We start from the raw sequence: 117744 nt of genomic DNA on the forward strand, positions 1-117744 counted from the left end.
CACTATCTCTCACCTGCTAACACTATCTCTCACCAACTAACTACTAACACTATCTCTCACCAGCTAACACTATCTCTCACCAGCTAACACTATCTCTCACCTGCTAACACTATCTCTCACCAACTAACTACTAACACTATCTCTCACCAGCTAACACTATCTCTCACCAGCTAACACTATCTCTCACCTGCTAACACTATCTCTCACCAACTAACTACTAACACTATCTCTCACCAGCTAACACTATCTCTCACCAGCTAACACTATCTCTCACCAGCTAACACTATCTCTCACCAACTAACTACTAACACTATCTCTCACCAGCTAACACTATCTCTCACCAGCTAACACTATCTCTCACCTGCTAACACTATCTCTCACCAACTAACTACTAACACTATCTCTCACCAGCTAACACTATCTCTCACCTGCTAACACTATCTCTCACCAGCTAACTACTAACACTATCTCTCACCAGCTAACACTATCTCTCACCAACTAACTACTAACACTATCTCTCACCAGCTAACACTATCTCTCACCAGCTAACACTATCTCTCACCTGCTAACACTATCTCTCACCAACTAACTACTAACACTATCTCTCACCAGCTAACACTATCTCTCACCAGCTAACACTATCTCTCACCAGCTAACACTATCTCTCACCCGCTAACACTATCTCTCACCAGCTAACTACTAACACTATCTCTCACCATCTAACACTCTCCCTCACCAACTAACCACTAACATTATCTCTCACCAACTAACTACTAACACTATCTCTCACCAACTAACTACTAACACTATCTCTCACCATCTAACACTATCTCTCACCAACTAACTACTAACACTATCTCTCACCAACTAACTACTAACACTATCTCTCACCATCTAACACTCTCCCTCACCAACTAACCACTAACATTATCTCTCACCAACTAACTACTAACACTATCTCTCACCATCTAACACTATCTCTCACCAACTAACAGCTAACACTATCTCTCACCAACTAACTACTAACACTATCTCTCACCAACTAACTACTAACACTATCTCTCACCAACTAACACTCTCCCTCACCAACTAACTACTAACACTATCTCTCACCAACTAACATTATCTCTCACCAACTAACTACTAACACTATCTCTCACCAACTAACTACTAACACTATCTCTCACCATCTAACACTATCTCTCACCAACTAACACTATCTCTCACCAACTAACTACTAACACTATCTCTCACCAACTAACTACTAACACTATCTCTCACCATCTAACACTATCTCTCACCAACTAACATTATCTCTCACCAACTAACTACTAACACTATCTCTCACCATCTAACTACTAACACCAACTAACACTATCTCTCACCAACTAACACTATCTCTCACCAGCTAACACTATCTCTCACCAGCTAACAGCTAACACTATCTCTCACCAACTAACTACTAACACTATCTCTCACCAACTAACTACTAACACTATCTCTCACCAACTAACTACTAACACTATCTCTCACCAACTAACTACTAACACTATCTCTCACCAACTAACTACTAACACTATCTCTCACCAACTAACTACTAACACTATCTCTCACCAACTAACACTCCCTCACCAACTAACTACTAACACTATCTCTCACCAACTAACACTATCTCTCACCAACTAACACTCCCTCACCAACTAACTACTAACACTATCTCTCACCAACTAACACTATCTCTCACCAACTAACACTCCCTCACCAACTAACTACTAACACTATCTCTCACCAACTAACACTATCTCTCACCAACTAACTACTAACACTATCTCTCACCAACTAACACTATCTCTCACCAACTAACTACTAACACTATCTCTCACCAACTAACTACTAACACTATCTCTCACCAACTAACTACTAACACTATCTCTCACCAACTAACTACTAACACTATCTCTCACCAACTAACTACTAACACTATCTCTCACCAACTAACACTATCTCTCACCAGCTAACAATATCTCTCACCAGCTAACTACTAACACTATCTCTCACCTGCTAACACTATCTCTCACCAACTAACTACTAACACTATCTCTCACCAGCTAACACTATCTCTCACCAACTAACTACTAACACTATCTCTCACCAGCTAACACTATCTCTCACCAGCTAACACTATCTCTCACCAGCTAACACTATCTCTCACCAGCTAACTGCTAACACTATCTCTCACCAACTAACTACTAACACTATCTCTCACCAGCTAACACTATCTCTCACCAGCTAACACTATCTCTCACCAACTAACTACTAACACTATCTCTCACCTGCTAACACTATCTCTCACCAACTAACTACTAACACTATCTCTCACCAGCTAACACTATCTCTCACCAGCTAACTACTAACACTATCTCTCACCAGCTAACACTATCTCTCACCAGCTAACTACTAACACTATCTCTCACCAACTAACTACTAACACTATCTCTCACCAGCTAACACTATCTCTCACCCGCTAACACTATCTCTCACCAGCTAACTACTAACACTATCTCTCACCAGCTAACACTAACTCTCACCAGCTAACAGCTAACACTAACTCTCACCAGCTAACTGCTAACACTATCTCTCACCAGCTAACAGCTAACACTAACTCTCACCAGCTAACTGCTAACACTAACTCTCACCAGCTAACTGCTAACACTAACTCTCACCAGCTAACAGCTAACACTATCTCTCACCAGCTAACTGCTAACACTATCTCTCACCAGCTAACGCTATCTCTCACCAGCTAACAGCTAACACTATCTCTCACCAGCTAACTGCTAACACTAACTCTGACCAGCTAACTGCTAACACTATCTCTCACCAGCTAACTGCTAACACTATCTCTCACCAGCTAACAGCTAACACTAACTCTCACCAGCTAACACTAACTCTCACCAGCTAACTGCTAACACTATCTCTCACCAGCTAACTGCTAACACTATCTCTCACCAGCTAACAGCTAACACTAACTCTCACCAGCTAACTGCTAACACTAACTCTCACCAGCTAACTGCTAACACTATCTCTCACCAGCTAACAGCTAACACTAACTCTCACCAGCTAACACTATCTCTCACCAGCTAACAGCTAACACTATCTCTCACCAGCTAACTGCTAACACTATCTCTCACCAGCTAACTGCTAACACTAACTCTGACCAGCTAACTGCTAACACTATCTCTCACCAGCTAACTGCTAACACTATCTCTCACCAGCTAACTGCTAACACTATCTCTCACCAGCTAACGCTAACTCTCACCAGCTAACTGCTAACACTATCTCTCACCAGCTAACTGCTAACACTATCTCTCACCAGCTAACTGCTAACACTATCTCTCACCAGCTAACGCTATCTCTCACCAGCTAACTGCTAACACTAACTCTGACCAGCTAACTGCTAACACTATCTCTCACCAGCTAACTGCTAACACTATCTCTCACCAGCTAACTGCTAACACTATCTCTCACCAGCTAACGCTAACTCTCTTGCAGATTTCACTGTAAAAAAGACTTGCACACCAAATTATTTGACCATCATATTTTAATCCATAAATAGAAAATAAAAACAAGAACACAATTATAATTACAATATCTTTATAAATATTGTGAGACACATTCTCTGGGGTCTGAGAGACCCTAACCCTCTGATATACAACACAATCAGGAAACATATTTATAAATAATAAATAAAACAGACCTTTATTAATAACTAATAATAAACAAACAGCATCACATTAAACACTAAACAACTTAATAATAAAAGTACTCTGTGTGTAGTCTGTGTAGTCAGTGTGTACTGTGTGTAGTCAGTGTGTACTGTGTGTAGTCAGTGTGTACTGTGTGTAGTCAGTGTGTACTGTGTGTAGTCAGTGTGTACTGTGTGTAGTCAGTGTGTAATGTGTGTACAGTGTGTACTCAGTACTCTCCCCAGTTCTTCAGGTAGAGATGTGACGATCGTCTCAATGAAGTTTTCCAGTTTTTCTAAAACTCCGTCTTTAAGCTGCAGCTGCTGCCTGCGCGCTTTATTCTGAAAATCACACACACTTCCTGTCAGAAACACACTTCCTGTTTACTGAGGAACAGCTGGTGATGTTTTAGGTTTTATTTTCTCACCAGTTTCTCTCGAAGCTTCAGAATCAAGTCAACGGTTTCCACCTCCGATTTATCTTTAGTCCAGGTCACCAGGTCCTGAGGACAGGTGTGTACAGGTGTTTATGCTCCGACAGGTGTGTACAGGTGTTCAAAGATGTTTACAGATGTGTGTACTGATGTTTAGAGATGTGTGTACTGATGTTTACAGATGTGTACAGGTGTGTTTACTCACGGCGTCACAGAGCACCTCCAGGTGGAGACTCTCCAGTTTCTGAGTCATCTCTCGGTGTCGCTGGCGGTACCAGCCGTCAAAGTTCGGAGACCTGAAGAACTTCCTGTCAGAGAAGTTTAATTGATATCTTCCACACACACCGAGGAGGTAAAGGTTACCTGTGTTTCAGAGCCATGAAGGAGCCTCACCTGTACAGCCCCAGCCAATCACCTTTCAGCACCGAGGTCAGCTGTGGCCCTGTGTCATCGAGAGACAACAGGAAGTCCTCCTGACTGAAGGGCCGGATCTGAGGGGGAGTCTGCACAACAACAACACGTCAAAACATCAACACGTCAACACGTCAAAACATCGACACAACACAGTAGTAACGCAAGGTCACTTCCTCTCTACCTTCCACGGTGACACAGATCTCTGCAGAGGCATCAGGCTGGCCATGTAGCGCTCCTGTCAGACAGAACACAGGGATTCATCTTTCTGCTCTGTGATTGTACAGCATGCTGCTCTGTGATTGGCTCACCAGAGGGATGATGAAGCTCTGGGTCAGCTCTAACAAGTGTCTCCTCAGGATGGCACTCTGGACCTCCGACGGCCTCTTCCTCTGGATCCCCTGAACGCAGCTCAGTATTAGTAGGCTCAGGGTTCATGGGGTACATGTATCATGTTGATGTTCTACAGGGCTGCAATTGAGTCTATTATTCGTTATGGCATCACAACATGGTTTGGTAACTTGTCAGTTAAATCTAAAAATCTACAACTCCAGAACTTGATAAAAAGGGCTGGAAAAATAATTGGCATGCTTCCACCATCCTCTCTTCAGGAGACATTTGAGGAGATGGTGAGAAAGCAAGGCCGCATGCGACCCCAAACACATCCTGTATAGAGAGTTTGAGTTGCTGCCCTCGGACAGAAGGTATAGATTACCAAACTGTAGATTGAACAGGTATAAGTTTTCCTTTGTTCCGCTGTCAATCAAACTGCTGAACAGTCAGAAACAATTGTGATTATGCTGTGTTAGGAGTTGTTGGGAGGGCAATGTTTACAGTGTAGTTTGTGCAATCGAGAAGGTTAAATAGGGAAAGTGCATTATGCGTAAATAGGTATGGACACAGTAGGGATATGTGCAATCTGACGGACACTATGCATAGGTGCAATAGGGAACGTGCTGCACCTGTATGTTTCTTGTTTGTTTCTTTGCCATGTGATCTCTGTTCTGTATCTATGACTGATTGACCTGAATGTTTTATCTGTATTATCTCGATGCCCGAGACACTAAAGCTCTATCTATCTTATTGGTGATATTTCATAATATATTGAATGATAAATATGAATAAAGTTTACCTTTAGCAGTCTTTTAATCAGGATCTTGTCTTTGTGTAGAAAGGTCTTGAACGCTGTGTAGATCCCTGCAGACATGTATTTATATAGTTATTATTTTCTGAAACAGTTTTTTATATATATGAATGACCATGGACGGACCTGGTTTAGTGTCCAGAGTTTTCAGTTTGGACAGTTTCTTCACCTTCACCTGTTTAGGTAAATCACCTGAGAGACATCAAAGCAGCATGATTAAAGCAAGCCCCCAGGAAGTGCACCGGACTCAGATGAGAATATTCGTGGTGGCCAAACGGCGGTACTACACTTCCGTTAGGTTGCTGGGCCCGGAAACACTTTTTCCCATTGACTTACATGGGGAAAGAGTGGTCTTTAAATCGTTGGATCATTTTTTTTAAACTAAATAAACCACGCAGTATGACTAATTGTATAGCCCTTATTAAAAACATTCGTTCCTCAAGTTGTAAAAATGTGCTAATAACGTTATTCTGAGTTATTTCCCTCTGCATTATGAACGCGCATCTAACCCACGGGACTGCGCCGCCCGGCACGTTCATGTTACGTGTTCAGTAGTAAGCGTCTTTGGGTCTAGAAAAGCGCTATATAAATCCCATTTATTATTATTATTAGTATTAGATTAGTTTCTCTTTACCCATGGATGCACAATAAGAACGGACCATATCACCTTACTGCCATCCCACGGAGCTGTAATAATGGAGATATTGTACATGTGCATCCAGACCCGGTGAGGACACTATCTATACTGACTCAGCAATCACTGTAAGTTATATTCTTGTTTAAATAGACTTCTCTGTTTCATTTATTCTACTCTGTATAATTGTTCTGTAGTTATTGTAGCTAAAACGGCGATTTCTGAGAGATTTTAAATCTCAGATCTGCTCAACCTGTAAGACAGGTCTCAGTAGGTCACGCGCCTTAACCCTGCATTACAGTTCTCTAGACCCTCATGCTATAATCATGTGTCTTCTCGTAACTATCACTGGCCCCATGTATCTCCTAATCGATATAACCGGCCTGCTCTGGTCTATCCCACATGCTCCACTGAGATCCAGCATCTCGTTTCAGGGGGCCTGTGGAACTGCCAGTCAGCTGTTCCTAAGGCTGACTTCATCTCTGGCTTCCCCGCAGTCTCTGGATTTCCTTGCTCTCACGGAGACCTGGATCACTCCATCCAACACATCCACCCCAGCAGCTCTCTCCACAGCATATTCCTTCTCTCATACACCCAGACCCTCTGGCAGAGGAGGGGGCACTGGTCTCCTGCTCTCTCCCAACTGGAGCTTTTCCCTCTTCAAGCTACCTAACTTCACTGCTTCCACCTTTGAACTCCATGCCGTCACAGTAACCCATCCTATACAATGAACCATTGTTGTTCTCTACCGTCCACCAGGCGCCTTGGGGGACTTCTTGGAGGAGTTAGATCATCTCCTCTCACACATCCCTGAAACTGGCCCTCCCGCTGTACTTCTCTGAGACTTCACCTTCCAGACAGGGAAGACATCTGAACATCTCTGTTAACCACCTTTGCTCTCTCACTGTCTCCATCCCCACCAACTCATAACACTGTCTCCATCCCCACCAACTCATAACGCTGTCTCCATCCCCACCAACTCATAACGCTGTCTCCGTCCCCACCAACTCATAACACTGTCTCCATCCCCACCAACTCATAACACTGTCTCCATCCCCACCAACTCATAACGCTGTCTCCATCCCCACCAACTCATAACACTGTCTCCATCCCCACCAACTCATAACGCTGTCTCCATCCCCACCAAATCATAACACTGTCTCCATCCCCACCAACTCATAACACTGTCTCCATCCCCACCAACTCATAACACTGTCTCCATCCCCACCAACTCATAACGCTGTCTCCATCCCCACCAACTCATAACACTGTCTCCATCCCCACCAACTCATAACACTGTCTCCATCCCCACCAACTCATAACGCTGTCTCCATCCCCACCAACTCATAACACTGTCTCCATCCCCACCAACTCATAACACTGTCTCCATCCCCACCAACTCATAACACTGTCTCCATCCCCACCAACTCATAACACTGTCTCCGTCCCCACCAACTCATAACACTGTCTCCATCCCCACCAACTCATAACACTGTCTCCGTCCCCACCAACTCATAACGCTGTCTCCATCCCCACCAACTCATAACGCTGTCTCCATCCCCACCAACTCATAACACTGTCTCCATCCCCACCAACTCATTACGCTGTCTCCATCCCCACCAACTCATAACACTGTCTCCATCCCCACCAACTCATAACACTGTCTCCATCCCCACCAACTCATAACACTGTCTCCATCCCTACCAACTCATAACGCTGTCTCCATCCCCACCAACTCATAACACTGTCTCTATCCCCACCAACTCATAACGCTGTCTCCATCCCTACCAACTCATAACGCTGTCTCCATCCCCACCAACTCATAACACTGTCTCCATCCCCACCAACTCATAACGCTGTCTCCATCCCCACCAACTCATAACGCTGTCTCCATCCCCACCAACTCATAACACTGTCTCCATCCCTACCAACTCATAACGCTGTCTCCATCCCTACCAACTCATAACGCTGTCTCCATCCCCACCAACTCATAACACTGTCTCCATCCCTACCAACTCATAACGCTGTCTCCATCCCTACCAACTCATAACGCTGTCTCCATCCCCACCAACTCATAACGCTGTCTCCATCCCCACCAACTCATAACGCTGTCTCCATCCCCACCAACTCATAACGCTGTCTCCATCCCCACCAACTCATAATGCTGTCTCCATCCCTACCAACTCATAACGCTGTCTCCATCCCCACCAACTCATAACGCTGTCTCCATCCCCACCAACTCATAACGCTGTCTCCATCCCCACCAACTCATAACACTGTCTCCATCCCCACCAACTCATAACGCTGTCTCCATCCCCACCAACTCATAACACTGTCTCCATCCCCAGCAACTCATAACGCTGTCTCCATCCCCACCAACTCATAACGCTGTCTCCATCCCCACCAACTCATAACGCTGTCTCCATCCCCACCAACTCATAACACTGTCTCCATCCCCACCAACTCATAACACTGTCTCCATCCCCACCAACTCACAACACTGTCTCCATCCCCACCAACTCATAACACTGTCTCCATCCCCACCAACTCATAACACTGTCTCCATCCCCACCAACTCATAACACTGTCTCCATCCCCACCAACTCATAATGCTGTCTCCATCCCCACCAACTCATAACACTGTCTCTGTCCCCACCAACTCATAACACTGTCTCCATCCCCACCAACTCATAACACTGTCTCTGTCCCCACCAACTCATAACGCTGTCTCCATCCCCACCAACTCATAACACTGTCTCTGTCCCCACCAACTCATAACACTGTCTCCATCCCCACCAACTCATAACGCTGTCTCCATCCCCACCAACTCATAACACTGTCTCCATCCCCACCAACTCATAACGCTGTCTCCATCCCCACCAACTCATAACGCTGTCTCCATCCCCACCAACTCATAACACTGTCTCCATCCCCACCAACTCATAACACTGTCTCTATCCTCACCAACTCATAACGCTGTCTCCATCCCCACCAACTCATAACGCTGTCTCCATCCCCACCAACTCATAACACTTCAAAAAGCCCCTTCCCCCCAAAGCCCCTTCCCCCTCCTCCCTCTTGGACCCCCCCAAAGCCCCTTCCCCCTCCTCCCTCTTGGACCCCCAAAAGCCCCTTCCCCCTCCTCCCTCTTGGACCCCCCCAAAGCCCCTTCCCCCTCCTCCCTCTTGGACCCCCAAAAGCCCCTTCCCCCTCCTCCCTCTTGGACCCCCCCAAAGCCCCTTCCCCCTCCTCCTCCTCCCTCTTGGACCCCCCCAAAGCCCCTTCCCCCTCCTCCTTCTTGGACCCCCCCAAAGCCCCTTCCCCCTCCTCCCTCTTGGACCCCCCCCAGAGCCCCTTCCCCCTTACTTCTGTCAAGCGACTTTGTTAACCACTTTGAAAAAAAGGTTGATGATATTCGCTCTTCTTTTTCTGACTCACCTTTACTCATCTCTGGGTCACCAGACCCTCCCTTCACCCACACACTGACCTCCTTCTCCCCTCTCTCTCCAAGTGAGGGTCTTACCCTCATTACCTCTGCCTGTCCTACCACCTGTCCTTTGGACCCTATCCCCTCAAACCTCCTTCAGACTATCGCTCCTGATATTCTACCGTTTCTCATTTCATCAACACTTCTCTAACTTCTGGTCCCTTTCCAAACAGTCTCAAGGAGGCAAGAGTAAACCCTCTCCTAAAGGAACCCACTCTCAACCCGTCTGATGTTAGAAACTACAGGCCCGTCTCTCTCCTCCCGTTCCTGTCTAAAACACTTGAACTGTCTTTAAACAACTCTCCTGTTATCTCCATCAGAACAACCTTCTGGATCCGCACCAGTCTGGTTTCAAGGCAGGTCACTCAACAGAAACTGCTCTCCTTGCTGTCTCTGACAAACTGCACACGGCTAAAGCAGCCTCCCTCTCCTCTGTCATCATCCTTCTGGACCTGTCTGCTGCATTCGACACGGTGAACCATCAGATCCTCCTTCGCACTCTCCAAGAACTTGGAGTCTCAGGCTCTGCACTTTCCCTCCTCACTTCATACCTCAAAGACCGCACCTACAGGGTAACTTGGAGAGGGTCCGAGTCCGACCCTTGTCAATTAACTACAGGGGTCCCTCAGGGCTCTGTTCTTGGTCCCCTCCTCTTCTCCTTGTACACAAACTCGCTCGGGTCAGTCATTAACCCGCATGGTTTTTCATACCACTGCTACGCTGACGACACCCAACTCATTCTGTCCTCTCCCCGCTCAGAGACCCAGGTCGTCGCACGCATCTCTGCTTGTCTAACTGACATCTCTCAGTGGATGTCTGCTCACCACCTCAAGCTCAACCTTGACAAGACTGAACTGCTTTTCCTTCCGGGAAAAGATTGTCCCACTCTTGACCTAACGATCAACATCGGCCCCTCTGTTGTTTCCCCGACTCAGACTGCAAGGAATCTGGGTGTGACCCTAGATAACAAACTGTCCTTCACTGCAAACATCTCTGCTACAACCCACTGCTGCAGATACACGCTTTACAACATCAGGAGGACACGTCCCCAGCTGACCCAGAAAGAGACGCAGGTTCTGGTCCAGGCTCTCGTCATCTCACGCCTAGACTACTGCAACTCCCTCCTGGCTGGTCTACCTGCATGTGCCCTCCGACCTCTGCAGCTCATCCAGAATGCAGCGGCTCGTCTGGTCTTCAACCTTCCTAAATGTTCCCACACCACTCCGCTCCTCCGCTCCCTTCACTGGCTTCCAGTAACTGCTAGAATCCACTTCAAGACTCTGGTACTTGTGTACCATGCTGTGAATGGATCTGGCCCTTCCTACATCCAGGACATGGTTAAACCGTACACCCCAGCACGTGCACTCCGCTCTGCATCAGCCAAACAGCTCGCTGCACCCGCACTGCGAGGGGGACCCAAGTTCCCATCAGCAGAAACACGTGGGTTTGCTATCCTGGCTCCAAAATGGTGGAATGAGCTCCCCATTGAAATCAGGACAGCAGAAAGCTTACACATCTTCTTCAGACTGAAAACTCATCTCTTTGGACTCCACTTCCAGAGATAGAATTACTAACAAAGCACTTATATACTAATAAAGGGCTGGCTTATCTAAAGCCAGTTGAGTAGCACTTGAAATGTTTGACTCTATGAAACCTGATGAACTTATATGATTCTGTTTTCTTCAAGGTTGTATCTTCCTGGTTGAATGCACTTATTGTAAGTCTCTTTGGATAAAAGCCTCAGCTAAATTCAGTGTAATGTAATGTTTGCTGTAATTCATGATTTGTAAAATATTATACTACATGGGCTGTGTGATTAAATCTTGTATTAAATAAAGTTAATATTACCGACGTAGATTAACGTCCCTGTAGCTTCTTATTGCACTAAGAAGCTTATTGCACTGTGTATATACATATATGTATATATAAAGCCTTTATTTAATCAGATGAATCCCATTGAGATCATTGATCTCTTTTTCAAGGGAGACCTGCTCAAGTAGTTCCACATGAAACATAGAAACATAGACAGAACAACAAGGACATCAGTACAGCATCATTTACATAATTATCCACAGAAACAGGTACCAACAGCTTCCATTGAGTAGCATCCAACCAAGCTTTAAAAATATTTAGTGGCATCAGATTGCTCAGTTTCCATTTAATTTGCAGACTATTCCAAGACAGAGGAGCTGCTCATCTAAAAGCTGTCTTCCCTAAGACAGTCCTAGCAGTTGGCACATTTAATAAAACCACAGCATGCGATCTCAGGCAGTAGCCACTTACAATTCGCCGTGAGATCAGGGAGCAGATATAAGATAGAAGTTTCCCTAACATGGCTTTGTGTATGAAAGTGTACCAGTGACTGAGCCTCCGTACAGTTAGTGAAGGCAGACCAGCATACAGGGTACAGTGATGGGTTAATGCTTTACAGTTTGTCACAAATCTTAGAGCACTGTGATGCAGCATCTAACTTGACCAGCCAATGGGCAGGTGCGTTCATATAGATCAGATCACCATAGTCCAGCACAGGTCAAAAGGTCACAGAGCCTTTTCCTGTTCTCAAGCGAGAAACAGGACTTGTTCCTGTAGAAGAAACCTAGCCTAACCCTCAGCTTTTTAAGCAGGTTATTTACATGAAGTTTAAAAGTGAATATATATACACACATATATATATATATATTTTTTTGTATATATTACCATGTGATTTCATGTACAACCCACACAAGTAGCCTATCATGCTAAATGAAGCTCTGTTGCTTGGATATCACTAGATCCTGTTACAGCGTAATATAAAAGTACTTAACGATTGATGTGTAACTTAGCATAATTACTAGCTAGCCGTTAGCCGCTAGCTGCTAAGTTACGTGTACGCAAATTGACGTGCTTGATGTGAACGAGCCTTTTGGGGGGCGTGGTTAAAGTTGCGCATGCTCTATGAGCGCACATAAGGGTACTTCTCAGGCATGCTTGGTAATCTGTGACGTTTCGCTCTCTCAAAAGTTGGGCCATTTTATCTTCATGCAGCTCTAGGAATGAATGAGGCCCCGCCTCCCACGCTGTATCCAGTTCTTATTATACATCCATGGATTAAAGGAGGAAGAGGAAGAGGAGGAAGAAGAGGAAGAGGTTTACCCGCCATCTTTGTTTCTCCCAGTCTGAGGACATGAGGCCAGTTCTGAAACGTCTTGATGAAGAACGGGTTTGTGACTCCTAGCACTACACAGGGACTGAGAGACAGACAGGTGAGAGACAGACAGGTTACAGGCAAGGGACAGTGAGACAGACAGACACAGTCAGTCAGTCAGACAGACAGGTTACAGGTCAGGGACAGACAGGTTACAGGCGAGGGACAGTCAGACAGACAGACACAGTCAGTCAGTCAGACAGACAGGTTACAGGTGAGGGACAGAAATGTTGCAGGCGAAGGACAGAAATGTTGCAGGCGAGGGACAGTCAGACAGACAGACAGACAGACAGACAGGTGAGGGACAGACAGACAGACAGGTGAGAGACAGACAGGTTACAGGCGAGGGACAGTCAGACAGACAGAAACACAGACACAGTCAGTCAGACAGACAGACAGACAGGTGCAGTGTTTCCCCTATATACAAATAGTGGTGGCGCAGCGCCGCTGCTGAAATATGCGCGCCACTGCTAGGGGGCGCCAGCGAGGCACCCAAAAAAAAAAGAAGTTTTTTTTAACTTTTTTTTTTTTAATAAAAAATAATAATAAGTGGTGACCCTTTTTCATTTTTGATTGTTTGTTATGTGGATCTGTAGTATTTGTGTTACTGTATGTTCAATAAAGATGTATTTTTGCTAAATGTTGAGACATTGCCACTGTATGTACTAGGCAGGGCCGATTTTTGGCATAAGCGACACAGGCGGTCGGTCGCCTAGGGCGCCAGACCTGGGGAGGCGCTGCGCTGCCAATTCTGGGACGGAAAAACATTTTTGACCGTTGGCGCTCATCCAAATATTCGGCCTTAATGTAACAATATTCATCATTAGGTAAATGTAACACCTTTTTCACCCCGGTTACACTTTTCATTTGCTCTGTACGGTGGGCGCTGTAAGTGATGAAAGTGGGGGATGTTGGCTTATCAGGCGCCCGCAGCTCACAGCCAAAGTGTGAGCGTGGGAGTGTGGGAGCTAGAGAGCGAGCGAGGGAGAGAGAGAGAAAGAGGGCGCACCGGTACCGGCGCTGTTGTTGTTAGCATCTGGTGCTAGCTGTGTTAACGGATATAAGAAGTAGATGTTTCTACAACCAGGGTGGAGGAGAGCTCTCCTGTCAGACTGAGAGGCTCAGTGAGGTTAAAGACTCTCTGAGTATTTAGATAGTTCATTTTAGTCAAAGTTATCTCAGTGGGTCTCAAACGTTTTGACCACAATTTATGTAAACACATATTTCCAAGGCACTCCTTTATAATTATTAGGATAAATAAAAACAGGTTTGAAATCATTCCAATGTATACTATAGGACAGTAAACTAAACATATCGTTTAAAGTTGGAGAAATACAAAAATATGCATAAATAAATCTTAACGAGGTAAAATAACGTATGAATGAACAACAAAAATAAAATAAGCTACATTTATTTGTTATTGGCTATGGAAGGTTATTGGTTATGTTCATATACTTATTTGATTATTAAAATGTAAACCAATCTTTTTCATATGGGCGTTTTAGAGTTGTGCTCCCTAGATCGGGTCTCTAGTAATTCTGTGCTCAAAGTGCACCAGATTGAAGCATTTTACTTTAAAATGTTCAAAACAATCTTCCCGGGGGGGCATACCCCCGGACCCCCATAGAGGAAGTGACGTCCACCCCCTAATTCAAACATGTTCATACAATAATGAATACATTTGAAGCCATTTTGACGTATATTACCTATGTCAATAAGTTTCTGTTTCTGTAGTGTAATTGCCTTTTGTAGAGATTTTTCATTTATTCTTTACATATAAAATCTCACCTCGGGCAGCAAATTGGCTAGAACCGGCCCTGGTACTAGGCCTTAAGAGCCTTTCTTGTGCAGACACATAGAAACAAATTGGCGGGGCGCACACACTAAAAAATTCCACACGGTCCGCGCTCACATTATGCTGGGCCCACGTGCCTTAGCACCGCTGCTATGACTCCATCCTAGGGGAAACACTGAGGTGAGAGACAGACAGGTTACAGGCGAGGGACAGTCAGACAGACAGAAAGTCAGACAGACAGAAATACAGACACAGTCAGTCAGATAGACAGGTGAGAGACAGTCAAACAGACAGACAGACAGGTGAGGGACAGGTGTCTCACGGGGCTTGGGTCCTGGTGGTGTATTCTCTGAACTCTGAGTCGTGGATGGTGAAGTACGGCCGGAAATCACAGCAGAACCTCAGAGGACTGATCATACTGAGGAGAGACGTGTATATATACACTGTAATATATACTGTATACAATATATACACTCTTATATATGCTATTTTATCTACAGTAAAACATATAGGGTAGATATATATATATTTATGCACTGTATATATGTATACATAGTGCATATTAACAGTAGACCTATGTACAGTAAATATATGCCCCTATATGTACTGTATATATTACTGTATGTACAGTAAATATAGGTATATGTAAATACTGTAAATACCTGATGAGAGCCAGCACGGTTTCCGAGGAGACGGTGGGAGACGGTGCCATGACAACCAGCGGTTCCCCTAGCAACAGCAGCTCCCACAACACCTGCAGGTGAACCAGCACCGGCTGGAAACACCTGGATAGAATATCATATCATATAATCAGGGTATATGCAAGAATCCTGAAGTCAAATGTAATTGAATACCTTTTCTAAGACCCTTTCCATACATTTTAAGACCTCATCGCCACTTCGAGTTCTAACCGGTTACAATGGCGACCCTAACCCGAAGTGTGTCGCCATTGTAACCGGTTAGAACATTTACTATATACATCATGGGTCGGTAATAGGCGGCCCGCGGGCCCTTGGTGGCTCGCCAGCAATAATATTTGGCCCTGAAACGTATTTTTAGAATAAAAATAAAAGATTCTTTTGAGATTCTTTTTTTTTTTTACAATATCGGACCGACAGTGGCACATGTCGGCTATAATGTCCGAATAGAGAATCTACCTACACCTGAAGAATGCTTATTGTACTTGTATCCATGTTGAGAGTGAATGACACACAGGTACCATCTGGCAGCGGGGTGCACTGACGCTGATAGTGGATCAATAGGTGGACAGCGCGTGGTGCTGAAATAGCCAAAATGCGGTTTGTGGCTTGAAAAAAATAACACCAGCTCACAACATCATTCCAACGTAATGTTTACTTATATGTGAACAGTAACAAAGTTCAGTCAAAACATTGACAACAAAATCGGAGACGCCGTTCATGGAGGGCGAGGGGTGGTGGTGCATATGCTGCCACCCCAGCTGGCAGCTTTGTTTTGAAAGAAAAGTTGATTGAAAACGCACTAAAGCTTTGGCTCATCGGACATTTATGAGAGAAAATGTGATGTCATTTGAACAGGACGGCGCGAAACGAGAAGCATTCAGTCTACAATGACAGAGAAGAGACTGTCAGTGTGGCTGTACTCAGCGTTGATTCCAAACGGACTAAAGCTTTGGATCTTAATCAGCTTGTGAGCAGGGCCAACAGAACGGCACCGCGGCTCCAGTCTGATGTGCAGGGGCAGATCGTTCCACAGTGTGGAGGCCTGTCTGATGTGCAGGGGCAGATCGTTCCACAGTGTGGAGGCCTGTCTGATGTGCAGGGGCAGATCGTTCCACAGTGTGGAGGCCTGTCTGATGTGCAGGGGCAGATCGTTCCACAGCGTGGAGGCCTGTCTGATGTGCAGGGGCAGATCGTTCCACAGCGTGGAGGCCTGTCTGATGTGCAGGGGCAGATCGTTCCACAGCGTGGAGGCCTGTCTGATGTGCAGGGGCAGATCGTTCCACAGTGTGGAGGCCTGTCTGATGTGCAGGGGCAGATCGTTCCACAGTGTGGGGACCTGTCTGATGTGCAGGGGCAGATCGTTCCAAAGTGTGGAGGCCTGTCTGATGTGCAGGGGCAGATCGTTCCAAAGTGTGGAGGCCTGTCTGATGTGCAGGGGCAGATCGTTCCACAGCGTGGAGGCCTGTCTGATGTGCAGGGGCAGATCGTTCCAAAGTGTGGAGGCCTGTCTGATGTGCAGGGGCAGATCGTTCCACAGTGTGGAGGCCTGTCTGATGTGCAGGGGCAGATCGTTCCACAGTGTGGAGGCCTGTCTGATGTGCAGGGGCAGATCGTTCCAAAGTGTGGAGGCCTGTCTGATGTGCAGGGGCAGAGCGTTCCACAGTGTGGGGACCTGTCTGATGTGCAGGGGCAGATCGTTCCACAGTGTGGAGGCCTGTCTGATGTGCAGGGGCAGATCGTTCCACAGTGTGGGGACCTGTCTGATGTGCAGGGGCAGATCGTTCCACAGTGTGGGGACCTGTCTGATGTGCAGGGGCAGATCGTTCCACAGTGTGGGGACCTGTCTGATGTGCAGGGGCAGATCGTTCCACAGTGTGGGGGCCGCTATAGAGAAGCAACGGCCCCCTCTGAGCTTTGACTTTTTACGGCCCGGCCGTATAAAGCCCAGAGCTGCTCTAAGGGAAAGGGACGTTTGGGGCTCTCTGCTGGAACTGCTACCGCCACGACCCGACCACGGATAAGAGGGACAAGATGGATGGATAATATAACATCATATAATAATTTAAAAAATCTTCAAGGGGTCAAATACTTATATATAAATGATATAATGAGTACCTGAAGAGGTCCAGCTCGTGGATGCTGGGCAGCAACGTGGGGGTCCGTAGCACCGTGGGGGTCCGTAGCAGGTTCTGAGACACAGAGAATAATAATACAAGTTTATTGACCTGTCGTTTGGTTAACAGTGTTATAAATAAAAGTGTGACCTCCTGACCTCTGCAGCGCTCTGTCTCACTGGACTTCCTCCGGGCTTATCACTCCTGGAGGGGACCCGCACCTGCCAGAGACACACCTTCATATACTATATATATACACTAATACTATATATATATATATATACTAATACTATATATATATATATATACTAATACTATATATATATATACTAATACTATATGTATATATATATACTAATACTATATATATATATATACTAATACTATATATATATATATACATACTAAATATATATATATATATATATATATATACACTAATACTATATATATATATATACTAATACTATATATATATATATATACTAATACTATATATATATATATATATACTAATACTATATATATATATATATATATATATACTGTATATGTCCCACCTGCCAGAGACACATCTTGACGAGGGGGGCTGACGGAGGGGGGCTGACTGAGGGGGGCTGACTGAGGGGGGCTGACGGAGGGGGGTTGACTGAGGGGGGCTGACGGAGGGGGGCTGACGGAGGGGGGTTGATGGAGGGGGGCTGACTGAGGGGGGCTGACGGAGGGGGGCTGACGGAGGGGGGTTGACTGAGGGGGGCTGATGGAGGGGGGCTGACTGAGGGGGGCTGACTGAGGGGGGCTGATGGAGGGGGGTTGACGGAGGGGGGTTGACGGAGGGGGGTTGACTGAGGGGGGCTGACGGAGGGGGGTTGATGGAGGGGGCTGATGGAGGGGGGCTGACGGAGGGGGGTTGACTGAGGGGGGTTGATGGAGGGGGGCTGATGGAGGGGGGCTGACGGAGGGGGGTTGACGGAGGGGGGTTGACTGAGGGGGGTTGATGGAGGGGGGCTGATGGAGGGGGGCTGACGGAGGGGGGTTGACGGAGGGGGGCTGACGGAGGGGGGTTGACGGAGGGGGGTTGATGGAGGGGGGCTGACGGATGGGGGTTGACTGAAGGGGGTTGACTGAAGGGGGTTGACGGAGGGGGGCTGACGGAGGGGGGCTGACGGAGGGGGGTTGACTGAGGGGGGCTGACGGAGGGGGGCTGACTGAGGGGGGCTGACTGAGGGGGGCTGACTGAGGGGGGCTGACGGAGGGGGGTTGACTGAGGGGGGCTGACGGAGGGGGGCTGACGGAGGGGGGTTGATGGAGGGGGGCTGACTGAGGGGGGCTGACGGAGGGGGGCTGACGGAGGGGGGTTGACTGAGGGGGGCTGATGGAGGGGGGCTGACTGAGGGGGGCTGACTGAGGGGGGCTGATGGAGGGGGGTTGACTGAGGGGGGCTGACTGAGGGGGGCTGATGGAGGGGGGCTGACTGAGGGGGGCTGACTGAGGGGGGCTGACTGAGGGGGGTTGACGGAGGGGGGTTGACTGAGGGGGGTTGACTGAGGGGGGCTGATGGAGGGGGGCTGACTGAGGGGGGTTGACTGAGGGGGGTTGACTGAGGGGGGCTGATGGAGGGGGGCTGACTGAGGGGGGCTGACTGAGGGGGGCTGACTGAGGGGGGTTGACGGAGGGGGGTTGACTGAGGGGGGCTGACGGAGGGGGGTTGATGGAGGGGGCTGATGGAGGGGGGCTGACGGAGGGGGGTTGACTGAGGGGGGTTGATGGAGGGGGGCTGATGGAGGGGGGTTGACGGAGGGGGGTTGACTGAGGGGGGTTGATGGAGGGGGGCTGATGGAGGGGGGCTGACGGAGGGGGGTTGACGGAGGGGGGCTGACGGAGGGGGGTTGACGGAGGGGGGTTGATGGAGGGGGGCTGACGGATGGGGGTTGACTGAAGGGGGTTGACTGAAGGGGGTTGACGGAGGGGGGCTGACGGAGGGGGGTTGATGGAGGGGGCTGATGGAGGGGGGCTGACGGAGGGGGGTTGACTGAGGGGGGCTGACTGAGGGGGGTTGATGGAGGGGCGCTGATGGAGGGGGGCTGACGGAGGGGGGTTGACGGAGGTGGGCTGACGGAGGGGGGTTGACGGAGGGGGGTTGACTGAGGGGGGCTGACGGAGGGGGGTTGACTGAAGGGGGTTGACGGAGGGGGGCTGACGGAGGGGGGCTGACGGAGGGGGGTTGTTTGAGGGGGGTTGTCTGAGGGGGGTTGACGGAGGGGGGTTGACGGAGGGGGGTTGACGGAGGGGGGTTGTCTGAGGGGGGTTGACTGAGGGGGGTTGACTGAGGGGGGTTGTCTGAGGGGGGTTGACTGAGGGGGGTTGACTGAGGGGGGTTGACGGAGGGGGGTTGTCTGAGGGGGGTTGACTGAGGGGGGTTGTCTGAGGGGGGTTGTCTGAGGGGGTTGACTTAGGGGGGTTGTCTGAGGGGGGTTGTCTGAGGGGGGTTGACTGAGGGGGGTTGTCTGAGGGGGGTTGTCTGAGGGGAAACTTTGTTCCCAGTTTGTTCTAATTTGTCAAAATGACTGCTGTGGAAAATACTCGGTTAGCGCGACCCGGAGACACACCTTTATACTCTATATAGACCCTCCACGTCTTGACGAGTAGTGATGATGATGATGATGATGATGATGATGATGATGATGATGATGATGATGATGATGATGATGATGATGATGATGATGATGCGACGTCATCAGCTCGCGCATCACAGAAGGCAAACACCGTCGTGTGAACGTATGGAATTCAAACACCAAGATGAAGAAATCGAATCCATCACATGTACCCACAAAGACCGGGCAAAGCAGTACCCCGACGTCTTGCACGAAAGTGGGGGGAAACTATTCTGCACCCCGTGCAACTGTGTGTTGCAGCATAAGAGAAAATCGACGGTGACGACCCACTTTGATTCATTCAAAGATTCGAAAATGCTTTCTGCTGCTGCGGACAAGAAAGCCAAACAACTCACATTCACCGAGGCATCAACCTCCAAAACCCTTTTGAGGGCTACAAGAAACGAAGTGAGTAGCTACAAGATTGAAGCTGCAGATAACGAACGAGTAAATGAAAACAGAATGAGGCGGAGAAGTGTGTGTGTGTGTGTGTGTGTGTGTGTGTGTGTGTGTGTGTGTGTGTGTGTGTGTGTGTGTGTGTGTGTGTGTGTGTGTGTGTGTGTGTGTGTGTGTGTGTGTGTTTCATTCAGTAGTAGCCTAGTAACAGGGTGTGGGAGAAGAATCACCTTTTTTCCGCTTCCCGCATATTTCACAACTTTTCGCATATTTAGTATATTACGCAACTTCCCGCAATTTCACCGCATAAAATCACATAAAAACCCTGCATGTTCATCGCATAATTAAGGATTAGTGCCCGCGTTTTTCTGGAGGGTCAATCTATATACTGTAAATACTGTGTATATATATATATTAATACTGTGTATATATATATTAGGGCTGTCAAACGATTAACATCTTTAATCAGATTAATCACCATTCGAACTATGTCCAAAATATGCCATTTCTTTATGTATGTTGTGGGAATGGAAAGATAAATGAAAGCAAGCGGATATATCCATTTCACATACAGTATGTTTATTATAACATACCTATCAATCATCAAACCGTGGGGTCTTATTTCATTACATGTTGATTTCTATCAACGGGGGAGTACTTCAGGAAAGTTGACGGGGGGGGGGGGGGGCTAGTGGAGTAAATATTTTAACGCAATTAATTAAAAAAATGAATTACCGCCGTTAACGCGATAATTTTGACAGCATTAATATATATATATATATATATATATATATATATATACTGTGTTTGTATATAAGTCCCACCTGCAGGACCAGGCCCATCAGCGGCAGGGTGAGGCTCAGCCCGGGAACGGGGGCAGGCCATTGGTCGATCTCGTTGCACACTGTGAGGAGGAGAGAGAGACGTCATGAGACCTTTCAGAGTGATGACATAATACCTGCTGTTCTGATTGGTCCAGAGTCATGACATCATCACCTGTCTCCAGGCACGGCTCCAGTTTCTCAAAAAACTCCGGAGCCACGATCTGTAGAAGGGTCTGGAACAGGGGGGGGAAGGGCAGTCGAGATAACAGCACGAGAGACTGCAATAAAGAGGACATCATATATATCAATATATATAATATATGTAAATAATTAGAGATGTCCCGATCCGATCACGTGATCGGGGATCGGAGCTGATCACGTGATTTTCAAAAGATCGGAATCGTGAGGAAAAAAATCGGGGATCGGGATTCTTTTTTTTTTTTAAATACTTTTTTTGTAATGTTGTATTCAATGTTACAAAACAAAAATGACCATGTTCAAGTCTTAAAGTCATCCTGAGGCCTTAGTTTTGGTTTCAAATGACACGACATCATGTATGTGTTGCTTCTTTGGGGCTTGTCTTCATAGACCTGCTTATTTCTCTCAAATCTGGCAACAGAGTGGGCGCAGTGTCTAATTGTAGCAGTAAGCTAACGAGCACTGAAAGCTTTATTTTGTTTTGATCCAATGCTGCACAACTGAACTGATCCAATGCTGCTGTGAAAGAAAGAAGCTATATCCATGCTGGATAGAATATCCAATTTAAATAAAAAAATAACCTTAAGGGACAACTTGAATGCTTTTTTTTTTTTTTCTCTTAATGCATTGCATAAAGATCGGATCGGGAAAAATCGGTATCGGCAAATTGCCAAAATCAAATGATCGGAATCGGATCGGGACATCCCTATAAATAATATATAAATAAAATATATATAATGATATATATAAATAATATATAAATAAAATATATATAATGATATATATAAATAATATATAAATAAAATATATATAATGATATATATAAATAATATATAAATAAAATATATATAATGATATATATAAATAATATATAAATAAAATATATATAATGATATATATAAATAATATATAAATAAAATATATATAATGATATATATAAATAATATATAAATAAAATATATATAATGATATATATAAATAATATATAAATAAAATATATATAATGATATATATAAATAATATATAAATAAAATATATATAATAATAAATATAATAATAATAACATATAAATAATAAATGTATATCAATATATACATAATATTGATGCAATGACCTTCTGGAAGTACCCTCTCTTCACCGAGGCGTCCTTCACCTGCCTGAAGTAAACAAAGCCGAAGAAATGGGAGACCTCTGTCTGACACACACACACACACACACACACACACACACACACACACACACACACACACACACACACACACACACACACACACACACACACACACACACACACACACACACACACACACACACACACACACACACACACACACACACACACACACACACACACACACACACACACACACACACACACACACACACACACACAGTTGAGTACAGAGTATCTGGAGGTGGTAATATATATATTATAATATAATATAACTTATTCATCTCGGGACGCCCTGAACGCGAGCCGAGGGCGTCCACAAATATTAATAATTTGAGAGAAGATCGAGAGTTTTTATCGCTTGAAATAACGAAAAGGGAAAAGGAGATCCCGCTGCTGGAGGGGCAAAGGAGTCTGGTGGGATTCTTTTCGGAGTATTGAAGATCGTTTCCCCGACATCGAAGGTGCCTGCTACGGGACAACACGGAACGTGCGCAGTGCTAGTGGAGCACGCGCATGAGCTGCGAGCACCGGAGCCTCGCAGTGGCGAAACTGAGGCTCCGCGGTAAACTGTGGAAACTTGAAGAACCGTGAGAGAGCCGAGCCAAATGATCCGGCTCACTAACGTAAAGAGACACTAGGCTTGTTTAAGACGCGTTGCGGCTCGCCTCGAAAGTAGACGAGAATAGCCGATCGCAGCCGGGGGAGGTCTCAAAAAGCTCGCCTGAAGTCGGACAGCTCCGAGTCGGATTCTTCTTCTTCTTCTTCTTCTTCTTCTTCTTCTTCTTCTTCTTCTTCTTCTACTTCTTCGCCTTCTTCTTCTTCTTCTCTCGTTTTTTTGGCGGATTGCAAACAACTTTAAGGTGCATACCGCCACCTCCGGAGTCGGCTTGACTCGGTTTGCATTTATAAAGAATGCACAAATGTGTTTAATCGTTAATGTCAGATATGTACTAAATAAACACATTTGCTCCTGCTCAAGATTTGATTCAACTCTATTGTTATTGCACAGATTACAGGAACTGAGACAACGAAACGCAGTTTAGCTTCCAACCAGGAGTGCAACAAGCAGTAAAGTGAAAAGTAATGTACACAATCTACAGAATAAATATAGAATGAAGTGAATGATGAATAAACAGTGAGGGGTATGAATACACACAGCAGCCTGAGAGCAGTATGAACAGTGTGTATGAATACTCTAGATACACACAGCAGCCTGAGAGCAGTATGAACAGTGTGTATGAATACACTAGATACATACAGCAGCCTGAGAGCAGTATGAACAGTGTGTATGAATACACTAGATACACACAGCAGCCTGAGAGCAGTATGAACAGTGTGTATGAATACACTAGATACACACAGCAGCCTGAGAGCAGTATGAACAGTGTGTATGAATACACTAGATACACACAGCAGCCTGAGAGCAGTATGAACAGTGTGTATGAATACACTAGATACACACAGCAGCCTGAGAGCAGTATGAACAGTGTGTTTGAATACACTAGATACACACAGCAGCCTGAGAGCAGTATGAACAGTGTGTATGAATACACTAGATACACACAGCAGCCTGTGAGCAGTATGAACAGTGTGTATGAATACACTAGATACACACAGCAGCCTGAGAGCAGTATGAACAGTGTGTATGAATACACTAGATACACACAGCAGCCTGAGAGCAGTATGAACAGTGTGTATGAATACACTAGATACACACAGCAGCCTGTGAGCAGTATGAACAGTGTGTATGAATACACTAGATACACACAGCAGCCTGAGAGCAGTATGAACAGTGTGTATGAATACACTAGATACACACAGCAGCCTGTGAGCAGTATGAACAGTGTGTATGAATACACTAGATACACACAGCAGCCTGAGAGCAGTATGAACAGTGTGTATGAATACACTAGATACACACAGCAGCCTGTGAGCAGTATGAACAGTGTGTATGAATACACTAGATACACACAGCAGCCTGAGAGCAGTATGAACAGTGTGTATGAATACACTAGATACACACAGCACCCTGTGAGCAGTATGAACAGTGTGTATGAATACACTAGATACACACAGCAGCCTGAGAGCAGTATGAACAGTGTGTATGAATACACTAGATACACACAGCAGCCTGAGAGCAGTATGAACAGTGTGTATGAATACACTAGATACACACAGCAGCCTGAGAGCAGTATGAACAGTGTGTATGAATACACTAGATACACACAGCAGCCTGTGAGCAGTATGAACAGTGTGTATGAATACACTAGATACACACAGCAGCCTGAGAGCAGTATGAACAGTGTGTATGAATACACTAGATACACACAGCAGCCTGAGAGCAGTATGAACAGTGTGTATGAATACACTAGATACACACAGCAGCCTGAGAGCAGTATGAACAGTGTGTATGAATACACTAGATACACACAGCAGCCTGAGAGCAGTATGAACAGTGTGTATGAATACACTAGATACACACAGCAGCCTGAGAGCAGTATGAACAGTGTGTATGAATACACTAGATACACACAGCAGCCTGAGAGCAGTATGAACAGTGTGTATGAATACACTAGATACACACAGCAGCCTGAGAGCAGTATGAACAGTGTGTATGAATACACTAGATACACACAGCAGCCTGAGAGCAGTATGAACAGTGTGTATGAATACACTAGATACACACAGCAGCCTGAGAGCAGTATGAACAGTGTGTATGAATACACTAGATACACACAGCAGCCTGAGAGCAGTATGAACAGTGTGTATGAATACACTAGATACACACAGCAGCCTGAGAGCAGTATGAACAGTGTGTTTTAATACACTAGATACACACAGCGGCCTGAGAGCAGTATGAACAGTGTGTATGAATACACTAGATACACACAGCAGCCAGAGAGCAGTATGAACAGTGTGTTTTAATACACTAGATACACACAGCGGCCTGAGAGCAGTATGAACAGTGTGTATGAATACACTAGATATACACAGCAGCCTGAGAGCAGTATGAACAGTGTGTATGAATACACTAGATATACACAGCAGCCTGAGAGCAGTATGAACAGTGTGTATGAATACACTAGATATACACAGCAGCCAGAGAGCAGTATGAACAGTGTGTATGAATACACTAGATACACACAGCAGCCTGAGAGCAGTATGAACAGTGTGTATGAATACACTAGATACACACAGCAGCCTGAGAGCAGTATGAACAGTGTGTATGAATACACTAGATATACAAAGCAGCCTGAGAGCAGTATGAACAGTGTTTATGAATACACTAGATACACACAGCAGCCTGAGAGCAGTATGAACAGTATGTATGAATACACTAGATACACACAGCAGCCTGTGAGCAGTATGAACAGTGTGTATGAATACACTAGATACACACAGCAGCCTGAGAGCAGTATGAACAGTGTGTATGAATACACTAGATACACACAGCAGCCTGAGAGCAGTATGAACAGTGTGTATGAATACACTAGATACACACAGCAGCCTGAGAGCAGTATGAACAGTGTGTTTGAATACACTAGATACACACAGCAGCCTGAGAGCAGTATGAACAGTGTGTATGAATACACTAGATACACACAGCAGCCTGTGAGCAGTATGAACAGTGTGTATGAATACACTAGATACACACAGCAGCCTGAGAGCAGTATGAACAGTGTGTATGAATACACTAGATACACACAGCAGCCTGAGAGCAGTATGAACAGTGTGTATGAATACAATAGATATACACAGCAGCCTGAGAGCAGTATGAACAGTGTGTATGAATACACTAGATACACACAGCAGCCTGAGAGCAGTATGAACAGTGTGTATGAATACACTAGATACACACAGCAGCCTGAGAGCAGTATGAACAGTGTGTATGAATACACTAGATATACACAGCAGCCTGAGAGCAGTATGAACAGTGTGTATGAATACACTAGATACACACAGCGGCCTGAGAGCAGTATGAACAGTGTGTATGAATACAATAGATATACACAGCAGCCTGAGAGCAGTATGAACAGTGTGTATGAATACACTAGATACACACAGCAGCCTGAGAGCAGTATGAACAGTGTGTATGAATACACTAGATACACACAGCAGCCTGTGAGCAGTATGAACAGTGTGTATGAATACACTAGATACACACAGCAGCCTGAGAGCAGTATGAACAGTGTGCATGAATACACTAGATACACACAGCAGCCTGAGAGCAGTATGAACAGTGTGTTTTAATACACTAGATACACACAGCGGCCTGAGAGCAGTATGAACAGTGTGTATGAATACACTAGATACACACAGCGGCCTGAGAGCAGTATGAACAGTGTGTATGAATACACTAGATACACACAGCAGCCTGAGAGCAGTATGAACAGTGTGTATGAATACACTAGATACACAGCAGCCTGAGAGCAGTATGAACAGTGTGTATGAATACACTAGATACACAGCAGCCTGAGAGCAGTATGAACAGTGTGTATGAATACACTAGATACACACAGCAGCCTGAGAGCAGTATGAACAGTGTGTATGAATACACTAGATACACAGCAGCCTGAGAGCAGTATGAACAGTGTGTATGAATACACTAGATACACAGCAGCCTGAGAGCAGTATGAACAGTGTGTATGAATACACTAGATACACACAGCAGCCTGAGAGCAGTATGAACAGTGTGTATGAATACACTAGATACACACAGCAGCCTGAGAGCAGTATGAACAGTGTGTATGGATATGCTAAGATATATAAAGTATGAAAACGGTAAGCAGTGCAAGTATAGTATAACATATATAGATATTAATTTCATGATGATAAACATTGTGGAACAATGATGAAAAATGTGAATGGAAGTGGCGACGTAAAACTGACACCAAACAACGACAAACTTTTGCCGAGCCAATTGGAGAGCTTCATCAGCAGCACGGGGTAAAACCCACCAATGAGCGCTCAGCTGGAGATACCAGCGAGTCGTTTCCCATCAAGCATTTAGCTTCCGCAGCCCGCGGAGAGGAACTGCGCCGCCGCGCCTCGCTCTCAAGGCTGCGGGCGTCTTTGTCCCACGAGATTTCAACGTCTCATGTAGGCGAGCCTCCAGAGCAAGTCGGACAAAATGACTAACCATCATGCAACGCACGAGCAAGACGTTGATCGAAATTGCGCAGGTCTGGGTCGGTCTCGCTCGTCTCAAACAAGCCTATTATCTATAAGGGACGGCTCAAGTCAAAATTCAAGCACCCCCCGCTCTCGGGGTGGACGCCCTCTCAGCCCTGGTCTGACTGAAACACTGTAGAGACAGAATATATAGAGTAAGGTACCTTTAGGGTGGGGGGGGCGTCCCGGTTGTAGACCTCCTCCTCGCGGCCCCCCCCCCTACGGCCCACAGACTGACGCAGCCTGAAGCTGAACTGAGTATCCCCAAGGCATCCTGGGAAATGGAGTCCACACTGTCACCTCTGACTACAAACATCACATCATAATAAATAAATACATATTAAAATAATATATAAAGAGCTAACCTGAGTACGAGTCGGGGAAGGACAGGTAGCAGATGCTGCTCCTCTGAAAACACACAGAAACACATCAAATATATATATAGGGGAGAAGGGGGTAAGTTCAACCACCCCCTGTAACCAGGCAACGCCTTATAGTTGTAATCAAGTGACCAGAAATTATGCAAGCTCCACCCATTTCTCATTGCCTGTGAAAGAGAGATGCTCATTGTGGTCTGGTAAGTAAACATTTTTACAGAAAAACGTTTTTTGCTTGTCAAAGTAAATGTTCTAGATGTCAGCTATATCGGCTGTCACGTCAAAAATGTGTTGGCAGCGTATTAAACCATGTGAATCATTAAGCTAAAGGTGACTCTGAATTGTAATGCTAGGCTATTGGTTCTAAAATGGTGGCTATGGGGTAAAGTGAACCATGGGCCTGGGGTAAGTTGAGCCAGTTGTTCAATGGAGAAATGAATGAAAGTAGGCCAAGTTGATAATAAGAGCTCATTGTAGGCTACATTTAAAGTTGAATGTACCCTGTGTTTGATTGGTAAGATTTATTAAATTGTATCACCATTTGTATGATTACTTTTCCTTTTAACATGTTAAAAAAAAATCAAATTTATATTAAAAATATTTGAAAAACTAAGCTTGTATTTGGTTTGTTATTTATTGTTTATAGTTACCTTTAAGATGTGTTGTAGGTATGCCCAGGTTTGAACAGTGGTTCAATTTACCCCCTGACACAAGACTTTTTTTTTTTTAAGAAGTAACACTTTCACTGCCCTTGATCAAATATTAATTATTATCATTGCCATTGATAGGGGACATCCTGAATTATAGGTGTGTGTTTTCATGTTTACTATGTGTCATTTCTCCCTGCTTAGAGGACAGCATAACTAAAAAATGGCTCAACTTACCCCACTCTCCCCTATATATATATACACAGAGATACTAATACTATTAATGTACAGATATATAAATACTATGATTATAAAGAGATATAAATCTGACCTCCTTCTCAGTGAGCTTCACATCCTGAGGATACACCAGCTGAAACACACACACACACACACACACACACACACACACACACACACACACACACACACACACACACACACACACACACACACACACACACACACACACACACACACACACACACACACACACACACACACACACACACACGGTTATGAACCTGAACATGTTAAAAAAAAAAATACATGAATGTACACATGTTGTTTGGTGTTGCTGTGTGTGTGTGTGTGTGTGTGTGTGTGTGTGTGTGTGTGTGTGTGTGTGTGTGTGTGTGTGTGTGTAAACAGAGATAAAAGGCTGATGCTAACGATGCTAAGCTAACAGCTACCTCCAGCGCCTGGCCCAGCTCCAGGTCGAAGGTCACCACACACACACACTCCAGCCAGCGGGAGAAGCGGCTCCACGGAGCTTCTTCTTCTTCTTCTGGAGACCCGGAGCCGGCACACAGCTCCATCAGCGGCCGTGAGGAGCTCCGGTACACGGCTCTGCTCTCCGGTTCATCCTCCCGTCCTCCATCATCACCGGAGAGAGGGAAAGAAGACCCGGGGCCCCCTGGCGGCCGGGAGGCGACACTGCACCTGGAAACATATCCTCCTGCTGGGACGACACCCAGCCCATTGAAAATGTCCACTGTAGTGGACATTTTGTTAACATTCAACTCCTTTTACTCTTTTGAGCTACTCTATCAGTCTCTTATGTACTGTACAGAGGACATCTATCAGTCTCTGATGTACAGAGGACATCTATACGTCTCTGATGTAGCCTACTGTTCAGAGGACATCTATCAGTCTCTGATGTACTGTTCAGAGGACATCTACCAGTCTCTGATGTCACGACCGTCTTCATGGACTTTATGACTCAATATTGTTGCAGGACACGGAACTGAAGCAGACATTTTCTGTACCAGACAGTTACGGGAGATGATGAACTCTCAGGTGATGAGCTCTCAGAGCTCTCAGGCGATGAGCTCTCAGAGCTCTCAGGTGATGACCTCTCAGGTGATGAGCTCTCAGAGCTCTCAGGTGATGAGCTCTCAGAGCTCTCAGGTGATGAGCTCTCAGGTGATGAGCTCTCAGGCGATGAGCTCTCAGAGCTCTCAGGTGATGAGCTCTCAGGTGATGAGCTCTCAGGCGATGAGCTCTCAGGTGATGAGCTCTCAGAGCTCTCAGGCGATGAGCTCTCAGGCGATGAGCTTTCAGAGCTCTCAGGCGATGAGCTTTCAGGCGATGAGCTCTCAGGCGATGAGCTCTCAGAGCTCTCAGGCGATGAGCTCTCAGGCGATGAGCTCTCAGAGCTCTCAGGCCATGAGCTCTCAGAGCTCTCAGGCGATGAGCTCTCAGGCGATGAGCTCTCAGGCGATGAGCTCTCAGAGCTCTCAGAGCTCTCAGGCGATGAGCTCTCAGGCGATGAGCTTTCAGGCGATGAGCTCTCAGGCGATGAGCTTTCAGGCGATGAGCTCTCAGAGCTCTCAGGCGATGAGCTCTCAGGCGATGAGCTCTCAGAGCTCTCAGGCGATGAGCTCTCAGAGCTCTCAGGCGATGAGCTCTCAGAGCTCTCAGGTGATGAGCTCTCAGAGCTCTCAGGCGATGAGCTCTCAGGTGATGAGCTCTCAGAGCTCTCAGGCGATGAGCTCTCAGGTGATGAGCTCTCAGAGCTCTCAGGCGATGAGCTCTCAGAGCTCTCAGGCGATGAGCTCTCAGGCGATGAGCTCTCAGGCGATGAGCTCTCAGAGCTCTCAGAGCTCTCAGGCGATGAGCTCTCAGACGATGAGCTCTCAGGCGATGAGCTTTCAGGCGATGAGCTCTCAGAGCTCTCAGGCGATGAGCTCTCAGACGATGAGCTCTCAGGCGATGAGCTTTCAGGCGATGAGCTCTCAGAGCTCTCAGGCGATGAGCTCTCAGGTAATGAGCTCTCAGAGCTCTCAGGTGATGAGCTCTCAGGCGATGAGCTCTCAGGTGATGAGCTCTCAGAGCTCTCAGGCGATAAGCTCTCAGGCGATGAGCTCTCAGGCGATGAGCTCTCAGGTAATGAGCTCTCAGAGCTCTCAGGTAATGAGCTCTCAGAGCTCTCAGGTAATGAGCTCTCAGAGCTCTCAGGCGATGAGCTCTCAGGCGATGAGCTCTCAGGTGATGAGCTCTCAGAGCTCTCAGGTAATGAGCTCTCAGAGCTCTCAGGCGATGAGCTCTCAGGCGATGAGCTCTCAGGTGATGAGCTCTCAGAGCTCTCAGGCGATGAGCTCTCAGGCGATGAGCTCTCAGGTGATGAGCTCTCAGAGCTCTCAGGCGATGAGCTCTCAGGTGATGAGCTCTCAGAGCTCTCAGGCGATGAGCTCTCAGGTGATGAGCTCTCAGAGCTCTCAGGCGATGAGCTTTCAGGCGATGAGTTATCAGAGCTCTCAGGCGATGAGCTCTCAGGTAATGAGCTCTCAGAGCTCTCAGGCGATGAGCTCTCAGGTGATGAGCTCTCAGGTGATGAGCTCTCAGAGCTCTCAGGCGATGAGCTCTCAGGTGATGAGCTCTCAGGTGATGAGCTCTCAGGTGATGAGCTCTCAGGTGATGAGCTCTCAGGCGATGAGCTCTCAGAGCTCTCAGGGGATGAGCTCTCAGGTGATGAGCTCTCAGGCGATGAGCTCTCAGATGTTGAGAGAGACAGATAGGGACGAGCTGGGAACACATGGCCCTCTGTGGGCCAAGAGTAGCACGTATGCCTTATTGTTGTTTTTATTTTAAGTGGAGCCATGAGAAATGAGAGTTGCCTCAGACAGCTTCGTTCCTCTGAGCAGGTCAAATGGAGACCACATCCATACAATTAGTCAAGATGACCCACAGCCCGTGACGACTGGAATCAATGAGGTACTTTCATTACATCGACTACAAAGTCTTTGAAGATCTGGAAAGATTCAGCTAAAACCAAACTAGTTTTTTATTGACCAAATAAACAGCAATGTTCAGATCAATCACTTATTCATGTTTTAAATAAAGGTGAATGTATTATTGTATTAATATCACTTTATAACCACAATACGTTACATAGTCCATCTGTTAGTTTGGGCTGTCTTTTCAAACTAAGATGGTCCCGACGTCCTCTACAGTGGACATACTGTAACATTTAAAAATAAAATAAAACAAGTCTAAATGGCAAGATGTTTTTTTAACCCTAAATAGGTAGGAAATCACAAAAAAAAGGAAATTTGAAGACACTTTTTTTCCTCGGATCCCAGGAGGATAATACATGTTTATAATATATAATACATTATAAACATGCTTACTATTGTTGAACTTTCCTGACGGCTCCCAGACCGCAGTCGGGGACACGGGGGTGACTCTCTGTTGTCTCCCAGGGGGAAGCAACAAACTTCCGGTTCTATAACCCACTATGTAAAATAAGGCAGTGAGGCGAGCTGTTCTTGGGAGGCAGATGCTGCCTTAAGGGACCAACACAGAATCAGGGAGATGCTGCCTTCAAGGTCCAACTTAGAAATACCATATCTTGCTGCTATCTGTGTGTTTCTACAGTGTGGTACATCAGATATAGCTCTTTATCTTTTACAGTGTGGTACATCAGTAACTCTTTATCTTTTACAGTGTGGTACATCAGATATAGCTCTGTATCTTTTACAGTGTGGCACATCAGTAACTCTTTATCTTTTACAGTGTGGCACATCAGATATAACTCTGTATCTTTTACAGTGTGGTACATCAGATATAGCTCTGTATCTTTTACAGTGTGGTACATCAGATATAGCTCTGTATCTTTTACAGTGTGGCACATCAGATATAGCTCTGTATCTTTTACAGTGTGGTAAATCAGTAACTCTTTATCTTTTACAGTGTGGCACATCAGATATAACTCTGTATCTTTTACAGTGTGGTAAATCAGTAACTCTTTATCTTTTACAGTGTGGTACATCAGATATAACTCTGTATCTTTTACAGTGTGGTACATCAGATATAGCTCTGTATCTTTTACAGTGTGGTACATCAGTAATTCTGTATCTTTTACAGTGTGGTACATCAGATATAGCTCTTTATCTTTTACAGTGTGGTACATCAGTAACTCTTTATCTTTTACAGTGTGGTACATCAGATATAACTCTGTATCTTTTACAGTGTGGTACATCAGATATAGCTCTGTATCTTTTACAGTGTGGTACATCAGTAATTCTGTATCTTTTACAGTGTGGTACATCAGATATAGCTCTTTATCTTTTACAGTGTGGTACATCAGATATAACTCTGTATATTTTACAGTGTGGTACATCAGATATAGCTCTGTATCTTTTACAGTGTGGTACATCAGATATAGCTCTTTATCTTTTACAGTGTGGTACATCAGTAACTCTTTATCTTTTACAGTGTGGTACATCAGATATAACTCTGTATCTTTTACAGTGTGGCACATCAGATATAACTGTATCTTTTACAGTGTGGTAAATCAGTAACTCTTTATCTTTTACAGTGTGGTACATCAGTAACTCTTTATCTTTTACAGTGTGGTACATCAGATATAGCTCTGTATCTTTTACAGTGTGGTACATCAGTAATTCTGTATCTTTTACAGTGTGGTACATCAGATATAACTCTGTATCTTTTACAGTGTGGTACATCAGATATAGCTCTTTATCTTTTACAGTGTGGTACATCAGTAACTCTTTATCTTTTACAGTGTGGTACATCAGATATAACTCTGTATCTTTTACAGTGTGGCACATCAGATATAGCTCTGTATCTTTTACAGTGTGGCACATCAGATATAGCTCTGTATCTTTTACAGTGTGGTAAATCAGTAACTCTTCATCTTTTACAGTGTGGTAAATCAGTAACTCTTTATCTTTTACAGTGTGGCACATCAGATATAACTCTTTATCTTTTACAGTGTGGCACATCAGATATAACTCTTTATCTTTTACAGTGTGGTACATCAGATATAGCTCTGTATCTTTTACAGTGTGGCATATGTCAGTGTCAGAGGCCGTCAGAGACAGTCGGACCTTCGCGGCGCCCTACTCAGGTGTCCCGCACCGTTGTTGCTTTACGGCACATTTTCACACCTCCCGCGGCAGGCCAAACAAAATCGGCCAAAGAAATCACTCTGATTGGCTGTTGCCTTTTTTGAATGACGAATACACACTACCACTACACTGCTCATCAGAAGCCAACCTCCTATCCATCCCCACCCGCACCAATCACCGGACCTGGGGGGACAGAGCCTTCTCCGTCGCTGCCCCCTCCCTCTGGAACTCACTCCCACAACCCATCAGAGACTGCACCGACCTCACCACCTTCAGAAAACTCACAAAAACTCACCTCTTCAATCTGGCTTTTCATGTGTGATTGTTTTTGTATTATTTGACTTTAACTTTAACTCTATATTTATTTGTTGTTCCTTTCTTCTCTTTTCTTTTTTCTTCACTATTATTTGTAAAGCGTCTTTGAGCACCTGTAAAAGCGCAAACAAATTAAATCTATTATTATTATTATTTATTATTACTAGCGCTGCCTGCTGGTAAGGACAGTTATTGCCACTCGTCGACTGAAGTCTTTGCGGTGTGTTCGTAGGCGGGCGGTGTAGCCGACGCAGGCTACGTAGCGGACGTAGAAGTCGGGACGCCTTCGGTACGCGTTCTTTGGTTTCAGGTTGGTGTGTAGCGGCCTTTACCGACATCAAAGTCTTTGAAATAATCAGACGTCACAGGAGAGGGCAGGGGTCCTGGTTCAGGAGAGGGCAGGGGTCCTGGTTCAGGAGAGGGTTCAGGAGAAGGCAGGGATCCTGGTTCAGGAGAGGGTTCAGGAGAGGGCAGGGGTCCTGGTTCAGGAGAAGGGTTCAGGAGAGGGCAGGGGTCCTGGTTCAAGAGAGGGCAGGGGTCCTGGTTCAGGAGAAGGGTTCAGGAGAGGGCAGGGGTCCTGGTTCAGGAGAGGTCAGGGGTCCTGGTTCAGGAGAAGGGTTCAGGAGAGGGCAGGGGTCCTGGTTCAGGAGAAGGGTTCAGGAGAGGGCAGGGGTCCTGGTTCAGGAGAGGTCAGGGGTCCTGGTTCAGGAGAAGGGTTCAGGATAGGGCAGGGGTCCTGGTTCAGGAGAGGTCAGGGGTCCTGGTTCAGGAGAAGGGTTCAGGAGAGGTCAGGGGTCCTAGTTCAGGAGAGGGCAGGGGTCCTGGTTCAGGAGAAGGCAGGGATCCTGGTTCAGGAGAGGGTTCAGGAGAGGGCAGGGGTCCTGGTTCAGGAGAAGGGTTCAGGAGAGGGCAGGGGTCCTGGTTCAAGAGAGGGCAGGGGTCCTGGTTCAGGAGAAGGGTTCAGGAGAGGGCAGGGGTCCTGGTTCAGGAGAGGTCAGGGGTCCTGGTTCAGGAGAAGGGTTCAGGAGAGGGCAGGGGTCCTGGTTCAGGAGAGGTCAGGGGTCCTGGTTCAGGAGAAGGGTTCAGGAGAGGGCAGGGGTCCTGGTTCAGGAGAAGGGTTCAGGAGAGGGCAGGGGTCCTGGTTCAGGAGAGGTCAGGGGTCCTGGTTCAGGAGAAGGGTTCAGGATAGGGCAGGGGTCCTGGTTCAGGAGAGGTCAGGGGTCCTGGTTCAGGAGAAGGGTTCAGGAGAGGTCAGGGGTCCTAGTTCAGGAGAAGGTTTCAGGAGAGGGCAGGGCTCCAGGTCTAGGGCACATTGGGGGTCCAGGGCCCCTGGATGTGCTGGCTCTGCAGGAGCCTCTGCAGCTCTTTGAACTGCTCCACAGTCCGGTCCTTCACGTCTGGGTTGGAGATCTGGAGCCGGATGCTGTCTGTAGACCAGCTGAGTTCCCCAGAGAACATCTCCGTGAGGATCCGGGCCACCACTGGGACCACCTGAGGACCAGGACCAGAAGCATGTTAAACAGGTTTACATCTCTGTGAGGATCCGAGCCACCACGGGGACCACCTGAAGACCAGGACCAGAAGCATGTTAAAGAGGTCTCAGTCACTATGTGGGACTGAAGATCCCCCCAAAGGAAGAGGAACAGACCTGGACGATGATCAGTTTCTTCTCTTTGGGTTTCTTGTCGGGCCAGTCCTCACCGAAGCAGAAGTAAACCTCAAAGGGGGGCGGGTTCGGAGTCTCGCCCCTCTGGAACAGGATCAAGCCTGGGTACAGAAACAGGTTTAAGACCAGCTGAAGGGGGTAGAGGTCTGGACCGCTTCAGGGGTTCTTCAACCTACCTTGCAAGAAGTCATTGAGGCTGAAGACCCGGACCTTCTTCTCGCGCTCCAGAGGGTTGGGGGGTCCTGGTTCGGAGGTCCCGGGCACGGACCAGAACACCTTGCACTGGCAGAGCCGGACTGCGTAGAGGTCCTGCTCCCAGAGCTCCAGGATCAGGCCTCGGTCCATGACGTCCAGGAGGGCGTCGGTGTAGAACTTCTGCTTCTGGTTCTGGATCTCGGAGGTCCCAGGGAACTGGACCTGCTGCAAGGTGACGGGCCCGAACAGCTCCACCTGGTCGGGACTGGGCTCCAGGTGACCCGCGTACAGCCGACAGCCCTGAGGGTTGGAGACCAGCAAGGAGGCCGCCGTCCGGCCCCGGTACTGGACCTTCAGATCCAGGTCTGTCACTGCAAGAACACACAAACAAGACCAGGTTCTGGGCTATCAGATCCAGGTCTGTCACTGCAGGATCACACAAACAAGACCAGGTTCTGGACCTCAGACCCCCCTCCCAGGACTCACATGGGACGCTGCTCAGCAGGTCGTATTTGCAGGTTTGGTGGTTCTGGCCCATGCTGCTGGCCTCCATCATGGGTGCAGGGGGGGGGTTCAGGTCCTGCAGGCCGTTACAGAGACCCCCCCGGTCCTGGAGGTCCGAACTCATGGGGACCACCGGTCCAAACAAGGGGGGGTCGCTGATCCGGGGGTCTGAGGAGACATTGGGATCAGGATCAGAGTGCTTTACCATTTAGATATAAAAACAATGAGTCAGATCAGGGAACCAGATCCAGGAGAACCTCCGGGTTCTGGTTCCTGTTGAACCTCAGGGTTCGTCAGGGTTCTGGTTCCTGATGAACTGGATCACTTACTGAGGCTGAGCTCCATCATGTTGGGCATCTGAAGAGAAACAGAGAGTCAGTGAGTGTGTGTGTGTGTGTGTGTGTGTGTGTGTGTGTGTGTGTGTGTGTGTGTGTGTGTGTGTGTGTGTGTGTGTGTGTGTGTGTGTGTGTGTGTGTGTGTGTGTGTGTGTGTAGGCCTGTCGCGATAATCAATAAATTGACTTATCGTACGAAAAATAACAATGCACTCGATAACTTTTCTGAGCTCGATAAATTGCCGTTTACGTGCGTGTTTGTTTACATAAGGATAAGACCAGCATTTTAGCCAGGGGGGCTGTGAGGGGCGGGGCTCACACAAAGCCAGGGGGGCTGTGAGGGGCGGGGCTCACACAAAGCCAGGGGGGCTGTGAGGGGCGGGGCACACACACAGCCAGGCGCGCTGTGAGGGGCGGGGCACACACACAGCCAGACGCGCTGTGAGGGGCGGGGCTGACACACAGCCAGACGCGCTGTGAGGGACGTGGCTCACACACAGCCAGGCGCGCTGTGAGGGGCGTGGCTCACAATCGCAATCATTTCCAGGAACATGTATCGTCCAACAAAATTAATTATCGTGACAGCCTATGTGTGTGTGTGTGTGTGTGTTTCTCACCTCCTCCTCATCCTCATCAACAAAATCTGAAACACAGAAAGGTTACAAATAAAAAAATCTTCGGGTCAGTACACTCTGTGTGTCACAGTGTGTGTATCACAGTTTGTGTGTGTCACAGTGTGTGTTACCTGCTCCTGCGCTGTGCTCACACACTTCGTAGATCTTGTACGGTTGGACAGGCGTCTCTTTGGTCCCGTCGTACTTCAGCTGGAACTCTCGGCTCTTGTTCAGAGCGCAGCGCAGGTTCGCCTTCCACTTCGCTGGATCCGGCTCATCAAGACCCTCCTGGTACTTCCCTGTCTCCAGAGCCCAGGCCTGTGAGACACAGAGTAGGGTTCACATACCCACTATCAATACAGAGCAGGGTACACATACCCACTATCAATACAGACTGCCTGTGAGACACAGAGCAGGGTTCACATACCCACTATCAATACAGACTGCCTGTGAGACACAGAGCAGGGTACACATACCCACTATCAATACAGACTGCCTGTGAGACACAGAGCAGGGTTCACATACCCACTATCAATACAGACTGCCTGTGAGACACAGAGCAGGGTACACATACCCACTATCAATACAGACTGCCTCTGAGACACAGAGCAGGGTTCAGGTGTGTGTTGTGTTCAGGTGTGTGTTGTGTTCAGGTGCAGTAGGACAGGTCACTGTTGTGTTCAGGTGCGTGTTGTGTTCAGGTGCAGTAGGACAGGTCACTGTTGTGTTCAGGTGTAGTAGGACAGGTCCGTGTTGTGTTCAGGTGCAGTAGGACAGGTCCGTGTTGCATTCAGGTGCATGTTGTGTTCAGGTGCAGTAGGAAAGGTCTGTGTTGTGTTCAGATGCAGTAGGACAGGTCTGTGTTGTGTTCAGGTGCGTGTTGTGTTCAGGAGCAGTAGGACAGGTGTGTGTTGTGTTCAGTGCGTGTTGTGTTCAGGTGCAGTTGTAGACCTTGAAGATGGTGTCCTCCTGCTCTTGGGGGCTGTGTCGTGTTGCATGTTTCCAGGGGACCCTGAAGAGGCGCAGTTCAGGGTCCAGCCACTGCAGTCCGGAGAACCGGCCGCTGCTCACCTGGGCCAGGAGCCAGGGGCGGAGCCTAACTCTGCGTGGGGGGGCGCTCATTCTGGGGAACATTATTATTATTACATTGATTTACTGAAATGTTACTATGAAGCTCTGGTGACTGAGTGACCCTGATGTCTTTGAATGCATTTTCCCTGTCTGGTTTCAGTATTTATCACAATAAATAATAATGTAATACGAATAATAATAAGTGTCTGGATTCAACAAAAGGAAGTCCAGCTGGTGTCACTTCCTTCAACGCTTTGGAAAGTCATGAGACCAGATTATAACTTTATAAACAATTAATAAAACAAGAGAGAGAGTGTGTGGGTGTGTGTCTGTCTCTGTGAGTGAGTGTCTGTCTGTCTGTGTGCTCACCTCTGTATCCTCTGTGGCGCTGCGAACGCAGTGAAAACACACAAACGGAAATAAACGTATACTTTAGTTAAAGTAGCCAAAGCGGAAGTGAATCCGCGCGGCTGTGGCTCAGAGAAACTTCACAAACTCCGGAACACAATCAATGCGACATAATGAGAAAACTACTTCCCGTTAGGTGCACAAAATAAAAGCTCAAATTAGAAAATAAGAGTCCAAACAACCTGTGCGTGTGTGTGGTTTCTGATATTTCAAAAATACAAAATAGAAAAACACGACATTAGTTAAATTGTATGTGTGGTGTTTGTTTTATTGTGAAGAGTTACAGTTAGCAGGTGAGAGATAGTGTTAGCAGTTAGCTGGTGAGAGATAGTGTTAGTAGTTAGCTGGTGAGAGATAGTGTTAGCAGTTAGCTGGTGAGAGATAGTGTTAGCTGTTAGCAGGTGAGAGATAGTGTTAGCCGTTAGCTGGTCAGAGATAGTGTTAGCTGGTGAGAGATAGTGTTAGTAGTTAGCTGGTGAGAGATAGTGTTAGCTGGTGAGAGATAGTGTTAGCTGGTGAGAGATAGTGTTAGCTGTTAGCTGGTGAGAGATAGTGTTAGCAGTTAGCTGGTGAGAGATAGTGTTAGTAGTTAGCTGGTGAGAGATAGTGTTAGCAGTTAGCTGGTGAGAGATAGTGTTAGCTGGTGAGAGATAGTGTTAGCTGGTGAGAGATAGTGTTAGCTGGTGAGAGATAGTGTTAGCAGTTAGCTGGTGAGAGATAGTGTTAGTAGTTAGCTGGTGAGAGATAGTGTTAGCTGTTAGCTGGTGAGAGATAGTGTTAGCAGTTAGCTGGTGAGAGATAGGAGCAGGTGAGAGATAGTGTTAGCAGTTAGCTGGTGAGAGATAGTGTTAGTAGTTAGCAGGTGAGAGATAGTGTTAGCAGTTAGTTGGTGAGAGATAGTGTTAGCTTTTAGCAGGTGAGAGATAGTGTTAGCCGTTAGCTGGTCAGAGATAGTGTTAGCAGTTAGTTGGTGAGAGTTAGTGTTAGCAGTTAGCTGGTGAGAGATAGTGTTAGCTGTTAGCAGGTGAGAGATAGTGTTAGCAGTTAGCTGGTCAGAGATAGTGTTAGCAGTTAGTTGGTGAGAGTTAGTGTTAGCAGTTAGCTGGTGAGAGATAGTGTTAGCAGTTAGCTGGTGAGAGATAGTGTTAGCTGGTCAGAGATAGTGTTAGCAGTTAGCTGGTGAGAGATAGTGTTAGCAGTTAGCTGGTGAGAGATAGTGTTAGCAGTTAGCTGGTGAGAGATAGTGTTAGCAGTTAGCTGGTGAGAGATAGTGTTAGCAGTTAGCTGGTGAGAGATAGTGTTAGCAGTTAGCTGGTGAGAGATAGTGTTAGCAGTTAGCTGGTGAGAGATAGTGTTAGCAGTTAGCTGGTGAGAGATAGTGTTAGCAGTTAGCTGGTGAGAGATAGTGTTAGCAGTTAGCTGGTGAGAGATAGTGTTAGCAGTTAGCTGGTGAGAGATAGTGTTAGCAGTTAGCTGGTGAGAGATAGTGTTAGCAGTTAGCTGGTGAGAGATAGTGTTAGCTGTTAGCAGGTACAAAATGATTTCAGATTAACCAAAGTGAGTTTGAGAATCAATCAATATTTTAATTTCAACAAAGGAAGAACAATCTCAGAAAAAATCCATAAATAAGAAATCTGGAATATATTTATATTTACACAATTCAGATTTAAACCAGACTCTTAATATCAATTAGACCCTTATACTGTTTCTTCTCCTGATGTTTCTTCTTCAGTGGCCTACGAAGAAGCAGGATTTGCGGTTAGAGAAGTAACTTCAGGGTTAACTCTGTGTTAGAGAGGTAACTTCAGGGGCGACAAATCACCGACTGTGTGAACGTGAATATGAATAGAATATCACCTCCCATCTTCAGAGCAATCTGACTATTATAACATTAGCGTTAAGAAAGCTTACTTAAATATCTGCCACAACATAAGTAACCGGATCAGAGTAACATTAAGTACAGTCCGCGGCACTGAGTGCAGACGTCGATGTGTCCCAGTATCATTCATATCACATCATAATGTCTCATATTTCCTTATCTGAGTCAGCTTCTCGAGCTGTATCTGGCCTTCTTAATATTTGTCTAATTATAGTTCACTTTTCATTCAGGAAGTATGACGCGCTGCACTGTCAGTGTGCTTCTCCATGTTTGTGATTTGCTAACCCCGCCCCTTTCATGTGAATGCACACTCAGCCGGACAGAGAAAACCTGGCTTGAGTTACCGAGTTGATAACCAGCGTCGTAGGACCGCTTAGCGAGAGCGCGTTTGTTAGGGTTAGTTAAGATAACTCAGAGAGATCAGGGTATGTTGAACTGGATTCACAGTACAGGGGACAGGTGTTTCTTAGCGTTAGGGTTAGGACACTGTGAATTATAAAGAGTTCGATCTGCAAAATAAAGGTAGTGGTGGGGAAACAAGTAGAGGAGAGCCAACACAAAACACAGATAGCAGCAAGATGTGGTATTTCTGAGCATCTCCCTGGTTCTGTGTTGGTCCCTTAAGGCAGCATCTCACTTGTTCTGTGTTGGTCCCTGAAGGTAGCATCTCCCTGGTTCTGAGTTGGTCCCTGAAGGCAGCATCTCACTTGTTCGGTGTTGGTCCCTGAAGGCAGCATCTCCTTGGTTCTGAGTTGGTCCCTGAAGGCAGCATCTCCCTGTTTCTGAGTTGGACCTTGAAGGCAGCATCTCCCTGGTTCTGAGTTGGTCCCTGAAGGTAGCATCTCCCTGGTTCTGAGTTGGTCCCTTAAGGCAGCATCTCACTTGTTCTGTGTTGGTCCCTGAAAGTAGCATCTCCCTGGTTCTGAGTTGGTCCCTGAAGGCAGCATCTCACTTGTTCTGTGTTGGTCCCTGAAGGCAGCATCTCCTTGGTTCTGAGTTGGTCCCTGAAGGCAGCATCTCCCTGTTCCTGAGTTGGACCTTGAAGGCAGCATCTCCCTGGTTCTGAGTTGGTCCCTGAAGGCAGCATCTCCCTGGTTCTGAGTTGGTCCTTGAAGGCAGCATCTCCCTGGTTCTGAGTTGGTCCCTGAAGGCAGCATCTCCCTGGTTCTGAGTTGGTCCTTGAAGGCAGCATCTCCCTGGTTCTGAGTTGGACCCTGAAGGCAGCATCTCACTTGTTCTGTGTTGGTCCATGAAGGCAGCATCTCCCTGGTTCTGAGTTGGACCCTGAAGGCAGCATTTCCCTGGTTCTGAGTTGGACCCTGAAGGCAGCATCTCCCTGGTTTTGAGTTGGACCCTGAAGGCAGCATCTCACTGTGACTTATTATGTCAGTGATACGATACTTACACGTTTAGCTCAGCAGATGATCTTATTAAACTCTTTATGATTGAAGTGAAAAGGAACTACAGGTGATGCTAACCGTTAGCCTCCCCCGACACACAGAGACACTGAAACAGGAAGTGACACTGTGGTTTCAGTTGTTTTTGTTTATTGTTTACAACAAGGCTACATCACCGATGATGTCATGGTGTCAGTCTCTCCGTCTCATTACCCAGAGTTCACTCTGTCTCGCTTTGTGGAAAAACAACTAAAAGTCAACCAAAGTTAAAAAGGTCAAAGGTGACGCCAAACCTCCAGCATTACGCCTCGCAGCCGCCGCTTGGCCAAGAGCATCATGGGAAATCTTTTGGCTCTTTGTATGGCACGGACAGAAAACATCACGACCAAAGTCCCAAAAATAAATCTTCTCTTAAAAACTGCTCGTCCACTGATGAAGACCCTGAACGCATCAGTGCACACCTGACCCCGCCCACCTGATCCGGCTGCAGGTGAGCTCAGGTGAGATCGGGGGGGGGGGGGGGGGGGGCGACGACGACGACTGTGTCCAATCAGTCCTCTCTGTCAGTCCTTCAGAGCGTTTTCCTGTTTCACATTCAAAGTCCTCCATCTTTATCTCCCTCACCTCCGTCACCTCCGGATCCTCGTCTGCAGTCGCAGCTTTTTGCCGTCACCTCTGAATGTTGGTCAACAAAAGATTAACCTGGAGAGCAAAACAAACAAGTCGTCTTAGTTACCTTCAGAGGACGTTTGCTACAGTTACCTGTGTATGTGGTTACCTGTGTGTGTGGTTACCTGTGTGTGTGGTTACCTGTGTGTGTAGTTACCTGTGTATGTAGTTACCTGTGTATGTAGTTACCTGTGTATGTAGTTACCTGTGTGTGTAGTTACCTGTGTGTGTGGTTACCTGTGTGTGTGGTTACCTGTGTGTGTAGTTACCTGTGTATGTAGTTACCTGTGTATGTAGTTACCTGTGTATGTAGTTACCTGTGTGTGTAGTTACCTGTGTGTGTGGTTACCTGTGTATGTAGTTACCTGTGTATGTAGTTACCTGTGTGTGTAGTTACCTGTGTGTGTAGTTACCTGTGTGTGTGGTTACCTGTGTGTGTAGTTACCTGTGTGTGTGGTTACGTCTGTGTGTGTGGTTACGTCTGTGTGTGTGGTTACCTGTGTGTGGTTACCTGTGTTTAGTTACCTGTGTGTGGTTACCTCTGTGTGTAGTTACCTCTGTGTGTGGTTACCTGTGTTTAGTTACCTGTGTGTGGTTACCTCTGTGTGTGGTTACCTCTGTGTGTGGTTACCTCTGTGTGTGGTTACGTCTGTGTGTGGTTACGTCTGTATGTGGTTACCTGTGTTTAGTTACCTGTGTTTAGTTACCTGTGTGTGGTTACCTCTGTGTGTGGTTACCTCTGTGTGTGGTTACCTCTGTGTGTGGTTACCTCTGTGTGTGGTTACCTCTGTGTGTGGTTACCTCTGTGTGTGGTTACCTCTGTGTGTGGTTACCTCTGTGTGTGGTTACCTCTGTGTGTGGTTACCTCTGTGTGTGGTTACCTGTGTGTGGTTACCTCTGTGTGTGGTTACCTCTGTGTGTGGTTACCTGTGTTTAGTTACCTGTGAGTGGTTACCTGTGTGTGTGGTTACCTGTGAGTGTAGTTACCTGTGTGTGTAGTTACCTGTGTGTGGTTACCTCTGTGTGTGGTTACCTCTGTGTGTGGTTACCTCTGTGTGTGGTTACCTCTGTGTGTGGTTACCTGTGTTTAGTTACCTGTGAGTGGTTACCTGTGTGTGTGGTTACCTGTGAGTATAGTTACCTCTGTGTGTGGTTACCTGTGTGTGTAGTTACTTGTGTGTGGTTACCTGTATGTAGTTACCTGTGTATGTAGTTACCTGTGTGTAGTTACCTATGTGTAGTTACCTGTGTGTGTGGTTACCTGTGTGTGTAGTTACCTGTGTGTGTAGTTACCTGTGTATGTAGTTACCTGTGTGTGTGGTTACCTGTGTGTGGTTACCTGTGTGTGTAGTTACCTGTGTGTAGTTACCTGTGTGTAGTTACCTGTGTGTAGTTACCTGTGTGTAGTTACCTGTGTGTGTAGTTACCTGTGTGTGTGGTTACCTGTGTGTGTGTGGTTACCTGTGTGTGTGGTTACCTGTGTGTGTGGTTACCTCTGTGTGTGGTTACTTGTGTGTGGTTACCTGTGTGTGTGGTTACCTGTGTGTGTGGTTACCTGTGTGTAGTTACCTCTGTGTGTGGTTACTTGTGTGTGGTTACCTGTGAGTGTAGTTACCTCTGTGTGTGGTTACTTGTGTGTGGTTACCTGTATGTAGTTACCTGTGTATGTAGTTACCTGTGTGTAGTTACCTGTGTGTAGTTACCTGTGTGTAGTTACCTATGTGTAGTTACCTGTGTGTGTAGTTACCTGTGTATGTAGTTACCTGTGTGTAGTTACCTGTGTGTAGTTACCTGTGTGTAGTTACCTGTGTGTAGTTACCTGTGTGTGGTTACCTGTGTGTGGTTACCTGTGTGTGTGGTTACCTGTGTGTGTGGTTACCTGTGAGTGTAGTTACCTGTGAGTGTAGTTACCTGTGAGTGTAGTTACCTATGTGTAGTTACCTATGTGTGGTTACCTATGTGTGGTTACCTGTGTGTGTAGTTACCTGTGTGTGTAGTTACCTGTGTGTAGTTACCTGTGTGTAGTTACCTGTGTGTAGTTACCTGTGTGTAGTTACCTGTGTGTAGTTACCTGTGTGTAGTTACCTGTGTGTAGTTACCTGTGTGTGTAGTTACCTGTGTGTGTAGTTACCTGTGTGTGTAGTTACCTGTGTATGTAGTTACCTGTGTGTAGTTACCTGTGTGTGTAGTTACCTGTGTGTAGTTACCTGTATGTAGTTACCTGTGTGTAGTTACCTGTGTGTAGTTACCTGTGTGTAGTTACCTGTGTGTGTAGTTACCTGTGTGTAGTTACCTGTGTGTAGTTACCTGTGTGTAGTTACCTGTATGTAGTTACCTGTGTGTAGTTACCTGTGTGTAGTTACCTGTGTGTAGTTACCTGTGTGTAGTTACCTGTGTGTGTAGTTACCTGTGTGTAGTTACCTGTATGTAGTTACCTGTGTGTAGTTACCTGTGTGTAGTTACCTGTGTGTAGTTACCTGTGTGTGTAGTTACCTGTATGTAGTTACCTGTGTGTAGTTACCTGTGTGTAGTTACCTGTGTGTAGTTACCTGTGTGTAGTTACCTGTGTGTAGTTACCTGTGTGTAGTTACCTGTGTGTGTGGTTACCTGTGTGTAGTTACCTGTGTGTGTAGTTACCTGTGAGTGTAGTTACCGGTTTGTGTATGTAGTTACCTGTGTATGTAGTTACCTGTGTGTAGTTACCTGTGAGTGTAGTTACCTGACCTGTGTATGTAGTTACCTGTGTATGTAGTTACCTGTGTGTAGTTACCTGTGTGTAGTTACCTGTGTGTGTGGTTACCTGTGTGTGTGGTTACCTCTGTGGTTACCTGTGAGTGTAGTTACCGGTTTGTGTAGTTAACTGTGTGTGGTTATCTGTGTGTGTAGTTACCTGTGTGTGTAGTTACCGGTGAGTGTAGTTACCGGTGAATGTAGTTACCTGTGTGTGTAGTTACCTGTGTGTGTAGTTACCTCTGTGTGTGTAGTTACCTGTGTGTGTGTTACCTGTGAGTGGTTATCTTTGTGTGTAGTTACCGGTGTGTGGTTATCTGTGTGTGTAGTTACCTGTGTGTAGTTACCTGTGTGTAGTTATCTTTGTATGTAGTCACAAACACAGGTAAAACAGGTGACAGTTACCTGTGTGAAGTTACTCGTGTGTGAAGTTACCCGTGTGTGAAGTTACCCGTGTGTGAAGTTACCCGTGTGTGAAGTTACCCGTGTGTGTAGTTACCCGTGTGAGTAGTTACCCGTGTGAGTAGTTACCCGTGTGTGTAGTTACCCGTGTGTGTAGTTACCTGTGTGTGTAGTTACCTGTGTGTGTAGTTACCTGTGTGTAGTTACCTGTGTGTAGTTACCTGTGTGTGTAGTTACCCGTGTGTGTAGTTACCTGTGTGTAGTTACCTGTGTGTGTAGTTACCCGTGTGTGTAGTTACCTGTGTGTGTAGTTACCCGTGTGTGTAGTTACCTGTGTGTAGTTACCTGTGTGTGTAGTTACCCGTGTGTGTAGTTACCTGTGTGTGTAGTTACCTGTGTGTGTAGTTACCCGTGTGTGTAGTTACCCGTGTGTGTAGTTACCCGTGTGTGTAGTTACCCGTGTGTGTAGTTACCCGTGTGTGTAGTTACCCGTGTGTGTAGTTACCCGTGTGTGTAGTTACCTGTGTGTGTAGTTACCTGTGTGTGTAGTTACCTGTGTGTGTAGTTACCTGTGTGTGTAGTTACCCGTGTGAAGTTACCTGTGTAGTGAGAAGGTCGCAGCTATCGGTACAGTCTGGTGAACTCTCTGATGGCCCAGCACACCTGTTTACACTCCTCCGCACTGAGGACCACAACAAACATAAACATTAGACCAAACCACTTCCTGTTTAGAGTTCAGGTAAACTCAGGTGTGTTGCTGTTGATTAGTGTTCAGGTGAACTCAGGTGTGTTGCTGTTGATTAGTGTTCAGGTAAACTCAGGTGTGTTGCTGTTGATTAGTGTTCAGGTAAACTCAGGTGTGTTGCTGTTGATTAGTGTTCAGGTAAACTCTGGTGTGTTGCTGTTGATTAGGGTGCAGGTAAACTCAGGTGTGTTGCTGTTGATTAGTGTTCAGGTAAACTCAGGTGTGTTGCTGTTGATTAGTGTTCAGGTGAACTCAGGTGTGTTGCTGTTGATTAGTGTTCAGGTAAACTCAGGTGTGTCGCTGTTGATTAGTGTTCAGGTAAACTCAGGTGTGTTGCTGTTGATTAGTGTTCAGGTAAACTCAGGTGTGTTGCTGTTGATTAGTGTTCAGGTGAACTCAGGTGTGTTGCTGTTGATTAGTGTTCAGGTAAACTCAGGTGTGTTGCTGTTGATTAGTGTTCAGGTGAACTCTGGTGTGTTGCTGTTGATTAGTGTTCAGGTAAACTCAGGTGTGTTGCTGTTGATTAGTGTTCAGGTGAACTCAGGTGTGTTGCTGTTGATTAGTGTTCAGGTAAACTCAGGTGTGTTGCTGTTGATTAGTGTTCAGGTGAACTCAGGTGTGTTGCTGTTGATTAGAGTTCAGGTAAACTCAGGTGTGTTGCTGTTGATTAGTGTGCAGGTGAACTCTGGTGTGTTGCTGTTGATTAGTGTTCAGGTAAACTCAGGTGTGTTGCTGTTGATTAGTGTTCAGGTAAACTCAGGTGTGTTGCTGTTGATTAGTGTGCAGGTGAACTCTGGTGTGTTTCTATTGATTTGTCCTGTGTGCACCTCAGGCTGACAATACACATGTCCTACTGTTCATAAAGGGTTAGGGTTAAAACACCTTTACATTGATTAGTGGTGCAGACTCAGGTGAGCTCACCTGGTGACCTGTTTGTGGAAGTCAGTCAGCTGTTTGTGAGTGACCGTCACCGCACCCCCCGACGTCTCCTTAGGCAACGCCTTCAGAGCGTTTTCTAACCAGCGGCAGAACGTCTGGAACAGAGTTTAGAAACACAGGGTTATTATTCAGACCTGTAGGGATCAGACCCCCTCTGATTATATTTACTGATAATAACCCCCCCCACTCACCGGACGGTCGAACAGCATCACCTCCCACAGCACCTCGGCCACGTCGGGCAGGGTGTAGGGGGGGAGGCAGAAACAGCAGGAAGTCATCAGCTGGGTGATCAGCTGCTGGCCGTGCTGCCCCATGGCCTGGCCAATCAGCTGCTTCCTCAGCTCAAAGTCCTCTTCGTGCTGCACACACACACACACACACACACACACACACACACACACACACACACACACACACACACACACACACACACACACACACACACACACACACACACACACACACACACACACACACACACACACACACACACACACACACACACACACACACACACACACACACACACACACACACTATTCACTGACTACTAGAGATGTCCCGATCCGATCACGTGATCGGGGATCGGAGTCGATCACGTATTTTTTTTAATTATTATTTTATTTAATGTTACAAAACAAAAATGACCATGTTCAAGTCTTAAAGTCATCCTGAGGCCTTAGTTTTGGTTTCAAATGACACGACATCATGTATGTGTTGCTTCTTTGGGGCTTGTTTTCATAGACCTGCTTATTTCTCTCAAATCTGGCAACAGAGTGGGCGCAGTGTCTAATTGTAGCAATAAGCTAACGAGCACTGATAAGCTTTATTTTGTTTTGATCCAATGCTGCTGTGAAAGAAAGAAGCTATATCCATGTTGGATAGAATGGGTAGTTGGGTGCTGTCATTTAAATAAAAAAACAACCTTAAGGGACAACTTGAATGATTTTTCCCTTTCTTTTCTCTTAATGCACTGCATAAAGATCGGAGAAAATCGGTATCGGCAGATTGTCAAAATCAAATGATCAGAAGCAAAAAAAGGTGATCGGGGCATCTCTAGTCTCTACACCTGGTTCCTGAAGGCTATTCATGTCGTTGGAGACCCCCGTGTGGATCAGGTCTCATGAACTGCATACACATATTACTCCCTAGGCCCGTCCCTACACCTGGTTCCTGAAGGCTACTCACATCGTTGGAGACCCCCGTGTGGATCAGGTCTCTCATGAACTTCATGACGCTGCAGTTTGCGTCGCGGTGGTCCAGAGACGCTGCTGCCACGGCGCACTGGATGATGTGAACAATGATGCTGCTGCTGAGCAACGTGACCGGACTCCTCTGCACAAACCTGACACACACAGACCAGACAGGTAAATATCAGACAGACGGGTGGATGTCAGTGAGACAGGTAGATGTGACAGGCTTACCTGGTGGCTAGTCTGAACAGGTCGTCCACGGTGTCCGGATGGTTCCTTAGACCATTCTGCATCTCCAGCAGCTGGAAGGTCGGCATGCACAGAGCCTGAAGGGGGGGAAGGGGGGGGGGGGGGGGGGGGGGTCATCAGGAGAGTCTGTAGGTGTGCGTGGGTGTACCTGGTCTACAGGCGTGTGTACCTGGTCTACAGGTGTGTGTGTGTGTGTGTGTACCTGGTCTACAGGCGTGTGTGTACCTTGTCTACAGTAGAGATGTTAAGATTCACCGATTCGCATCGGTGCACCGGCATAAACGTTCAAGATGCGAGTGCACCGGTTGAAAGAGTGCACATCGGCTACAGTTTGGGTTGAACTCGCGATGCATCGATTGCGTAGCGTCTTTGCATCGGTAAAAAAACGATTCATTCATATAAAATCCCCTTATCTTGTCAACGCTCAGCAGAGACGATCTTTGATATTTGCTTCGCCACTACGGAGAACGAGAGTCTCAGTTATCAACACACACGGAAGTTCAGGAGAAAGAGAAACACAGCGCACCGAAAAATACCTACAAATCAAACGTTTGGCAACACTTCGGATTGTTCAAGAAAGACGGTGTAAAAGTCCTTTATGCTATATAGTTGAGCGCAGGTCATGGAGAGTAATAAGGTATCCGTAGACCTTTGTATGAGGTGTCTTTATTACAGGTCTACAGCCATGATACATAGATCCGTCCTAGATGCGGACTTGCATACACACAGTATCACTCCGCAGCCGCACCCCATCAGTAACGTCCTGATGGTATATGTGCGCGGCACTATTACTACAGACGGTCAACTTGAAAAATCACTCGCAAATTGTTAACGATGCCGAGCCGCTTTAAATTACACAAGTAGTACGAGGAACTTAGCGACGCACATAAAGAGGCGACATGGGGTCTGCGGCTGAAAAGAGAAACCTGAAAGTGAGACATATGAGTTAAATCACTCAGTGAGGTGTTCTGTCAGAGAGAGGTGTTTAGCTTACAGCAGCCTGTGACGGCCAATAATAATTTAAATGTCTTCCTCACTGTAAGCAGTTATGAAATACCTGTTTGTGAAAGGTTATTTGTTTTCTTTATTGTTCAGATAGAAACCACTGCTTTCTGCTCACTGGTGAGTTAGCCTCTGAGTGTTCAGCACATCAGGCAGCAGCTGGATGGGCATGGCTCTATGGTAGCTGTTATTTGCACATTGTTAATCATGAGCAATGCATCCTTACATTGTTTAACTGTGAGGTGTTATAACATTATACTCTGGAGAGCTTTTAAAAGTAAAAAAATAAACGGCATGATGGGATGTGCAGTACCAAATATGTAAAGCACTTTTTTGTTAATGTATGATTTGCTGCATATCAGGAATAAAACAAAAATCCTCTGTCGTACCATATTGAAGTATCATTATTTTTGCATCGTGTTGAATCGCATCGTACCGCCCCGAACCACATAATGTTGAATCAAATCGTATCGAACTGTATCGCAACAGGGGTGAATCGTATCGTATCATATCGCCTGGTGTTTAAAAGGTATCGTTAATGTATCGTATCGTGGCAACGTATCGAGATGCGCATCGCATCGGCCTCAGTGATGGAGATGCACATCCCTAGTCTACAGGCATGTTTACCTGGTCTACAGGCGTGTGTGTGTACCTGGTCTACAGGTGTGTGTGTGTACCTGGTCTACAGGCGTGTGTACAGATGAACAGGTATGAAATAGCCTATACAGATGTAGCACTTCATTTCAGACTCCAGCTTACAGCTTCCTGCCTACGGCCTGCCAAAGACCAGTATAGAGGAATGTTAAGCCCTCCCACTATTTTCCAAGAGGGCGTTGCCAGATTTTCAATTTCAGGTTTTAACCAGGAGATGGCGCTTCATTCACAAATACAGAAAGACAAGTTTCATGGACTTTCAGTTGTGTTTTGAAGAGCATTTGAACACATCAATATTTTAGATCAACTAAAGTATATCTAATCTTGTAATTCAATAATATAAAGTCTTTATATATTAAATAATCATAATTATAATGTAAATGTTTACGTTACACTTCTTTATTTGTTATGCTCATATTTAACCTTTACAATCGTTTGCTTTAATATGCAGTATATTTTTGTGTTTGCTTCCTCCTGCTCCCTTTCGGACACATACTGTATGATTTATTATTATTATTAATATGAAGATATTATTAAGATAAGATAAGATGTTACTTTATTGATTGAACATTTTAGTTTAGAATGTGCTGTCCCACGGTAATTCAGAAGGCTCAGAGGTCACATTCAGACCATTATTTAAAACAATAGGTGCTTTCACACCGTCTACAGTTTGATTTGTATAGAGGGAGCTCTGTGGCTGAATGGCCAGCGATTAGGTGCGGTGCATTTATCATAGGTGATCAGAGCTAACTGCCTGCCGTCAGATTTCATTTAAAAAACAGATCAGATTTTAAGACTATTTCTGCGCTCATAAAGAATGATAAGAATAATGCGTATTGAACTGGTTTCATTAATTAGTGAGTTTATTTAACACTAGAACCGCCAATCGGGTCAATTTGTGTGATGTGTGTTGTGTGTGTGCAATGTCACTTTTTTTCAATAAAATATTAAAGTCTCCCAGTCCGACTTTTCCTGAAAGTGTGTTATGTAGCACCCTATGTTGTTAAAAATGGCATTCTAATAGCGGGATTTGACGGGTTTAGGTAGGCCTATACAAAAACCTCTGGCGGTTCTAGTGTTAAGGTAATTAGGTACAGTAGAAGCCCTTTTTTATCAGTAACGAATTTAGCAGTTGAACATAAAAGTCAACTAACTGAGGGTCACTTGCAATGACAGTGTTGTGTCTAACTGTAAGCTTGTCACTCAGAGTAACCTACCGTTAATTTAGCTGCTGGAGAAGAAAGATCAGGGGGGGAGGGGGGGAGAGAGCTGTGGTTGATGGGCCATTAGTTGTGTAAATACACAGCTGAGAGCTGCCGTTTCATTCAGACTGTTTAAGAAACGGTAACAATGGACTATTTTTCTTAGCGGATGCATGTCAATTTAAATCAATACATACAACTATTTTCTAAATCCATAAAAGCATTTAAATTAATATTGGGAGTCATGTCGTTACTTTGTTGAGAATGTGGCCGTGTGATAAGCGGGATAATTTGCAGCGACTTGTTCCTTATGGGGAAAATAACACCCTTCATCCAGATGAGGATCCCTCCGCCACGCTTTGGGATCCTGATCGACGACGAAGCTCCATTAAAATATACATATTTTTGGTGAATTACTGAGTTTAGGCCCGTTAATAACGTTGTAATGAAGTTGAATACAGTATATTCATATGTGTCAGTGATTTCATGTCAATTCGGCGAACATAAACATAAATGATCGTGGTGAAGATGATTCAATTAGGATTAAAAATCCAGAGCCGGGCTGCATTTCCTCCCGTTCGTTTTTTTCGACAAAACATTATTTTGTTAAATAACAACATGTTGATGTTTTGTAAATGATTACATGTCTCTTATTTAGCACAGAGTATGATATCCGTGACATATGGATCTTAACAAAGTTCCGCTGTACATCCAGCGTACTGTATCTGACTTTATTTCACATGAGCTCCAGTGTGGAACCCCACTGCACCCCCTGGTGCCAATCGCGGCCCTCGCGTTTCAAACTGTCTGAAATGAATCGCTACATCTGTACCTGGTCTACAGGTGTGTGTACCTGGTCTACAGGTGTGTGTGTGTGTACCTGGTCTACAGGTGTGTGTGGGTGTACCTGGTCTACAGGCGTGTGTGTGTGTGTACCTGGTCTACGGGCGCGTGTGTGTACCTGGTCTACAGGTGTGTGTACCTGGTCTACAGGCGTGTGTACCTGGTCTACAGGTGTGTGTGTGTGTGTGTGTGTGTGTGTACCTGGTCTACAAGTGTGTGTGTGTGTGTGTGTGTACCTGGTCTACAGGCGTGTGTGTGTGTACCTGGTCTACAGGCGTGTGTACCTGGTCTACAGGTGTGTGTGTGTGTGTGTGTGTGTACCTGGTCTACAAGTGTGTGTGTGTGTGTGTACCTGGTCTACAGGCGTGTGTGTGTACCTGGTCTACAGGCGTGTGTGTGTACCTGGTCTACAGGCGTGTGTGTGTACCTGGTCTACGGGCGCGTGTGTGTACCTGGTCTACAGGTGTGTGTACCTGGTCTACAGGTGTGTGTACCTGGTCTACAGGCGTGTGTACCTGGTCTACAGGTGTGTGTGTGTGTGTGTGTGTGTGTGTGTACCTGGTCTACAAGTGTGTGTGTGTGTGTGTGTGTGTGTGTGTGTGTGTGTGTGTGTGTGTGTGTGTGTGTGTGTGTGTGTGTGTGTGTGTGTGTGTGTGTGTGTGTGTGTGTGTGTTTACCTGGTCTACAGGCGTGTGTACCTGGTCTACAGGCGTGTGTGTACCTGGTCTACAGGCGTGTGTGTACCTGGTCTACAGGCGTGTGTGTACCTGGTCTACAGGCGTGTGTACCTGGTCTACAGGCGTGTGTACCTGGTCTACAGGCGTGTGTACCTGGTCTACAGGCGTGTGTACCTGGTCTACAGGCGCGTGTGTACCTGGTCTACAGGCGCGTGTGTACCTGGTCTACAGGCGCGTGTACCTGGTCTACAGGCGTGTGTACCTGGTCTACAGGCGTGTGTACCTGGTCTACAGGCGTGTGTACCTGGTCTACAGGTGTGTGTGTGTGTGTGTGTGTGTGTGTGTACCTGGTCTACAAGTGTATGTGTGTGTGTGTGTGTGTGTGTGTGTGTGTGTACCTGGTCTACAAGTGTATGTGTGTGTGTGTGTGTGTGTGTGTGTGTACCTGGTCTACAAGTGTATGTGTGTGTGTGTGTGTGTGTGTGTGTGTGTTTACCTGGTCTACAGGCGTGTGTGTGTACCTGGTCTACAGGCGTGTGTACCTGGTCTACAGGCGTGTGTGTACCTGGTGTACAGGCGTGTGTGTACCTGGTGTACAGGCGTGTGTACCTGGTCTACAGGCGTGTGTGTACCTGGTCTACAGGCGCGTGTGTACCTGGTCTACAGGCGCGTGTGTACCTGGTCTACAGGCGCGTGTGTACCTGGTCTACAGGCGCGTGTGTACCTGGTCTACAGGCGTGTGTACCTGGTCTACAGGCGTGTGTACCTGGTCTACAGGCGTGTGTACCTGGTCTACAGGCGTGTGTCTGTGTGTGTTTACCTGTAGCATGTCGAGCAGGCCCTGCCTACAGCCCTCCTCCATTCCGTACTCGTCCACCAGAATGCTCCCCAGGTACAGGAAGCAGGAGTGTGGATACACCTGGTACACACTCACCATCTGGTGACAATAGACAGCACACAGGTGTGTTAGTTCTAAACCGTGGACAGGTGTGTTAGTTCTAAACCGTGGACAGGTGTGTTAGTTCTAAACCGTGGACAGGTGTGTTAGTTCTAAACCGTGGACAGGTGTGTTAGTTCTAAACCGTGGACAGGTGTGTTAGTTCTAAACCGTGGACAGGTGTGTTAGTTCTAAACCGTGGACAGGTGTGTTAGTTCTAAACCGTGGACAGGTGTGTTAGTTCTAAACCGTGGACAGGTGTGTCTCACCTGCGTGACGAGTGGCTGCAGCAGGTTGGCGGATCCCTTACCGACACACCTCACAGCGAACCTGAGACAGCGACAGCAGCGCTCCACGATCCTGTTATCAGCCTGATGAGTGTTCAGAGTGTCTGACAGCACGGGCCAGATCTACAGGCGAGATATCACACAGAGAGGAGATATCATACATTACAGGTGAGATAAGTTCATAGAGGTCTGACACCATCTGCTCAACGTGATCAATGTTAGTTATTTAATAACATAGGTTTTATGAGTAGATATTAAAGGACTCCGGTGGCTTCAGGAAAGCGCAGGTGTTTACCTCCTGAATGACTTTCTGACAGGGATGAGTCTGTCCATTCTCTACGATGGGGTTTGTGTGTCTGAAAGGAAAAACAACAGGTTAAAGGTCTGTGGCTTCTTTAATGTATATTATTATTATTTATAATGCCGTCACTTAAGTTATAAATGTGACCACAGGTGAGCTCACCTGAAGATAACTGCCAGTCTGTCGAGCCACACGGTGGGGTCAGCTGATTTACCGTTAGTAGATTCTTCAGACAAAAGCTGAAACAAATTCCAGATTAGTTTAGACATTGTATTTCATTCGGAATTTACCTGCGGGGTGGGGGGGACTCACCTTTTTAAGAGCCAACACCTGAACAGCACAGAGGTCAGAGAGACACTCTGCGATCTTCTCCAAGGGAAGACGAGCCAAGACCAGAGCCGTACCTGTACAGGTAAACAAACAGAGTAAAACACCTGAGGCCTGTACTACGAAGCTGGTTCTCTTTTTAGCGGGCTAGATCTCCATGGTAACTGATGCTGAGCGGCTAACCTGCCCCGGAGCAGGTTAGGTTGCAGGCTAAGAGCTCAACTCAGTGAAAGCACTGCCTGCTGACCAATCAGAGCTCAGTGTGCGGAGTTTAAAGCGATCAAGTCATATTACAGGAGAAAGGAAATACAGAAAAGCTGCCGTTGCAGAAAGACGGCCGGCAAAAATCAGCGACTGTGTGAACGTGAACATGAATAGAATATCACCTCCCATCTTCAGAGCAATCTGACTATTATAACATTAGCGTTAAGAAAGCTTACTTAAATATCTGCCACAACATAAGTAACCGGATCAGAGTAACATTAAGTACAGTCCGCGGCATATCACATCATAATGTATCACAGGGGTAGACATTAAGGGTAACTCCGGGCTGGTGGAATTGTATTATCACCTGCCCCACCATTGAAACCACTGGCCCCCCCATTGTAACCACTGGCCCCCCCATTGTAACCACTGGCCCCCCCATTGTAACCACTGGCCCGGAGCATTCGTCCAAAATAAATGGACTAATAATGAAGAAAATGAACACATTTGTTGCCATAGTAATTTATGCACTAACTACATTATTACAACATTTGAATCATCAGTTCTTCCTCATTTTTCTCAATTGTTCAGATTTGGTTTATTAAAATAATGATATTGTGGTTATTGTTCAAAAATGTCTGCTTATGAGTATTATTATTTGTATAATGCGCTTTCTGCCTTCCTGTCATTAGGAGATAGAAATATGTATTAGATGAGATTAGAACCTTCATTCTCCTGCTGGGACATTTCCCTAAAGCCAATACCTTTATATGTTCTACTCTTCACTTCCTGTCAGCAGAGGGCATTGATGTACAGAGCCGACAGAAGACCTTGTTTATATTGGCATCATATTGAGAGGTGCAGTGACGCGTCCTAAACCAGGAAGTAAGCTGCTGGTTCCCTCGACAAAGAGCAATGGGATTTCTCCACAGGGTTTTGGAAAATAGCTGGAAATAAGATCTGTGGAAAACAAACCTGTTTGATAAATGCACGTTTTATTCAGCCGGTTAATCTCCACATGTCTACCCTACTTTTATAATGTTGGACTAATAAATCTAATCGATAGATTATAAAAGGTTTTAGGACGCGTCACTGCACCACTAGAAGCCAACTCCATCGATCAAGCTGAAACTTTCTCTCCCTCTTCTTCTCATGCTCCCTGTCACTCTCCTTTAACTCCTCCGGTGACTTTCTTTTATTTGAAGATAGTTTTTTGCCCGGCGCTTGGCCGGTTACCGCTGGTATTAAAAACATTTAGGCGAATGGTTAGGTGGCGCGATAGTCTGTAGTGAAGGAGCGCGCTCCCGTTCACGGGAGCCTGCTCGCGCTGCGCTCCGCAGCAAACAGCTGTTTGCTTTCACCCAACAAAGACAACCGACTCACGAAACGCTCTGTTGTAGCGTTAATAAACGAAACAATTTAACTAAATTAGTAGTCAAAATACCAATACCACAGGACCATTCTTTTTTTGAAAGCAATATATTTTTAGTGGCCCGAGCGGGCAAGTGGAAAGTACGTTATGCTGCCCGGGATGTGTAAATAGTGCTTCCGGGCCAGCGGGCCATTTATAATGTCGAGCCCTGTATCATATTTCCTTATCTGAGTCAGCTGAGCCGTATCTGGCCGTGCAACACTCACAGTGTCACATACTGTATGCAGAAGGATTATTTGAAGCAACACATTAAGTTGAGGAAACACTCGAGTCAAATGTAATGAAAGTCAGATGGTGTCTTAGACGGGGCAGTGATATCATAAACCTGTTCATGTACGCATTCAAACACTTGTTCTGTTACCAGCTGTATTCACCTTGCAGGTGCAGCTATGTGGCTTTGATCCTGGATCAAGTGTTTAAGTCATGGATGTTTAAAGTTTAACTTCTTCATATGTCTAATATTCAGTGATGCAAACACAGGTATGGTGAAAAAAGAGATTACTATTCGAAGCAGAAAAAAAACAGCGTAATATACCATCTGACAAAGGCCTGCGCTATCATGCTTCAATTAACTGGCTGTTCTTTATCATTTACCCAGATCAATAGAGACAGAGATGTTACGTTATAAATCAAGGGGTTTTATTATTATTTACAGCAGGGGGGGGGGGAACCTTTTTCCTCTCAATTTGTACAACATCCTCCGAGGGCCGTACAAATGATTGAACTCAACCTCTGCTTAAAAAAACTAAAATCACAGCCCATTCATTTGGCCTTTCTTTCATGCTGTGCAAAGAACAAGCAACCTCTGAATCCAGATATCTCACCATGACTCACGTGTGCACGCACGTGCACGGTGTGGCATGACCACCACAACACAAAGATATGGACACAAGATGTGTGCAAATGTATTTAGTATCCTATCCATGTGAACATGATTTAAGTGGGGGGGACCTCACCTCCTCTAGGGGGGACCTCACCTCCTCTCGGGGGGACCTCAAGGGAAGATTTTTTTTAAATATTGAAGTTAAAAGCATCAATCTGGTGCACTTTGAGAGTAACATGAGGAGATCTATGGATACATCTCTCAACACCCATATGAAACAGAACTGTAAGCACATTTTCCTTTTTGGATATTTTATAAATCTCTCCCCTTTCAAACTCTATTCTTGTTATTTTTAACAACTTTTTTTTGTTACTGTCATATAGTATTCTATACCTGTTTTTCATAAAGACTCTAATGTCTCCTTAATAACTATAATGATCATATCAAGGTGTGCCTGAACCTCACTGAGCTGAGGTTATCTGAGCCTCTCAGGAGAGAGCTCTCTTCCACCTGGTTGTAGAAAAGCTCTTTAAATCCGTTAGCATAGCTAGCTAACCAGATGCTAATAACAACAGATCGCCACTGTGCTTAGGACTAAAGACACAGCCACGCAAACACTGCGGCATGTACGGCTCCTATGGGTACTGCAATATTTGAAGAGCTGGAGCGGCGTTCCGATGCTCTCCGTTACTCCTTTCAGACGAGACCTAACCACGTGAAGACCTATGGTGAAGACACGTTACGCTCGTGTTGTGTTCAAGGAACCTGTCCTTGGCCAGGAAAAACAGGCACTCGCTTGTTTAATTATTTTGCGATCTAGATTTCTTCTTCTTTTTTGAAGTGAGAAGTTGTCCGTCCGTCCGACTGGACTGACCCCCCCCCCCCCCCCAAAAACGAAAACTCTGCGGTTCTCCACGAATTACACACGTCACCCAAATCAGCGTTAAAAAAGCAGGAGGCGCCGAAAAGCAACTCATTTGCATCACTGAATATTATAGTTGACTTTTCATTCAGGAAGTATGACGCTGCGCTGTCAGTACGCTTCTCCATGTTTGTGATTGGTCGAATGCTCCAGATACCACCCCTTTCATGTGAACGCGCTCCTAACTAGATAGGACACGGCTGGCTTGAGCGATCCACTTGATAACCAGCGTTGTAGGACCGCTTAGCGAGAACGCGTATGTTTTGGATTAGGCCAACCGGCTAACTCAAACATATCCAGGTTAGGTTGAACCGGCCTCGTAGTACAGGCCTCTGGGGACCAGAGCTCTACCTGTACAGGTAAACAAACACTGTGACACACCTGAAAAATAGAGAGAGATCTACGTGTAACTAGGGCTGGGCGATATATCGAGTTTACACGATACATCGTGGATTGCACTCCATGCGATGTCGTAAATGACCACATCGTGAACATCGAGTATTATGTTGTCAAATCAATTTCCCGCCGCGGCCAAAATGAGCTTTCCTTTCTCCCTCATAGACACAGTCACACACGCAGGCACACACGCAGGCCCCGTCTAACTTGCACACAAACATTACACACATGCACAGTGACAGAGAGCAGGGCTCGACATTATAAATGGCCCGCTGGCTCGGAAGCACTATTTAGACACCCCGGGCCAGCATAACGTACTTTCCACTTGCCCGCTCGGGCCACTACAAATATTGCTTTGAAAAAAAAAATGTGTCCAGTGGTATTGGTACTTTGACAAGCAATTTTGTTAAATTGTTTCGTTTATTAACGCTACAACATAGCGTGAGGCGGTTGTCGTTGTTGGGTGAAAGGCAAACGGGAGCCAGCGCGAGCAGGCTCCCGTTTGCCCGTGAGCGCCGCGCAAAAAACTATCTTCAAATAAAAGAAAGTCACCGGAGGAGTTAAAGGAGAGTGACAGGGAGCATGAGAAGAAGAGGGAGAGAAAGTTTCAGCCAGCTTGATCGATGGAGTTGGCTTCTAGTGGTGCAGTGACGCGTCCTAAAACCCTTTTATAATCTATCCATTAGATTTATGATTTGAAAATTATAAAAGTAGGGTAGACATGTGGAGATGATCCGGCTGAACAAAACGTGCATTTATCAAACAGGTTTGTTTTCCACAGACCTTATTTCCAGCTATTTGCAAAACCCTGTGGAGAAATCCCATTGCTGTTTGTGGAGGGAACCAGCAGCTTACTTCCTGGTTTTAGGACGCGTTACTGCACCTCTCAATATGATGCCAATATAAACAAGGTCTTCTGTCGGCTCTGTACATCAATGCCCTCTGCTGACAGGAAGTGAAGAGTAGAGAATATAAAGGTATTGGCTTTAGGGAAATGTCCCAGCAGGAGAATGAAGGTTCTAATCTCATCTAATACATAGCCATTCATTACATGTCTAATTCCTGATAATGACAGGAAGGCAGAAAGCGCATTATACTAATAATACTACTCGTAATAATAGCAGACATTTTTGAACAATGACCACAATATCATTATTTTCACAAACCAAATATGAACAATTGAGGAAAATGAGGAAGAACTGATGATTCAAATGTTGTAGTACAAGTAGTAATGTAGTTAGTGCATAAATTACTATGGCAACAAATGTGTTCATTTTCTTCATTATTAGTCGATTTTTTTAATGCAGACATATGTTGCAGGGACTAGAGTCATCATTCTGGCGTGACTGTAAACATCAAGGTTTTTTTTTTTTTAGAGGACATTTCAGAGTATCGCGATATATATCGTATATCGCGATATAATCAGTAAATATTGCGATATCATTTAATGACCATATCGCCCAGCCCTACCTGTAACCCTAACCCATTGTGACTCACCTGTACAGGTAAATAAAAAACATTGTGAGCCCTCACGTACCTTTGAGCAGTCCTACGGCAGCCTCGGTGGATAGGGCGAAGGTGTCAAGGGCCCGGGCGATGTCCAGCAGTCCCTGGAAGTGTTGGGCCATGTGGTCTCTGCACACCGAGCAGATGTTGTGGATCGACTTCGCCGCCGCCGACGCCAGAGGCTGTTCCCTGAGTCCTTTCATCAGGTAGTTCAGGACGGGGTCTGACAGGAAGAGCAAACACACAAAATAAAAGTCGTATCATCGGGCACTTCAGGTCTGACAGGTCTTAGATTCAGACGGAGAACCCTTACCGAGGAACCTGGGGTTTCTGTCGACCACTTCGCTCATCTCTCCCACCAGCTCAATGCTCGTGAATCGGACTGCTATGTGTACCGTCTCAGGAAGTAAGACCACCTGCTGCAAAACCTCAGCGAGTGTGGGGTTGTTTTCTCTGCAGAACCACAGATTAATCATCACCACAGATCCAGAGATCATTCATCATATAAATGTGTTCTGATGACCATAAAGCAAAGAACTCACGGATCAACGCTCTTAGCAATCGCAGCCATGATGAACAGAACGGCCTCTGTCACCTCCCAGGACGGGTTTCCTTCTTTCAACGTCGAATACAACTGAGAACAACAGAGAACATCTTTAGAGAAGGAGGTACAGAACATCTTTAGAGAGTAGGAGGTACAGAACATCTTTAGAGAGTAGGAGGTACAGAACATCTTTAGAGAGTAGGAGGTACAGAACATCTTTAGAGAGTAGGAGGTACAGAACATCTTTAGAGAAGGAGGTACAGAACAGAGTAGGAGGTACAGAACATCCTTAGAGTAGGAGGTACAGAACATCTTTAGAGAAGGAGGTACAGAACATCTTTAGAGTAGGAGGTACAGAACATCTTTAGAGAAGGAGGTACAGAACATCTTTAGAGAAGGAGGTACAGAACATCTTTAGATTAGGAGGTACAGAACATCTTTAGAGAAGGAGGTACTGAACATCTTTAGATTAGGAGGTACAGAACAGAGAAGGAGGTACAGAACATCCTTAGAGAAGGAGGTACAGAACATCCTTAGGGAAGGAGGTACAGAACATCTTTAGAGAAGGAGTTACAGAACATCTTTAGAGTAGGAGGTACAGAACATCTTTAGAGAAGGAGATACAGAACATCTTTAGAGAAGGAGGTACAGAACATCTTTAGAGAAGGAGGTACAGAACATCTTTAGATTAGGAGGTACAGAACATCTTTAGAGAAGGAGGTACAGAACATCTTTAGATTAGGAGGTACAGAACAGAGTAGGAGGTAAAGAACATCCTTAGAGTAGGAGGTACAGAACATCTTTAGAGAAGGAGGTACAGAACATCTTTAGATTAGGAGGTACAGAACATCTTTAGAGAAGGAGGTACAGAACATCTTTAGAGTAGGAGGTACAGAACATCTTTAGAGTAGGAGGTACAGAACATCTTTAGAGAAGGAGGTACAGAACATCTTTAGAGAAGGAGGTACAGAACATCTTTAGAGTAGGAGGTACAGAACATCTTTAGAGTAGGAGGTACAGAACATCTTTAGAGAAGGAGGTACAGAACATCTTTAGAGTAGGAGGTACAGAACATCTTTAGAGAAGGAGGTACAGAACATCTTTAGAGAAGGAGGTAGAGCACTGTTTCAGGTACCTGAGAGAAACACTCCATGGATCCAACCAGAAAAATTACGTCTTTGACGAGGTCAGAGACTCTCATCCTGAACTCTCCAAAATCATCCGTATCCTCCGGGATCCCCTCCTGTTGGGTCAGATTACAGTTACACAACCAGAGAATTCACAATTACCCACAACCAAGGAACAGAACACAACCACTGAAGCCTGGTGTCTAATCCAGACTAAAGACCGTTTCTCTTGACCCTACGTATGGTTCTTAAACAGGAAGTGGAGGCTCAGAGGTGGTTCTGATGGACTCACGTGGTCTGGGTCCAGCTGACAGTGTCGGGCCAAACAGTGCAGAAGTCTCTGGATGTATGGTCTGAAGATGGTGTGAAGAGCGGCATCGTTTATTTTATACAGATGTTCTCCGAGTCGGTACCAGAAGTTAAAGGAGATCTCCACCACCTGTATCAGAACAGAGACCCAAATGTAAAAACGAAGGATAGAATTGAGAATGTAATGACATTTGAACGCACCGTGAAACTGCGATTTTATTGCTTTATTTGTACCTCGTATTGCGGGTGTCCTGCACAGATCAGCAGCAGCTCCAGGGTCCGCAGGTCTCCCATCCCCTGGCCCGGACTCCGGACTGTGGTCTCCAGGAAGGTCTCGCAGAGCTCGGTGAAGATCCGGCAGTAGTTCAGGACTCTGAAGAAAGAGGTCAGAGTGAGTGGGGCTGATAATGGCTCTAAGCAGAATCAGAATCAGTTTCCAGTTGTTCCTCACTTGTCCAGGTCTTCCCGAGCCACCGCCATGTGGTACGCCGTCTCCAGCGTCAGGACGCCCTGGAAGAGCTGCAGGGCCAGACCCATGTTGGTGTCCACGTTCTCGATGGCGTACAGCGCCGAGCAGACGCAGTCAGACGCCGCCTCGTGGAGGTTTGTGGAGGTTTCATCCCTCTGCTGTGAAACACAGAAGCAACATGTCTGTTAGAGACAGGACCAACGGACCCATCAGGAGCTTTACCTTCTGAATCCACCACAGCCTTTCTGTATGTAAACGTCTTTCATGGACATCCAACAGGAAGCACACGTTTCCAGGGGGTTCAGAGATTAGGGTATCAGTGTTACTCACCAGGACTTGGAAGAGGACCATGAGCAGCTGATTCCCAGCCATGAAATTGCTGTCCAGGACTCCCAGGTTGAACCAGCTCCCCAGACAGCGAAACACTTTAATCAGCATCTTCTCCTCCGTGCCCGCCTTCTCCACACAGGAAGTCTGAAACAAACCCAGCAGTGAGGTTAGAGCAAGCCTGACACTATATTTAAACAAAGGGGGTAAATATATATTTATATATATTACTGACCAGCAGCGTGACCACGGTGCTGGAGTAGTACGCCAGGTCTTCGATGATTTCCGTCCTCCGGTTGGCTCCGATCCTCAGAGAGCGGCTGTGGACCTCCTCCGGCAGAACGGTGAGGATCTCTATGAGGAAGGGCATCGAGCTGATGTCATTGTTGTACCTGGGAGGGGGGGGGGGGGTACGGACAGGTGAGTCAGGACACACCTTCTTACAGGTCAACATTAGTGCAGGTGAAGTTTGTGTTATCTTTCTGCTGTGAAGTTGTGTGAATTCTTACTTTTCTATGAGTGTGTGAACACATCCCTTCCAGGAGGCCATCTGGAGAGCCAGATCTGCGATAGCTAGAGCCAGCTGAGGAATAGCAGAATAAAAACATCAGGAAAGAGGTCCAGAGACACTTTGATGAACTGGATCAATACATCAGGAAAGAGGTCCAGAGACACTTTGATGAACTGGATCAATACATCAGGAAAGAGGTCCAGAGACACTTTGATGAACTGGATCAATACATCAGGAAAGAGGTCCAGAGACACTTTGATGAACTGGATCAATACATCAGGAAAGAGGTCCAGAGACACTTTGATTAACTGGATCAATACATCAGGAAAGAGGTCCAGAGACACTTTGATGAACTGGATCAAAACATCAGGAAAGAGGTCCAGAGACACTTTGATGAACTGGATCAAAACATCAGGAAAGAGGTCCAGAGACACTTTGATGAACTGGATCAATACCTCAGGAAAGAGGTCCAGAGACACTTTGATGAACTGGATGAAAACATCAGGAAAGAGGTCCAGAGACACTTTGATGAACTGGATCAAAACATCAGGAAAGAGGTCCAGAGACACTTTGATGAACTGGATCAAAACATCAGGAAAGAGGTCCAGAGACACTTTGATGAACTGGATCAAAACATCAGGAAAGAGGTCCAGAGACACTTTGATGAACTGGATCAAACATCAGGAAAGAGGTCCAGAGACACTTTGATGAACTGGATCAAACATCAGGAAAGAGGTCCAGAGACACTTTGATGAACTGGATGAAAACATCAGGAAAGAGGTCCAGAGACACTTTGATGAACTGGATCAAACATCAGGAAAGAGGTCCAGAGACACTTTGATGAACTGGATCAAAACATCAGGAAAGAGGTCCAGAGACACTTTGATGAACTCGATCAAACATCAGGAAAGAGGTCCAGAGACACTTTGATGAACTGGATCAAACATCAGGAAAGAGGTCCAGAGACACTTTGATGAACTGGATCAATACATCAGGAAAGAGGTCCAGAGACACTTTGATGAACTGGATCAAACATCAGGAAAGAGGTCCAGAGACACTTTGATGAACTCGATCAAACATCAGGAAAGAGGTCCAGAGACACTTTGATGAACTGGATCAAACATCAGGAAAGAGGTCCAGAGACACTTTGATGAACTCGATCAAACATCAGGAAAGAGGTCCAGAGACACTTTGATGAACTGGATCAAACATCAGGAAAGAGGTCCAGAGACACTTTGATGAACTGGATCAATACATCAGGAAAGAGGTCCAGAGACACTTTGATGAACTGGATCAAAACATCAGGAAAGAGGTCCAGAGACACATTGATGAACTGGATCAAACATCAGGAAAGAGGTCCAGAGACACTTTGATGAACTGGATCAAACATCAGGAAAGAGGTCCAGAGACACTTTGATGAACTGGATCAAACATCAGGAAAGAGGTCCAGAGACACTTTGATGAACTCGATCAAACATCAGGAAAGAGGTCCAGAGACACTTTGATGAACTGGATCAAACATCAGGAAAGAGGTCCAGAGACACTTTGATGAACTCGATCAAACATCAGGAAAGAGGTCCAGAGACACTTTGATGAACTCGATCAAACATCAGGAAAGAGGTCCAGAGACACTTTGATGAACTGGATCAAAACATCAGGAAAGAGGTCCAGAGACACTTTGATGAACTGGATCAAACATCAGGAAAGAGGTCCAGAGACACTTTGATGAACTGGATCAATACATCAGGAAAGAGGTCCAGAGACACTTTGATGAACTGGATCAAACATCAGGAAAGAGGTCCAGAGACACTTTGATGAACTGGATCAATACATCAGGAAAGAGGTCCAGAGACACTTTGATGAACTGGATCAAACATCAGGAAAGAGGTCCAGAGACACTTTGATGAACTCGATCAAACATCAGGAAAGAGGTCCAGAGACACTTTGATGAACTGGATCAATACATCAGGAAAGAGGTCCAGAGACACTTTGATGAACTGGATCAAACATCAGGAAAGAGGTCCAGAGACACTTTGATGAACTGGATCAATACATCAGGAAAGAGGTCCAGAGACACTTTGATGAACTGGATCAAAACATCAGGAAAGAGGTCCAGAGACACATTGATGAACTGGATCAAACATCAGGAAAGAGGTCCAGAGACACTTTGATGAACTGGATCAAACATCAGGAAAGAGGTCCAGAGACACTTTGATTAACTGGATCAATAAATCTCACTTAGTTTCAGCTCATGATGAAGCTGGGTTTTGAAAAACTCTTAACACTTCCTTTTTGTTTTGTTGACTTCCTCCTCACTGAAACCAGCAGCTGATGCAACCAACATGTCACAAGTTAGAAAACACTTCCTGTGCAAGTGTTACCTTTAAAAAGGGAACTAGTTATCTTTACCTGTAGAGGAACTAGTTATCTTTACCAGTAGAGGAACTAGTTATCTCTACCTGTAGAGGAACTAGTTATCTTTACCTGTAGAGGAACTAGTTATCTTTACCTGTAGAGGAACTAGTTATCTTTACCAGTAGAGGAACTAGTTATCTCTACCTGTAGAGGAACTAGTTATCTTTACCTGTAGAGGAACTAGTTATCTTTACCAGTAGAGGAACTAGTTATCTCTACCTGTAGAGGAACTAGTTATCTTTACCTGTAGAGGAACTAGTTATCTTTACCAGTAGAGGAAGTGGTTACCTGTGTGACGATGATGGGTGACAGGTCTTTGAGGTTCTGGATGTGGGTCAGAAGAGAGTCTCGCAGTGCATTGTGGGTCTCGGGGGGAAGCTCGTAGAAGGACGTCTGGATCTTCATCTTCATGGTCTGAGCAGCAAAGTAACAAGACTCCACGTCCTGCTTCAGCTGCAGCAACTGGTCCGCGATCTCCCAGGCGTACATCTGTGGGACAGGAAGTGATGTCATCAACACAGCAGCTTGTGTCTCTTCACCATAAGCAGCTAAAGCACTGTTTTTTTACACACACACACACACACACACACACACACACACACACACACACACACACACACACACACACACACACACACACACACACACACACACACACACACACACACACACACACACACACACACACACACACACACACACACACACACACTTAAAATAGTAAATTCTCTGTAAATTAATCGCACCTTTTCAATCTGTTCTAAATATTCCTTAGAGGGATATTTTTCATGTTTTGAATACTCTTATCAACATATGACTGCACACATATGCTTTATGCAAATGTTTTTTATTATTATTTGAACAATGAAAAATGTTCTCATGAATATTAAACACAACAACCTGGAACCTCTCTCTCATACAATAATACAATACAAAGTGTGTGTGTGTGTGTGTGTGTGTGTGTGTGTGTGTGTGTGTGTGTGTGTGTGTGTGTGTGTGTGTGTGTGTGTGTGTGTGTGTGTGTGTGTGTGTGTGTGATGGATCGTTGGAGCTATGTGCAACTCAAGGCATGCTCGAACGGGAGCTGCCCTGAATGCTGCAATCATGTTGCTCTGTCTACCTGTGCAGGTACAGCTCTATCTACCTGTGCAGGTACAGCTGTCTGTAAACAACTCATGTGATGTTTGTAGTTGTTATGATGATGTGTCACATTGCTGTTGGTCACACACCAACACACAGCAGGTAGGGGTTACCTGAGTGACTAAAGATAGAAACAGGAAGTAGTTTGAGCCCCACCCTGAAACAAACTGCACCTCAGCTGCTTCAGTATTATTATTATTATTATTATTATTATTATTATTGTTGTTGTTATTATTGATTCATTTTCCAACATGAGCAGTGCATAGTTATATTTACAGTATATCAGATGTTCAGGGTTCTTCAGAGACATAGTCTACTACCTACCTGTGTGATGATATTATTAATCTTTCAATAACCAACACGTGTAACTGTTTAATCAGCGCGTCTCTCAGAAATCTATCTGTGGAGAGTCTGCTTTTTAACATGAGTTATTAACATGTCTTTCCGAGGAGCTGGAGAATCTTTACTGCTAACAAGGCTAACAAGCTATATTTGGCTGTGATAACTTTACTGACTGACACCATACATGCTAACAGAGCTAACAAGCTATCTTTAGCTGTGATAACTTTACTGACTGACACCAGACATGCTAACATGCTAACAGACCTAACATGCTATCTTTAGCTGTGTTAACTTTACTGACTGACACCAGACATGCTAACAAAGCTAACATGCTAGTAGGCCCGCTGAACTCCTCAGAGACCGGAACCTCGGACAGAAACTCGGATCTAAACTGCATTAAATCACGTTAACAAGCCGCCTCCATGATGTTCCTGTCAGAAGCTAACAGCTAACAGCGATCTCTATATGCAGTCTGTGTGGTCCATTCATTTAGCTTAGCTTAGCTCAGCTCTGATGCTAGCGGCTCTGAGCTGCGCACTTCGGATCCTCCGGTCTCTCTACTGGACCAGAGGAACCACAGAAAACCGTTCCGATTGCCCGGAATAGACCCTCCTCCCGGTCCTCACTGGTCTCTGGGTCTAACCCTCTAGTCCATGTTTCCGCATGTTTCAGCACGTTTTCTCGGTTTTCTCCCCCCCACCCCTCCTCCTCCCCCGGTTGATCTCCCCGGTGTGTCTCTCTGCAGCTAGCCCTCTCGTTTCCCCGCAGTTTCTCTCTCGTATCTCCGGTCCTCTCCCCTCTCCCCGGTCCCCTCTTCCCGGTCCCCTCTTCCCGGTCCTCTCCCCTCTCTCCCCGGTCCTCTCCCCTCTTCCCCCGGTCCTCTCTTACCGATCTCTGCAGCTCCCCCAGCCACACGGAGGCCCTCTCTTTCCCCGCCGGGTCCGGGTCGTGGTACAGGGCCTGCACCGCCTGGAATACAAGGGTCAGGTTGGGCTTACCCTCCATGTTCTGTATATGTCTGTATATATTTATATAAAACAGATGAATGTATTATTATTATTCTCTCAGAACTACACGGTGACGACCGCCATCTCACAGGCTTCCCGCGTGCAACCGCTAACTCGTCCCGACAGGAAACACAGACAGGAACATTAGTTCCGCCCTGTGTATCCCACCGGAGAGTTAACGCATAGCTTCTCAAAAATAAAGTTAATCTGATATGTTTATGGATGGCCAGAGAAAGGGTATTAATGAACATACCCGGAAGGTACAGCTGTAGCTACATGTGCAGGTACAGCTCTATCTACCTGTGCAGGTACAGCTCTATCTACCTGTGCAGGTACAGCTCTATCTACCTTTGCAGGTACAGCTGACTAACGGTCTACAGTCATTCTCTACATCTGTGTATGGATACAATATTACCAGAGAATGTGTATTAATGAACAAAGGGTGTGACCAGTTCCTTAAGTGCAGAGGGTTAGAAGAACTCAGACCTGGTACTTTAGTAAAGGTAGAAGTACTCAGATCTGGTACTTTAGTAAAGTTGTGGTACTCAGACCTGGTACTTTAATACAGGTAGAAGTACTCAGACCTGGTACTTTAGGAAAGGTAGAAGTACTCAGACCTGGTACTTTAGTAAAGGTAGAAGTACTCAGACCTGGTACTTTAGTAAAGGTAGAAGTACTCAGATCTGGTACTTTAGTAAAGGTAGAAGTACTCAGACTTGGTACTTTAGTAAAGGTAGAAGTACTCAGGTCTGGTACTTTACTAAAGGTAGAAGTACTCAGACCTGGTACTTTAGTAAAGGTAGAAGTACTCAGATCTGGTACTTTAGTAAAGGTAGAAGTACTCAGACTTGGTACTTTAGTAAAGGTAGAAGTACTCAGGTCTGGTACTTTAGTAAAGGTAGAAGTACTCAGGTCTGGTACTTTAGTAAAAGTAGAAGTACTCAGGTCTGGTACTTTAGTAAAGGTAGAAGTACTCAGGTCTGGTACTTTAGTAAAGGTAGAAGTACTCAGACTTAGTACTTTAGTAAAGGTAGAAGTACTCAGACTTGGTACCTTAGTAAAGGTAGAAGTACTCAGACCTGGTACTTTAGTAAAGGTAGAAGTACTCAGGTCTGGTACTTTAGTGAAGGTAGAAGTGCTCAGACCTGGTACTTTAGTAAAGGTAGAAGTACTCAGACTTGGGAGTTTAGTAAAGGTAGAAGTACTCAGACTTGGTACTTTAGTAAAGGTAGAAGTACTCAGACCTGGTACTTTAGTAAAGGTAGAAGTACTCAGGTCTGGTACTTTAGTAAAGGTAGAAGTACTCAGACCTGGTACTTTAGTAAAGGTAGAAGTACTCAGGTCTGGTACTTTAGTAAAGGTAGAAGTACTCAGGTCTGGTACTTTAGTAAAGGTAGAAGTACTCAGACTTGGGAGTTTAGTAAAGGTAGAAGTACTCAGACTTGGTACTTTAGTAAAGGTAGAAGTACTCAGACCTGGTACTTTAGTAAAGGTAGAAGTACTCAGGTCTGGTACTTTAGTAAAGGTAGAAGTACTCAGACCTGGTACTTTAGTAAAGGTAGAAGTACTCAGGTCTGGTACTTTACTAAAGGTAGAAGTACTCAGACCTGGTACTTTAGTAAAGGTAGAAGTACTCAGATCTGGTACTTTAGTAAAGGTAGAAGTACTCAGACTTGGTACTTTAGTAAAGGTAGAAGTACTCAGGTCTGGTACTTTAGTAAAGGTAGAAGTACTCAGGTCTGGTACTTTAGTAAAAGTAGAAGTACTCAGGTCTGGTACTTTAGTAAAGGTAGAAGTACTCAGGTCTGGTACTTTAGTAAAGGTAGAAGTACTCAGACTTAGTACTTTAGTAAAGGTAGAAGTACTCAGACTTGGTACCTTAGTAAAGGTAGAAGTACTCAGACCTGGTACTTTAGTAAAGGTAGAAGTACTCAGGTCTGGTACTTTAGTGAAGGTAGAAGTGCTCAGACCTGGTACTTTAGTAAAGGTAGAAGTACTCAGACTTGGGAGTTTAGTAAAGGTAGAAGTACTCAGACTTGGTACTTTAGTAAAGGTAGAAGTACTCAGACCTGGTACTTTAGTAAAGGTAGAAGTACTCAGGTCTGGTACTTTAGTAAAGGTAGAAGTACTCAGACCTGGTACTTTAGTAAAGGTAGAAGTACTCAGGTCTGGTACTTTAGTAAAGGTAGAAGTACTCAGACCTGGTACTTTAGTAAAGGTAGAAGTACTCAGACCTGGTACTTTAGTAAAGGTAGAAGTACTCAGACCTGGTACTTTAGTAAAGGTAGAAGTACTCAGGTCTGGTACTTTAGTAAAGGTAGAAGTACTCAGGTCTGGTACTTTAGTAAAGGTAGAAGTACTCAGACCTGGTACTTGAGCACAAATTGAAGTAAGATTCAAGGCTTTTATTGTCATGTGTTGCATCAGCAGCTACAGTGTAGATATGTCGATGAAGATCTGAGGTCACAGCTCCTCCAACAGAACACAATAACAGAGATACAATAGTGCAAGTAAATAACATAAAATATAATAGAAAAAGTGCAAAATAGTCTATATTGTAGTGATCACTTATTAATACACTGGGTTACATCATTAAATCATGGAACTACAGGTTGGGGGTATTGTTCCGCACGGACACTAATGCCTACTGTACCTCCGGGGTATATACTGTGTCCTCCTTCCTTTCTCTTTCTCTTGTCTACTGTTACGCCCCACCAAAATGGCTCTATAGAGCTAACAAAATTCCACCACTGACCCAAATATAACACGAAAGACACCTTTTAAAATCATCGAATCCATAGGATTTATTATACACAACACATCAAATGTTTCTCCTCGGATGAGAGGCAGAGAAACAGCAGTCCCCACACCAGAGGCCTCTCCCTTCTGCTGCTGCACTGGAGCTTTTAAGCACTTCCTTCTCCAGGTGCACCTCGTCTGAACCTCGTTATAGCAATGCAGCACACCTGGGTAGAGGAACCAAAGGGAAAAAGAAACAGGGAATACATACAGCCGTAACACCTCCACCCTTAAAACAATGAATAAATAGAAAACTAGCACCATACTATTCTATTCATTGAAACAAATGTGGAATTTCAGTGATTTTTATCAAGGCTGTATGCAAGGCAGCTAATACACTTAAGCACACCAGACTTAATATATCAATATGAATGCATTAGATCAGACAACAGTTTAAGGACTGCTGACAAAAAGGTGTCAACCTGGGTCAAATGTGGAACAACAAGATATATTCAAATTCTTAAGACAGGCCAACTAAGATGCTGCCACACAGAATGAGCAGCAACTACACAAGTAGCCAAATCAATGAAACAAAATGGCTACCACCCTGAGGTGACAAACAAACTACAAAGCCAATTTAAGTTACTGCGTTTACCAACACACAAACCGTAACAGACATGTCCAACACAATGTGGAGTGCAACAGCCATAAACCTAAAGGATCACCACAAGTAGACCAACTACAAAGTTGCTGCCATTCACTAATCGCAACACTATGATGCAACACGAGTCAACTGCCACTCTCACAATACAAAAATGGACACCATGTGATCTTACAACCACATGCACAAGTTACTGTGATGGATGCAGGAAACCAACAACAAGCTCACTTGACAAACCGGTATGAGCACACTAACTACTGAACAAGCTCACTTGATGAACCGGTATGAGCACACTAACTACTGAACAAGCTCACTTGATGAACCGGTATGAGCACACTAACTACTGAACAAGCTCACTTGATGAACCGGTATGAGCACACTAACTAAACAAGCTCACTTGATGAACCGGTATGAGCACACTAACTAAACAAGCTCACTTGATGAACCGGTATGAGCACACACAGAGTGGCCAAACAAAAAGTAGAGTCAAAAGTTGCTGTGCAAAAACTGGGAAAACAAGCAATAGTGAGGCACCCCAACCCTGAGCTGTTGGAGATGGCTAACTAACCTAGCTAGTCTTCAGTGGCTTGCCGAGCTCGAGGCGACTTTAAACGCTGAACTCAGTGCATCACCAAAGACCATAGATATAGCCTAAAGCAATACACTGAAGCGTACCCCCACTCAGGATTACCACCAAAAAATAAGAAAGGCAAAACAAAAAAGTGGCAAGATCTTCAAACCTGCCCGGTGACTAACTAGTCAGGTTGCTCCACACTGAAATTGCAAGCTGGTGAAACAATTAAATGCCCAGCTGAACAAACAGCAACAACCACACATTAACTCAAACTAAATCTCTCCACAAAGCAAACGGCACAGACAAATGCTAATAAATTGACCTCACCTCATGGACATTCTATCCCGGACGAGTCCCCATTTGTTACGCCCCACCAAAATGGCTCTATAGAGCTAACAAAATTCCACCACTGACCCAAATATAACACGAAAGACACCTTTAAAATCATCGAATCCATAGGATTTATTATAGACAACACATCAAATGTTTCTCCTAGGATGAGAGGCAGAGACACAGCAGTCCCCACACCAGAGGCCTCTCCCTTCTGCTGCTGCACTGGAGCTTTTAAGCACTTCCTTCTCCAGGTGCACCTCGTCTGAACCTTGTTATAGCAATGCAGCACACCTGGGTAGAGGAACCAAAGGGAAAAAGAAACAGGGAATACATACAGCCGTAACATCTACTCAGACTACAAGCCAGCAACATGTCCTTTTCTGCTCCTCAATAAAGTTCCCTTTTGCACCTTCGATGCACCGTCTCCGACTCCTATCTCTCGGCACTAAGTAATTGGAATATTGATATATATATATAAGTAGCAGCCAGGTGAATGTTATGGATGTTGTTTCTAAGTTCAGGTGTTTGACAGTCTTCTAGGCGGTGGGATGAAGCTGTCTCTGAGTCTGGTGGTTGTACTCCTGATGCTGCGGTAGCGCCTGCCAAACGGCAGCAGACTGAACAGTTTTTGGCTGGGGTGATGGGGGTCTTTTGTAATCCTGAGGGCTTTCTTCCTGAGCCGCTGAGAGTAAAGGTCCTCCATGGATGGTCAGTCCTGGTGATGGGCTGTGCAGTTTTCACCCCCCTCTGTAAAGCCTTACGGTTGAGAGCGGTGCAGCTGCCGTACCAGGTAATCAGTATTGTACTTTAAGCCTTACTCAAGTAAAAGTAGAAAAGTATTATCATCAAAATATAGTGAAAGACAGTAAAAGTAGTCATTGTTTGATTGGTCCATTTCAGAATAATAGATATGATATGTTTTATAAAGATTGATCATGAAAGTGTTCTCAAAGCTGGTAAAGGTGCAGCTAGTTTGAATGACTTTGTATACTGCAGGGTAGCTGGTGGATTTACTCCAGGTGGAACTAAAGTCTGATTCAACCCTTGATTATATTTCACATCATTCATCCACATCTGTGAAGTAACTAAAGGTAATAAATACATGTAGTGGAGGAAAAGTACAAGATGTACCTCTGAACTGGGGTAGAAGTACAAAGTACTAAAACATCGAAATACTCAAGTAAAGTACAAGTACCACAAAATGGTACTTAAGTACTTGAGTAAATGCATTTAGTTCCTTTACAGCAATGTAGAGACATACTGAGGGGGGTTCTGAGGGACTGTGTTGTGAGGGGGTCTCTATTGGGGATCACCAGAGCTGAGTCCGGTCCTGACAGGAAATCAGACTGGTTCTGCTGGACCAACCCCAGAGCTGAGTCCGGTCCTGACAGGAAGTCAGACTGGTTCTGCTGGACCAACCCCAGAGCTGAGTCCGGTCCTGACAGGAAGTCAGTCTGGTTCTGCTGGACCAACCCCAGAGCTGAGTCCGGTCCTGACAGGAAGTCAGACTGGTTCTGCTGGACCAACACCAGAGCTGAGTCCGGTCCTGACAGGAAGTCAGACTGGTTTTCTGCTGGACCAACCCCAGAGCTGAGTCCGGTCCTGACAGGAAGTCAGTCTGGTTCTGCTGGAGCAACCCCAGAGCTGAGTCCGGTCCTGACAGGAAGTCAGTCTGGTTCTGCTGGACCAACCCCAGAGCTGAGTCCGGTCCTGACAGGAAGTCAGACTGGTTCTGCTGGACCAACCCCAGAGCTGAGTCCGGTCCTGAAAGGAAGTCAGTCTGGTTCTGCTGGACCAACACCAGACCCAGGAGAGGTGACCGGTGACATTGACCACCATTAAAAAAAAAAAACTTGTATTGTACAGGATGTATACATTATAATTAATATGAACCCACAGAACCAGACCTGTAGAAACACAGAACCAAACCTATAGAAACACAGAACCAGACCTGTAGAAACACAGAACCAGACCTATAGAAACACAGAGCCAGACCTGTAGAAACACAGAACCAGACCTGTAGAAACACAGAACCAGACCTATAGAAACACAGAACCAGACCTGTAGAAACACAGAACCAGACCTATAGAAACACAGAGCCAGACCTGTAGAAACACAGAACCAGACTTATAGAAACACAGAACCAGACCTGTAGAAACACAGAACCAGACCTATAGAAACACAGAACCAGACCTGTAGAAACACAGAACCAGACTTATAGAAACACAGAACCAGACCTCTAGAAACACAGAGCCAGACCTATAGAAACACAGAACCAGACCTGTAGAAACACAGAACCAGACCTATAGAAACACAGAACCAGACCTACAGAAACACAGAACCAGACCTAGAGAAACGCAGAACCAGACCTATAGAAACACAGAACCAGACCTGTAGAAACACAGAACCAGACCTATAGAAACACAGAACCAGACCTACAGAAAAACAGAACCAGACCTATAGAAACACAGAACCAGACCTATAGAAACACAGAGCCAGACCTATAGAAACACAGAACCAGACCTACAGAAACACAGAACCAGACCTATAGAAACACAGAACCAGACCTGTAGAAACACAGAACCAGACCTACAGAAACACAGAACCAGACCTGGAGAAACACAGAAACACAGAACCAGACCTGTAGTAACACAGAACCAGACCTGTAGAAACACAGAATCAGACCTGTAGAAACACAGAACCAGACCTGTGGAAACACAGAACCAGACCTGTAGAAACACAGAAACACAGAACCAGACCTGTAGAAACACAGAACCAGACCTACAGAAACACAGAACCAGACTTATAGAAACACAGAACCAGACCTGTAGAAACACAGAAACACAGAACCAGACCTGTAAAAACACAGAACCAGACCTGTAGAAACACAGAAACACAGAACCAGACCTGTAGAAACACAGAACCAGACCTGTAGAAACACAGAACCAGACCTATAGAAACACAGAACCAGACCTGTAGAAACACAGAACCAGACCTACAGAAACACAGAACCAGACTTAGAAACACAGAACTAGACCTAGAGAAACACAGAACCAGACTTATAGAAACATAGAATCAGACCTGTAGAAACACAGAACCAGACTTGTAGAAACACAGAACCAGACTTATAGAAACACAGAACCAGACCTGTAGAAACACAGAACCAGACCTATAGAAACACAGAACCAGACCTCTAGAAACACAGAACCAGACTTATAGAAACACAGAACCAGACCTGTAGAGACACAGAACCAGACCTAGAGAAACACAGAACCAGACCTGTAGAAACACAGAACCAGACTTGTAGAAACACAGAACCAGACTTGTAGAAACACAGAACCAGACTTATAGAAACACAGAACCAGACCTGGAGAAACACAGAACCAGACCTATAGAAACACAGAACCAGACCTACAGAAACACAGAAACAGACCTACAGAAACACAGAACCAGACCTATAGAAACACAGAACCAGACCTGTAGAAACACAGAACCAGACCTGTAGAAACACAGAACCAGACCTACAGAAACACAGAACCAGACCTATAGAAACACAGAACCAGACCTACAGAAACACAGAACCTGACCTATAGAAACACAGAGCCAGACCTATAGAAACACAGAACCAGACCTGTAGAAACACAGAACCAGACCTACAGAAACACAGAACCAGACCTGTAGAAACACAGAAACAAAGAACCAGACCTGTAGAAACACAGAAACACAGAACCAGACCTGTAGAAACACAGAACCAGACTTACAGAAACACAGAACCAGACCTGTAGAAACACAGAATCAGACCTGTAGAAACACAGAACCAGACCTGTAGAAACACAGAAACACAGAACCAGACCTACAGAAACACAGAACCAGACTTATAGAAACACAGAACCAGACCTGTAGAAACACAGAACCAGACCTGTAGAAACACAGAACCAGACTTATAGAAACACAGAACCAGACCTGTAGAAACACAGAACCAGACTTATAGAAACACAGAACCAGACCTATAGAAACACAGAACCAGACTTATAGAAACACAGAACCAGACCTGTAGAAACACAGAACCAGACCTCTAGAAACACAGAACCAGACTTATAGAAACACAGAACCAGACCTGTAGAAACACAGAACCAGACTTATAGAAACACAGAACCAGACCTGTAGAAACACAGAACCAGACCTGTAGAAACACAGAACCAGACTTATAGAAACACAGAACCAGACCTGTAGAAACACAGAACCAGACCTACAGAAACACAGAACCAGACCTGTAGAAACACAGAACCAGACCTGTAGAAACACAGAACCAGACTTATAGAAACACAGAACCAGACCTGTAGAAACACAGAACCAGACTTATAGAAACACAGAACCAGACCTGTAGAAACACAGAACCAGACCTGTAGAAACACAGAACCAGACTTATAGAAACACAGAACCAGACCTGTAGAAACACAGAACCAGACTTATAGAAACACAGAACCAGACCTGTAGAAACACAGAACCAGACCTACAGAAACACAGAACCAGACCTGTAGAAACACAGAACCAGACTTATAGAAACACAGAACCAGACCTATGGAAACATAGAACCAGACCTGTAGAAACACAGAACCAGACCTACAGAAACACAGAACCAGACCTACAGAAATACAGAACCAGACCTGTAGAAACACTGAACCAGACCTACAGAAACACAGAACCAGACTTATAGAAACACAGAACTAGACCTGTAGATACACAGAACCAGACTTGTAGAAACACAGAACCAGACGTATAGAAACACAGAACCAGACCTGGAGAAACACAGAACCAGACCTATAGAAACACAGAACCAGACCTACAGAAACACAGAACCAGACCTATAGAAACACAGAACCAGACCTATAGAAACACAGAACCAGACCTATAGAAACACAGAACCAGACCTATAGAAACACAGAACCAGACCTACAGAAACACAGAACCAGACCTGTAGAAACACAGAACCAGACCTACAGAAACACAGAACCAGACCTATAGAAACACAGAACCAGACCTGTAGAAACACAGAACCAGACCTACAGAAACACAGAACCAGACCTATAGAAACACAGAACCAGACCTACAGAAACACAGAATCTGACCTATAGAAACACAGAGCCAGACCTATAGAAACACAGAACCAGACCTGTAGAAACACAGAACCAGACCTACAGAAACACAGAACCAGACCTGTAGAAACACAGAAACACAGAACCAGACCTGTAGAAACACAGAACCAGACCTGTAGAAACACAGAACCAGACTTACAGAAACACAGAACCAGACCTGTAGAAACACAGAATCAGACCTATAGAAACACAGAACCAGACCTGTAGAAACACAGAACCAGACCTGTAGAAACACAGAACCAGACCTACAGAAACACAGAACCAGACTTATAGAAACACAGAACCAGACCTATAGAAACACAGAACCAGACTTATAGAAACACAGAACCAGACCTATAGAAACACAGAACCAGACTTATAGAAACACAGAACCAGACCTTTAGAAACACAGAACCAGACCTGTAGAAACACAGAACCAGACTTATAGAAACACAGAACCAGACCTTTAGAAACACAGAACCAGACCTATAGAAATACAGAACCAGACCTGTAGAAACACAGAACCAGACCTATAGAAACACAGAACCAGACTTATAGAAACACAGAACCAGACCTGTAGAAACACAGAACCAGACTTATAGAAACACAGAACCAGACCTGTAGAAACACAGACCCAGACCTACAGAAACACAGAACCAGACCTACAGAAACACAGAACCAGACCTGTAGAAACACTGAACCAGACCTAAAGAAACACAGAACCAGACCTCTAGAAACACAGAACCAGACCTATAGAAACACAGAACCAGACCTATAGAACCAGACCTACAGAAACACAGAACCAGACCTATAGAAACACAGAACCAGACCTATAGAAACACAGAACCAGACCTACAGAAACACAGAACCAGAGTTATAGAAACATAGAACCAGACCTGTAGAAACACAGAACCAGACATATAGAAACACAGAACCATACCTACAGAAACACAGAACCACACTTATAGAAACACAGAACCAGACCTAAAGAAACACAGAACCAGACCTATAGAAACACAGATCCAGACTTACAGAAAAACAGAACCAGACTTATAGAAACACAGAACCAGACTTATAGAAACACAGAACCAGACCTACAGAAACACAGAACCAGACCTATAGAAACACAGAACCAGACTTATAGAAACACAGAACCAGACTTGTAGAAACACAGAACCAGACCTGTAGAAACACAGAACCAGACCTACAGAAACAAAGAACCAGACCTATAGAAACACAGAACCAGACCTAGAGAAACACAGAACCAGACCTATAGAAACACAGAACCAGACTTATAGAAACACAGAACCAGACTTGTAGAAACACAGAACCAGACCTGTAGAAACACAGAACCAGACCTATAGAAACACAGAACCACACCTGTAGAAACAAAGAACCAGACCTATAGAAACACAGAACCAGACCTAGAGAAACACAGAACCAGACCTACAGAAACACAGAACCATACTTATAGAAGCACAGAACCAGACTTACAGAAACACAGAACCAGACCTATAGAAACACAGAACCAGACTTATAGAAACACAGAACCAGACTTACAAAAACACAGAACCAGACCTACAGAAACACAGAACCGGACCTATAGAAACACAGAACCAGACCTATAGAAACACAGAACCAAACTTATAGAAACACAGAAACAGACCTATAGAAACACAGAACCAGACCTATAGAAACACAGAACAAGACTTAGAGAAACACTGAACCAGACCTACAGAAACACAGAACCAGACCTAAAGAAACACTGAACCAGACCTCTAGAAACACAGAACCAAACTTATAGAAACACAGAACCAGACCTATAGAAACAAAGAACCAGACCTATAGAAACACAGAACCAGACCTCTAGAAACACAGAACCAAACTTATAGAAACACAGAACCAGACCTATAGAAACACAGAACCAGACCTATAGAAACACAGATCCAGACCTATAGAAACACAGAACCAGACCTACAGAAACACAGAACCAGACCTGTAGAAACACAAAACCTAAAGAAACACAGAACCAGACCTCTAGAAACACAGAACCAGACCTATAGAAACACAGAACCAGACCTATAGAACCAGACCTACAGAAACACAGAACCAGACCTATAGAAACACAGAACCAGACCTATAGAAACACAGAACCAGACCTACAGAAACACAGAACCAGAGTTATAGAAACATAGAACCAGACCTGTAGAAACACAGAACCAGACATATAGAAACACAGTACCATACCTACAGAAACACAGAACCACACTTATAGAAACACAGAACCAGACCTACAGAAACACAGAACCAGACCTATAGAAACACAGATCCAGACTTACAGAAAAACAGAACCAGACTTATAGAAACACAGAACCAGACTTATAGAAACACAGAACCAGACCTACAGAAACACAGAACCAGACCTATAGAAACACAGAACCAGACCTGCAGAAACACAGAACCAGACCTGTAGAAACACAGAACCAGACCTATAGAAACACAGAACCTGATTTATAGAAACACAGAACCAGACTTATAGAAACACAGAACCAGACCTGTAGAAACACAGAACCAGACTTATAGAAACACAGAACCAGACCTAAAGAAACAAAGAACCAGACCTACAGAAACACAGAACCAGACTTATAGAAACACAGAACCAGACCAGTAGAAACACAGAACCAGACCTATAGAAACACAGAACCAGACTTATAGAAACACAGAACCAGACCAGTAGAAACACAGAACCAGACTTATAGAAACACAGAACCAGACCTGTAGAAACACAGAATCAGACCTACAGAAAAACAGAACCAGACCTACAGAAACACAGAACCAGACCTGTAGAAACACTGAACCAGACCTACAGAAACACAGAACCAGACTTATAGAAACACAGAACCAGACCTGTAGAAACACAGAACCAGACCTGTAGAAACACAGAACCAGACTTATAGAAACACAGAACCAGACTTGTAGAAACACAGAACCAGACCTGTAGAAACACAGAACCAGACCTATAGAAACACAGAACCAGACCTGTAGAAACACAGAACCAGACCTATAGAAACACAGAACCAGACCTAGAGAAACACAGAACCAGACCTACAGAAACACAGAACCATACTTATAGAAGCACAGAACCAGACTTACAGAAACACAGAACCAGACCTATAGAAACACAGAACCAGACTTATAGAAACACAGAACCAGACTTACAGAAACACAGAACCAGACCTACAGAAACACAGAACCGGACCTATAGAAACACAGAACCAGACCTATAGAAACACAGAACCAAACTTATAGAAACACAGAAACAGACCTATAGAAACACAGAACCAGACCTATAGAAACACAGAACAAGACTTAGAGAAACACTGAACCAGACCTACAGAAACACAGAACCAGACCTACAGAAACACTGAACCAGACCTCTAGAAACACAGAACCAAACTTATAGAAACACAGAACCAGACCTATAGAAACACAGAACCAGACCTATAGAAACACAGAACCAGACCTCTAGAAACACAGAACCAAACTTATAGAAACACAGAACCAGACCTATAGAACCAGACCTACAGAAACACAGAACCAGACCTATAGAAACACAGAACCAGACCTATAGAAACACAGAACCAGACCTACAGAAACACAGAACCAGAGTTATAGAAACATAGAACCAGACCTGTAGAAACACAGAACCAGACATATAGAAACACAGAACCATACCTACAGAAACACAGAACCACACTTATAGAAACACAGAACCAGACCTACAGAAACACAGAACCAGACCTATAGAAACACAGATCCAGACTTACAGAAAAACAGAACCAGACTTATAGAAACACAGAACCAGACTTATAGAAACACAGAACCAGACCTACAGAAACACAGAACCAGACCTATAGAAACACAGAACCAGACCTGCAGAAACAAAGAACCAGACCTGTAGAAACACAGAACCAGACCTGTAGAAACACAGAACCTGATTTATAGAAACACAGAACCAGACTTATAGAAACACAGAACCAGACCTGTAGAAACACAGAACCAGACTTATAGAAACACAGAACCAGACCTACAGAAACAAAGAACCAGACCTACAGAAACACAGAACCAGACTTATAGAAACACAGAACCAGACCAGTAGAAACACAGAACCAGACCTATAGAAACACAGAACCAGACTTATAGAAACACAGAACCAGACCTGTAGAAACACAGAACCAGACCTGTAGAAACACAGAATCAGACCTACAGAAAAACAGAACCAGACCTATAGAAACACAGAACCAGACCTATAGAAACACAGAACCATACTTGTAGAAACACAGAACCAGACCTGTAGAAACACAGAACCAGACTTGTAGAAACACTGAACCAGACCTAGAGAAACACAGAACCAGACCTACAGAAACACAGAACCAGACCTACAGAAACACAGAACCAGACCTGTAGAAACACTGAACCAGACCTAGAGAAACACAGAACCAGACCTAGAGAAACACAGAACCAGACCTACAGAAACACAGAACCAGACCTATAGAAACACAGAACCAGACCTAGAGAAACACAGAACCAGACCTACAGAAACACAGAACCAGACCTATAGAAACACAGAACCAGACCTAGAGAAACACAGAACCAGACCTACAGAAACACAGAACCAGACCTGTAGAAACACTGAACCAGACTTATAGAAACACAGAACCAGACCTGTAGAAACACTGAACCAGACCTAGAGAAACACAGAACCAGACCTACAGAAACACAGAACCAGACCTATAGAAACACAGAACCAGACCTAGAGAAACACAGAACCAGACCTAGAGAAACACAGAACCAGACCTACAGAAACACAGAACCAGACCTGTAGAAACACTGAACCAGACTTATAGAAACACAGAACCAGACCTACAGAAACATAGAACCAGACCTATAGAAACACAGAACCAGACCTGTAGAGACACTGAACCAGACCTAGAGAAACACAGAACCAGACCTGTAGAAACACAGAACCAGACCTAGAGAAACACAGAACCAGACCTACAGAAACACAGAACTAGACCTATAGAAACACAGAACCAGACCTAGAGAAACACAGAACCAGACCTACAGAAACACAGAACCAGACCTAGAGAAACACAGAACCAGACCTGTAGAAACACAGAACCAGACCTATAGAAACACAGAACCAGACCTGTAGAAACACAGAACCAGACTTATAGAAACACAGAACCAGACCTGTAGAAACACAGAACCAGACTTATAGAAACACAGAACCAGACCTGTAGAAACACAGAACCAGACTTATAGAATCACAGAACCAGACCTGTAGAAACACAGAACCAGACTTATAGAAACACAGAACCAGACCTGTAGAAACACAGAACCAGACCTAGAGAAACACAGAACCAGACCTACAGAAACACAGAACTAGACCTATAGAAACACAGAACCAGACCTAGAGAAACACAGAACCAGACCTACAGAAACACAGAACCAGACCTAGAGAAACACAGAACCAGACCTGTAGAAACACAGAACCAGACCTGTAGAAACACAGAACCAGACTTATAGAAACACAGAACCAGACCTGTAGAAACACAGAACCAGACTTATAGAAACACAGAACCAGACCTGTAGAAACACAGAACCAGACTTATAGAAACACAGAACCAGACCTGTAGAAACACAGAACCAGACCTGTAGAAACACAGAACCAGACCTGTAGAAATACAGAACCAGACTTATAGAAGAGGATATGAACACTGACCTGTCCTCCGTTCTGTCCCGTGAAGATGAAGCAGTTGTTGTATAACCGAAACAGAGATTAACCCTTTTAATCTGCTTCCTCGGGCTAACGCTTGGTCCTTTCAGACCCGGGCTAATCAGTTCAAAGTGGTTTAAAGAGGTTTAAAGAGGCTAACAGTGGCTAACAGTGGCTAATAGTGGCTCACAGCAAGTTAAATCAGTTAAGTGGGAGAAGTGAATCTTCGGTGTAATCCGAAGGTCTGAGTGGATTTGCACAGTGCGCTCAGGTGAAGGGTTAAGGAGAGCCTGAAGTCACAGACTCCGTTATTCAGTGCAGATCAATGAGACTTCAGAGCAGCAGCTGCACAGAGAGAGATATTTTATTCATTTCATTTCCATCTTTATTTCAAACAGATTAAAATAACAAATGTGAATAGCGTATTGTTAGAATACAGCATTTATCAATGTTCATAATAATATTTATATATTCAACAAAAATATGAATAATATGAATAATAATGAATCCTATGTGCCCGAAGGGAGCAGGAGGAAGCAGATGCTTATGGACCCCCCTACTCACTGCTGATCAATCACTGCTCCTCTTCAATCTCCTTTCTTCATTCTCACACTTCTCCAAAGAAGTGTTTCTGTGCATCCTTCAAAGTGAATGCTATGTGTGCTTTGTTTGAACTCCAGCTCCAAAGCGCTCCATGAACCCCCCCACAGATCGTTCTGCTCTTCTCAGAGTTCTTCTGACCTTGAGTTGTTTCAGATGTAGACCTCCTCTCAGATGAGACCTCCCCTCTCCGTCTGTGAACAACGTCTGTAGTTTCCTAGCAAGCAGATCATCTCTTGCTCTGTACATGATGCACTTTGAAATATAACCAGATCAGTAAACTCCAGAGTGTGTGACTTCAATAATAATGAACAGTGTTCAAGATATCCAACATTACTGATTACTCGTAGAGCCCTTCTTTGCAATGTGCATAACAGGCTGCTTTTGTAACTTGGTTTGAACTTTTATTCCTCGGGATTGTGAGAAACAGCATTTTGACCTTGCGGTCTGTATCTCACACAGACCGCAGAGGGGAGATGGGTGTTGCTCAGAGCATGAGCTATCAGCGTGACGGACTAAAACCATTCAGCAGCATGTTTGTTATCTGTTCTCACAGAAAGCTCCTCACACAGGTGAGTGAGTGTCGTCATGGACTCAGTCCGTCTGAAAGCTGCAGAAAAGCAGCTTTAGGAGTAAATCCTCTTAGTTATCGGGTTATTATTGGTGTGTTGATAAAGAGGAATGGAGTTAGGGTTTATCAGACGGGAGGGTTGGGTTATCGCTGCGTATATAAAGAGGCTGCAGACTGGAGCTGTGTTATACAGTCGGAGGTCACGATGGGGAAGGACTTCCACCTTTACGAGAATGTCTCGAACATCAGTCCCTTCGAAGGCCCTCAGTATCACCTGGCCCCCCGCTGGGCCTTCCACCTGCAGACCATCTTCATGGGCTTTGTCTTCTTTGTAGGGACGCCTCTCAACGTACTCGTGCTCTTCGTCACGCTGAAGCACAAGAAGCTGAGGGTTCCTCTGAACTACATCCTGGTGAACGTGTCGTTCGCCGGCTTCATCTTCACCACCTTCTCCGTCAGCCAGGTGTTCATCTGCAGCGCCAGAGGCTATTACTTCCTGGGACTCACCATGTGCAAGCTGGAGGCTGCCATGGGCGCCATCGCAGGTACATCTTATTATTTATACCAACAAATAAGAGAATGAATCATTGACGTTTACCTTAAGGATTTTCATATTATAGATTCTGAATTCACAGGAAATATTACACGTCGAAATAAAAGCTTCTAAATGTACTAGTTCTTATTTATCTCTTCTGGAGGTTTAATAAGACATTTGTTGAATGCTTTTTCTAAATCTGTAGTGAACGGGTTCCTACACACGGTTTTGTTGCATTGTGGTTCCGTTGCTTGGCTTTGCCTCCGTTGCTCGCGCTGAAAGTTGAGAAAAGTTCAACTTTTCAAGCGTCGACGGAAGCGCCAGCCAATCAAATCATATGCCAGTACAAGCTCTAGCCAATCAAACGCACTCTTTGTGTGTCCGGGGCAGGAGATTCATGTGATTGGCTGTTGGTCGCAAGCCAGATACACCCACCGGCAAGCGTCAACGTGACCGTGTGTAGGTTACGTTAGGGTGTCACTACCCGATCTGCAGCTCTGCCCGATCTGCAGTGCACATGTGCGAGATGGTCCGCCATATTGGAGAACTCCGGACGGCAACCCAAGTAGGACACTTGACACAGTGGCTTTTGGCAAAGCACAAAAAGAAAACGAGAGAGAGATGAGTTATTGTGATTACAACGTGACTTCATTATTATTTAACAACTCTTTTTATTGGGTTCTTTTATTTGGGGTTAAGTTCATTGTCAGAATAAGTGAGAATGGATGTAACTTCTGTTAGACAGCTATCATACTGAATACATACTTACTGTGAATGTATGCAAACATCTATGGCATATGGCTGTCTAACAGAAGTTACATCCATTTCTCACTTATTCTGACAATGTACTTAACCCCAAATAAAAGAACCCAATAAAAAGAGTTGTTAAATAATAGTGAAGTCACGTTGTAATAACAATAACTAATCTCTCTCGAGTTTTATTTTTGTGCTTTGCCAAAAGCCACTGTGTCAAGTGTCCATCTTGGGTTGCCGTCCGGAGTTCTCCAATATGGCGGACCATCTCGCACATGTGCAGTACAGATCGGGTAGTGACAAAGGGTTCCTGTGTTCTCCTCTGACTTCCTGTTGACCTGTAACTCCCTGTTCTCCTCTGACTTCCTGTTGACCTGCAACTCCCTGTTCTCCTCTGACTTCCTGTTGACCTGTAACTCCCTGTTCTCCTGACTTCCTGTTGATCTGTAACTCCCTGTTCTCCTCTGACTTCCTGTTGACCTGTAACTCCCTGTTCTCCTCTGACTTCCTGTTGACCTGTAACTCCCTGTTCTCCTGACTTCCTGTTGACCTGTAACTCCCTGTTCTCCTCTGACTTCCTGTTGATCTGTAACTCCCTGTTCTCCTCTGACTTCCTGTTGACCTGTAACTCCCTGTTCTCCTCTGACTTCCTGTTGACCTGTAACTCCCTGTTCTCCTCTGACTTCCTGTTGACCTGTAACTCCCTGTTCTCCTCTGACTTCCTGTTGACCTGTAACTCTCTGTTCTCCTCTGACTTTCTGTTGACCTGTAACTCCCTGTTCTCCTCTGACTTCCTGTCACTTGCAACTCCCTGTTCTCCTTTGACTTCCTGTTGACCTGTAACTCCCTGTTCTCCTCTGACTTCCTGTTGACCTGTAACTCCCTGTTCTCCTCTGACTTCCTGTTGACCTGTAAATCCCTGTTCTCCTCTGACTTCCTGTTGACCTGTAACTCCCTGTTGTCCTCTGACTTCCTGTTGACCTGTAACTCCCTGTTCTCCTCTGACTTCCTGTTGACCTGTAACTCCCTGTTCTCCTCTGTTTTCCTGTTCACCTTTAACTCCCTGTTCTCCTCTGACTTCCTGTTGACCTACAACTCCCTGTTCTCCTCTGACTTCCTGTTGACCTACAACTCCCTGTTCTCCTCTGACTTCCTGTTGACCTGTAACTCCCTGTTCTCCTCTGACTTTCTGTTGACCTGTAACTCCCTGTTCTCCTCTGACTTCCTGTCACCTGCAACTCCCTGTTCTCCTCTGACTTCCTGTTGACCTGTAACTCCCTGTTCTCCTCTGACTTCCTGTTGACCTGTAACTCCCTGTTCTCCTCTGACTTCCTGTTGACCTGTAACTCCCTGTTCTCCTCTGACTTCCTGTTGACCTGTAACTCCCTGTTCTCCTCTGACTTCCTGTTGACCTGCAACTCCCTGTTCTCCTCTGACTTCCTGTTGACCTGTAACTCCCTGTCCTCCTCTGGCTTCCTGTTGACCTGTAACTCCCTGTTCTCCTCTGACTTCCTGTTGACCTGTAACTCCCTGTCCTCCTCTGGCTTCCTGTTGACCTGTAACTCCCTGTTCTCCTCTGACTTCCTGTTGACCTACAACTCCCTGTTCTCCTCTGACTTCCTGTTGACCTGTAACTCCCTGTTCTCCTCTGACTTCCTGTTGACCTGTAACTCCCTGTCCTCCTCTGGCTTCCTGTTGACCTGTAACTCCCTGTTCTCCTCCATGACTTCAGGGCTGGTGACGTCCTGGTCTCTGGCAGTCTTGTCTCTGGAGAGGTATTTTGTGATCTGCAAGCCGCTGGGGGCCTTCACGTTCGGCAAAGAACATGCTCTGGGCGCGGTCGGCTTCACCTGGTTCATGGGGGTCGGCTGTGCCACCCCACCTTTCTACGGCTGGAGCAGGTAGGGGACCGGGTCTGCTGCCTCTGCAGGTGTTCTCAGGTTTATCTCAGGTGGTCCCAGGTGATCTCAGGCGTTCTCAGGTTTATCTCAGGTGATCCCAGGTGATCTCAGGTGGTCTCAGGTGATCTCAGGCGTTCTCAGGTTTATCTTAGGTGATCCCAGATGATCTCAGGTGGTCTCAGGTGATACCAGGTGATCTCAAGTGGTCTCAGGTGGTCTCAGGTGATCCCAGGTGGTCTCAGGTGATCTAAGGTGATCTCGGGAGATCTCAGGGGATCCCAGGTGATCTCAGGTGATCCCAGGTGTTCTCAGGTGATCTAAGTTGATCTCAGGTGATCTCAGGGGATCTCAGGTGATCTCAGATTATCCCAGGTGATCTCAGGGGATCTCAGATGATCCCAGGTGATCTCAGGTGATCTCAGGTGGTCTCAGGTAATCTCAGGTGGTCTCAGGTGATCTCATGGGATCCCAGGTGATCTCAGGTGATCTCCGGTGATACCAGGTGGTCTCAAGTGATCTCAGGGGATCTCAGGGGATCTCAGGGGATCCCAGGTGATCTCAGGTGATCCCAGGTGGCCTCAGATGATCCCAGGTGGTCTCAGGTGATCTCAGGTGATTTCAGATGATCCCAGGTGGTCTCAGGTGGTCTCAGTTCATCTCAGATAGTATCTAACATGGTTCTGGTGTCAGGTACATCCCTGAAGGCCTGGGCTGCGCCTGTGGACCGGACTGGTACACTCACAATGAGGAGTATCACTGCACCAGCTACACCTTCTTCCTGCTGATTACCTGCTTCGTCATGCCGATCAGCGTCATCATCTTCTGCTACTCTCAGCTGCTGATGACCCTCAGAGCCGTGAGTCCCCTACCCATCTATACCTCTGCAGATCTATACCTCTGCAGATCTATACCTCTATAGATCTATACCTCTGCAGATCTATACCTCTGCAGATCTATACCTCTGCAGATCTATACCTCTACACATCAGTTGCTGAGGCCCCTCAGAGCTGTGTCTTTACACCCATCAGTCAGCGTTGGTGTGTAGCTTCATGCTTCCTGTTGTTGTGTAGGTGGCGGCGCAGCAGGCGGAGTCCGTCTCCACCCAGAAGGCGGAGAAGGAGGTCTCCAGGATGATCGTGGTGATGGTGGGGTCCTTCGTGGTCTGCTACGCTCCCTACGCCCTCTCTGCCCTGTACTTCGCCTACTCCACGGACCCCAACAAAGACTACCGGCTGGTGACCATCCCCGCCATGTTCTCCAAGAGCTCCTGCGTCTACAACCCTCTGATCTACGCCTTCATGAACAAACAGGTGAGAGACAGACAGGTGGGACAGCCAGGTGGGACAGACAGGTGAAAGACAGGTGAGAGACAGACAGGAGAGAGACAGACAGGTGGGACAGACAGGTGAAAGACAGATGAGAGGCAGGTGAGAGACAGACAGGAGAGAGACAGACAGGTGGGACAGGCAGGTGAGAGACAGACAGACAGACAGACATGTGAGAGACAGGTGAGAGACAGACAGGTGAGAGACACTTAGGAGGGACAGAGACAGACAGACAGACATGTGAGAGAGAGGTGAGAGACAGACATGTGAGAGACTTGTGAGAGACAGACATGTGAGAGACAGGTGAGAGACAGACAGGTGAGGGGCAGGTGAGAGACACTTAGGAGGGGCAGACAGGTGAGAGATAGACAGACATGTGAGAGACAGGTGAGAGACAGACAGGAGAGAGACAGACAGACAGATGGACAGGAGAGAGACAGACAGGAGAGAGACAGACAGGAGACAGACAGACTGACAGACAGACAGACAGGAGAGAGACAGACAGGAGAGAGACAAACAGGTGAGAGACAGATAGGAGACAGACAGACAGGGGAGAGACAGACAGGAGAGAGACAGACAGGAGAGAGAAAGACAGGGGACAGACAGACAGGAGACAGACAGACAGGAGACAGACGGACAAGATACAGACAGACAGGAGAGAGACAGACAGGAGAGAGACGGACAGGAGAGAGACAGACAGGTGAACAGGATGTCTAACAGGTGATTTCTCTTCTTCTCGCCACAGTTTAAAGGCTGCATCATGGAGACAGTGTTTGGGAAGAACACGGAGGACGACTCTAAAGTGTCTACCTCAAAGACTGAGGTGTCCTCAGTGTCTTAACGATGGGACAAAATGACGACTGATTAAAGGATGATTTCTGAAAATGTAAATATAATAAAATAAATGAAATGTAAAACACAGTCTCTGATCCATTCAATGTCCAACTTCTCTCAGAAACACCAACACCTTTATATGTGAAGAAAGACTTTATTGAATCAGAAAATATCTGTCTCCTTAGTTTCACATTTATTTACACATCCTCTGACCTCATCACCTGAACTCTGAACGAGAGCTGGATATAAACATCCTCAGAGAAGGAAATATTATAAAACATCAAATATCATTATAAATCTATGAATCCGCAACGTTTTTAGTTTGACCAGCTTTAAAAAATAAATGATTGTGTTTGTATTGCGACTGGCCTCTAGAACTCGTCGTGTCGCAGTAACGCCTCCCCGAAGTCCGTCACCTGACTGCCGACGAACACCTCGAACTTACTCAGGATCTCGTCTCTGGTTAGCTTCCCGTCCTGAGACAGCAGGAGTCATGTGGTTAATGAAGGCTGATGATGAGGTGGTAATATAATAATAATATAATAAGGTGAAAGGTACCTGGTTGGCGTCGGACTCGTGCAGAAGGTGCTTGGCCTCTGCCTCGGCGTGGTCGTAGTCCGACGGCAGGATCCAGTCCAGAGTCTCCTCCTGGTCCATCTTCCCATCACCGTTCTTGTCTCTGAACTCTGAGAACTGCTGACGCTCCGATGCCACCCAGTCTGGCTCGTCCTCGCCGTCCTCTGAGGTGAACATGTCTCCTGCACACAGAGACATGTCAGTCAGAGGAAATAAGTCAATAAACCACCTGAGAGACGCCCCCCCGTCCTCTGAGGTGAACATGTCTCCAACAGAACACACACCGTTCAGTCACACCAGAGGCCCTCTGATTGGTGGACGGAGCCACAACAGGAAGTGAACTCAGTAAAGTTTTCCTCACCGATGTACTCCTTCAGGTCGATGAAGCCGTCTCCGTTCTTATCGATGTCCTCCATCGTTTCCTGTGAGCCATCACATGACATCAGTGACATCACACCAGTGACATCATCATGTGACATCATATATGTGACATAACAGCAGTGACATCATATATGTTACATCACCTGCACCACGATGTCCTTCATGTGCTTGTGGTCCTCGGGGTGCAGGAAGGCGGTGAACTCCTTCCTGTCAGCGATCAGGTCTCCGTTGGTGTCGGCGGCTCTGAAGCGCCGCTCGTCCCTCGCCATCATGTGACCGTAATTAAACTCTGTGTCGGTCTGAGGGTCCTCTGTCAGGACCAATCAAAGATCAGGAGCAATCAGAGATCAGGACCAACCACAGATCAAGACCAATCAGAGATCAGGACCAATCAGAGATCAGGGACCTTCTTTGAGTGTGTGTGTGTGTGTGTGTGTGTGTTCGTGTGTGTGTGTGTAGGCCTGTTGCGATAAGCAATTAATTTACTATCGTACGATAAATAAAAATGAACTAGATAACTTTTCTGACCTTGATAAATTGCCGTTTACATGCGTGTTTGTTTACATAAGGATGTGACCAGCATTTTAGCCAGGAGCGCTGTGTCTGCCGCCTGCCGACGTAGGACTTGCGTACGGCACTTCCTATGCCGGTTTCCCTTTATAAATCACAATCGACTCGAAATGCGGTGCAGCTTTTGCGGGCTTCACGTAACGCCCATAATTTCCTATAAATAGTCAAAGAAACGCCCTTTCATTCATTCATTCTGACTGACTGCATGGAGAAGATCGCAGGAAATGAGGACAGAACAGCTAAAACCTCTCACATCGTGGCAGATTCTGGTTCTTTTGGGGAGGTGGAGATAAATCATATTGTTTGGTGGATGCAGTTTGAACCAGAGTAGCAGCATGGAGGTTGGATCGTCACCCAAATAAATAAATAAGTGGTCCGAAAAAGGTTAATGACAAAAAAATACACATAGCCTTCCTCAGGCAGTGTGTTTCTACCGGGGACAGGAGACCCCCCCCTTGATGAGAAACTGTAAGAAATGATCGGGGGATCCCTCCGGAGTGGAGTCATGACAACTGGATCTGAATTATGTTTTTGTATTTGGTGGTTTGTGTCCCAGCTGTCGATCAGCAACTATATATCCATAATCCACAAGGAAATACAACTAATGTGTTATATCAGCTATACAATTTACCACATATAGTGTTCTTAGTTTCCATACCTCCTGTGTTTTACGAGCGACTTATCAAGTAGGCTATTGGCGAACGGCATAAAACACGATTAAACATGATAGTATATAAAACCCTGCTCGTATCTATGCAACCTATAGAAATGCAAAACGGCGTCATCCATCCATCTTCTCCCGCTTATCCGTGGTTGGGTTGTGGAGGTAGCAGTTCCAGCAGAGAGCCCCAAACGTTCCTTTCCCATCAACCAGCTCTGACTGGGGGGTCCCAAGGCGCTCCCAGGCCAGCGAAGAGATATAATCCCTCCACCTGGTCCTAGGTCTACCCCTTGGTCTCCTCCAAGCTGGACGTGCCTGGAACACCCACCTAGGGAGGCATCCAGGTGGCATCCTAACTAGGTGCCCGAACCACCTCAACTGGCTCCTTTCGACGCGAAGGCGAATGGCGTCAGTTTAAAGTAATTCTATCCTTCTGCATACCGCATCATTTATGAGAATACATTTCTTAACAGGAGATGATCAATAACATTTCCGTATTTATTTATTTCTCCCAGTTATGTTTTTGTGTGCACTGAGGAGTCTCAAACAGGCGTTTGTTAAATCATTTTAAGATTGGCTTTAATCAATGTTTGAAAATGAATTCTTCATATATGATAAATGAGAGGTAACATTTTATTTATGGTATTATTTCCACATATTTCTCTCCATCCTTCCTTCTGACAACGGGGTCACGGTTTCTCGTCTCTCCCGTTGTTTGTGCTTAGTGCGTACGCATGGGTTAGAGGTTGCGTGGAGGACCGCACGTTTTTCCGTCAAGTTAGTATTTTATAAATCGCAAACATTGCGTATAAACTGGCGTACGCCATTTTTTGAGCGTATATCCCTTTATAAATGAGGCCCCAGGAAACTCCGCGTGCAGCAGTGTAGCAGCCAAATGAATAATATAGAGACAATGTGTGACTTACTCGAGGGGAATTTGAAGTTAAATGGAATTGGTTGCGAAACCTAATTCCACATCTCCGGTGTGGGAATATTTTGGACTAAGCCAAATCAACGAACCGAACCTATGGACGCATTTCTTTAAAAAAGATAGCAACAAAAGCTAGCAATACGACCAACCTTAACCCTGAAACACAACCCCCCCATTCCCAGTGAATATTTTGAATTTATATAGCGCCTTTCATAACCTCAAGGTCGCTTTACAAAGAAACATACAAGGACAAGACATAAAACATAAAAAAAAACATAAACATAAAACAGGGGGCAGAAATGGAAGTGTAAGTGGGGGGGGGGGAGTGAGTTATTGTTGGAAGACGATGTTGAACAGATGAGTTTTCAGGGTTGATTTGAAAATGTTGAGAGAAGGGGCGTTGCGGATTTCTGCAGGGAGGGAGTTCCAGAGGGTGGGGGCAGCGACACTGAAGGCACGGTCCCCGAAGGTGCTTGAATGGGGAATGGAGAGCAGGCCGGAGTCTGAGGATCGAAGAGTGCGGGACGGGATGTAAGGGTGGAGGAGATCTGTGAGGGACTGAGGGGAGAGGGCACGGAGGGACTTGTAGGTGAGGAGGAGGAGTTTGTAGGTGATGCAGGACTTGACCGGGAGCCAGTGGAGGTTGGAGAGAGTGGGGGTGATGTGCTGCCAGGGCGTGCTGCGTTTGAGAACCCTGGCAGCTGAGTTCTGTATGTACTGGAGCCTGTTCAGGGTTTTGCTGGGAACCCCGGACAGGAGTCCGTTACAATAGTCCAGGCGTGAGGTAATGAAACAATGAATTAGCTTCTCAGCAACAGAGTCGGAAAGTGATGGTCGAGTCTTGAAATATTTCTGAGGTGGAAGAAGGCTGATTTTGAAATGGATTTGATGTGGTTCTGAAATGAGAGGGTTGAATCCAAGACAACACCAAGGTTGCGGACCTGAGGGAATGGGGAGATGATGGAGCCGTCGATGTTGAGGAGCAGATCTCCAACCTTCCCGAGCAGTGCCTTGGGGGCCACAACCATGAGCTCAGTTTTATCACTGTTTAGTTTGAGTAGGTTGGTGGTCATCCAGGTTTTAATTTTGTGTAGGCAGTTGATTAGTGACTGAGGAAGGAGATGGGCAGAGCGTTTTGTGCTGATGTACAGTTGGGTGTCGTCGGCATAGGAGTGGAAACAGAGACCATGGCTGCGGATGATATCACCAATCGGAAGGATGTATATTGTGAATAGAAGGGGACCAAGCACCGAGCCTTGGGGGACTCCATGGTTGACAGAGGCACAGGGGGAGCTGCAGCCAGCGTGTGTGACAAACTGTGTCCGGTCCGAGAGGTATGAGTGGAAGAAGGAGAGGGCGGAGTCAGTGAGGCCAAGGAGTTCAGACAGGTGGGTGAGGAGGATATCATGGGAGATGGTGTCAAAGGCTGCAGAGAGGTCAAGGAGAATTAGTGTAGTGATGGAACCTGAGTCAGCTGCGATGAGGAGGTCATTGGTGATTTTGATCAGGGCAGTCTCGGTGCTGTGGTGGGTCCGGTAGGCAGATTGAAAGGGTTCATAGAGCTCATGGTTGGACATGTGATGGTGGAGTTGGTCGGCGACTGCTCTTTCCAAGATTTTACTAAGGAAGGGAAGGTTGGAGATTGTCCGGTAGTTGTTGAGGTCAGTTGGGTCAAGTCCGGGTTTCTTCAGAATGGGGGTGACTGAGGCGGTTTTGAAGGATGTCGGGTAGATGCCAGTTAGCAGGGAGGAGTTAATGATGTCCACGATGGTGGGCAGAACAGTGTGTCGTGTTGCCTTTACTAGGACAGTGGGCATGGGGTCCAGAGAGCTGGTGGAGGCCTTGGCCTTAGAGATCAGCTTAGCCACCTGGACAGCATACACAGGGGCGAAAGCAGAGAGGTGGCAGTATGAGGAGCGTGCAGTTGGAGCAGCGGCGCTTGGAGTACGAGCTGTGTGAGGAGCAGGGGGGCAGGTGCGCTAAGCTGCAAGTGGATGGAATTCACTTTGGCCTGGAAAAAATCCAGGAAGTCCGAGCAGAGGTCACGAGCACCAGGAGGTTGTGGGGCAGCAATGGGGCGGAGTAAACTATTTATTGTTGAAAAAGATTTTTTTGGTTGATGTTGTTGGTCGTGGATTATGGTTGAATAATATTGAGCTTTGGTCCGGGTGAGCGCCTCCTTCTAGGCCCTTACATGGTCCTTGTATGCCTCACGGTGGACAGTGAGACCAGCTGCTCTAACGAGTCTCTCAAGCCGGCGACAAGCAGCCTTCATGGAGCAGAGTTCGGCAGTGAACCATGAGGCAGGGCAGGTGTAGGAGACGGTACAGGTTTTGAGAGGGGCCAGAGCATCAAGGGTGAGCGCTAGGGCAGTGTTGTAACAGGCTACCAGGTCATCAACAGGGGTATTAGGGGGATAGGGGGCGAGATGGGATGCTACCATGGTGTGTAGGGCAGGTGCACTCACTGACTTGATGTTCCTGAAAGTGATGGTGCGTTTTGAGCGCTGCAACGGTAGGGGAATAGGTAGAGAAAACAAGATGGCATGAAACCTGGAGATGGTTAGGTTCGGTGCCCACCGAGCACACTAAGTCCAAGGTGTGGCCCTTAGTGTGGGTGGGACCTTGGACATGATGGGTGATTTTAAAGCACTCCAATAGTGACAGAAACTCAGCGGCAAAGGTGCAGGTGCTGGAGTCCACGTGGATGTTAAAATCACCTAGCAGTAGTGTGGATGGGGACATGGAGCAGATTGAGGTGAGATGCTCAGACAAATCAGACATGAATGAGGTGTCCCAGCTGGGAGCAAACACGGCAGCTGGCGATGGAGAGCCCCCATCTTCCCTACAGTTTGCAATCAAAGATGCATTTGCCCGACAATGCAGACATGTTGGTGTTCCTTGCTCGAAAACTTTGAAAAACAGATTTGGATATGGCCTGTTGAGGCATCTGGGTCTTTGGATGGACAGTGGACTGTTGTTTTAAGGAGGGTCATTTTGCTTGTGAGACAATGTGTGCTCATATTTATTTATATATATATATATATACACATACAGTATATATGAGAGAGAGAGCTCTATTTTCCAGCCTGAGTCTATTTAATTGATTGTTTTCGTTGTGTGTGATTTAATTCACTTTTTATAATTAAATGTATTTGTTTTATTTATTATATATCATTTATATATTTGAATATTATTTCACATTTAATTTGTAATGTTGGATGTTCAAAACAAAGTTATGTTTGAAAGGATGTACTTGAATTATTATTATATATTATCATTATGTGTAAAATGGTCTAACAACGGTGCGACAATATTATCGTTTATCCCAATCATTTCCAGGAACATGTATCGTCCAACAAAATTAATTGTGACAGCCCTATGTGTGTGTGTGTGTGTGTGTGTGTGTGTGTGTGTGTGTGTGTGTGTGTGTGTGTGTGTGTGTGTGTGTGTGTGTGTGTGTTATTTACCCAGGTAGCTCCCGTAGGTGGTGTTCTTGTACTCCTCCCAGCTGATCTGGTCGTCCTGGTTCAGATCGAAGTCTTTCCACTGCTGATCCACGCTGTCCACGATCTGCCTCCTCTGAGAGATCCGGATCCAGTTCTTCAGCTCCTCGTCAGAGATAAACCCGTCTGTGTTACTGTCCATCTTATCCACCATGATGCTACACACACACACACACACACACACACACACACACACACACACACACACACACACACACACACACACACACACACACACACACACACACACACACACACACACACACACACACACACACACACACACACACACACACACACACACACACACACACACACACACACACACACACACACACACACACACACACACACACACACACACACACACACACACACACACACCATTTTATTAGTTATCATCTGTTGATATTAGACAACATAGCTTCAGGTGTGAAGTGGACCGTCTGATCCGGTTCAACCTGTGTCTGTGTTTGCTCTGAGAAACAGGAAGTGAAATACTAAGGACACGTCTGCAGGAAAGAATACAGGTCCACATGTACACGGGTCCACATGTCCACATGTAGACGGGTCCACAGGTCCACATGTAGACGGGTCCACAGGTCCACATGTACACGGGTCCACAGGTCCACATGTACACGGGTCCACATGTAGACGGGTCCACAGGTCCAAATGTACACGGGTCCACAGGTCCACATGTACACATGTACACGGGTCCACATGTACACGGGTCCACATGTCCACATGTAGACGGGTCCACAGGTCCACATGTACACGGGTCCACAGGTCCACATGTACACAGGTCCACAGGTCCAAATGTACACGGGTCCACAGGTCCACATGTACACGGGTCCACAGGTCCACATGTCCACATGTACACGGGTCCACATGTACACGGGTCCACATGTACACGGGTCCACAGGTCCACATGTCCACATGTACACGGGTCCACATGTACACGGGTCCACATGTACACGGGTCCACAGGTCCACATGTCCACATGTACACGGGTCCACATGTCCACAGGTCCACAGGTCCACATGTACACGGGTCCACATGTACACAGGTCCACAGGTCCACATGTACACAGGTCCACATGTAAACGGGTCCACATGTACACGGGTCCACATGTACACGGGTCCACATGTACACAGGTCCACAGGTCCACATGTACACGGGTCCACATGTACATGGGTCCACAGGTCCACATGTACACAGGTGGTACACATGTACATGGGTCCACAGGTCCACATGTACACGGGTCCACAGGTCCACATGTACACATGTACAAGGGTCCACAGGTTTACATGTACGTACACAGGTATAAAGGTAGACATGTACACGGATCCACAGGTCCACATGTACACATGTACACAGGTATAAAGGTAGACATGTACACAGGTCCACATGTACACAGGTACACAGGTATAAAGGTATAGATGTACACAGGTCCACAGGTCCACATGTACACAGGTATAAAGGTAGACATGTACACGGATCCACAGGTCCACATGTACACATGTACACAGGTATAAAGGTAGACATGTACACAGGTCCACATGTACACATGTACACAGGTATAAAGGTAGACATGTACACAGGTCCACATGTACACAGGTACACAGGTATAAAGGTAGAGATGTACACAGGTCCACAGGTCCACATGTACACATGTATAAAGGTAGAGATGTACACAGGTCCACAGGTCCACATGTACACATGTATAAAGGTAGAGATGTACACAGGTCCACATGTACACAGGTACACAGGTATAAAGGTAGAGATGTACACAGGTCCACAGGTCCACATGTACACAGGTATAAAGGTAGAGATGTACACAGGTCCACATGTACACAGGTACACAGGTATAAAGGTAGAGATGTACACAGTTCCACAGGTCCACATGTACACAGGTACACAGGTATAAAGGTAGACATGTACACAGGTCCACATGTACACAGGTACACAGGTATAAAGGTAGACATGTACACAGGTCCACATGTACACATGTACACAGGTACACAGGTATAAAGGTAGACATGTACACAGGTCCACATGTACACAGGTACACAGGTATAAAGGTAGACATGTACACAGGTCCACATGTACACATGTACACAGGTACACAGGTATAAAGGTAGACATGTACACAGGTCCACATGTACACAGGTACACAGGTATAAAGGTAGACATGTACACAGGTCCACATGTACACATGTACACAGGTATAAAGGTAGACATGTACACGGGTGCACAGGTATAAAGGTAGACATGTACACGGGTGCACGGGTACAAAAAGAACAATTACTATTGTTTACTGTGTGTTTTATCAGAGTATTGTAATATTTGTGCACGCCTCACCCCAGCCGGCGCCGGCTCTCCTCGGCCGGCAGCTGCTCGAAGGCTCTGGCCTCCTCCTCGCCCAGGAAGGCCTCGTGGTCGTAGTCGTAGTTTTTGTTGTCGTCATGCTCTAGATGGCTGAGAGGGTCTTCATCGTGGATCCGACTCTTTCTCTCAGTGGGTTTACTGCTGCCTGACACCACGCACAGCACAAAGCACATCAGCAGCGCCTGAATCATCCTGAAGAACTGATGGAGACAAAGAGACATGGACACACAGAGACACAGAGTGACAAAAATACATAAATACCGGTTATGACTGAGAATGTTGGTCGAACAGCAGAAAATAAAAGCTTTCAAAGCAATCATCCAACCAATCAATCAATTAACCAATCACTGCCCTGCATAATAACTTTGTGTACCGCCCACCTTTGTCCTCAGAGCCTAACCCAATATGATATACTCCCCTCCCCCTGTTCATGCTGTATTAGGGTGAATGAACTGGTACATTAATATTTATACTGCCATCACAGAAACAACTGCAACATCTTGCAAGAAACAGCGTCAGAGGGCTTCTTAACATTTAACAAACTATGAATGTGTCATACCCGCTTAACGGGAAAAAAACACAGCTTTCAGACGATATTAACCATTTTTAGCAAAACGAAACACAAGGGTAATAACAAGGCTCTGAATTAGCCCTGAGCAAAACAATGCTAACGCACTTAGCACAGAACTCAAGGTAAAATACCCTTATTACTTATCGGATCTGCACAAACAAGATATCGATTAGCAAGCTGAGATCCCACAGATTCCAGACATATAAGTATCATCACTGAGCGATCAGAAGCAAATACAGACATCACACCACGTAGCTTTAGGTAGTCAAAACGGAAAATAAGTCTTACCTTTGCTGTTTTCTTATCAAAAGTTGTCTTCAATGACATCAAAACGATAAAAACGCTGCTGAAGGTTAATCCAATGGTTAATCCAATGTGTCTGTGTCACTTTGAAATGATTACTCATAATCCATCATTCCATTTTTATGTCAATAAAGGAGATTTCATATTAGCTGCTACGACAGTGTATGACAGCTTCCGGTTCCAGGGCATTCTGGCTACGCATCACTCTCACTCGTGTAGATGGATTTAGGAACTTCCCCTCGATTCTATTGGCTCTAACGGTTTAAAAGAGATGTCAATCATCAAAATCGACCGATGGGTTCCAGAGATATGGAAAATGCACTGAAATGACCCCAGAAGGTTTTTTTTGCTAAACCTCTTTAAAAAAAGTTCACTTGTTTTGCATCAATCTTGATACAGGGTAGGCTACTTATTATATGTTATATATATATATATATATATATATATATATGTATAGTTTGGATTCCTAAAGCTTTTAGTCTACTATCCCGTCATTCAAAGGTGATTTTCCACTAAGTAATGGCTTATTTTCGGACGGACACAATAATTTAATTTTTTTTACTATGTTCAATCTGAATTCACTTTAAAATAAAAACATCTATATTGATTCTGACTTTTCTACATCCAACTCACAGGTGTATCATTGCTTTGAGAACAAATATTATTAATTTACCCCTTTTAGAAGAGAAGTTATAGTCATTTGTTCTGGGAATGTCATTTTCGAGCCTGAGGCCTGAAAAACAGGCTTAATTAAATAAAAGTCAACTCTAAATTAAAGTCTGTTTATTATCCTCTACATTAGAAGTACACTAACTGCAGATTTACCATTTAAACTAACACGTGTTCCGTTTTCTAATCCTTCCAAAGTAAATGCAAGCATCTCTTAACACAGAAGTCTGCAGGACTAAATATGAATATACATTTAAACATATCAACCCGTCTCTTACCTGTGTGTGTCACGCAGCTTCCACCTGTGTGTGTGCGCGCGTGTGTGTCTGTCGATTCGCGCGCGTGTGTGCGTGTGTGTGTCTGTGTGTGTGTATTTTTTCCTCCGTGTTTTTCAGCGGCTCCCTCTCCTCTCCTGTCCGACCGTCCCTCTCTTTTTCCGGGTTGTCCTCCTGCAGCTTACACATGTCTCCTGGAACATTTCTACAGCTCTCATTGGTCCACTTACGCGGATGACGTCAGTGGGCTCGGTCATCGCACTCGCTTTTGATTGGCTGCTGGTTTAGTCTGGACCAATGGCAGCTCCTTGCAAGAGAGTCAGCGGAGAGGGGAGTCCTGCTGCCACGTCCGCACGTAACCATACGCGCGCGCACACACACACACACACACACACACACACACACACACACACACACACACACACACACACACACACACACACACACACACACACACACACACACACACACACACACACACACACACACACACACACACACACACACACACACACACACACACACACACACACACACACACACGCACACACACCAGGCCCGGCTCCAGGATGAAATGACTGAGGGGGCTGTTAAAAAGTCAGAGGGGGCGATTTTTTCATCACAACAACAAAAAATACTGACAATGTAATGAATTGACACACCAAGCTTTTTTCCTTCTCACTGCTCTACAATCTCTTTGCTTCTTTATTTTTATTCTGGATTTACCCCTCTCATTCTGTTCTTTTCCTCTGATCTTTAATAATAGATAGCACATTATCAGATGGCTGCACTTTGGTTAACAGACTAACATTGATTTGAATTTATACATTGATTTCCTCCATTTATAAATTGGCTCTATAATTATACCATAAACTTTTCTCCTCTATCCCTTAACTCGTCATCCTATCAGATATACTTACTTACTTACTATCTACTCTATATCATGATTAAAAAACAATTAATCTGGTTGATTTTTTATTTCCAGGATTGAATGTTCAAACCAAGGCTTACAACCTGGCATTTCATAAGAAAGTGAATAATATATAGACAATACTACAGCAAATGCACAGACACAGATTAAACATAAAGTCCCCTGGTTTGTCTCTATTTGGCCGTGTAGTGGAAATGCGTCATAAATGCCATGAGAAAAATCGGATAAATGTTCCACAATCCGCCACTAGATGTCGCTCATTGTACCAATACGGTTTATATAATACATACCTATTATTATTATTATTATTATTATTATTATTATTATTATTATTATTATTATTATTATTATTATTATTATAGTAAAAGGGCTCGCTTTGGCAAAAGCCTGATCCATACAGGCAGCCCTAAATAATAACAAGTAACCATCATGTGTGGTGCTATCTGTAGTTGTCTGTCTTATTTGTTGTTGATTTCATATTGTTTCCACAGTGCTGTAAAATGAATTTCCCCCTGGGGACAATACATCTAATCTAAACTAATTTAATATTCAACCCCACACTTGGCCATTGAGAACATCAATTCGTAACTAACCTCGTTTAAAGCACTTTTGTTGTAATACTATGGATTTAGTTGACACTACTAGCCGAGTTTCTTTTTTCCAATATTTCGCGGGAAGGTACATCGAATTAGAAGAAGAAGAAGAAGAAGAAGAAGAAGAAGAAGAAGAAGAAGAAGAACAAGAAGAAGAACAAGAACAAGAACAAGAACAAGAACAAGAAGTAGGTAGAACAAGAAGTAGTAGAAGAAGAAATACGCTAACGCTACAAAAAGGCACAACACTGTTACTCTGTTTTTACTGACATGTAACGTTTTATTTCACCTTGCTCTGTTTTTTAACGCACATTCAAAAACGGGAGCATTTTCGGGAGTTACAACCGGGTAACGGCCACCGGGTAACGGCCACTGGGTAACGGCCACCGGGTAACGGCCACCGGGTAACGGCCACCATAAACAGGGACTTTGCCCGGAAAACGGGGACGTTTTGGTCACCCATCCGACTGTGTTTACAAGCACACACGCTAACATTAAGAATACACGCTCACTTGGGGTTGAGGCTTGTTTACACGTTGCTTGACTGCCCGCCCACACGTAACGTGTTGGGGGAAATCATTATTTAAAGTTATTTTATATAATTGTGACATTTATTGTACTTTTTGATGGATGAATCATGCTCAAAGCGAGGGGGCAAATAAGACAACTGAGGGGGCAATGCTCCCCTTTGCCCCCTCGTGGCGCCAGGCCCGACACACACACACACACACACACACACACACACACACACACACACACACACACACACACTGAAGCGGGACGTTGAGGGAGTTTACGGAGTAGATGAAAAGACACAGAAAGACAGAAGCACAATTAGAACAAGTGTATTTAGGTGTTTTGTGTCCGGTGTCAAGAGGAAGTAAGGTCCCTGGTGTGTCCCCTACACTCTGACGCCAGGCAGGCATTCAGTTTGATCACCAGAGCCATATGCCGGAGGGATTTCCCTTGCTTCCAGCTGTCAGATTGTAAACAAAGTCACGTGACTGGGGACAGATGACAGCGCTGACAAGGGCCCTAATTTCTCTAACTCCCCTCCTCGTGTATTAGTCCCGCCCACAGGAGATGCGAGCTGAGGAGTCGAGGAGGGGAAGCAGCAGGCGGTTAGAGAAATGAGAACTCCTCTTAAACTGAGGGTCTACAGGGGGGTCTCACTAACCCTTAAACTGAGGGTCTACAGGGGGGTCTCACTAACCCTTAAACTGAGGGTCTACAGGGGGGTCTCACTAACCCTTAAACTGAGGGTCTACAGGAGGGTCTCACTAACCCTTAAACTGAAGGTCTACAGGGGGGTCTCACTAACCCTTAAACTGAGGGTCTACAGGAGGGTCTCACTAACCCTTAAACTGAGGGTCTACAGGTGGGTCTCACTAACCCTTAAACTGAGGGTCTACAGGGGGGTCTCACTAACCCTTACATTGAGGGTCTACAGGAGGGTCTCACTAACCCTTAAACTGAGGGTCTACAGGGGGGTCTCACTAACCCTTAAAGAGCATCTTGCAGGTTTTTATTTTTTCTACATTTATGCTTAAACTTGCTTGAAAATTACAATTAAAAAAGTGAATGCAGGATTTGATATGTTTTAGAGACATAAGGAATTCAGAGGGAAAGGAGCAATTTTGAGCTCTGCTCTTAAAAACGGCTTTTTACGTCAAACGCGTCATATTACATCACACAGGGGACACATCTCCCTCTCTGACCGCGGGTATAGTAGAGTTGCGTTGAGTAGAGAGGTTGTGTTTTAGTTAGCTGGTATTTTTCTGTAGTTTTACATTGTATCTCACCATTTGTAATCATGGTGCAGTATCGTGTTTGTGCAGGTTGCACAAATACCAGCCTGTCAGGACATCGAGTCCACAGTAAAAAGGACCGGAGCTAGCGTTCGTTCCTGGGTGCGTTGTGCATCCACCTCCCTGCAGCACATACTCTCCACAGCTTTATCAGGAAACCGTATTACTTCTCTCCTCCCCCCCCCTTCGCTGCTCTCTCTCTCTCTCTCTCTCTCTCCCCTCCGGTACACGGCACCGTAAGACATAGTGTGGAGTTGCATTAGGTAACGCTGTGGTGGCTGTACTGCTCCAGCCGTCTCCTTTGTGTTCGTTTCCCCCTGTCTGTGTTGTTTGTGTGGGCGTGGTGGCTGTCACTCCTGGCTCCCGGCTCAACCTCCACTCACCTGCTGCAATCAGCTGTGCACCCTCCCCGACTACACACCTGCTTTCCATCAAGCCATTTACAACGGCATATCAACGGAGGCTCCACAACCTTTCTCCGCCAGATCGTCAAGTATCAGCCGTATCTCTCTCTCCCCTCCGGTACACAGCACCGTAGTGTGGAGTTGCATTAGGTAACGCGAGATACGGCTGATACTTGCGCATTAGTTTCTGTTATGGATCAGTATCAACAGTCCTGCCAGTAACGTTACTATATTATCAATGCTACTTTAGTTATAGCCTGATATATGATAGCTAACTTCACAATGTTGTGATGTGACGTTAGCTAACATTCTGTAGCTAACGCCGGTCACTCACCAAGACAGCTGCTCTGTTCTCCACTGGTTCTCCTCACACCACAGCTCCATTTCTCTCCGATGGCCGTTATTTCTTCTAATCCTTGGCTGCTCCTGGTCTCTTGGACGCCTAGCAGGCTCATAATTATAAGGTTGTGGTCCGTCATATGCATTTGAATATTCATGTTCAACTTCTTCTGTGTCTTCTGTGTCGAAACTAGCATTGGGACCCATGTTTATTAATACGTTACACCGGCCGCTCTCCCCCTTGTGTCCCCCGTGTCACGTCACACGCGGGAGGTCACGTGCCGAGGCTTTTTTATGCGGAAGTGAATATTTCTTACAAAAACGACGCCAGATGTCACTGTAGTGGATATTTCTGTATATTTCTTTGAAAATCTAGTGTATTCATCATTTTCCTACACATTTATTCACTGGTGTCTTTAACCTGGAAGTTGCTCTTTAAACTGAGGGTCTACAGGGGGGTCTCACTAACCCTTAAACTGAGGGTCTACAGGTGGGTCTCACTAACCCTTAAACTGAGGATCTACAGGGGGGTCTCACTAACCCTTAAACTGAGGGTCTACAGGGGGGTCTCACTAACCCTTAAACTGAGGGTCTACAGGGGGGTCTCACTAACCCTTACATTGAGGGTCTACAGGGGGGTCTCACTAACCCTTAAACTGAGGGTCTACAGGGGGGTCTCACTAACCCTTAAACTGAGGGTCTACAGGAGGGTCTCACTAACCCTTAAACTGAGGGTCTACAGGAGGGTCTCACTAACCCTTAAACTGAGGGTCTACAGGGGGGTCTCACTAACCCTTAAACTGAGGGTCTACAGGGGGGTCTCACTAACCCTTACATTGAGGGTCTACAGGTGGGTCTCACTAACCCTTAAACTGAGGGTCTACAGGGGGGTCTCACTAACCCTTACATTGAGGGTCTACAGGGGGGTCTCACTAACCCTTAAACTGAGGGTCTACAGGAGGGTCTCACTAACCCTTAAACTGAGGGTCTACAGGAGGGTCTCACTAACCCTTAAACTGAGGGTCTACAGGAGGGTCTCACTAACCCTAATGATCTCCTTCCTTCAGTGTCACTGGAACAGAAGAGACCCAGGGCGTTATCTTGAGAGGATGAAATGTAGTGTCCCTGATCAGCAGGGACTGAAGACGATGTGTTTGCATTCTGATATTAATCTGAGCGTTTTAAATGTGTCTTTTCATCAACACTTTACTGACTGTGAGGACACGATGCACCCCTTCTCCTGACTGCTGTTTTCTAATATCAAACCTGTGTGAAAGGGTTTGTTAACAGCTCTTCTAAGTTTTAGCAGCTTTGAAGTCCAATAAAAAACATTCTAACAAACGGCTGACAGTCCTCGTGTTTTCAACTTGATCAAAGTCAGTATTGTTAGTGTGTTCAGGAACAGTGATCAGAGTGCAACCATGAAATAATCAAATCTAAGACGTGTATAATACCTCATTCACACCAACGGTGTTTCAGGGCCGGTTCGGAGCTGGAGCTTGAAAAGCACCGGGTTTTCCTCTTCACACTGCAGCGGAGCAGCCTCTTAGCTCCGGAATCCGGTTCGTTTCCAGCACCAAAAAAATGTCCGGCCAGAGCAAAAGCACCGCATACGTCACGCTTACGTCGAGGCAGGGGCAGGATCAACTCCTGAACAACAACAACAAGCCTGCGTTTTATCCAGTTTGTACACAACGATGGAGAAACTTAACAAGAGTTTCAGAGTTTCAGTGTTTCTGCCATAGACTGTATATATAAAGGTTTCTGCTCATGGTGAAGCAACGTGTCTGCGTGTTAAGGTGGAACCTGAGCATTCACGTTGATCACCTCTCATTATAACTCATTATAAATCTATAAAACTATAAATATTAAACTTTACTTCACTTGTTCATTTGAGAACAGCTGTTACATACCTGGGTGAAGGTTACGGTTCATTTAAATGAAAGATACAACGTTACTCCACACTCATGGTTCAGTCCACCTTAAGAAATAAGACCGACCTCGGAAGCAGTTGTGTTTTAAAAAAAAGTTTATTGACACGAGTACACTTTTTTATAAGAATATAGTCCAAACCACAGAAATGACTCCGGAAAAGCTGCAGATAGAGCCATAAGAAATGAATGCAACTGATTTCATCCATGTGGTTTGGCTTTATGAAGCAGGCACGCAAACGATGACGCAATGACGCATTACCAGTCGGACTCTGGGCAGTGTGAAAAGAGCCAGAGCTAAACCGGAGAACCGGTTCTGAACCTGAAAAGCTCTAGCACGGGGCTTGAACCGGAGTTGCGTTGGTGTGAATGAGGTATAAGAGTAAAGGAGAATTTTCACTGGCATATATCCACATGCTGTTATCTATTGTGTCATGCAGATGTACAGACAGTGGTCTTCAGAGCTCACATGAACTGATGGCTGCTGTTGGTAACCACTCTAAGCTAGCATCACCTGAAAGATTAAATGAAACTGTAAAACTAATGTTCTTAATTTTAATTTGTCTTTCCACACTGTCAACTGTATCAGTTCAGATGATCTCACATGTTCTGTTAAACATCCCCGTCTCACCTGCTTTCACTGAGCTGATCTCTGGAACATTACCTGGAGCAGCTCAGGTGTTCAGCATCAGTTACCATGGATTGTTAGAGTTTTCTTTTTGTTATTTTTAATCCAAGAGATGCTGATTTGAAACCGCTGTTAGGTATTATGGCGTGTCCTGTTTCAGCTGGAGAGAGGGGAGTTCGTCCCAAATCCTCCTGCTGTATTTACACCTCCACCTGGGAGAAGGAGCCTCATCAAGCTGCGAGTGAGACTACAGACGGAGCCCACTCCATCAGGAGGGGGAGTGGGTAGGGTGTGGTTTGGAATTGGAGTTAATCCTGAAGTTACCTTAACCACAAACCCTGCTTCAGGTACAGGCCTCAGGGGTCTCAGTTATGGAGCACTATGACCAACACAACGTTAACATAGGTACACGAGCAAATGTAAATACAGTATAAAATATTCTGATAATAAAGCCTTTTGGTGTCTGTACTCAAAATGTCCTTATATGAATCCCAAATTAACTTTGAATTGGCCTTGCCCTCTGCATGTCAACATTCAAACATAAACTGTCAAGCAAATCACCTCATGCACGTTTAGGCAGGAAGTACACAATGACAACACTTTCACACTGTGGTGGGTAATTCTCCACAAGAGGAGCTCCAGACTCCTCCCCCAATCAGGCCCTGCTATAAAAGGCACCTGTGGGCCTTTGTTCCCTCTTTGAGGAGTCATGGTTGGTGGTACAGGTAGGCAGTTTACTTTGTTGCACAAGTATTCCTCAGGCTCAACACTGACTTTCTGCTTTCTCATGTTTGTCCTGCTTCCCTGGTTGTCCAGGATACCAGTCATTTGTTAATTACCCACACCTGCTGTGGTGAATAGGTTCAACACATGAATTGTTTGTGTGCAGCATGGTGAATTGTTTTACCCCCCACATTTTGTAGGTTCACCTGCTGCTGTTTCATTGCAAATGTTTATCCTTCAATGCTTAGCTTAGCTTAGCATTTGCCAATTGTTCATACTGTTTAAGAACCAACATGGATTTGTTTTATTTTAAGGTGGTTTTTAGTGAAGTTCATAGCTGTTAACCGGGAAACTTTTGACGCCATTCTTGATCCTTCCTTGTCATGTAAGTTGCCTTTGTCATTAATATCATGTTTGTAGAAATTGCATTTGTTTTTATATGAAGTTGATGCTTCATTGATTTTATCCCACTGGTTTGTGGTAGTAAACGTGTTCATTTGAGTGGTTTTGGTCGACCTTTTGAGATTCTTTGGTCGGTCTATTGAGGTGGTTTATGCGGTTGTTTGGTTGGTCTATTGAGGTGGTTTTGTTGGTCCATTGAGATTCTTTGGTCGGTCTATTGAGGTGGTTTGGTCGGTCTATTGAGGTGCGTTATGCGGTTGTCCGGTCGGTCTATTGAGGTGGTTTATGCGGTTGTTTGGTTTGTCTATTGAGGTGGTTTTGTTGGTCTATTGAGATTCTTTGGTCGGTCTATTGAGGTGGTTTGGTCGGTCTATTGAGATTATTTGGTCGATCTATTGAGGTGGTTTGGTCGGTCTATTGAGGTGCGTTATGCGGTTGTCCGGTCGGTCTATTGAGGTGGTTTATGCGGTTGTTTGGTCGGTCTATTGAGATTCTTTGGTCGGTCTATTGAGGTGGTTTGGTCGGTCTATTGAGATTCTTTGGTCGGTCTATTGAGGTGGTTTGGTCGGTCTATTGAGATTATTTGGTCGATCTATTGAGGTGGTTTGGTCGGTCTATTGAGGTGCGTTATGCGGTTGTCCGGTCGGTCTATTGAGGTGGTTTATGCGGTTGTTTGGTCGGTCTATTGAGGTGGGTTATGCGGTTGTTTGGTCGGTCTATTGAGGTGGTTTGGTCGGTCTATTGAGATTCTTTGGTCGGTCTATTGAGGTGGTTTGGTCGGTCTATTGAGGTGCGTTATGCGGTTGTCCGGTCGGTCTATTGAGGTGGTTTATGCGGTTGTTTGGTCGGTCTATTGAGGTGGGTTATGCGGTTGTTTGGTTGGTCTATTGAGGTGGTTTTGTTGGTCTATTGAGATTCTTTGATCGGTCTATTGAGGTGGTTTGGTCGGTCTATTGAGATTCTTTGGTCGATCTATTGAGGTGGTTTATGCGGTTGTCCGTTTTAGGTAGTAAACACGGTTGTTTGAGGTGAACGCTGTTGGGGCAATTGTTTTTCTTGTAAAATGCAGTTTTGACAGTGTACAATTTTCATTACCCTTGTCTTTGTCCCTCTTCAGTTTTAGCTCAGTTTGACCTTGGACCAGCCCCCTAGTTGGCCATGCTTAGACTTCCTGATTGAAGCCCAGCTTACTAACCGGGTAAAACCTGACATCATCCTGGATCCTTCATGGTCATGTAAATTGACTTTTAAATTTGTATTGTGTCTGTAGGAATTGCAGTGTTTGTCTTTGAAGTTGATGCTTGATTTTAACCTTCTGGTTTGAGGTAGTAAATGCTGTCATTTGAGGTTGTTTGGTTAGTTTTTTGAGGGTGGTTAGTGCTGTCATTTGAGGGTGGTTTGTCTTGTAAAATGTGGTTGTTAAAACAGTGTACTATTTTCTTAACGTCTCTGTCCCTCTTCAGTTTTAGCTCAGTCTGACCTTGGAACAGCCCCTAGTTATGACACTACTTATTTTCTGGAAACCTTTTAAAGCAAACACCTCTGGGTTAGGTTAATAAAAAGCCCCTAACCAAATCAAATGTGTTACTCAAAAGCTTGATTTTAAATGAATAATTTTCAACTGTCATGATCTGTTGTCAAAAGGGTTGGTTTGGTGAATAAAAACCACTAGACCTCCCCACTCAGTCCATCGACTTTGGTTGTACAGAGGATCAAGGAAAGGCACGGGCCGGCGACTATCGATCAAAGTTTCCCCTGGCCATATTAACTTTGACTAGTAAGAAGCATGAGAATGCCAGGCACATTTCTTTATATAGCACCTTTCAACACAAGGCAACTCAAAAATGAAAGACATTAACCTGTTAAGCCCCGAGCCTGTTTTTCAGGTCTCAGGCTCGAAAATGACATTCCCAGAACAAATGTCCATATCTTCCCTTCTAAAAGGGTTACAATAATAATCTTCTTTCTCAAAGTAATGATAAACCTGTGAGTTGGATGTAGAAGAGTCAGAATCAATATAGATTTGTTTTTAATTTTAAAGTAAATTCAGATTGAACATAATAAAAAAAAATGTAGATTATAGTGTCCGTCCAAAAATAAAACATTAGTTATAATGAAAACCACCCTTGAATGATGGGATAGTAGACTAAAAGCTTTAGGAATCCAAACTATAACATATAAGTACCCTGTATCAAGATTGATGCAAAACAAGAGACATTTGACCTTTTTAGAGAAAAAAACCCACCTCTGGGGTCATTTGGGTGCATTTTCCATATCTATGGCCCCTCTTGGTCGATTTTGATTGATATCTCTTTTGAACCGTTAGATCCAATAGAATCAGGGGAAGTTCCTAGAATCCATCTAAACATGACCCATTGGTGAATGAGTGATGCATAGCCAGAATGCCCAAAAACGGAAGCTGTCATACATTCTCGTAGCTACAGATGTAGCACTGAATTTCGGACTCCAGCTTACAGCTTCCTGCCTACGGCCTGCCAAAGACCAGTATAGAGGAATGTTAAGCCCTCCCACTATTTTCCAAGAGGGCGTTGCCAGATTTTCAATTTCAGGTTTTAACCAGGAGATGGCGCTTCATTCACAAATACAGAAAGACAAGTTTCATGGACTTTCAGTTGTGTTTTGAAGAGCATTTGAACACATCAATATTTTAGATCAACTAAAGTATATCTAATCTTGTAATTCAATAATATATATATATATGTCTTTATATATTAAATAATCATAATGTAAATGTTTACATTACACTTCTTTATTTGTTATGCTCATACTTTAACCTTTACAATCGTTTGCTTTAATATGCAGTATATTTTTGTGTTTGCTTCCTCCTGCTCCCTTTCGAACACATACTGTATGATTTATTATTATTAATATGAAGATATTATTAAGATAAGATGTTACTTTATTGATTGAACATTTTAGTTTAGAATGTGCTGTCCCACGGTAATTCAGAAGGCTCACAGGTAAAACACACCGTCTACAGTTTGATTTGTATAGAGGGAGCTCTGTCAGTGTTCGAATTACCCATTTGCTTTCGGGGAGCCCTATTTTTCAGAGCACATCCTGCTACTAAATATGTCACACGCACGCTCTTTTGACTGGCGCAGCAGCGCGGATGCGATCAATTGCTATAAAAACACTCTTCTACTAATACAGACGGTGTCACTATGCCGGCGGATGTGGCCGTTGTTGAAGCCTCTTCAGGCTCCGCATCGGCAGGCCTCTCCCTCGTTGTGGAGCTGTCAAGCTCGACCCTAACGCCGCTTACAGCCGGCCAACTAAAGTTGTTTTCCGTTCACGTTGTCATTTTTAGACTCCTTCGCTTCTTTGCTTGTGAATCCAAAACGTGTGACGCTTGGCTGTTTTCGTTTTGCCATATTTTTTTATTACACAGCCAGAGTTAAAAAAAATATCAATATGAACATTTCAAATACCGCGCCGGCATCACCGCCATAACCATAGCAACGTAAGTAAGAATGCAGCGCCGCCACGTACAGATGGCAACACCCAGACATATTCACAAATATAAAACAAATATTCAGAAACTGTAATGAACAATAACTATTATTTATTTCAAGAACTGTTATTTACAGAAACTCAACATTTCTAATCTTTGTGACACAAATATGCACGATTGTTTTGGGCTCCCCCTATTTATCTCAAAGTCAGCCATCAAGGGAGCTCCCTCCCTCTTCGGGGGAGCCAAGCTCCTCCTAGCTCCCCCCCATTTCGAACAGTGTCTGTGGCTGAATGGCCAGCGATTAGTTGCGGCGTATTTATCATAGGTGATCAGAGCTAACTGCCTGCCGTCAGATTTCATTTAAAAAACAAATCAGATTTTAAGACTATTTCTGCGCTCATAAAGAATGATAAGAATAATGCGTATTGAACTGGTTTCATTCATTAGTGAGTTTATTTAACACTAGAACCACCAATCGGGTACATTTGTGTGATGTGTGTTGTGTGTGTGCAATGTAACTTTTTTTCAATAAAATATTAAAGTCTCCCAGTCCCTGACTTTTCCTGAAAGTGTGTTATGTAGCACCCTATGTTGTTAAAAATTGCATTCTAATAGCGGGATTTGACGGGTTTAGGTAGGCCTATACAAAAACCTCTGGCGGTTCTAGTGTTAAGGTAATTAGGTACAGTAGAAGCCCTTTTTTTTATCAGTAACGAATTTAGCAGTTGAACATAAAAGTCAACTAACTGAGGGTCGCTTGCAATGACAGTGTTGTGTCTAACTGTAAGCTTGTCACTCAGAGTAACCTACTGTTAATTTAGCTGCTGGAGAAGAAAGATCAAGGGGGGAGGGGGGGAGAGAGCTGTGGTTGATGGGCCATTAGTTGTGTAAATACACAGCTGAGAGCTGCCGTTTCATTCAGACTGTTTAAAAAAAACTAACAATGGACTATTTTTCTTAGCGGATGCATGTCAATTTAAATAAATACATACAACTATTTTTTAAATCAATACATACAACTATTTTTTAAATCAATAAAAGCATTTCAATTAATATTGGGAGTCATGTCGTTACTTTGTTGAGAATGTGGCCGTGTAATAAGCGGGATAATTTGCAGTGACTTGTTCTTTATGGGGAAAATAACACCCTTCATCCAGATGAGGATCCCTCCGCTACACTTTGGGATCCTGATCGACGACGAAGCTCCATTAAAATATACATATTGTTGGTGAATTACTGAGTTTAGGCACGTTAATAACGTTTTAATGAAGTTGAATACAGTATATTCATGTGTCAGTGATTTCATGTCAATTCGGCGAACATAAACATAAATGATCGTGGTGAAGATGATTCAATTAGGATTAAAAATCGAAAGCCGGGCTGCATTTCCTCCCGTTCGTTTTTTTCGAATAACAAAATTATTTTGTTAAATAACAACATGGTGATGTTTTGTAAATGATTACATGTCTCTTATTTAGCACAGTAGTATGATATCCGTGACATATGGATCTTAACAAAGTTCCGCTGTACATCCAGCGTACTGTATCTCACTTTATTTCACATGAGCTCCAGTGTGGAACCCCACTGCACCCCCTGGTGGATCAATGATCCATTGCAGCTGGCTTCATTATAATTACATTTATCTATCACGGGGGCGGTCTCAAGTCAAGCTGGAGGTTTTCCCTTGAGCGAGGGCAGATCACGTACCAATCACGGCCCTCGCGTTTCAAACTGTCTGAAATGAATCGCTACATCTGTATGATAGCAGCTAATATGAAATATCCGTTATTGACATAAATATACTGGAATGTGTGAGAGGAGATGATCTAACTCCTCCATGAAGGCGCCTGGTGGACGGTAGAGAACAACAATGGTTACTTGTATAGGATGGGTTACTGTGACGGCATAGAGTTCAAAGGAGGAAGGAGTGAAGTTAGGTAGCTTGAAGAGGGAAAAGCTCCATTTGGGAGAGAGCAGGAGACCAGTGCCACCTCCTCTGCCAGAGGGTCTGGGTGTATGAGAGAAGGAATATGCTGTGGAGAGAGCTGCTGGGGTGGATGTGTTGGATGGAGTGATCCAGGTGTCCGTGAGAGCAAGGAAATCCAGAGACTGCAGGGAAGCCAGAGATGAAGTCAGCCTTAGGAACAGCTGACTGGCAGTTCCACAGGCCCCCTGAAACTAGATGTTGGATCTCAGTGGAGCATGTGGGATAGACCAGAGCAGGCCGGTTATATCGATTAGGAGATACATGGGGCCAGTGATAGTTGCGAGAAGACACATGAACAGGAATGGAGAAAATACACATGATTGTAGCATGAGGGGCTAAAAAACAAAATAAAATAAAACAAAATAAAACACCAGCAATTCTTAGCTCAATCTGAGTAGGATTTGCCTCCCCCGTGACTCCCGCAGGACTCCGAAGTCTTTTGATTTCTAGCTTCTATGTTCTTTCAGCCAGCTAGCCAAGCTAATAGGTCAACGGCGTTGTACCGACCTGGCTTGACCCACTTGACTCGGTAATGTCGCGGCCAGCAGAGCAGATACTGTTCTGCTAGGTTAACTCGTGTCATGTTAAACGTCAAAGTAAACAAAATAAATAATTTGATTCTAGTGGAAGTTACGTCATTCAAGTTTCTCTATCCCACAGTTGATGTTGGACTAGCAATATTTAGTTATTTCGTATTTCATCGTTATCTACTCAACTTACTTACCACGGTCTTGTTTTTTTCTCTCATCTTCATCTTTTTCTTCTTCCTTTTTTCGCTTCCAGAAAGATAATGTCTCTTCATTTTTCAGTGCCTTTCCTGGTCATCAGAATTATTTTGTAAACAATCATGCACGACATTTGCGACACTGACCGGAGTGAGCCTGGATAAGGTGAGGCCCCATTAGGGAGGTCTCCTAATGTCTGTCATTGCAAACGTTCCGCATTGCCCCCCTCACTCACTCAAATTAAGTTAATCTACAATAATGGGGCCCCCACTATTGTAGATGAACCGAATTTGATGAAGGCTTATGGTAATATATGATGTCTGATAATTTGTTGTTCTGAATTTTGCATTAAAAAAAAACGAAACTGATGTCGTTTTAAAGAGGTGTCGCCCCTCGGGGGCCCCCTACTGGTCTGGGGCCCCAAGCAGTTGATCAAATCTAATTTGCAATACTGACCTGGCCAAGAAGGCAACGTTACACATAACACAAACATATAAAATACAGAGAACATAACTAAGAAAACAAAAGACCAAAAAGCAGTCACTACATTGAGCACATTAGGACAGTAAGAAAGGTGCACTACTTATTACTGCAAGAGCAGCTGGTAAGGATTCAGACAACTTCAATTTAAAACATGCTATTGAGACAGGTGCCGTCAGTTTGAGCCGTGCTTGGTCATTCCAAGACCAAGGACGATTATAAAAAAGACTCCTTTTCCCAGTACTCTGGGGATTTGCGCTCCCTACTGGGATATCTCCCACTGTCTGAGGCATGTGACGACACCCTAGGGTGCTGTTCGCCATCATCCTCTGGTGCTGACTGTGGACCGTTAGTCTGTACATCTTTTTGTTTGTTTGTAGCCTTTATTTAACCAGGTGAAAGCCCCTTGAGGTCAAAACATCTCTTTTTCAGGGTGACCTGAAGGACATTAGTTACACATGTAACATAAAAACAACAGAACAACAATAAGGATGACATACGACATAATGTACAGGTTAAAGTTTACAAACTCTATTTTAAAAAAAAAAAAAAAAAAAATCTATTCTATCTGTGCTCAGTACACTATGCTGTGGGGCCTTTACTCCCTCTTCACAGTCTTCCTCCGAATCCTGTTCTAGCCTCTGTGTCTGAGTCTCGCTATCACACATTGTGCTGGTGATAAACTTTACTAGTCTGTGCTTCTGCACCTTCTCTTTGTCGGGGTAGTAAACTAGATAGGCGGGGCTTCCCTTGTCATGCCCTACAAAACATCCTTTCCCACACCTAGTGTCTAATTTTCCCCTGCCCTGCTGGTACGCATAGCACACTGCTCCAAACGTATGCATCCTAGCTAAGTTACACTTTTTCCCTGTCAGTGCTGAATATGGCGTAGTGCCCGTGTGCTTATTAAAACACCGGTTTCTGGTATGAGCTGCTTCCTGATTGGCATAGTGCCACAGGTTTTTAGGCAGATCTCTGTCAATAAGCTTGCATCTGGCCATTTCAAAAAGAGTGCGCCCTTCTCTTTCAGCTGTCCCGTTCTGATGTGGGGAATAAGGACAAGACGTCTCATGTCTGATCTTGTTCTTTCTCAATAGTGTCTGAAACTCCATACTAGTGAACTCAGTCCCATTATCTGATCTAATGCATTTCACAGTCCCATAGGGAGCTACATCTGCCAGATACTTCTCAGTGGCTTCAACTGCGTCACTCTTCGCTTTCAGGAAATAAACAAACACTGCCCCTGTACACACATCTGTAAATGACTGCAT

The 117744-nt window shown here is 45.2% G+C and overlaps 5 protein-coding genes and 1 long non-coding RNA gene across 12 annotated transcripts in view; 1 reads left to right on the top strand and 5 right to left on the bottom strand.

Moving 5' to 3' along the window:
• Positions 1–1535, bottom strand: part of LOC307021252 — a 4928-nt gene extending 3393 nt beyond the window's left edge. The window contains exon 1 of the long non-coding RNA XR_013803113.1: positions 1302–1535. This is a non-coding gene — a long non-coding RNA (uncharacterized lncRNA). The remainder of the gene's footprint in view (positions 1–1301) is intronic.
• Positions 1536–3580: 2045 nt separating this feature from the next.
• dennd6b (DENN/MADD domain containing 6B) lies at positions 3581–30016 on the bottom strand. 5 transcript variants are annotated; one of them, XM_079653206.1, is made up of 20 exons: positions 29778–30016; positions 29420–29458; positions 28430–28472; positions 28229–28338; positions 22833–22913; positions 21693–21798; positions 21521–21600; positions 17805–17867; positions 17648–17721; positions 15494–15616; positions 15154–15249; positions 12985–13079; positions 5858–5923; positions 5720–5784; positions 4899–4988; positions 4772–4825; positions 4570–4679; positions 4382–4484; positions 4171–4245; positions 3581–4084 (listed from the first exon to the last, which is right to left on the bottom strand). In XM_079653206.1, exons 1-20 carry the CDS (start codon positions 29901–29903, stop codon positions 3944–3946), a joined length of 1740 nt encoding a protein of 579 aa, XP_079509332.1. In that variant the 5' UTR covers positions 29904–30016; the 3' UTR covers positions 3581–3943. The 5 variants fall into 5 exon arrangements, with proteins under 5 accessions (XP_079509332.1, XP_079509331.1, XP_079509334.1 ...); XM_079653205.1 differs by having other exon boundaries at positions 17805–17882; XM_079653208.1 differs by lacking the exon at positions 22833–22913 and having other exon boundaries at positions 17805–17882.
• A 3895-nt stretch (positions 30017–33911) lies between these two features.
• irf5 (interferon regulatory factor 5) lies at positions 33912–41464 on the bottom strand. Of its 2 annotated transcripts, XM_079655123.1 has the most exons (10): positions 39750–41464; positions 39529–39547; positions 39040–39211; positions 38220–38406; positions 38092–38117; positions 37470–37497; positions 37123–37308; positions 36618–37007; positions 36424–36542; positions 33912–36266 (listed from the first exon to the last, which is right to left on the bottom strand). In XM_079655123.1, the coding sequence occupies exons 3-10, from the start codon at positions 39208–39210 to the stop codon at positions 36078–36080; spliced, it is 1296 nt and encodes a 431-aa protein (XP_079511249.1). In that variant the 5' UTR covers position 39211; positions 39529–39547; positions 39750–41464; the 3' UTR covers positions 33912–36077. The 2 variants fall into 2 exon arrangements, with proteins under 2 accessions (XP_079511249.1, XP_079511248.1); XM_079655122.1 differs by having other exon boundaries at positions 39529–41464.
• Positions 41465–42976: 1512 nt separating this feature from the next.
• tnpo3 (transportin 3) lies at positions 42977–69622 on the bottom strand. The gene is made up of 23 exons (XM_079655121.1): positions 69356–69622; positions 67274–67474; positions 64569–64642; positions 64295–64451; positions 64063–64206; positions 63715–63890; positions 63498–63636; positions 63247–63393; positions 62963–63070; positions 61826–61917; positions 61597–61736; positions 61315–61506; positions 55986–56077; positions 55836–55912; positions 55668–55728; positions 55355–55495; positions 54969–55085; positions 49753–49847; positions 49517–49673; positions 48520–48687; positions 48311–48423; positions 47244–47326; positions 42977–43545 (listed from the first exon to the last, which is right to left on the bottom strand). The coding sequence occupies exons 1-22, from the start codon at positions 69470–69472 to the stop codon at positions 47266–47268; spliced, it is 2769 nt and encodes a 922-aa protein (XP_079511247.1). The 5' UTR covers positions 69473–69622; the 3' UTR covers positions 42977–43545; positions 47244–47265.
• Positions 69623–86071: 16449 nt separating this feature from the next.
• On the top strand, positions 86072–91238 carry opn1sw1 (opsin 1 (cone pigments), short-wave-sensitive 1; the record flags this gene model as incomplete). The annotated part of the gene is made up of 5 exons (XM_079655294.1): positions 86072–86411; positions 88887–89055; positions 89746–89911; positions 90126–90365; positions 91126–91238. The coding sequence occupies 5 exons, from the start codon at positions 86072–86074 to the stop codon at positions 91219–91221; spliced, it is 1011 nt and encodes a 336-aa protein (XP_079511420.1). The 3' UTR covers positions 91222–91238.
• A 110-nt stretch (positions 91239–91348) lies between these two features.
• On the bottom strand, positions 91349–102421 carry calua (calumenin a). 2 transcript variants are annotated; one of them, XM_079653434.1, is made up of 8 exons: positions 102048–102421; positions 101086–101140; positions 100200–100426; positions 97803–97996; positions 92315–92481; positions 92152–92212; positions 91773–91972; positions 91349–91690 (listed from the first exon to the last, which is right to left on the bottom strand). In XM_079653434.1, the coding sequence occupies exons 2-8, from the start codon at positions 101122–101124 to the stop codon at positions 91586–91588; spliced, it is 993 nt and encodes a 330-aa protein (XP_079509560.1). In that variant the 5' UTR covers positions 101125–101140; positions 102048–102421; the 3' UTR covers positions 91349–91585. The 2 variants fall into 2 exon arrangements, with proteins under 2 accessions (XP_079509560.1, XP_079509559.1); XM_079653433.1 differs by having other exon boundaries at positions 101086–101143; positions 102048–102419.
• Between the last annotated feature and the right edge of the window lie 15323 nt (positions 102422–117744).

The sequence above is a fragment of the Notothenia rossii genome (assembly GCF_949606895.1).
Source record: "Notothenia rossii genome assembly, chromosome: 10".
In the NCBI taxonomy this organism is placed as follows: Eukaryota; Metazoa; Chordata; class Actinopteri; order Perciformes; family Nototheniidae; genus Notothenia; species Notothenia rossii.

Excerpts from the sequence above, each read along its gene's own strand:
- tnpo3 (XM_079655121.1), bottom strand. The coding sequence starts at position 69,472 with ATGGAGGGTAAGCCCAACCTGACCCTTGTATTCCAGGCGGTGCAGGCC. Across the intron at positions 61,737-61,825 it reads ATTGCTAAGAGCGTTGATCC|AGAAAACAACCCCACACTCG; the intron begins GTGAGTTCTTTG and ends GTGGTTCTGCAG. Across the intron at positions 55,086-55,354 it reads TGCAGCCACTCGTCACGCAG|ATGGTGAGTGTGTACCAGGT; the intron begins GTGAGACACACC and ends TATTGTCACCAG.
- dennd6b (XM_079653205.1), bottom strand. The coding sequence starts at position 29,903 with ATGGAGCTGTGTGCCGGCTCCGGGTCTCCAGAAGAAGAAGAAGAAGCT. Across the intron at positions 15,250-15,493 it reads ACCGTGCTGGCTCTCATCAG|TATGATCAGTCCTCTGAGGT; the intron begins GTATTTACAGTA and ends GTCTCTCCTCAG. Across the intron at positions 4,246-4,381 it reads TGGAGGTGCTCTGTGACGCC|GACCTGGTGACCTGGACTAA; the intron begins GTGAGTAAACAC and ends ACCTGTCCTCAG.
- calua (XM_079653434.1), bottom strand. The coding sequence starts at position 101,124 with ATGTCATTGAAGACAACTTTTGATAAGAAAACAGCAAAG. Across the intron at positions 97,997-100,199 it reads GAGAGCCGGCGCCGGCTGGG|CATCATGGTGGATAAGATGG; the intron begins GTGAGGCGTGCA and ends GTGTGTGTGTAG. Across the intron at positions 91,691-91,772 it reads ACGAGTCCGACGCCAACCAG|GACGGGAAGCTAACCAGAGA; the intron begins GTACCTTTCACC and ends CTGCTGTCTCAG.
- irf5 (XM_079655123.1), bottom strand. The coding sequence starts at position 39,210 with ATGAGCGCCCCCCCACGCAGAGTTAGGCTCCGCCCCTGGCTCCTGGCC. Across the intron at positions 38,407-39,039 it reads AGGAGGACACCATCTTCAAG|GCCTGGGCTCTGGAGACAGG; the intron begins GTCTACAACTGC and ends TGTGTCTCACAG. Across the intron at positions 36,543-36,617 it reads CCTCAATGACTTCTTGCAAG|GCTTGATCCTGTTCCAGAGG; the intron begins GTAGGTTGAAGA and ends TTCTGTACCCAG.